Below are 120,713 nucleotides of genomic sequence, written 5' to 3'. Positions count from 1 at the left end.
CGAAGCTCTTTGTTAGAGAAGGCGATAAATGTGTACTGTATTGTTTACTATAGTGACAAAAATTTTAAAAGTTAATAGAAACAAACAAAATAACAATTTTCTTCTCAATTACGAGGTGTTTTATTTTAAAAGTACCATTTGCATAAGTTTTCAATTTATCTAGTTCATAGTTAAGCAGAACCATTAGATTTCAAGTCGACGACATGGGTATCTTTCAAGTTGGATGAAGAAAATGCATAACCTCCGATTTTTTTGAAAAAAATACCACGGACGGAAAACATATCAATCTATAAGTTCAAAAATTTTCGTGTCTGCCCTTCCATTATGTGACTCAAGAAAACATTCCAAAAAATGGATAACAATTATATCAAAAAGAGAAAATCGAGTGCACCTTTTTATGTTAGGGCGTGTTTGAGTTGAATATTTTGTCTTGATATCGTACAAAGTAAGATTATTTCATACATCATCTCGCTTCAGATTCTATTATTTTTATATATCAAAGCTACAGATTGACTTTATAACACAAAAAAATAACAGTACTAAAAGATGAAATATATGAGTCAAGTGAAATACCTATCTAATGAGTCACAAAAACAGAGAAGGTGTGTTCGAATAGCTATTTTGTTACTGAAAGTACTTGACGACAGTCTTTCAAGTTGGATGATGAAAATGCATATCTTTGAAAAAATATAATTTTTTGTGTGTGAAAACTAGGGTTTATAGTCTTTATACACTAAAAAAATCTAGTCTGCCCTTCAACGAAATTTTTAATTAGAATTTTTTTAAATGTTTATCAATTTTCGAAAAAAAACACCTGACAACCGATCAGACAATAGTTTTAAGTTGAATCAATGCAGACAAGATCATTAACTCATGCTCATTAGCTAGTTGATACATTTGTCTTTTAAAATACAACTGATATATAAGGATCGTAATGGCGCAATGTGGATAAATTTATCAGTTTCAATGAGCAAAATTGGTAGCGCGTCATCCCTACAATGGCTTCCATTTCTACGATTGTGAAAATGAACTGGCGTAATGGGGAGATAATTCTGACGAAGTAGAGTCCTGACTGTGTAGGACAGACATGTCCCTTCCTACAAATGCCACAAGACAGCTAAACAAATCAATTGCAATTAAAAAAATCCTAAATTCCAAAAAAAGCAATTATCACCTTTACTAAAAGTACAAATTCATATATTCGGGTTTAAGTTTTTCTTTGATGCTTTTTGATTACAAATTCGGCAAACTTCACATTGTTGCAAAATTGTTTTTAAAGCAATGTATGTCAAATCGTCTTGGTTTGACGAAAATATGTTCAAGTGATAACAACAGTTACTCACTTATTTAAATTATTACCAAGTCATTTTTAACAATTTCTAGATAAAGCGGATAAAAACGAATACGAGGAAAGTTGGCCTTTCTTATTGTTTATTATCTATACGATTTTGTTGAAGTTTAGCATTATGCTTCATGAGTCAAGGACAGTGATGCTTTTCTTACCCGACTCAATTTTTCAAAATTGTGCATGGGAAAATTTTTAAATTGTATAGCTTTTTTCATCAAAACTTACACCAGATATAAATTAATCATTAACTTTGCAAAACATTGCATAAAAAAATCATGTTACCTTATTATATAATTTCTCAATATCTTTCGGTATAGTTTTGCAATTGGCTATTCATATTACATCTCGGTCGATAATTTGGGCGATGAGACATACACATGTGACTACAATTAGGTATTTGTATATTTGCCTATTATAGTTCATTCCTTTGGAGAATTTTTAAATAAGGTAAATATATACACCTCTTAGTAGGGATGAACCGCTTGAAAAGATCTTTGATAATATGAGGGGGGTGGTCTCATTGGGGTTCCGATCCCGGATCCCGCTTACTGTTTTGTCAGATTCCCGTATCCCGCTTACACTATGTATGTAAGCAATTCTAATTTTTTTGTCATTTTTTCCGGGTCCCGCTAGACCTCATTTCCCGTTTTCACGACACAATAATCGGACTTTCATGTGTCCCGCTGGCAAAAAATCGGCAATCCCGCGTCACGCTTAGACCCCAATGAGACCCACTAGGTGAAGAAATTGACATGATTAATTATATTACTTTGTAAGGAGGCTGAAATAATCCGAAACAGATCAGATTTAATTTTTTTAACGATACGATTAAAACAGTCGTAAATGCATTTGATATTGTTCAAATCTATTTATCTATCCTTGAAAAAGCGTGACAATAATAATTTTATATGGAGGTATTTTTATTATTTTTTTATTCAAAAACATGTGAAAACGGTAGGGTACTTGGTGTCTCAAATGCTGCTCACTCCCTATTCTCTAGCACTCAACCACATGGAAGCTTTTACACGTGGTCATGGATACTATAGAGTTAAAATGTAATTGAATTTTTAGATTCATGTTTCAAAATTAGTAATTCCTTGTATTAATAGAAGAGGGGCAAAAGATTCCAGAGGAATATTCAAACTCATAGATCGACATGGCTGAAAAAAATAGCCAAACAGACAAAGAATGCTTCTACAGTTAAATCTATGTTTTTAAACAGTCTATGGAGGCCGGATGCGGCCAACTTTGAGTGATTTTGCATTGTATGTTCAAAGGAAAAAAACACTTCAGATGAAAACACAAATCGCAAAATCGGGAAAAAAACGTAGAATCGCGAAAAGTGTAAACGCGAAAGTGAATACGTGTTTTTGCGTTTTGACTTTTGTGATTTCGGGTTTTTGAGATTTCACATTTCGGAGCAGGCGGAAACCCAGTTGAAACAGAACAAAAGAATCGAAGATCTTTGTTAGAGAAGGCGATAAGTGCTTACTGTAATGTTAACTATAGTAACAAAAAATTTAAAAGTTAATAGACACAAATAAAACGACAATTTTCTTCTCAATTACGAAGTGCTTTATTTTAAAAACACCATTTTCTTAAGTTTTCAATTCATCTATTACATAGTAATGCAGAACAATTAGATAGCAAGTCCAACATGGGTATCTATCAAGCTGGATATAGAAAATGCATAACCTCCGATTTAAAAAAAAATTACCACGGATGGAGTACATATCAATTTATTAGTTCGGTATTTTTTGTGACTGCCCTTCAATTATGTGACTCAAGAAAAAATTCCAAAACAATAGGTAACAATTGTATCGAAAAGAGAAAATCGAGTGCACGTTTTTATGTAAATGCGTGTTTGAGGTGTATATTTGTCTTTAAAAAGTACAAAGCAAGAGTATTTGATATACCATCTCGCTTCAGATTCTATCATTTTTATATATCAAAGCTACAGGTTGACTTTATAACATAAAAAAATCACAGTACGAAAAGATGAAATATATGGGTAAAGATGAAACCTATCTAATGAATCACAAAAACAGAGTGTGTTTGAATAGCTATTTTTTTTTTTTACTAAAAGTACTAGATGACAGTCTTTTAAAGGGCACTAGCTGTCAAATTCATGGTCACCGATTTGACTCAAATTCTCATATTTGATTTATAACAATGTAAAACATTTATCCAAACTATCAAAAGTCTAAAATAAACAGTTTACAGAGCATGGGGTAGATAATATAAAGGTTCGTTTCGTGTGTATTTTAGTCCAGACGCCATCTAATTAACTATCGATTTGACCTCAGATGACCATATAAGCGATGTAAACATAAAAGATTAAACCAACACGTGCAATTAGATTTTTATATGTCTGTTTGATTTGATTTTATAGATTTAAAAATAGATGTTTCTCATTGTTTTTTACCGTATAAGAATGATTTTATGTGCATCGAATTAGTAATCAAATGATTAACCGCAGTTTCACTTTCATTGTTGACATTCTTTTTCTTTAAATAACCGGTACGCGTACAAGCCTTGCGTTGTCAATCTCTAGCTAGGGGTTAAATTGAAGTTCACATGAATACGGATTTAAAGAGGTCAACTCATTCACTTGCAAGTGAATAACTAATTATCAATGTTTCTTAGCGTAATTTGACGAAATTGAACATTTTTGGCTGCAAAAAGTGAATTGTTATTTCACTATTTCACTTGCATTATTGATTGAACAGAAAAAAATCAAACTTTAGATTTTTTATACATCTCGAAGCGAGTGCCCATTTAAGTTGGATGATGAAAATGCATATCTTCGAAAAAATATTATTTTTTTTGTGTGTGTGTGTGTGTGTGATAACTTGGGTTTATAATCTTCAACCACTGAAATTTTTTAGTCTGCCCTTCCACGAAATATTTAATAAGAACTTTTTTAAATGTTTAAGAATTTTCAAAAACTTCACTTGACAACCGATCAGACAATAGTTTTAAGTAGTATCAATGCAGACAAGATTATTAACTGATGCTCATTAGCTAGTAGATGCGTTTGTCTTTTAAAAAACAACTGACATATCAGAATCGTAATGGTGCTATGTGGGTAAATTTATCGGTTTTTAAGAGCAAAATTGGCAGCGCGTCATCCCAAAAATGGCTCCTATTTCTACGATTGTGATAATGAACTGTCGTAATTGGGAGATAATTTTGACGAAGTAGAATCCTGACTGGGAGGTGATATGTTTTCTCTCTTACCCAGAATGATAAAACTGCGTTAATACAGTTGTTCTATGATGGCTACTATGCGAGTAAGAGATATCGATTATGTAGAGACCTAAGGGACGACATCAAAAGATGTAGGATAAAGAACTTGAATCAAATAGTTTTGGGATGGGGTCAATATTGCTGCAAGTTTTGTTAATCCAAGATCGATTTTACCTATATCCATATGGTAAATTATTTTTTTTCCAAATTAAGTTAAGAGGGGGTGGGGGTCAGTGAAAAAAAAACTATGTGAATTAAGTGTTTTATCCTACATTGAACTTTTGATGTTGTCCCTAAATTATTCGGGTTATGATTTCTCAATTCTTTAATATCATGGAAAACATTTCTCAACGGCACATGACAGTAGTGTTATTATATGGAACACTATAGAAAAAAGTTCATATTTTAAATCAAATATCACATTTTGTATTTCTTGTAACTCAAATATACATTAAGGAAAGGTTTATGTCAACCTTTAGAAAATTATTCATTTTTAATCAGATACTAGTGATGGTTGTTTAAATATTTTAATAGATCTACGACATACCCCGTTGTTGTGTCAAAATCACAAGAGTTAAATAAAAAATCAATCATCTTTCACGACTTTCATTTGAACGTCGGGATGTACAATTATTTCTACAAAAATGCGCATTTTTGTATATATACTCAAGAGATGGTTTCATTATTTAATATTCCTCGTCGTATGCTCGCATTCTTTGACTGTCCTTCTGGTATATTTCGTCCCTCTTTTACTAGAAAAAGCGTCTGAATTTAGTAGTGACTAATGAAGTCTTAACTCTGTTTGATTTCGAGCTTAACATGTACGTGCCCGAGTTACCAGATTTATTTTTGTGCCTTGTATTGATCTTTTGAGTGGAGAAAACTGCAACTGTTTTTAAAGTTTGTTCTTACGTTGTGCTGCTACGCCACAGACAGTTTAAAGTCAGCAGTATGACAGTTGTTTCCATTCGTTTTTAATTTTTCTCGGAGTTCAGTATCTTTGTGATATTACTTTTTACTCAATTAAATTGTTTTTGGCGACGTAAACTACAAAAAAAAATGCTTACTTTTGTCCATCTGATGCCCTTTTCAACTGATTTTTATAATTCGTTTTTATGTTGTACTGTTATACCACTGTCCAAGGTTAGGAGGAGGGTTGGGATCCCGCTAAGATGTTTAACCCCGCCATATTATGTATGTATGTGCATGTCCCGAGTCAGGAGCCTGTATAGTCAAGCGGCTACAGGAATATTTCAGACGAATGTGTGCACACCCAGCTACAAGCATGAAATTTAGCATAGACATACCTCAACTATTACTCTTTGAATTCAGATTGGAAGGCATTTTAAAAAAATGTCTCACTTCCGGAAAAATCACGCTACTATCGCAATATTTGGTGCAAATCTTTGTTATGTACTTCTTGAAGATAGATTATATAGATTAAATGTCTTCAAAAACCTTACTTCCGGTAAAATTCATTAAGGCGGACATAAAACTAAAATAAGACTATTTTTAGAAAGGGTAATTGAAAGGTGTTTTAACGTACTGCTGCTATCATTATATTGTGCATGAACCTTTCTTTGGTGCTTCTCACGTTTACAATTGATAGGACAAAGTCTTTAAAACACCTACTTCCGGTAATGTCCAATATGGCGGACATAGAAATATATTTTTTTATTTAAAAATTTAATTTTTTTCAAAATGTAAAAAAAAGATGGTTTTTTTTTTTTTTTTGTGCAGGTCATTAAACTTATGGCCTCAAATCATTAATTCTCTATTATGTTTAAAATGTTTTAATACAAAGTTAACACTTTCGGTAAAAAACAATATGGTCCTAAATCCAGCTCAATCCATCTCTATATCCTGGATGTAGAGTTTTGAATAGATTGATTAAAACAAAATAAAGTCACTGAAATACTAAAACATTTCTAAAATTACTACTATTTGGCCATAAATACATGTGTAATCAACACCACAAGCCACAGGCACATGTTTCTGTCCATGAGAAGACATACTATCAATGTATAATGTTGTGTTACTTCCCATGGATAGAACCTAGTGCCTGTGCCACAAGCACACAAAACAGTGCACGGGAGACCCGAAAGCTCCTCACAAGATGATGAGGCCTAAGAAAAAGTTTTTTACAAGGGTTCCCATGGATCCTCTTTGTCCCTTCGCCATCCATTAGGGCCTGGACTGGGTAGCATAAGAGCCAATTACAAGTTCGTTGCCTTAACACCCGCCTAGTTATATTGCACGTTGAATCACAAACGAGATTATTTCAGCTTCCCAATTGTGAACTTCCCATTTCTGTGCTGCAACATTCCAACAGCGCCTGCATTCAGAGTATATATCGCCCAATCCAGACGATATTTCAGCGCTTGTATTTCCTATCATGATTTCTTACGTCGAAACTACACTCCCCTTCCCTTTTCATGAATTTGACCTACCGAATCAGACTATTTACCGGGTTTGTAATAACATGAGCAACACGACAGATGCCAAATGTGGAGCAGGATCTGCTTACCCCTTCAGGATCATCCCCAGTTTTTGGTGGGGTTGGTGTTGATCAGTCTTTATTTTTCTATGTTGTTTCTTGTGTACTATTATTTGTCTGTTTGTCCTTCTCATGTTTAGCCATTGCAATGCAGACTAGACCAAGTTAAGAGAATAGCCTCAATTAGCCTGCCGTTTTGCACAAATAGTTACTTTCTTGCTTGATTTGCCCCCATCCGATAAGTTTGTGCGATATTATAGTAAAACCACGGTGATTAAGGCTGATCAATCATCCCATCTCCAAATGCCATCAATGTCTCCTGTCCTTTTTTTCCCTTTCAAGCAAACGGAGAACTATACAAAAACCGGTAAATGCATGGATCACAGGAAGTGTGTGTGATCACTCATTGCCTAGTGCATTTGAAAGGTCATCGATAGATTTATCTGAAGTTTTTTGCCCTCCCTAACACAAGCCATAGATCATCTACCTATATGTCACGGAAAAGCGAAACGTGATATAGGGCAGACGAACTTTAGCTTGCGTTTGGGAGTGGGAAAAGATTTAGATATATATATCCATCCATAACCTTTCAAATGCACTACGCATTGAGCGATTAAACGCTTGCTGGAAAAGTAAATAAAAAGACTGAGTTAGTGACATGAATGACGTTTGCAGATGAGACTTTTGAATTTAGAAAGATGATTGATCAGTCAACATCACCAGATATGGCCTTGATGATGTCATTGATAGAACTTATCAGATGGAGTAAACTAAGCATGGAAACATCTGTTTTTAGAAGAGGAAAAACTAATTAAGGCTATTCCTGGCCCACGACTCTAGTCTTTTCCAGCATATAAAACGTGCAATATACCGTGGCAGGTGTTGAATGAGTAACAAGCTTGGAATTGGTTCCTTTGCTAACTATTCCATACATTAACGATTGTCGAAGAGACAAATATGATTCATGGGGCTCTTTTGGACAACTCTTTGTGAGGCTTCTTAATCTTAAAAAACATGGATGTAGGAAAGGATGCCACGGTCTTTGTAAATGTGACAAATCAGGTATCTAGTGCACTGCTTCATGTACTTGTGGTGGTGATTGTGAATAAACATGTATTTGTGACCATACATTAGTAATTCTAAAGATGTTTGAGTACGCTAGCAACATTATTTTGTTCAATCAATTTATCTAAAACTCTACATCGAGTATACAAACTAGGGACTCATATAACGCCATATCGTTTTTCTACCAGAAGTTAAATTGAGAATGGACATGGGGAATGTGTCAAAGAGACAACAACCCGACCATAGAACAGACAACAGCAGAAGGTCACCAATAGGTCTTCAATGCAGCGAGAAATTCCCGCACCCGGAGTCGTCCTTCAGCTGGCCTCTAAATAAATATATATACTAGTTCGGTGAACTAAAATTAAAGATAATAAAAGAATAACAAAGCCTAGAGGCTCCTGACTCGAGACAAGCTAAAAAATGCGGCGGGGTTAAACATGTGTATGAGATCTCAACCCTCCCCCTATACATGTAGCCAATTTAGAAAAGTAAATGCATAACAATACGCACATTAAAATTCAGTTCAAGAGAAGTCCGAGTCTGATGTCAGAAGATGTAACAAAAGAAAATAAACAAACTGACAATAATACATAAATAACAACAGACTACTAGCGGTTAACTCACATACCAGCTCCAGACTTCAATTAAACTGATTGAAAGATTATGTCTTCATCATATGAACAATCCATCCCGTTATGGGTTTAGTATCATACCATCATAACATGTATGAAAAGAACACAACCCGTGTTATGCCAAGCACTGTTTTTATTTTAAGTGTTAACTTTGTATTAAACCTTATAAACATTATAATAAATAAGTAGTTTGAAGATAACTTCAAACCAAAAATGAAGTTACCGGCACAAAAAAAAACATTATTTTTACATTTTGAAAAAAAGTTGAATATTAAAATTAAAAGTTGATATTTCTATGTCCGCTATATTGGATATAATCGGAAGAAGGGGTTTTAAAGAGATATGTCCTACATGTATATAATGTATCCATGAGGAGATCCAAAGAAAAGTTCCTGCACAATATACTGATAGTAGCAATACGTTTAAACACATTTCAATTACGCTTGTTTAAGTACAATGTACGCCATGTTGAATTAAACCGGGAGTAGGGTTATTAAAGTCACATCTATAAAATATATCCAAAATTAGCACATTACAAAGGTTTGTGCCGAATATAAAAATAGTAGCATGATTATAGCACCTTTTCAAACATCAGCATTCGATATTGGGCTGATTTAAGTATAATGTCCGCCATATTGAATTTCAGGAAGTGGTGCATTGTTTCAAATGCCTCCCTATCTAATTATCAAAGAGTAATGCTAAATGAAGCTTTGTGCCAAATTGAAAGCCTGTAGCAGGATGTGCACAATTTTTCACGAAGCCGCCGTACTGAGGGTTTACGCAGTATATATTGGACGATGTCCGTAGTCTTTTTGAACACCGGATGTTATTCGGAATACATCTGTTCTTTCCATTGCCACCTTGCATATACATGCGCAATAGCTTATTAATTGACCTGTTGAATAAGCATTAGCATCTTAACGTTGCTATAGAGATATGTTACATAGGATGCACAATTAATTATAACGCAAGCTACTTTTATTACCATTTGAATGCTTCCATACACACAATTACAAGCTGCTAATATTTACTTTCAATGTATGCGTAGTTTGATTAGATTCTAGCGTTGAAACCAGCTGTGTTTAGATATCAGAGAAGATTTCATGTAAGCAATACGATCTATATTCGAAACGAGATTTGTAAACTAAAATCTATAACAGAAGTTTTACTATCATTTCATTTAAGATTATGAGTCTAGGGAATATGTACATGATGTACAAAGCAGACTAATTTTTTTTCATACTGAAATTAAAATGAAGTTTTTCTTGCCCTTTCTTGAAATTTTACGTCTAGGATAGAGCAAGGACGTGTATACATAATATAAAATACGTGCCTCGAATAGATGTAAAAACGAGGATTTAAAAAAAAATCATTTTATTGAAAATAACGTTTAAATTAAATATGAAAGTATATTTCCGTTTTTATTTTCTTTTAAATTGAAAATTTAAAGTTATTTTCTTTGTTTAAATATTGCAGCATTATTTACTTTTTATTAAAACAAGGAGGTCTCATAATCTCTGGATCCATTTCGTCATTAAAATGTGACTGCTAAGTAGATATTCAATATCAAGAAAAAAAAACTGAAACTGAAATCCTAATTTGAAATATATTTTTAAAAAATACATTTGACCATGCAGATGTAAGGAAAAATACTTCAAGCAATGAAACAACGAATTAAATGTGCCACTTTATTACGACTGATAACCTTAAAATTAATCTTGCATGCAATTTTAGAAAACTTAAAATGGTCGGCGATAATATATCAAATATAAAAAAAGAAGATGTGGTATGATGTCAATGAGACAATTATCTAGAAGAAACCAAAATAACACAGAAATAACAAACTATGGGTCACCCTACGCCCTTCAACAATGAGCAAAGCACATACCGCATAGTTTGCTATCAAAGGCCCTCGCAGCACATAATATACACGCTACAAGGGCGTTGAAAACGCTACAGATAAGTTTGAGACACGTCAAGGGCACGTTGTGTACGCTTCAAAATCGTTTGATATTAACTAAAACAAACACCCCATAACGTCCCAGACACTCCGAAGGCACGAATTATCGTTCCAAATACGACCGGGACACGTCTCAAAAACGTCCAATAGACTTTTTTCCTTCGTAGTTTACATTCCATCTACGTTAGACAAACGACAGACATACGCCAACATTCGTCACCTGAACGATAAACGCTAAGGTACGCTTCTCCCACACCCAATACACGCATTAAGCTCGTTGTGCACACGGTACAGATATGATTGACAGGTTGAATGCATCCAAATTTACTAGCGTATTGGTTGGGTACATGATTTTTACCACAGCAGACGTACGTCAGTGCTATACGTTGATGTGTGACGCCGGTATTACATTAAGAAAACAATCAATGTCAGTTTCTTATTCTTATACAACAAAAGTAATATAAAAAATACATCTTTATTAAAACAATTATCTTATATATAATGTCAAACAAGCATTTGGGTTTATGATTGCATTTCTTATTTAAAGAAAGCAACTTGTTTATTTGTTACATATTTGATTTTCGATCATTTTTTGTACATAAATAAGGCCGTTAGTTTTCTCGTTTGAATAGACAACTTTCGAGTTCAATGCATTTCCATCAAAAACTCTGGTTTTAGTGAACATCATTCGTGCGTTTAAGTGCATCATCACTTCCGTTCTAATGTTGAGCGAGTGGTTGGAAAATTATAATACTATATTGCACAATCTATTCGGCAAACTAAATTCTTATAATTGTAAATCAGCACTGCTATCATTAATTGTGATTAAGTACTTAAAAAACAAAACTTATTTCTAGTTTATCCTGCACAATGACGATCACTAAGACGCATGATGAACGTTAATAGTGCATGAATACAGGCGACCCCCCCTAATGACGTCACAAAGGCGCGCCTAATTGACAAGTTTTTTCCGGTGACGGATGAACTCGAAAGTGGTCTATTGTTTTACATTGTCATTTCGAGGACTATTATAGCTGACTATGCAGTATGGGCTTTGCTCATTGTTGAAGGCCATACGCCGGTAACATATAGTTGTTAATTTCTGTGTCATTTTGGTCTCTTGTGGGGAGTTGTCTCATTGGAAATCATACCATATCTACTTTTTTATATAAACTAATATGTCTGCCATTAAACTTCAAGTACTTAGATGACTATAATTGAAAACAAAACTTTTTTTAAAATTAAGTACATGATGAAAATAAAGAAATTCCTGCTTTTGACGGTTGACAGATATTGATTGTTGACACTACACTACTCTTTCAAAAAGTTTAATCAAACAGAGATGTTCTTATCTAATCAAATATATTTGCTTCTGTTTATGACGTCTTAACATTTAACCCGTTGGATATGTAATGATTGATATCTAAGTCTGGAAATTCCAAGTGTGTTTATAAGTTGACATTTGGCTAGCTTTCAGTAACTATAAATAGAAATAGATTTATACCTTATGCTTGTTGTCTTTTTGGTCAGAGTATTTATGTGTGCTTGCATTGGTACCAGTCTGATGAGTCGAACTTTTTTCAATGATTTTACAGCTTGTATTTATTTATATGTCAATTTTCGGGTATAAAGTTCAGTTTCTCTCGGAAAGTATAAAAGCTAAAGATTTAGATTTTGTTTAGATAGTGATCTTGTTCAGTTGTATACCAGTTTGTCGTACTAGAGTTGCATGAAGGGATTTATACTAAAGCATTGGGATGTATCAATAAGCGTACTTGATATCCTTAGATCAGCTGTTATATAGATGTCGCAGTATATTCTTGATCATGCAAATAAAGATATGGCTGATTACTATGAACAGATTTACTCATTAAGTGAAAATAGAAGAACGTAAAAGAATGGCGAAACATTCCAATGGGAAATCCCAAACTCATGTCGTAAATCAAACTAATATTGCCATAAAAAAAAAGAAAATATAATTAGCTTAAAATAAATGCCGAGCAAAGTTTTTGCCTCGAAGGTCGTGAAATTCTTGTATATTTTGTGCATAAACTTGTTGCCTCGACTTCTTCATTTCGTAAATTGTTGATATCTTGAAAACCATTTTGGATAAAGTAAAAATGATTTAGAATATCAGTGACTTTTAATGTCGAACTATAAAAAAAAAGTGCCTAACAAGATTGTGTGAGGTAGACGAAATTGACCTTAAAACGACCTCGTATTGTCTTTTGATGTCCAAAAATAGGCAGATCGTACATATAAGAACTTTATCTAATGACTACATAAATTTGGGATTTATTATTATTATAATATTCGTTTGAAACTGAAAAATGTATTTTTTGTTAGGATAAACAACAATTTTACCTGGCGTAGCCGTACGTAAAATGTTTTTTTCTGCATTTATCTTCGAAAAATGGCGTTTTTAATGGAATGAAACGTAAAAGCAGTAAACTTTCCTTCTTTCTCCGCAATAGGCTTTCAAAGATATTTAAAGCCGTTAGGTATTCATCACATTCGCACGAAACTTTATTCATTACCCCTTTCGAAACTTCATTCTCTGTTCAATTTATGTTTGGAATCCACTGTTACAAACCCTCATTCAAACCAATACAAACTTGAAGCTATAATTTCGGATATTGCAAGTCACAGACTTTTCAAGCCAGTTCGCATTGGAAAAGATGAAAAAGAGAAAAGATCTTTTCTTAATCTTTCCTTTGCCAACAAAGGTCTCGATGGCGTCAACCTAGGCAATATCCTTCATCATAAATTAGTGCAATCGAAAATACCTCCTTATTTCAAAGACCAGTCTGTACCAATAATTTCTTATACCTATACCAAACCTATTGCAACTAAAATTTTCAATTACAAACGCGTTTTGCAGGATCTCGATATTGACGACTTCAAGTCTAAACCTCCTGATTGCACTTGTGCTAGTTCCAAATTCACATATAATCCTGCTGGTCACGTTATTACCGGTGACCTTAACATTGTTAATAACACTTCTCTACGAAATGTGTTATCGAAAGGTCCCAAATATCGTGAGCCTAAATCCATCAATTGGAAATACAACTTTAAAATTTTGATGGATTCAGTCGAGGATTATGCCAGGCAATGGGCTAAGCGCGAGAAGGAAGACGTAGACACTCTTTCCGAATGGATTAAGGCAGTGAGGTCGTTGATACAAATCAGAATTAAGAAACTGAATGGGTCCATCAATGCCCATGCTACGTCAATCTTTAAAGACCCAAATGTTGCAAAACACCTATCCGACCTCCATGACAAATATGTTGTTGTCCCTGCAGATAAAGCCCCAAATAACATCGTTTTTGTGTGTAAAAGTCACTACATCAACTGCTTGATAAACGAATTAGGTATTGACAATTCACTTGGTAACTCAACATATACCCTCACGACACTTACCAAAGAGGAAATCCTGGATATTCATAGGTCTGTTCTATGTTCCTTTGGAATTTCAACCAAAGATGAAGAACTGGATCTTCCATCACTGTATTGGATACCTAAACTACATAAGTGTCCTTACAAACAACGGTATATTGCTGGGTCTTCCAAGTGCTCCACGAAACCTCTTTCTAAATTATTAACATCTATTTTATCAGCAATCAAAGACGGGCTTCAAAGTTATTGTGAAACTGCCTATTCTAGAGGTAGCGTGAATCAGATGTGGATACTTAAAAATTCAAAAGATCTTTTAGAGTACATACAATCTAACTCTCTTTCATCTTGTAACAGTATTAAAACATTTGACTTTTCTACCCTGTACACAAGTATTCCACATTCCAAACTAAAAGACAAATTGAAAGAGTTGATATTACTTTGCTTCATAAAAAAGAATGGCCAACGTAGATACAAGTATCTTGTCTTAGGGAGGGATAAATCCTACTTTGTAAAGAATCACTCTGATTCAAACAAAAAATTCTCTGAAACTGATATTATCAAGATGCTTGATTTCTTGATTGACAACATATTTGTTACGTTCGGAGGACGTGTTTTTCAACAGACTGTCGGCATTCCAATGGGAACAAACTGTGCCCCTCTACTCGCCGACTTGTTTCTTTATTATTATGAGGCTGACTTCATGCAGGAACTTCTTAGGAAGAAAGATAAGAAGTTAGCAATATCCTTTAACTCTACTTTCCGCTATATAGATGATGTTCTTTCACTAAACAATTCAAAATTTGGTGACTATGTGGAACGCATCTATCCAATCGAACTAGAGATAAAGGATACTACAGATACAGTTAAGTCGGCTTCATATCTTGACTTACATCTAGAAATTGACAATGAGGGTCGGTTGAAAACAAAACTTTACGACAAAAGAGATGATTTCAGCTTTCCAATTGTGAACTTTCCATTTCTAAGTAGCAACATTCCAGCAGCACCTGCATACGGGGTATATATCTCCCAATTGATACGATATTCCCGTGCTTGCATTTCCTATCATGATTTTCTTGATAGAGGTTTGCTGCTCACAAGGAAGCTATTAAACCAAGAGTTCCAAATGGTGAAGTTGAAATCATCCCTTCGTAAATTTTACGGACGCCATCACGAGTTGGTTGACCGTTATGGAATAACCGTTTCACAAATGATATCGGATATGTTCCTTACGTCGTAACTACAATCCCCTTCCCTTTCATGAATATGACCTACCGAATTAGACTATTTACCGGATTTGTAATCACTTAAGCAACACGACGGGTGCCACATGTGGAGCAGGATCTGCTTACCCTTCCGGAGCACCTGAGATCACCCCTAGTTTTTGGTGGGGTTCGTGTTGTTTATTCTTTAGTTTTCTATGTTGTGTCGTGTGTACTATTGTTTTTCTGTTTGTCTTTTTTATTTTTAGCCATGGCGTTGTCAGTTTGTTTTAGATTTATGAGTTTGACTGTCCCTTTGGTATCTTTCGTCCCTCTTTTATCTAATGTGAATTCGGAAAATTATGTGAAAATATAAAGAAGTGGCAATTGTTACCTTTCATATCTTAAGTTTCATTTATAAAACGTAAATATGGACTGGTCAAGTGTCCAGTATGCAGGTCATTTAGATAAATGTACACATTCACGCACGGTCTGATTTAATCAATATACTCGTACGAAAAGCATGAACAGTTTGAAGGTAACCAAAAAGAACTTAATCCAATCAAATTGCATAAGATTCAATAACAATGTCCAGTCCACATTATAAAAAGTAATATGGGTAAACTGGATAGGGAGAAAATGACAGATATTTCAAGTTGATATTTATGCAATAACGAATTAATATTTGTCGACCAAAAGTTTTGCTAAAATTTCAAAAATATATCGTTCTGTATTGGTATAGTTTTTGGACCTTTCATTGGCGTATTTAAAGCTATAAAATGTTTGAGCTTCAAAAGTTCACACAATTATTGACTTTATACAGAAAATTCGTCCTTGTCAAACATTTAATAGTTCACAAATGGTACGTGGTTTTAAAGTAAAATTATTTCTTAAAACACTGCAAAAAATCTCATTCATATTGATAAAGTGGTATCGTCATAAAGTGCGTTGAAATGAACAGTGGTATAACAAACATCAAATTCCCTCACAAAATGTTATCACAAACTATAGCCAAATAAATCTAAGGGGATATACGCCTTGGGGAAGAAAACTTAAGTGTTTTAGATAAATTCGACACTTTATACAAAGTAAATTTACAGTTTAAAGTTATCACTTTTCCTCGGGAATATTTATATAGTAGTTATTATAAAATTATTTAATTATTCGTGAAGGACCTTTTCAACCTGTCCTTGTTTCCCATGTATGCAACGACAAAAACATATTTCACTTGTTAATATGGTTTTGTTTAAAACCTTTAAACATTATGATTTATGCTTATTGTTGATATTTTAGTCCATACTCAAACGAATTCGTTCACCATCAATTTCTTTCAACAGGTAACATGTACATTTCATTGTACTATATATTTCTCCGACAGATATGATGTCTTTTTAAAGGGGGATGTTCTGCAATATTTATATCAAATGAATAACACTAACACAATAAACAACAATTGCAAATTTTTTTCTAGACTGCAGGTTAAGTACAATAATAGAGTACTGACTTGACGTATCAACGATATAATAGTTATCAAAGGTACCAGGATTATAATTTAGCACGTGTTCAGTCAATACACTTATTCTCTATTTAATTTACCATGATGACCCCCTGTTCTGTCCAGTCAATATACTTATTCTCTATTTAATATACCGTGATGACCACCTGTCCTCAAATTTGCAACAAAATCAGAAGACAATATTGAGATATGTTTGAAATATTACTGAAGGCGTAAGAAGAGTTAAGGATGGATTTTAAGTAGACCATTCTCTAAGTATCATTAGTAAACTTATATAAATACTGGAAACAATAATGTCAATTATTAATTTAAATTCATGAAATATGCATAAAGCATTAACACAAAATTATGCAGTAAAATTCGTTGAAAATAGGAAAAAAATACACTATATAACCTTTAAAGATGGGAACCATTTTTTTATGTGAGAGCACCAAAGAGATACTAAAACTCTATGCTCCGGGATGGCCCCTTTTTTTTAAAGGGATGAGCAATAAAAAGATCTCGCATCTTCAATTTTAATTCCTTTGTATGATTATCTCTCAATGGTAAGTCGAAGTTGTATTTTTATATCCTTAATAGAGTTTTTTGTATCATAACTGGTGAAGTCAAACCTGAACCGTATGGTATAATCGATCAGCGTAAATGCAGGTATTTCGGACAGTTTGCATAAATAAACAAAAGCAAATTGTTCTCGACATCATCTTTAGTGGTGTGTATGATGTGGCTACAGTTGACTTAACACAGCAAAAGTTTAAGTTAGATTAGTTGACTTCTGCATTAAGGAATAGGAAAGCGATACGCTTCATCTAATCGAAGTAGGATGTTATCAACTATCGAAATGATAGCCTAGGAGTTTGTGTCATCGACTTTTGTGTATTATACCTATTAGTGGTAGATGCGGGTTTTTCAAGAATGACGAAGAAGATGTTCAATTGAAAGTACGAGGTTCAATTGTTGTATATTTTACCTCTTATTGAACTTTTGATTTAAGACTACAAAGAGTGAAGAATATTTATTTTTTCACAATATACACAATCAGAGTTAACAGTACTGAACTGATCCCACCCAAACGGTCAGATCCATTGGTATTGTCATTTTGAAGATTTTGAAGGTATGCATCGGCAGCCATTTCTGCTTTACATGAATCAGCTGCTACAATGAATGCCTGCATTTCTTTATTATCCCACCGAATAGACATTTGTCTGATCAATTCGTATACGTCACCTTTCATGCATGGATGTTCTGCAAATAGGACCTCAAGTGTCGCTTTGCATTCAGAAAGACAATTCCCGAACGGTTTACAATTTGCCATTACTTCATCTTTTACGCGCTTTGTTTCATTTACATTGACAAACATAAAATCAGACCATTTGCAATCTTCATGTTCTCGTGTAATCCACAAATTGCACATTGAGATATCTTTCCATGCTGTACACGTAGAGAATGGCATGTTTGCAGCAGGGTAAAAAGCCATGAATCCGAAACACATCTCATCACTTGTAGCATCACCAAAAAACGTAGTCTTTGGCCTAGAAAGGGATTTGTACTTGCATGTTGTTACAATTTCGTCTCCTGGTAGCACTTGAACTGCAGTTGAGTACCTAAAATTACATATCAAACAGTTATCAAAGGTACCAGGATTATAATTTAGTACGCCAGACCCGCGTTTCGTCTACATAAGACTCATCAGTGACGCTCATATCAAAATAGATATAAAGCCAAACAATTACAAAGTTGAAGAGCATTGAGGACCTAATATTTCCTGCAAATTTGATTGCTGAGCTTTACAGGTATAATATAATAATTACTTCAATTTTCAAATTTTGGTTTCTTCCAAAAATGTTCACAACTCATTTTTTTAGATTTACTTAGATCTATGAAATTTGATGTGTGCACTCACTTGGTCTCTACAGGACTGTCATAGTTATAGATTGCATCATTTGTAAGTTCTGTATAAAACACACCGTCTCTGTATACTTGAATATTCATTTCATGTCCTGAAATATTTAGACAACAAACTCATATTTTATTCATTTAATCTAGCTTGTTACAAAACTCACCTTAAATATAAGACTATCCTATTCAACTCTATAGCTAACTCAGGTAATTACGTTATAACTGTTTATCAATAATACTAACACACGACATTCAATCATTGCTTCTCCATTATCATACTCATTTTATAAACATTTTCTGAAATTAAATGCCCGGAATTCAACTCTCTGTATTTACTTTTTACCACGAATGGAAACCATCCATTAACATAATAGGTTGCAGTGTTCAAAAAGTTTATTTTTAAATCAAAGGAACAATTACTTCGAGTAGATACGTACACTAGAATACAACAAATACTTTAACTATCGTTTGTAAAAGGTTATTAGCTATAATTAAAGGAATCAACACATTCTTGGTCTGTTATATCTACATTCATCCTTATGTTATGAATTTACAAATTCAGATAGTATTGACATCTATTTTTAATACAGGCTTTCTAAAGGAAGGAATAGTTATTACCTAAATAATGCATATGGTTTGTTGCCCAGAATATGTTAATTGGTGCCTGTATTAATGTTCTTGTACATTCCGAATGGCATTTCCCAACTACTGTATAACTCTGCTGTCCAGGTGGAATTTCAATATGTGACTGACCAGTCTGCATAATGGCAGCATCATTATCTCGAAGTTTTGGAGTATAATAAAGAGTTACTCCCGAGGAATCTTTCCAATCTGCTACTCGCTGTGGATTATTCCAGTGAAACTATGAAATGATAAAATTATCATTTAAAACCATAAATCTTTTTGATAAAAAAATGTGTTGGTTTTTTTCTCTCTCTTCAACAGCAGTCATCATTTTTAACAAAAATAATCATAAATACTGACATTTAGTCGACTGCATAAATAAAACTCAATTTTTTTATCAGTAAATACGATCACAATATTGTAATTGAATATGTTTCTTCAAATGCTTGAGGGTTTTTTTTTTCATGAAGAAGCATTTGTTCCTGTTTTATAACATTTCATGGAGTTTTCGGAAAGTATATGACCTCAACTCTTTTTAAGCCGAATAATTTAAAAAAAAAAATGATAAACTGACAACCTACGTACGATCACTGTACTGACAAAATATAACTTCGAATTCACAGTGACATCAAGATGTTATGATTGTTATAATAAAGTTGAACGTGTCTTTCAACAAATAGTTAATGATAGTGTTACACGAAATTACTCAAAAATACATTTGACTAAAATCGACATATTTGTAGTAAAACTTCGTTAGAGCGAGGATGTTGATCATATCATCACATAGGTGTGAAGTCAAAAGTCGTTTTAGATATTGTATATATCAAATTTAAAAATAAGATAAATTGTGTGTTTTTTCTTTATACTCAAAATGTTTGAAAGCCTAATGCAAACATGTATTTTATAACTGACTATGCGGTGTGGGCTTTTCTCATTGCTGAAGCTCGTACGGTGACATATAGTTGTAAATTTCTGTTTCATTTCGTCTCTTGTGGAGAGTTGTCTCATTGGCAATCATACCACATCTTATCTTTATATGAAAGTTTCATAATATTGTTATTATACCTCTTTATAAAACTTGATGATCTACACAATCAGAGGAACTATGAGTGAGTGTATACATTTTTTTCTTTTTATGAAATCCTATTTTTAATATTTTTTCTACTTTCAAACCTCAATTGCGGCCTGTTTGAATCCACTTTTGCCAAAACGGAATCCCATTGGTCCATCTATGCAATATCCTGTAAATCCAACCGCCCATAGTCCAATCATTTTATTACAGCTACCACCTGCTCCCATGCCACACTTGGTGACTGTGTTGAGCTGTTCGTCTGGCACTGGGTCCTCTATATAAGTATAAACATAAATTTATTTAATTTCTTCTCCGATTCAAATGAAAGTTGTGTCATCTCGACAGTTAATACTCGTATCGTAAGCTTTACTGTCAAGGTATTGATCCAAGAAGGTGAAATATACCAAAGAACCATTCACATTTATTTATACATAAGTCTAAAATAAACTGAAACGTCATGGCGGCTAAAAAAAAGAAAAAAGACAAACATACAAACAGACAGACAACAGTTCACACAATACAACATAGAAAACTAACAACTGATCATCACGAACCCCCCCCCCCCCCCATAAAAAATAATTTTTGGGGTGATCTCATGTGCTCCAAAAGTGTAAGCCAATGTTAACCCCATTTTAATTTTGTCAAAATAAGGAGTCCATTACATTATCATAATTATACAACATGTTTTGTATCAGATGCAAGTGGTTCAGATATTAAGTATTATAACTGGGGAATTGCTCCAATCGAGAAACTAAGAACTTAACACATTTTTTAAACATTGCAACTTTAAAATTGAGGTTAAACACTCAGTCAACATATCATGCTGACATAGTTTCAGTGCTCTGTAGGACACTAATGAAATATCAAAATCGATAAAAAAAAAACAAGTATAGTCAAATCCACATTACGTAAACTTTGCCTAAGCGTGTTGAAACAATGATACTCTAGTAATTTCTAAATTTGTCAACGGATAATAAGAATGGGTTGTTATAACTCATGTCATAAGAAAGATATGGATGGCATTATTGCAAGTTATATAGTCTTGTCGGAATAACAGACATAAAGTCATTATTATATTATAGTTCGTTTCTGTGTGTGTTACATTTTAATGTTGTGTTTTTGTTGTGTCGGAGTTCTCTTATATTTGATGCGTTTCCCTCAGTTTTAGTTTGCAACTCGGATTTGTTTTTTTCTCTATCGATTAATGGATTTCGAACAGCGGTATACTACTGTTGCCTTTATTTATATGTTTAAACTTCAGCAACACATTGCAAGGAAGGCACAAACAACATTATTTGTGAAACATAACAGATTTGTGCATTTTTTCATGTGTAGTTTAATATATATGTTTATCAAAATAGGACTGTATATACTTCAATCTGATAATATTCTTTTGAAAGGTATTTGTTTGGTTGTATGTAATGAGTTTTATTTGGACAATTTTGTCACTTTTCAGACATCTTTGACTTTTAAATTATTCGGCATTGAGCATGTTAAATTAAGTTAAATTCAGACAAACGCTTCGGACACATACAATGTGTGTTGTTATCATATTGTACCTACCAGTAGGATCACATCCGTAAATTATTATATGATGCATGACCATCTGATTATCTATGTAAGGTTCATATGCCATCAGATGATAATCTTGGTCAGAAGGAAGATTGAAGATCATACAAGAATATGTTGTTTCTTCAGCTGGCACTGCCGTCTCAGGAAAGCGAATGGTTGCATTTAATGTCTCTGAAAACAAAATGTGTACGACGTAAATAATCTCATCATTCATCATAGATACCAGAACTAAATTTGATATGTACGCCAGACGCGCGTTTCGTCTACGAAAGACTCATCAGTGACGCAAGAACCCAGAAAAGTTAAAAGGGCCCAAATAAAGTACGAAGTTGAAGAGCATTGGGGACCACAATTCCTAAAAGTTTTGCCAAATACAGCTAAGATAAGATATGCCTGAGGAAGAAAAGCCTTAGTATTTCAAAAAAATCTAAATATAACCATATCAATGATTATTCATGTCAGCACAAAAAGTGCTGACCGCTGGGCTTGTGATACCCTCGGGGAAATAAATCTCCACCAGCATCGACCCAGTGGTTGTAAATAAACTCGTAAAAGACTGTGTAAAAAAAAAGAAAAAAGTGTGGATAAAATTGTATACCAAAGTTGCTTTAATCTCATAAAATTATTTCATACAAAAATTTTTTTTTTATTATATTTGCTTTTCTTTTTTGGTTTTACCTGGTTCTTTCATAACATCGCAATTTTTCAGTCCATCTTCCACTTGACAATCTACCCATCCCTTGTCAGCATCGCAGACAGATCCATCTGATAATGTACACACTCCTGAAAATTGTCATATGTATTTATAAGATCTTGTGTAATGTTTGGTTGTATGATATGTGCTCAATGACGTCGATAACATCAGTATAACCCACAAGCAACATAAAGAAAAAAGGGAAAAAATCATAACCAAAAGACAATCAGAAAACAGCTGAACACTTTACAGAAAATTGATAAATATAAAACGAACCCTGCTATCTAAAACCCGCTGTTGAATATGGTTTCTTTTTAGATTATTCCCGCAGCCGGTACTACTTCAATAATACATAAGTGTTACGGGCGAACGAATGGACACACACACACACGGGATACAAATATCTGATTTCTTACATGAACCAGAGAATATGTGACTGTGTTTCAGTTAATACTCTTTTCACAAATTCTCTGAAATGGTTTTTACTTTTAGGACAAGAAAAGATTCAGACATTCATAATGAAAAATCTAGCGAACAATTTATTTTCGACATTTATAAAAAAAATTAAAGAATGGAAATGAAGCTTGATAAATACAAATTCCGATTAAAACCGAGAATGTCACAAGACCTTTTGATCGAAACACATCTCACTCTACTTTTAAATCTCACCTGGGTGTGTAATATCTTTTAAACGTGATGGAAAGTCCCCTTGCTTCCAAACACAGTTAGGATCTCCAAGTTCTTCGCCATTTGTTCGTCCGTCTCCGTCAGAATCTTTTCTACACAATTCAGGTGTCCACGACTAAATGTATGAACATATTATAAGTTATATGCTAAAAGAATTAACCTGCTTTTATCATGAAAAAACAGACGAAGATAAGATAAGAAACCATCAAAAGTCTATTCCTTACCTATTATGACGAGAATAAAAATAAAAGTTGATACCGTATGGTTGTCAATAAAATACCAATGTATAAAGATCAAAGTACTTAGATATGGTTAAGCTAGGAAACCCCACTTTGGGTTGAACAGAATAGTTCTGCAGCCAGTGGAAAAAATGGTAGGGCAAAAGTCAATAAGCCACAACATGACCACAAAAGGTTTCTATATCATGCTACACACGACCCAAAGATTAATGGCTCGGTTATCCCACGTATCCCCACAATGGAAAGCATGCATCTTTGTAGCATTCATTTTTCTTAATATATGCCTACTTTCTCAAGCTCAAGCGGAAGGGTAAAATATATTAATATGTCTTGTGTCATTATATAATTGATTATGACTATTGATAAGTAAAAATAAAAAGGAGAATCAGTTATTTGATATTCAACGTAAGATGTTTTGGCTGAGCAATAAACTACAAATACTCCATCAAATGTGTATAACATGTTTGACAAAAAAAAGTAGAATAGTGGTTCAAATGTGAATACATAAATGTTTTATCCTTGACATTTTTTCTCAATTTTCTGTCTCATTGAAGCTTTACTTTACTGGTACATGTGTGCTACTTGACGTCTTTTATCAACGTTTTCCATATATATACTAATAAAATTGAAAATGGAAATGGGGAATGTGTCAACAACCCGACAAAGAGCAGACAACAGCCGAAGGCCACCAATGGGTCTTCAATGCAGCGAGAAATTCTTGCACCTGCCTGACTATAAATTATGAGGAACTTTCATACGATTATGACAAGCTTTATCTTTGGTATATCTAGTGCAAACTGTGAAATTAAATGCTTCGCGCCGGGAGATTGCATCAAAGTTTGGACGTTCGAGAACCCTTGCAACAACTCTTTCATCGGAGGTATATAGCATCTTGCAATACAACATGTCTATCCGTTTCCAAAATACCTCTTTTACAATTTCCTGTCCTGTTCTTTATCCCTGTCAGGCTTTACAAAACGCACCTAATGATTCAGTATATTAAGATGAACACGAGACTACAAACAAATAAGAATTTAATCAATTTGTAATATTCGTGTTGTATAAAAGAAGTTATACTTTCAACATACCGTTCCTGCTGCTTTAAAATCTAAACCAAACTGGTTTCTACTTCCACCTCCAAGTGGATTGTTGTGGCCTACACCATGCCACACGTAGTTCGCTTTACATGGATGTGGTACTACGTTTCCATTCGGAATGATATCTTTAAAGTTAGGATATGCAGTTGCAATGCTGACACAGGCAAGAGTTTTGAGAAAAGTTTCAATCCTGCCAAACAAATAAAAAAATATAACAAAAATAAGGATAATATTACATATATAAGGCTGCATCGTATAAAATTAATCGCAAAATAAAAAATAAATATGCATGTGTTATTGAAAGGGCGGCACACACTGACTACCTCTGCATCTTTCGTCATTATTGTAGTCCGTTGTTCATCTTCCTATTCTAACGCAAATAATACATGTTAAATAGTTTCATTTTGTTTCATACGTACAGTGAAAGAAGTAAATGGTAATAGATACAAACAATTTTAAGCATTTAGGAGAACTTCAAATAATGCATACACAATAGTACAACAAACCAACAATGTGTCACAAATATAACATTTGAGTATGTATATGTTTACTTGTTCATTAAAAACTATATTTGTGTTCTGTTTTCCACTTCAGTTGATTGATTGGTTGATGCAAACTTAACTTCCTGTTGCAAAATATGTCATGCACAATCCCATGTCCGAAGAAAACACGGATAAAAAGCAATAGCCTATGAAAGTATATGATTAGTTTCCCTTGCTGTCCCCCAATGGTGTGTGGGGAACAGAAATATGGTAATTTTTGGTCCAGACCATACATGAAATATTTCTCATTGGACGTTAAGTGACCAACAACCAATTAACGTGTTTGCTGCAGATTCAGCCACTAATATTCGCCGGGTAAAATATAATAAAAGAAACAGTTAGATTGCACTTAGGGGCAAAAATTAAGGTCAACACATTTGAAAAAAAAATATTCTGACAAACAACCAGATGTGTTTTATATTATAACTTGTATCTGGGAAGTTACGTGCTAGTTACAGACACTGCATGTAAAATTAAACTCTTTTATGTCTTTGCGTATAAATTAATATTCTATACAATTTCAATACAATTAACTAACAGAATTCAAACAACAAAAAAATCACAGAAAAAAAGAAAAAAAAATTCTGCAAAAACATACCCTATTCTTGATTAGTGAAAAATATGAATTACTTTATACGTGAAGAATATCAAAACTATCAAGAGTGGACCTATTTTTTTATTAGAAACTATTCACACTGATCTGTGTCCACACTTGCATTCAATTTTATTTTTTTGCGGGGTCACAGATGAAAATTCAATTCTTTAGTAAAGGTTAATTTGAGTTACGGACACTATAAAGATCTAATGTTTAATAATATTCTCAAAATGGATAATTGTCCAGTAACACATTAAATTCATGTATTTGCTATTTATGTTTTCATTATGTTAACAGAACGCTGCTGGATTTTAAATAAATGTATATAATTAAAGGTAATTCCGATGTTAACAAACATTTTGACATGGATGGTGTTCAAAAACTGTTGAAGATAGAATCTAAAATATGACAATGAAGTTATAATGGAAACAGAGTACTAATCCTCTTCTTTGTGTAATTAAGCTATAACATGGCAAACACCAATTGTAAATGTTACCTATTTTACATTCATAATCACCCGTATCATGTTCATGTATCAAGGGTGTCATTTGGTTTATCGAAGATGTAGTTCGTTGATATACATTTGTATAGAGTTACATATTATAGAAAGAGTCCTTTGTAAGTAAGTAAGTAAGATACTCAAATTATTATTATATGCTAATAAAATAATTGTCTCATTCTTACTTTTCTTCTCTTTTTTTTTTCTTTTTTTTTTGGGGGGGGGGGGCAATTGACGGTCCTAAAAAGTATATATTTTGTTTTCTACAATGTACCTTTAATCCCCATATGTTGAGTAAATATAGTTAGTGGACCCACTACAGTAAAACAAACAACTAAAGATTTCATCAATTTTACATTTTTCATAGGGTTAAATTTTAAATGCTTTGAGAGTTTATTTAAGTCGTTTAAGTTTGACACACAATTTGGCAATCTAAGTCTAAGAATGCACCTAGCTTTTTAACTCAGGACACAAACAAGTCAAAGTGGAATGTCGACAACTTGTTTATTTTATTTTAATACAATAATTTCTGTCTATTGAAGGTGCTAATTCGTGGGTTTATTGGCTTGAAAAAACGTTTATTCACCGAGTCCGCCGGCACTGAATTGTACGTGTAAAAACTGAATAAAGAATAAAGTTTCACTGTTTTGATCCCACGGTGGTTTTTTAAAGAATTTTGCATACCACCTATTCTTTACGACTGAAACTCATATGTGCAATTAAAAAATATACATGTACCTCCATTTGCTACTAAGAGATGAATGGGGTCGAAGTTTTAGATTTTTATCCAAAATCTGGGTTTCTTGTTAATTTATATCCTTTGAACAGGACATACCTAACATTTCGGTAAATCATAAGATTAACACAAGCCGAATTTTGTAATACCATTGCAATATCTTTTTTTTACATAAGTATGTTGTAAATTTATGTTACTTTAGAAATAATTCACTTTTATTAAATTTTCATAATTCTAGAAAAAAAACGTCATTTTTTATTTATATTATTATTTATTTTTTTTTTTGGCTGTTTATTTATCGTATTAGTAAATAAAAATAAATCGTCGGTGATTTGTTTATATTATGTATGCATTTTAAAAACTACTCAAAGAATAAATGCAAGAGGAATACACATGCAGTGAAATAAGACATGTAGGTGTACGATGATACGTATAACTGGAGTAAAATAAGCGGATTTTTTTATTACGGGCATTGGTAAGAAATACCCGCAACTATGGTTAACGTTGTCGGTACTTCCAACATAACGTAAACTCACCTTTAGTGGAAAAAAAACACCCAAAATCCCTTTAGGGCTAACAAAAACCTTGAAATTTTATTATTTTCTGCTTCGCCCAAAGCACATATCTTAATAGAACGAAGTCTCTAGCCTTCAACTCGTATCGCTCCGGGAATAATGACTGTTGTCTTTTGAACTAGTTCAAAATCGCAAAAGTATATAGGTCTTGACAACATAAATAGTTCATTTTCACATCACGTCAACGTATTCTCGTCCGGGTGTACATGTTATACACTACAAACCATTAAAGTCTGAAATGGCCTATTTTATCTGTACTCGACTGTACTGATTTTTAATCGACCAGTCTGAATTGGTCTGACTTTTACTTGACATTACTCGACCCCAGTCTGAACCATACTTGACTGTACTAAATCGGACTTGACCCTTATCTTTGCCGTTTAAAATAGTCTGAACTATTACTCGACCAGTCTGAAACAGTCTTAACCCATTCTCAACATGTACTCGACCTATTTTTCTAGTCTAAACCATACTTAACCAAAGGTCTGAACAATACTCGACCAGTCTGAACCATACTAGACCAAAAAACCTCTACTTTGTTAACTGTTAAAATTTCTTTTTAACTGACATATATAACAACAGCCAACAAAATTTATAAAAGATTTTAACCTTATAAAAGAAATATATCTATGATTATATTTAGGATAAAAAAAAATATATTATATATAACTTATATCAAAAAGGGATAAAATTGAATAAAAAAATAAAATAGTTTTTCTGATTAGTGGTGAAATATAAAGTATAACCTCTGCTTGGGGGCAAACTCATAAATAAGATCACACCTTGTCAGAGGTATTAAATTCTAAATATCATTGATTCAAAATTGCAACATCCTGTTTAAATTTTAAATAACAAGGCCTTTCGAATATACATGTATGTACTAGATCAGTAATACGCGAACTTAAGAAAATAGGGCTTTCTTTTTACCTGTATAACACACATGTACTGAGGTAATTAGAATATATTAAAGTTCTTTATGTATGCCATGTTAATTTCACGAAATTACATAAATTAATTGAAAAAAAATTTTACTGTTACTTTGGAATACATTTCATTTTTCAAAAAGGTTATCAAGGATTGCTATGGAAATCTATTATAATGATTATATTAAATTCTTGGTTTAAAAAAACAAAACAATTAAGCTCTCATTTTTTTTAAATTTATCAAGTTGTTTTATATACTATTTTATAGATATCTTAATAAATAAAAACACATTCACTGCATTATTACATGAACTCAACTGACACCATAAATCTATACTAGGCTTAAGTTAATGGTGAGAATAGTCCAGTTACCATAAAATACTTCCGAAATATTCATAAAATTTTGAATAAGATTTAAAATATTAGTCACAATTCATTTTTTTAGATTATTTGATCAGCTTGTTTTATTTATATTTTAAAAGTTGATATATATTATTATGTTAGTGTTGATTAATATTGAGTTGAAGTTATATTATGATTAATTATTCTGAAATTTTTTATTTCAATAGTGTATCGGAATACATTTTTACTTTCGAGTTGTTGTTCAAATTTTATTTTTATTAAAAAAAATCCTAAATTGATAAAATTCAGTTGATAGATACAAAGAATAGGTCTAGTTTGGTTAAGACTTGGTCGAGTATGGTTCAGACTAGGTCGAGTATGGTTCAGACTAGGTCGAGTATGGTTCAGACTAGGTCGAGTACGGTTTAGACTCGTCTAAAACGGCTAAGTACTGGTCAAGTACACATTCAGACTGTTAAGTATGGTTCAGACTACAGTCGAGTACTATCAAGTAAATCTCAGACGAATTCAGACTGGTCGAGTAAAAATCAGTACAGTCGAGTACAGATATAGGCCATTTCAGACTTTTAATGGTTTGTAGTGATATTTGCCACTGGACAATAATAACCATCCAATCAATCAATAGATTCCGTATACTGGAAGATGAGAAGTTAGAACTGCTGTTTTAAAATACACATTTTCCAGTACAGGTCTTACATTTTCATTTATTTACATAAAAATGTCGAATACCTTACTCAATGTCTTATTACAAAATATCTCATCCGGAATGCATTTCATAACCAGTACTCTTTATGGAGGTCAATCAAGGAGTTTTTAAAACGCAATATAAAAGTCAAAATTAAAGACGTTTTAAAATATGACATCAAAAACAAACCTTATTAAAATATATATCGGTGAAATAATATCAGGTTACAAAAATCTAGAACTAGTATTCAGACGTGCATTGGTTTAAGTGCAGATATTGTTTACAAATGTACTGTCTCGACCTGTATAGGTCCCCGTTCAGTTTCTCCTTTTCACGTTGAGGACACCATGAGAAAATCGTGCACGTCTAACTTGGTGAAGCAATTTGAATCTAAAGTCTCTTCTGCGCTTTTTGTACCTTCAATTAGTTCAATGTATTCACTAAGAAACATAAAATATTTGGTGACCTTGCAGCTGACAATTATAAAAATATGTCTCAATGCTTTACCCTAGTGCACTCAGTAGCAGACGTTTTTGACTCTTAATAAAGTCTGCTGAAAGGGAACACAGTACAAAGACAGATTATGAAAGGTAGAGGTATTCGTGACTGGAAAAAAATCCTGTCTGATAAAGAAAACAAAAAGGCTTTCATTAATTATTTTGGTATTTTTATATATTTTTCAAATGAAACGGATATTCCATAACGGTCAACCAACTCGAGATGGCGTCCATAAAGACATGCCAATGTCAATATATATCCATATAGATATAAGAAGATGTGGCATGAGTGTCAGTGAGACTACTCTCCATCTAATTCACAATTTGTAAAAGTTAACAATTATAGGTCAAAGTACGACCTTCAGCTTGACCTTGACTCACACCGAACAGCAAGCTATAAAGGGAATAGTGTAAACCCATTCAAACAGGGAAACATATTGTAGTGTTTAGTCTAACAATATCAATACCGTTCTTGTCCCGCTCAATGCAAGTGCTTGAGGTAACATGTTTAAAAACGTATGACTGATCATTCCCTTAAATAATTGAAGCCAAGAATGTTGAAGATCATTGGTGTTGTAAAATTCAAAACTATCGGCAAACAGAAATTTCTGATACACTACAAGCAGCCGTGATCAATCTCCTGACCAAATGTAAAATCACTTGCTTCAATAGGTAAAACAAAAGTTTGGCCTAACGATTTTGTAAAATGAGTGATGTAAAATTAGAAGCCAACAAAGTGGGTTTTTGTCTGTGCATTAGGTGTTGTAAACTTGAAAACTATCAGTTAACAGGAGTTGTTGCACAGCAAATGTAAAATGTCAAACATGCTACAACCAAAAATCCTCAAACTGCAGACTAAATATAAAATCACACACTTTCATAGATGAAAAAAAAGTTTGGCTCAAATGATTGTGTAAAATGAGGGATGTTAAATTTCTATAAATTGCCTTACAAGAAATGGCTGCACGGCAGATGAAAATCTGCTTACACTCTACAACTCAACATTATACAGGCTTAATTTGAAATCGTTCTATTTCATATAAGATAATAAAATTTAAGTGAAAAAAAAATTATACCCAAAGTTCTTCGTCAAACAGACAAATAAAGTCGAGCGGTTACTTAGAATGCTTTTGGTGTTGGTGACGAAGGTTTAACAGACTGCATTCCTAAAAACTAGCAACATGATAAATTATTTATCATTTACAACCAGTACAACCAGGAAAACTTTGTTCCCGGTTTCTACCATTACATATTTGAGAGCACTAATAAAACGGCGAGGCCATTAGATGTGACTTAATCCATCATGTGTTAAAACAACTTATCAAAGTTAGGATTTTGCCTGAAATAAACATTTTACTCAGTTAATTTTTGACAAAATAGATTAGTGTTATTGCCTTACTTAAAAGATAGTTTACATCCATTAGAACATTTGTAAATAGATATAGGAAGATGTGGTATCAGTGCCAATGAGACAAATCTTCAACCAATTAACAATACATAAAAAGTAAACCATTTAATTTAAACAATTATACAATTTCTATATCAATCCCCATATCATCAAGACTACACAAAATCTCAGAAGCTAGATAAACACCGACTTTGCCTCTTTCCGCAATACAACCTTCGCATTTAAAATAATTGTGAAAACATTCGAACACTGATATTTCATCAAATACGAGTACGATATTTTTTCCCCCGATGAACAGATTAAAATGTTTCAAAGACAAAACATTTCCCTCTCTCTGTCAGTTCAACAAAAGAAATCACAAGTCTAGACCACTAGGGCGATTGTACTTTAAACTGTTCATCTTTAATTTCACAAAGTATATCTAAATGTCTAAAAAAAACAAAATCAATCCTTGATTTTATATAGTCAGAAGTATAAAGGTCTCTGTTATAATCAATCGCAATTTCTATCTAATAAATTTTAAAAAGAAATATACTAGTTAAGAAAAAATCTTGAACTACATAATACTGGATTAAAAAATTTACCTCATTATACTCGTCTTTCAGTATTCATCTGGCCGTTGAGCAAAATTTTTTAATTTATTTTCTATCTAGTTTTAAAAAGGGTAAGTAAATGGACCGAAAAATCCAAACCATGTGATTTTGATTTGCTTTTGTATATGAAAGATGTTTATGTTTAGTACACATGTATAAAATTACATTACGATGACGCTCAATTTAATTGTAGACTATATACATGTGTTCTATCCGCCTAGATAATCTATCAAACAAGCAAATGTCTTTATTCATGCTGTGTACAATTTCATTTTGAAACTAAATCATTTTTTACAATACCATAAATAAAGTCATTCTTTGATATAAATAATATGATGTTTTCTAAATGTTGAATTAGTTGGGGGGGAAACAAAAACAAAACAATAAGGTTTATTTTATCACAGGCATAGATGACTATAGTCAGATTTGGAACGCCTTTTTTGAAATTTTGATTTCGATTGCTGTTCAACTTTGTTGCCGAATTGAAGGACATATCCCTTTATACAAATCCCACAAGACAGCTTAACAAATCTATTGCAATTAAAAAAAATACCTTAATTCCATAAGAAGCAATTATCACCTTTACTATGCGTACAAATTCAAATATTTTGATTTAAGTTTTCCTTAGATGCCTTTTGATTAAAAACAATACAAACTTCACATTGTTGTAACATTTTTGTTAAAGCAATGTATGTCAAATCGTCTTGGTTTGACGTTAAATAGTGGTACCAACAGCTACTCACTAATTTAAATCATTACTGATATTGACAAAGCAAGAAAAACGAATACGAGGATATCGTTTATTATCTATACGATTTTTGTTGAAGTTGACCATTCTCCTTCATGAGCCAAGGACATTGATACTTTTCTTACCCGACTCAATTTTTCAAAATTTTGCATGGGAAATTTTTAAATCATGTACCTTTTTTCATCGAAAATTACACCAGATACAAATTAATCATTAACTTTGCAAAACATTGCATAAGGAAATCCTGTAACCTTTTTTTATAAAATTTCTGACTATCCTTCGGTATAATTTTGTAATTATATATTCATACTTACATCCTGGTTAATAAATGGAACGATGAGACATACACATGTGACTACAATTTGGTATTTGTATATTTGCTTATTATAGTTCATTCCTTGGGAGAAGTTTTAAATCAAGTAAATATATTGGGTTGCGAAATACACATAACCTCTTAGTAGGGATGAACCGCTTGAAAATATCACATCTGTGTTAATATGAGATGAAGAAATTAATATAAAATAATCATACTGCTTTGTAAGAATACTGAAAAAAATCCAAAACAGATAAAATTTTAATCTTTTAACGATACGATTAAAACAGTAGTATATGCATTTGATATTGGTCAAATCTATTTATCTCTCCTTGAAAAAGCGTGACAATAATAATTTTATATAGATGTATTTTTTTTATTCAAAAACATGTGAAAACGGTAAGGTACTTGGTGTCTCAGATGCTACTCCCTCCCCATATCCCAGCACTCAACAACATGGAAGCTTTTAAACGTGGTCTCGTATACTATAGAGTTAGAATGAAATTGAATTTTTAGACTCATGTTTCAAAATTAGTACTTCATTTTATTAATAGAAGAGGGCAAAAGATACCAGAGGGACATTCAACCTCAATGATAGAAAATAAACTAACAACGACATGGCTAAAAAAGAAAAAAAAGACAAACATACAAATAATAGTACACAAAATAGATAAAACTTAAGACTAAGCAACAGGAACCCCACCAAAACTGGGGGTGATCTCAGGTGCTCCGGAAGGGTGAGCAGATCCTGTTCCACATGTGGCACCCCGGTAGCTGTACAATATCAATATGAATTACACAGTCATTCGTTTTAGCAACTTACAAGTAGAACTAAATTGAAATGGTCACTTTTGTCCTAGATTGTCGATATTTTTAACTTAGCATAATTTACATGAATGACTTCTAATGACGTCTTGACGCTGTACCAGTTTTTATGTTTTCTGCTTGAATTGTTGGAGAACTTGGTTTATTGTCTCCCCTGCATTTAGCGTCACACAATGAGATACATAATAATGAGTATCAGATAACGGCGACGGTGTAAACTATTCATTTAAAGATTACAAATCGTTTATGCAGAAGACTTATTCAAATGATTTGCACGTTTGTCAACTACTAAGCCTAGTATAGTTTACCACATGTTGGTGATTATACGTTAATAAAGGTGGTACGATGACATTTTGGTCTCAATGGATACTTTCCCTATTGGCAAGTATTTATCTCAATACCATACTTTTTATTCATTTTGTTCATCATTATCTGGACGAAGAAGGTCCTTAACGCTTGTGAATGCTTCTACAGTTAAATCTTTGGTTTTTTAAACAGTCTATGGAGGCCTGATGCGGCCGATTTTGAGTGATTTTAATTTATGTACAAAAGAAAAAGCACTAAGATAAAAACACAGACTGCGAAATCGAGAAAAACGCAGAATCGCGAAAAGTGTAAATGCGAAAGTGAATTTCGTGTTTTTGCGTTTTGGCTTTCGTGATTTCGCGTTTTTGCGATTTCACATGTCGGAGGTGATATGTTTTATCTCTTACCCAGAATGATAAAACTGGGTTAATACAATTGTTGTATGATGGCTACGAGACGAGTAAGAGATGTGGAGTGTGTAGAGACCTAAATTATTCGGGTTGTGTTTTCTCAATTCTTAAAGTTCATTTAAAACATTTCTCAACGGCACATGACAGTAGTGTTATAATATGGAACACTATAAGTTGCTGTTAACAGATTTCTTCACTGGTACAGCTATTGTAGTGAAATACACTGTATATTAGTAAATTATGACCGTTGTTGTTGAATAGAAAATATTTGTTTTGAAAAAGACGTACATACTTTGAAGTATTTGATTTAAGATTTAAATCAAATATCATATTTGTATTTCTTGTAACTGAAATATATATGAATAATAGACTTTAAGTAAACGTCTCTGTCAACCTTCAAAACCTGTTCATTTTTAATCATGGTTGTTGAAATATTTCAATGGATTTACGAAAAACCCCGTTGTTGTGTCATAATCACAAGAGTTAAATAAAAAGGTATTCATCTTTCACGACTGTCATTTGTACGTCAGGATGTACAATCATTTCTACGAAAATGCGCACCATTGTTTATATACTCAAGAGATGGTTTCATTATTTTATATTCCTCGTCGTATGTTCGCATTCTTTGACTGTCCCTGTGGTATCTTTCGTCCCTCTTTTACTAGAAATAGCGTCTGAAATTAGTGACAAATATAGTCTTAACTCTGTTTGATTTCGAGCATTATATGTACGTTCCCGAGTTACCAGATGTGTTTGTGTGCCTTGTATTGATCTTTTGAGTGTAGAAAACTGCATCTGATTTTTAAAGTTTGTTCTTGCGTTGTGCTGCTATGCCATAGATAGTTTCAAGTCAGAAGTAATACAGTTGTTTTCCATTTTTTATTATTTTTTTCTCGGAGTTTAGTAATTTTGTGATTTTACTTTTTACTCAATTAAATTGTTTTTGGTGACGTAAACTACAAAAATAAATGCTTAACTAATATTTCTGTCATTAAACTTCAAGTACTTAGATGACTATAATTGAAAACAAAACTTTTTTGAAAATGAAGTACATGAAAACAAAGAAACTCCTGCTTTTGACGGTTGACAGTTATGAATTTTTGACTCTTCACTACACTTTCACAAAGTTTAATCAAACAGATAATATATGTTCTTATCTAATCAAATGTATTTGCTTCTGATTATGACGTCTTAACATTTAACCCGTTGGATGTGTAATGATTGATATCTAAGTCTGGAAATGCCCGGTGTATTTATAGGTTGACATTTGGCTAGCTTTCAGTAACTATAAATAGAAATAGATTAATACCTTGTGCTTGTTGTCTTTTTGGTCAGAGTATTTGTGTGTGCTTGCATTGTTACCGGTCTGATGAGTCGAGCTTTTTCCATGATTTTATAGCATGTATTTATCTATAAATCAATGTTCGGGCATAAAGTTAAGTTTCTCTAGGAAAGTATAAAAGCTAAAGATTAAGATTTTGTTTAGATCGTGATATTGCTCAGTTGTATACCAGTTTGTCGTGCTATAGTTGCCATACTAAAGCATTGGGATGTATGCATAAGCGTACTTGATATCCTTAGATCAGATGTTATATAGATGTCGCAGTATATTCTTGATCATGCAAATAAAGGTATGGCTGATGACTATGAAAAGATTTACTCATTAAGTGAAAGAACATCATGTAAATAGAAGAACGTTAAAAAATAGCATTCCAATCGGAAATCCCAAACTCATGTCGAAAACAAACTAACATTGCCATTAACAAAAAACAATACAAACAACAGCACACAAAAAAAACATTGAATATGTAAGACTTAGCAACGCGAACCTCACAAATACCGGATGTGGTTTCATGAGATCCGGAAGGGTTAGCAGCGTTATTTCAAGTCCTTTTCCACTTTTCTTGATAAGGTCATTTAAATTTTGCATTATAAGAATAAAGGGAGAAATATTCCAAAAATGATAAGCTCATAAAAAATGATAAGCTCATAATAAAAAGGTCGTGAAATTCCGTTATATATTTTGTGCGTGCGTAAAATTGTTGCCTCGACTTCTTCATATCGCAAAATGTTGATATCTTGAAAAACCTTTTGAACAAAGTAAAAAAGATTTCGAATATCAGTGATTTTTAAAGACAACAATGTCGAACTAGCCGAATAAATCTAAGGGAATTTACGCCTTGGGAAAGAAAACTTCAATGTTTTGGATAAATTCGACACTTTATACACAGTAAATATACAGTTCCAAGATATCACTTTTCATCGGGAATATTTAAATAGTAGATGCCGTAATTATATTCAAATATTCATGACGACCTCTTCAACCTGTCCTTGTTTCCAATGTATATACAACGATGCATGGAACGCCTCAAACTTGTTTGAAAATCATCTTTCACTTGTTAATATGTTTTTGTTTAAAACCTTTAAAACATAATGATTTATGCTTATTTTGATCTTTTAGTCCATACTCAAACGAACTCGTTCACCATAGATTGGTGAATAGGTAACATATACATATACATTTCATGTATATTTCTCCGCCAGATATGAGGTCTTTTTAAAGGGGTATTTTCTCCATTATTTAAATCAAATGTATAACACAAACACAATAAACAATAAACAACAATTGAACATTTTTTTCTAGACTGCAGTTTAAGAACAATAATAGAGTATTGACTTGACATAACAACAATAATAATGTCAATCATTAATTTAGATTAATGAATATAGAAATATGCACAAAGCATTGACACAAAAATATGCAGTAAAATTCGTTGAAAATAGGAAATAAAATATAAACTTTTAAGATGGGAACTAGTTTATAATGTGAGAGCACCAAAGAGATAGTAAAATTCTATGCTCCAAGATGGCCCCTTTTTGTTTAAAGGGATGAGCAATAAAAATATTTCGGATCTTCAATTTTAATTCCTTTGCATGATTATTTCTCAATGGTAAGTTAAAGTTGTATTTATATATCCTTAAGAATGTTTTTGTATCATAACTGGGGCAGTTTAACCGGAACCGTATGGTATAATCGATCAGCGTAAATGCAGGGATTTCGGACAGTTTGCATAAATATAACAGAGCAAACTGTTCTCGACATCATCTATAGTAATGTGAATGTTGTGGCTACAGATGGCGTTGACTTTACACAGCCAAGTTTTAAGTTAGATTAGTTGACTTCTGCATTAAGGAAAAGGAAAACGATAAGCTTCATCGAATAGAAGTAAGATGTAAAACACCATCGAAATGTAAGCCTAGGGGTTTGTGTCATTAGTGGTGGATGAAGTTTTTTTGTGTATTATACCTATTAGTGGTAGGTGCAGATTTTTTCAAGAATGACGAAGTAGATGATGTTCAATGGAAAGTACGAGGTTCAATTGGTGTTATTTTACCTCTTATTAAACTTTTGATTTAAGACTACAAAGGGTGAAGAATATTTATTTTTTCATAATATACACAATCAGAGTTAACAGTAGTGAACTGATTCCACACAAGCGGTCAGATCCATTGGTATTGTCATTTTGAAGATTTTGAAGGTATGCATCGGCAGCCATTTCGGCTTTACATGAATCAGCAGCTACAATGAATGCCTGCATTTCCTTATTGTCCCACTGAAGAGACATTTGTCTGATCAATTCGTATACGTCACCTTTCATGCATGGATGTTCTGCAAACAGGACCTCAAGTGTCGCTTTGCATTCAGATAGACAATTCCCGAACGGTTTACAATTTGCCATTACTTCATCCTTTACGCGCTTTGTTTCATTTACATTGACAAACATAAAATCAGACCATTTGCAATCTTCATGTTCTCGTGTAATCCACAAATTGCACATTGAGATATCTTTCCATGCTGTACACGTAGAGAACGGCATGTTTGCAGCAGGGTAAAAAGACATGAATCCGAAACACATCTCATCACTTGTAGCATCACCATAAAACGTTGTTTTTGGCCTCGAAAGGGATTTGAACTTGCATGTTGTTACAATTTCGTCTCCTGGTAGCACTTGAACTGCAGTTGAGTACCTAAAATTACATATCAAACAGTTATCAAAGGTACCAGGATTATAATTTAGTACGCCAGACCCGCGTTTCGTCTACATAAGACTCATCAGTGACGCTCATATCAAAATAGCTATAAAGCCAAACAAGTACAAAGTTGAAGAGCATTGAGGACCTAAAATTCCAAAAAAAAATGTGCCAAAACGGCTAAGGTAATCTGGGAAGAGAAAATCCTTAGTTTTCGAAAAACTCAAAGTTTTGCAAACAAGAAATTTATGAAAATGACCACATAATTGATATGCATGTCAACACCGAAGTGCTGACTACTGGGCTGGTGAAACGTCCACCAGCAATGGCATCGACAAAATCAGTTGTCATACATTTTGTTACAGGTATCACATTGCCAAATTAACAAAATTTGAATAAGCACTTCAAGGTTTTCATAGATATATGTTTTAATCATGTTAATGTTCAAATACCTACCAAGAATGTGTAATGATTGCATAATAGTGTCAATTCTATGAATATGGCGTACTAAATGATCAGATTGTTATCTTTGGTGATTTTTTTTTCATGATTACTACAAACGTAATAAGGGAGATGTGAGAAATACGTCCATGAGACAACAACACATCTACACAAATAACCAAAAGTCAAATAGAGAGTATATTGCAGCCATTAGACAGGTATTAACATAATAAGTAAAGCTGAAATCGAGTCCATTCGAGTTTCATCATTTGTCGAACATACAATATCAAAAATGTACATGTACTATGTGGTAGCAAGTATGATGCCCTATACTTTTCTATTGTTGTACAAACTTTTACATTTTTTGTCAAATACTAAAACAACGTTCATTCAGAAAATATGTATATGGCGGACGTTTGTTTTAAGATGAAATTGACCACTTTTAATTGTTCCTTGATGAAGATGAATTTCATATCAATTGTTACGTACTTAGTTTACAAATTACTGCTTGGTCCATGCATATTTGATGCAAAACCTGTTCTATACTTTCTTTGTAAATAGATGGGTCAAGTTTGCCCATTTAACATGTTTTGGTAAAATTTTACCTCGGGGAAATCTTTAATGAACATTTAAATTTGTGAATACTGAACTATACAGGTATATCATTTACTTCTATTTTCAAATTTTGGTTTCGTTAAAAAATGTTCACAACGCTGTTTTTAAGATGTAATTAGATCAATGATAATTAATTTGTGCACTCACTTGTTCTCTACAGGACTGTCATAGTTATAGATTGCATCATTTGTAAGTTCTGTATAAAACACACCGTCTCTGTATACTTGAATATTCATTTCATGTCCTGAAATATTTAGACAACAAACTCATATTTTTTCATTTAATCTAGCTTGTTTCAGAACTCACCTAAAATATAAGACTAACCTATTCAATTCTACAGTTTACTCAGGCAATTACGTTATAACTGTTGATGAATAGTACTAACACACTACATTCAATCATTGCTTCTCCATTATACTTATTGTATATTCATTTACAGAATGTAAAAAAAATGAAAACAACACGTTTAATAATTTCAATGCGAATGTCCAGAAGTCAACTCTCTGTATTTTACCTATTACTACAAATGGAAACCAGATACGTACACTTAATACAACATACACTTTAAACTATCGTTTGTAAAAGGTTGTTAGCTATACTTAAAGGAATCAACACATTCTTGGTCTGTTACAGCCCGTAACAGAGTAGTGATCGAATTCGCGTTTCTTTACCGTCAGAATAAGTTACGTTATCGACAAACTTATTTCAGAAGTGACATAATTTAATTTTCTTCATCGACAAAATATTTCATGTCCAACGTGTAAGTTTTCATCGTTTAAGTCGAAGTTTTTTTAACACAGTAAAGCATTTTTTTTATAATCAACCTCTGTCATTGGCATTTTCATTTTAACGGTAAAGGATCAAATACGCGATCTCCGAAATTTCTATCATTTGTTACGAGGAAATCATCATTCAATCGAACATATGTCTTTGTTCATGACAAATATTATGAAATACAAAGGAGTTGAAATGATCAAATCAGTGGCAGATCCAGAGGGGGCGTACGCCCCCCTTTTGCTTGGACTTTTTTTTTGTAAAAGTTTAATGATTAATCAGACTAGACGACGTGAACTTTGCCATTTCCCGTGTATTTATTTTATGTGCCAATTCTTTACTTATAAAGATATTTTTCGCTGGTGTATACTAACTGAAAGTCATGTGATTCATTATGGTGGAGTTGACCAGTGCGTCGAAAAAACGTCACTCAGTCATTTTGAAATTTAAATTACTGTCACAAAATTGCTTAGGCTGAGCATGACAATCTTAACACCTTCAAGGCGACGCAGGATTGAGCAAGAACATATTGACTTCTATTTCATTAGTCCACAAAACAGTAATACTAGTTATATAAGTACACTCTCATGAAAAAAATCCTTGAAGCAATATTATTTACCTACGAAAACATGTTCAACTCGTAACGCCCCATGATCGGCATCCTATTTTAAAATAATCCCTAGTCAGTATAATCTCTAGATAGATTTAAATTCTAAGGTACGAACTATTTGATTTGAGGAGGCAGTCTGAGATATATGAGAGATAAAAAATTGACTCTAATTTTTGCATTAAACAAAAATTCTGGCCGTATCTGGATTGAAAACAATAATCTTGTCCATTCTTTTGCTATTAGAAACGAATATCCAACAGAATTATTAAGCATTAAATGAACATGATAGATAAACACGGGCGTATTGTTTTGGCCGGGGTTTGCATGTCTGACCGGAATGTCTGTTTCGCCGAACTAATATTGAATACTTTTTTCAAGACCAGACTACAACCTTAACAGACTTAATGTCTACATTTTTCGACCGTCATTTATATATTCGTTGTCCGATGATTTCAGACTCATTCGTAGCTTTTGGTTGATTTGCAATCCCTCTCATCCCTTAATTTTGTTGGGTGAAACATATCAGCCAAACATTTGGATAAATATTGCTTGTTTGTCTTTTTTAGCTCGTGTCCGTAGTATTGTAAATTTTATCGAATAGCCCGACGAATATCTTGTTTACAACAAGAAATTTGTGAGGCCCTTTCCAAAATCCTGGATCCGACCTTGGCAAGCGCAATTTTCCGGACGATTTTCATTTGTACACTGCTAAAAACTGTCAGGTCCTGGCCATGGTATATTTGGGAGAAATTTTTTTTTACTGATTTTTACTAAACAAAAATATTCTCTGTGTGAAGAAATAGTTTTGCTCGTTATTTGTCATATTAAAACAAATTCTCAACAAAATTTTCCCGTTTAAACTGTACTGGCATGTGAAACGGACGAAGACATATTCTAACAGAAGTACAAAGACCAGTCCTCCCTTTTATGTATACATATGAGAAAACATTTCAAAGTCATTGATTGAATTCAAATCCATCACACATGCATACGGTACACATTGTAGTCCGAAAAATAAAAAGACTTCATTCCTATCAAACACCTTTTTAATTGTTTACCAGTATATTTCTTTTAGTTTTAGGTCAAATTGTAAAGGAAATAATACTATCAAGACGTCCTTCCATAAATCTTTTTTTTCTGTTCTGACTTTGAAGAAATGACTACTTTTCGCCCAATCGAAATGGTGCATGGACATATTTTGTTTCATATTATTAGAATTATTTTCAATATTATCGGTATTAAACTTGATTACCGACACATGAAAGTTTGTCAGCATTGTCAATCTTTTTATCGTTAAAGTACCAATAGTTCGGTCACTACTCAATTAAGTTTGTCGATAACGTAGCTAATTTTGACGGTAAAGAAACATCAATTCGATCACTTCTCTGTTACGGGCTGTATATCTACATTCATCCTTATGTTATGGATTTACAAATTCAGATAGTATACGTCGTGACATCAATTTTTAATACAGGGTTTCTAAAGTAAGAAATAATTATTACCTAAATAATGCATATGGTTTGTAGCCCAGAATATGTTGATTGGTGCCTGTATTAATGTTCTTGTACATTCCGAATGGCATTTCCCAACTACTGTATAACTCTGCTGTCCAGGCGGAATTTCAATATGTGACTGACCAGTCTGCATAATGGCAGCATCATTTGCTCGAAGTTTTGGAGTGTAAAAAAGAGTAACTCCCGAGGAATCTTTCCAATCCGCTACTCGCTGTGGATTATTCCAGTGAAACTATAAAATGATAAAATTATCATTTAAAACCAATAAATCTTTTTGATCAAAAATGTGTTGGTTTTTTTCTCTCTCTTCAACAACAGTCATAATTTTTAACAAAAAACATCATAAATTCTGAAATTTAATTGTTTTCATGTATCCACTTCAGTTGACTGCATAAATAAAACTCAAACCTTTTCTCAGTTAATACGATCACAATATTGTAATTGAATATATTTCTTCAAATGCTTGGGGGTTTTTTTTTGTCATGAAGAAGCATTTGTTCCAGTTTTATAACATTTTATGGAGTTTTCCCAAAGTAAATGACCTCAACTCTTTTTAAGCTGAATAATTTAAAAACAAATGACAACCTACGTACGATCACTGTACTGACAAAATATAACTTCAGAATTCGGTGTGACATCAAGATGTTATGATTGTTATAATAAAGTTTAACGTGTCTTTCAACAAATAGTTAAAGATAGTGTTACACGAAATTACTCAAAAATACATTTGACTAAAATCGACATCTTTGTAGTAAAACTTCGTTAGAGCGAGGGTGTTAATAGTATCCTCACATTATGATAGGTGTGAAGTCAAATATCGTTTTAGATATGATATATATCAAATTTCAAAATAAGATGAATTGTGTGTTTTTTTGTCTTTATATTTAAAACGTTTGAAGGCCTTATGCAAACATGTATTTTATAGCTGACTATGCGGTGTGGGCTTAATCATATCTGAAGTTCGTACGGTGGTCTATAGTTGTAAATTTCTGTTTCATTTCGTCTCTTGTGGAGAGTTGTCTCATTTGGCAATCATTCTACATCTTCTCTTATATATGAAAGTTTCAGAATATAGTTATTATACCTCTGTATAAAACTTGGTGATCTACACAATCAGAGGAACTACGAGTGAGTGTATACATTTTATCTTTTTATGAAATCCTATTCTAAATATTTTTTCTACATTCGAACCTCAAATGCGGCCTGTTTGAATCCACTTTTGCCAAAACGGAATCCCATTGGTCCATCTATGCAATATCCTGGAAATCCAACCGCCCATAGTCCGATCAGTTTATTACAGCTACCACCTGCTCCCATGCCACACTTGGTGACTGTGTTGAGCTGTTCGTCTGGCACTGGGTCCTCTATATAAGTATAAACATAAACTTATTTAATTTCTTCTCCGATTCAAAGGAAAGTTGTCACGCCTGGTAAACCATCTAATCTCAACCAAATGTTGAGACGGAAAAAAGTATTCTGGCACTTCCTGTTGAGCTTTTCTGGTTCAAAATATTCAAAATAAACACAGGGTAGGTCGACTTTTCGTCAATTTACTGAAAATCAATGCGTTTTTGGTAAAATCGGAGAATGTCATGCCATAGATATTGGAATTACAGTTTATCTCGTGTATAACACAAATGAATATGATTTAAAATGACATCGTAATGACTTTTCTCCAGCATGTAAATGTGGCCAGCGCAGTCAGCTATTGACAAAATGACAGTGATATCATTGATAAACTAGCATATATATCAGTAAATTAGTATTTTTCTAAAACATTATAAACATAAAATTACAGTTTGTTCTTTTTCTTTACTAATATAATTTCATTAAGCTAAATAGGTTATAAAGTATGTCATGTTGAGATTTTCTGGTATCGGTTGAGATATTCTGGAACAATGTTGAGATCTTCTGGTGAATGAAATTTTCAACTATAAAAAAGAAAATGTGGTATGACTGCCAATGGGACAACTGTCCACAAGAGACCAACATGACACAGACATTAACAACTATAGGTCACCGTACGGCCTTCAACAATGAACAAAGCCCATACCGCATAGTCAGCTATAAAAGGCCCCGATATGACAATGTAAACAATTTAAACGAGAAAACTTAAGGTTTTATTTATATAAAAAAAAAATCAACGAAAAAAAAAAATCAACGAAAAACAAATATGATTCAATATGTAACACATAAACAAACGACAGCCACTGAATTACAGGCTCCTGACTTTGGACAGGCACATACATAAATAATGTGGAGTGGTTAAACATGTTAGCGGGATCCCAACCCTCCCCCTTACCTGGGACAGTGGTATATATAACAGTACAACATAAGAACGAACTATAAAAATCAGTTGAAAAAGGTTTAACTCATCAGATGGACAAAAATACAATTGGACGTGGCCGGGTTCTTGGACATCCCGACAACAAAAAGACACTAGGAACAGATCTGAGAGTACTCGCAGTTATCTGACAGCTAGTTCAAAGACACTAACAACTAATAAAAAAATCATGCATCTAAGACTTAACTATCAATCCGTACACATCCAACATCCAATGAATTTAGTGTAAAGACGTCATAAACAGTCAGAGAAAAACATGACCTTGTGTAGCTTAGTATCAATTACATATACAACTGTCAAAATTCATAAACTTGCCGTATATTGTTTGACATTTCAACAGTCATTTTAATCTTGTCTGTAGTTATCACAGCAGCTTCTAAAGAGGCCTTTGGTTGTAATAGAGTCTAAATAGTAAATAGCTGTGTTTTTTTTTTAAGTACTAGTATTAAAGTTCTAACGCTGGAGATTAAGTCTAGCGTTTGAGATGCAGTTTTGCACAGAAGCTTTAACGTCAATAACGTTGTAATTGACATCTCCAGGGCTAGAATTTATTGATTTATTTATGTGTAACATATTTGTTTTTCGTTCATTTTTTTTTTTTTTTTATATTAATAAGGCCGTTAGTTTTCTCGTTACAATTGTTTTACATTGTCATTTCGAGGCCTTTTATAGCTGTCTATGCAGTATGGGCTTTGCTTATATTTGAAGGCCTGCGACCTCTAGGTGTTACTTTATGTGTCATTTTGGTCTCTTGTGGAGAGTTGTATCATTGGCAATCGTACCACAGAAAGAACATTGATAATAAAACGGATACATACAAATTGAAAACAAATCGCGTAAGAAAAAGCAATTATTGGTATGTTATTTTTCTTTAGTATCCTGAATATTTTTGGCTCAACTTCTTAATCATGATCAGGCAAAATTATTGGCTTTTTATTCTGACATTTTTTTTTCTTATTCCTCTTCCACCCCATTTTTCGGCATATTACACGTCCGTTTTATTTGGTAATTACATCGCGGACTCCTAACGGATGCAAATTTTGTAAATGAAAAACTTTTGTTTATCTTTTCGGCGTTCGTTCGAGCTATCTGGTAAGGTGTGACCACAGTTTTTAGCAGATATCGCATGCTTAGCATAGACACACACAATTTTTTTTTTTAGAATTTAAGTTGACCAGGCCAGAGTTTAAACTAACTATCTCCCACAATTTAGCTACGTCGAATCCAGTTTTAAAATATTTAAAAAGAAAACTGAATTAATATTCCGAAATGGATAATCATTAAATTCATTCATTTCATCAAAAGTTATTTTCATTTAAAATAGATAATTGCAAAGGAGATGTACATACAATGGAGATTACCTCTAACTGTCACAATCTGAAGGAGAACTGTTCTAGCGGACAAATGTGGAACTATCTCCTGACACTTTTAAGACAGTTCTAGCCAGAACAGTTCTAACCAAGAACTGATTTGGTCATTGGTAAGTTCTACTAAGAACTGATTTACACAGTTCAACCTGGAACTGATCCTGACAGTTCCACGGCTAAAAAAAATCTACGACTAGAACAGAACTGCGACCTGATTTCGCCACGAACGCATCACGATTGTTTTGAACATGTTTAAAGTTTTCTACTCTCAACACGATCAACAAGACCTCATCAAGACGGTTACCGTAACACGACCATACTGCACTACGATCGTCAATAGCATTATTTTTTTAGAGATCGCAGTGCGATCACGGCCTAGTGTGACGGGTTCCGGGTTATAATATAAATGTTGCTGAATACTACCAAATATTAAGGATGTGCCCTGAATGCAGTTGTGAACAAACATCTAAGTTTTAATTATTTCAATACAACACCTGTGATTACACTAAGTTGGACGTCACTTATAATACTTACAAAACAATTTTAAAATCGAATCATATTTTTTTTGTGATAAGTATTATAATGACAAAAATGACATCTTTTACTCACATTTAAATTATCATCACTCTGAAATAATGTGTACGAAAAAATAAACCTAGAAAAGGGGTCCTGTTCGATTGTTTAGTTTTTAACTATTTTATTTCTTTATAAATGTACGCATTTTCGGCATTAAATAATGTCTGTTAGGAATCAAATTCATCCAAATCATATTAATAAATAACCATTGTAAAATAATCTTATTTATATTTGTAAGGCATGCATTTTTCTATCGGCAATGCTTAAAATTGTATCTGTATTTAGATTTTATGTTACCACAGACAGAAAACATGAATCAGGTTAACCGTAAAAAAAGGTAAACTCGAATAGTACAGCGCAACCAGAAAGTCTCAACATTGTGACAGAAATACTCAACCAATACCTTTATATCTCAACCATTTATATTTTTTTATTTTTTCTGCTCAGAGTAGGCTTGACAAACAAATATTTGTGCAATTTACAGACGTGGTTATCGTAAAGCCTAAAAAAAACACAAATAATTGACATATTTTCTTGCTAAGTCATTAATATCATAGCAGTTCTATCGGATTTAAAGAATGTAAATATTATAATCCGTAGGAGAAAAGTGATTGTGACTTCAATTTAAAATATTTTAAACAAAGAAGAGACATACTAGTTACAATTATTATTTATCTATGGCATGACATTCTCCGATTTTACAAAAAAATCATTGATTTTCAGTAAATCGACGAAAATTCGACCTACCCTGTGTTTATTTTCAATATTTTGAACCAGAAAAGCTCAACAGGAAGTGCCAGAATACTTTTTTCCGTCTCAACCATTTGGTTGAGATTAGATGGTTTACCAGGCGTGGTTGTGTTATCTCGACAGTTATTAATACTCGTATCTTAAGCTTTATTACCAATATCCAATCATGAATACTATTACTTAGAAAAAAAGCGAAATATACCACAGAGATATTCACACTCATAAATCTAAAATAACTGAAACGCCATGGCTAAAAAATAAAACAGACAAACAACAGTACACACAATACAACATAAAAAAAACTAACAACTGATCAACATGAACCTCGCCAAATAATTGGGTGATCTCAGGTGTTCCATAAGTGTAAGCCATCTTAATAATGTCAAAATAAGGAATTTATTACATTATCATACTTATACAACATTTTTTGTATCAGATGTCAGTGGTTCAGTGATAATGTATAATAACTGAGGAATTGCTCAAATCGAGAAACTAAAAACTTGACATATTTTTTTCAGACATTGCAACTTTAAAATTGGTGTTAAACATTGAGTCAGCATGTCAAGATGACAACGTTACAGTGTCATATAGGACACTACTGAAATATCAAAAGTGATAAATACGAATTATAGTCAATATATCCATATTACGTCAACTTTGCCTGATTTAGTTGGACTATGGTTCTCTTGTAATTTCTAAATTTTTTAACGGATAATCTAGAAATGATTTTATAAGTCATGTCATAGGGAAAATATTAATGGCGTTATTTGTCTTCAATGTTGTGTATGCTTCTAGTTATACATTTTTGTTGGAACAACAGATATATACGTTAGTTTTTTCGTCTGAATTGTTTTACATTTGTCATTTCGGGGCCTTTTATATCAGACTATATGGTATGGGAGTTACTCATTGTTGAAGGCCTTATGGTGACCTATAGTTGTTAATTTCTGTGTTATTTGGTCTCTGGTGAATAGTTGTCTCTTTTCAATCACATCACATCTTTTTTATATATTGTTTAAACTTCAGCAACACATTGAAGGGAAAGCACAAACTAAATTGTTTGTAAACCATTACAACTTTGCACATGTGTTCATGTATATTATACATTTAGAAACAAATATATATGTTTATTAAAAAAAAGACTGTATAAGACTAATAATTTTCTTGTGAAAGGCATTTGATTGGTTGTATGTAATAAGTTTTATTTGAATGGACTACTTTGCCCCTTCAAATACATCCTTGACTTTAAAATTATTCGGCATTGAGCATGTTAAATAAAAGTAAATCCAGACAAACGCTTCGGACGCATACAATTTATGTTGTTCTCATATTGTACTTACCAGTAGGATCACATCCGTAAATTAATATATGATGCATGACCATCTCATTATCTATGTAAGGTTCATATGCCATTAAATGATAATCTTGATCAGAAGGAAGATTGAATATCATACAGGAATACGTTGTTTCTTCAGCTGGCACTGCCGTCTCAGGAAAGCGAATGGTTATATTTATTGTCTCTGAAAACAAATTAGTACGACGTAAAAGACTGTGTAAAAGAATTTAGACAAAAAGTGTGAATAAAAATAATATATGAAAGTTGCTTTAATCTCATTAAATTATTTCATACAAAGAAATAAATTTTAATTAAATCTTCTTATATTTGCTTTTTCATTAATTTAGTTTTACCTGGTTCTTTCATAACATCGCAATTTTTCAGCCCATCTTCCACTTGACAATCTACCCATCCCTTGTCAGCATCGCATACAGACCCATCTGATAATGTACACACTCCTGCAAATTGTCATATGTATTTATAAGATCTTGTGTAATGTTTGGGTGTATGATATGTGCTCAATGATGTCGATAACAATTTAAAAGCATAAAACACAAACAACATAAAGACACACAAAAAAACACGGCAATATCAAAGAAGCCAGCTGGACACTTAATACAGAAAATTATTAAACATCACACAAACTATGCTATCTAAAACTCGCTGTTTAATAAGGTTTCTTTATGGATTATTCCCGCAGCCGGGTTACTAATTCAATAATACAAAAGTGTTACGGACGAACAATGGACATACACACGGGATGCAAATATCTGATTTCTTACATGAACCAGAGACTATGTGACTGTGTTTCAGTTAATACTCTTTTCACAAATTCTCTGAAATCGTTTTTACTTTGAGAACAAGAAAAGAAGCAGACTTTCATAAAGAAAAATCTAGCGAACAATTTATTTTCGCAATTTATAAAAAAAAAAAAAAAAAAAATGGAAATGAAGCTTGATAAATACAAATTCCCATTAAAACCGAAAATGTCACAAAACCTTTTGATGGAAATATGTCTCACTCCACTTTTAATCTCACCTGGGTGTGTAATATCTGTTAAACGTGATGGAAAGTCCCCTTGCTTCCAGACACAGTCAGGATCTCCAAGTTCTTCGCCATTTGTTCGTCCGTCTCCGTCAGAATCTTTTCTACACAATTCAGGTGTCCATGACTAAATGTATGAACATACTGTAAGTTATATGCTAAAAGAATTAACCTGCTTTTATCATGAACAAACAGAAGAAGATAAAATAAGAAACAATCAAAAGTAAATTACAAAGTAATACAAAAAACATTGATAATTTATTGTTTGCTTTATTTTCAATGACTATTATCCTTACCTATTATGACTAGAATAAAAATAAAAAATGATGCTGTATGGTTGTCAATAAGACAACAATATATACAGATCAAAGTACTTAGATATGGTTAAGCTAGGTAGACCAACTTCGGGTTCAACAGCATATTTCTGCAGCAAGTAGAAAAAAATTGGTAGGACAAAAATCAATAATCCACAATATGACCACTAAATATTTCTTTATCATGCGGAGATTATGGAACTCTTACTACACACGGCCCGATGAAAAATGGCCCTGTTATCCCGCGTACCCCCACAATGGAACGGATGCATCTCTGTAGCATTCATTTTTCTAAAAAAATATACCTACTTTCTCAACCTCAACCGGAAGGGGGAAAATATAAATATATGTCTGCTGTCATGCATAATTTAGTATGACCATTGATAAGTTAAAAAAAAAGAGAACCAGTTATTATATATTCAACGTAAGATATTTTGGCTAAACAATATACTACAACTACTCCATCAAATGTGTATTACATGTTTGTCAAAAAAGTAGAATAGTGGTTCAAATGTGAATACATAAATATTTAATCCTTGACATTTTTTCTCAATTTTCTATTTCACTGAAGCTTTACTTTACTGGTACATGTGTGCTACTTGAAGTCTTTTATCAATGTTTTTTCCATATGTATACTAATAAAATTGAAAATGGAAATGGGGAATGTGTCAAAGAGACAACATCCCGACAAAGAGGAGACAACAGCCGAAGGCCACCAATGGGTCTTCAATGCAGCGAGAAATTATTGCACCTGCCTGACTATAAATTATGAGGAACTTTCATACGATTCTGACACGCTTTATCTTTGGTACATCTAGTGCAAACTAAGAAATTAAATGCTTCGCGCCGGGAGATTGCATCAAAGTCTGGACGTTCGAGAACCCTTGCAACAACTCTTTCATCGGAGGTATATAGCAAGTCAAAATGTCTATCCGTTTCCAAAATACCTCTATTACAAAGACGGTAAAAATTGTCTGTCCTGTTCTTTATCCCTGTCAGGCTTTACAAACCGTACCTAATGATTTAATATATTAAGATCAACACAACACTACAAACAAACAACAATTTAATCAATTTGTCATGTCAGTTTCCTAACAAAGGTCGGTGGTTTTCTGTGGGCACTCCGGCTTCCCCCACCAATAATAACTGGTCGCCACGAAATAGCCTAAATGCGGTGCTCAAAAGTGGTGTTAAAACACCAAAAATCAAAATCAAATCAATTTTTCATATTCGTGTTGTATAAACATACCGTTCCTGCTGCTTTAAAATCCAAACCAAATTGGTTTCTACTTCCACCTCCAAGTGGATTGTTGTGTCCTACACCATGCCACACGTAGTTCGCTTTACATGGATGTGGTACTCCGTTCCCATTCGGAATGATATCTTTGAAATTCGGATAGGCAGTTGCAATGCCGACACAGACAAGGGTTTTGAGTAAAGTTCCAATCCTGTCAAACAAACAAATAGATAAAAACAGAAATAAGAATGATATTTCATGTATAAGACTGCATCTTATAAAAATAATCGCAAAATAAAAAATAAATATGCATGTGTTATTGAAAGCAGCACCCACTGACTGTCTCTACATTTTTCGTCATTATTGTAGTCCTAATGATTGTGTTATGCTCCCTATTCTAAAACGGTTTTATGCAAATAAAATATTTTCATTTAGTTGCATACGTACAGTATAAGAAGTAAATGGTAATAGATACAAACAATTTTAAACATTTAGGAGAACTTCAAATAATGCATACGCTATAGTACAACAAAGTACCAACAATTTATCACAAATATAACATTTGAGTATGTATATTTATACGTTTTCATTGAAAAACTATATTTTTGTTCTGTTCTTCACATCAGATGATTGATTGGTTGATGCAAACTAAATCTTCCTGTTGCAAAATATGTCATGCATATTCCCATGACGTCCGAAGAATAAAAGCAATAACCCATGAAAGTATACGATAAGTTTCCCTTTGCTGTACCCCAATGGTGTATGGGGAACAGAAATATGGTAATTCTTGGTCCAGAACATACATGAAATATTTCTCACTGGACGTTTAGTGACCAACAATCAATCAATGTGTTTGCTGCACATTCAGTCACAAATATTCGGGTGAAATATAATAAAAGAAACAGTTAGATTGCACTTAGGGGCAAAAATTAAGGTCAACACATTTGAAAAAAAAATTATTCTAACAAACAACCAGATGTGTTTTGTATCATAATTTGTATCTGGTAAGTTACTTGCTAGTTTCAGAAACTGCTTGTAAAATTAAACTCTGCAATTTTATGTATTTGCGTATAAATTAATATTTTATACAACTTCAATACAAACTAACAGACTTCAAACAACAACAAAATCACAGAAAAAAATAGATCTTTGTTTTCTGCAAATATATACCCCATTCTTGATTAGTGAAAAATATGAATCACTTTGTACGTCAAGAATATCAAAACTATCAAGAGTTGACCTATTTTTCATAGAAACTATCCACACTGATCTGTGTCCACACTTGCATTCATCATTTTTTTTTTTTTTTTTTTTTGCGGTGGGGAAAAGGGGGGGGGGTCACAGATGAAAACTCAATTCTTAGTAAATGTTAATTTGAGTTACGGACACTATAAAGATTTAATGTTTTATAATATTCTCAAAATGGACAATTGCCCAGTAACACATTGAATTCATGTATTTACTATTCATGTTTTCACTGTTCAATAACAGAACGCTGCTGGATTGTAAAAAAAATATATGCTATTAAAGGTAATTCCTATGTTAACAAACATTTTGACATGGATAGTGATCAAAAACTGTTGAAGATAGGATCTAAAAAATGTCAATGAAGTTATAATGGAAACAGAGCACTAATCCTCTTCTTTGTGTAATTTAGCTGTAGGGCCAACATGGCAAACACCAAATGTAAATGTTACCTATTTTACATTCATAATCACCCATATCATGTTCAAGGGTGTCATTTGGTTTATCTTAGATGTAGTTCGTTGATATACATTTGTATAGAGTTACACATTATAGAAAGAGTCCTTTGTAAGTAAGTAGGTAAGATACTCAAATTATTATTATATGCTAATAAAATAATTGTCTCATTCTTACTTTTCTTCTCTCTTATTTTTTTTTTTTTTTTTTTTTTTTTTTTTTTTTTTTTTTTTTTTTGGCAATTGACGGAGACAACTTTTCAACTACAGTACTAATTACTAATATTCCTCAAATATGAAGATGTTTCAAAGAAATGTCTTAAAAAGCATCTTTATTTGATTTATATATCATAAAAAGTATATATTTTGTTCAACGTTTAATCCCCATATCTTGAGTAAATATAGTTAGTGGATCTACTACGGTAAAACAAACAACTTAAGATTTCATCAATTTTACATTTTTCAAAGGGTTAAATTTTAAATGGTTTGAGAGTTTATTTAAGTCGTTTAATTTGGCAATCTAATAGTATAATAGTATAAGAATGTACCCAGTTTTTTACCTCAGTACACAATAAAGTATGTTAAAGTGGATCGTCGACAACTTGTTTATTTTCATTTTATAAAATAGTTTCTGTTTATTGAAGGTGTAAATTCGTGGTTTTATTGACTTGAAAAAAAAGTTTATTCACCAAGTCCGCCGGCACTGCTTTGTACGTGTAAAAACTGAATAAAGAATACAGTTTCAATGTTTTGGCTTTGATCCCACGGTGATTTTTTACCGAAATTTGCATACCACCTATAATTCTTTCCGACAGAAACTCATATGTCCAATTAAAAATATACCTCCAATTGCTACTAAGAGATGAATGGGGTCGAAGTTTTAGACATTTATCCAAAATCTGGGTTTCTTTTTAATTTATACCCTGAAATACCTAACATTTCTGTAAATCATATGATTAACACAAGCGGAGTTTTTTGTAAAATCATTGTAATATATTTTTTAACTTTTTTAAAGTACGACTTTGTTATAAATTATGTTACTAGTTTTTTTAGAAGTAATTCATTTTTATCAAATCGTCATTTATTCATAAATTTGTTTGCTGTTTATCTATCGTATTTTGAAAATAAATCATCGGTGATTTATTTATATTATGTATGCATTTTAAAAACTATACAAAGAACAATTATAGAGGAATACACATGCAGCGAAATTAGACATTTGTGTGTACGATAAATACATATAACTGGTGTAAAATAAGCGGAACTTTTTATTACGGGCAAAGCTAAGAAAATACCTGCCACTATGGTTAAAGTTGTACTACCACAATAACGTAAACTAGCCTTTAGTGGGAAAAAACACCCATAATCCCTTTAGGGATATCAAAAAAACTTTAAATTTATTATTTTCCGCTTCGCTCAAAGCACATATCTTACTAGACTGACTATCGATCCGGGAATAATGACTGTTGTCTTTTGAACTAGTTCAAAATCGCAAAGTATATAGTTAGTTCTTGACAACACGAATAGTTCATTTGCACATCACATCAACGTATGCTCGTGTGCGTGTAATATTTACCACTGGACAACAATAATCATACAACCAATCAATTCCATCTTATACTAGTAGATGAGAAGTTGGAACTGCTGTTATTAAAAAAAAAATTGTCCAGTACATGTGTTGCGTTTTCATTTATTTACATAAAAATGTCAAATACCATACTCCATGTCTTATTACAAAATATCTCATCCGGAACGCATTTCATAACCAGCACTCCGCATGAAGTTCAATAAAGGAGTTTTAAAGTACAAAATCAAAGTCAAAATTAAAGACGTTTTAAAATATGACACCAAAATCAAACCTTTATATTTAAATATAAATCGGTGAAATAATATCAGGTTATAAAAATCGAGAACTTGTATTCAGAAGTGCATTGCATTGGTTTAAGTGCAGATATATATTTCTGAACAAGGCGGAAAAATTTTATCGTATGATAATTCTATTAACAATGATTAATATAACAATAGAATTGTAACAGGTTTTATGAACCCGAGTGTATTTAAATACGGTGGACTCGATTTGAAATTATCGATAAGGGCGTTGACCATTCGCATGTGGTCCGTGTAACACTTATCAATTCAAAGTTTTAAAAAGTTTTGAAATTTTGGATTTTTGGAATTTTGACCAAAGTTTTAAAATATCAAAATTTCAAATTGTGTAAAAGTTTTGAAATTTTGAAATTCTAACCAAATTATTAAAATATTAAAATTCTAAATATTGTTTTTAATTTGATAGTTTAGGATTTTGATCAAACTTCTAAAATATTAAACCTTAAGTGCAATTTTGATTATTTCACTTTTTGAAAGTTTAATTTTTTAAATATTTGATTAAAATAACAAAAATAGAAAAGGGGCAAAAAGAGGGGTACCTGTAAAAAGCGAAACGAAATAAAAGCGGAACGAAACGAAACAATATGAATTTAAAACATACTGATACTTAAAAGTTAATGTATGAAATAAAACCACAGACAGACAGTTGTAAGCGGTGAAAAAATGGATGACAAAATAAATATTTCTCCAAAGAAGAGAATTCATTTCAAAACAAGACGTACGGATCTGATATTGGCCATTTTACTTGCTAGTTTTTCTAGCAACCATATTTAAGAAGAAACAGGAGTAACAGTAAAATCCGATAAAACTCGCAGTAGGTCAAATAGTATGTTTATGTTGATAAAATTGAGAATGGAAATGGGGAATGTACCAAAGAGACAACAACCCGACCTAGAAAAAAACAACAGCAGAAGGTCACCAACAGGTCTTCAATGTAGCGAGAAATTCCCGCACCCGGAGGCGTCCTTCAGCTGAGCATGTATATATATTTTCTACTGAACTCTAAGCAATAGAAAGGATCAATACACGATGTATTATCTCTTTTGATTTCAATTTTTTCTGTTTTGCTCTACGACTTCTTACTTTCTGCAATCATGTTGGCTAAAGAATATATCATTTAATCTGTTCTTTGTAAGTTGTTGGCCCTTAATATTCAGCTTTGAGTTTTCCCTAAGAAGGTCAATTCAGAAAAGCGCTTTGGTCGTAACTTTTAACGTTATGTTTTTATTTTTATCGGTTGTATGACGATCATAATTATATTGCCTTGTATCAATGATTTTAGTTAATATTTTTTTTTTTTGGTACGGTAGGAATACTGAATGCATGGTGTCCCAATTAAGGTTGTGCTAGTCTACAATGTTGGAGGTTACGCTGAAATTAAGAGTACTAAGACCAAATATTAGTAGACTGGAGCCGAGATACTGTTACAAGGTATCTACATAAACTCATCATAGATGGATACCGGGATATAAATTTTGCCGGTTTTTGCGCGTTTTGTCTACGAAAGACTTATCAGTGACGCTCGATTCAAATCAAGTTAAAAAGGCAAATAAAGTCAAATAAAATTAAATGGCCAAATAAATTAAACGTTTATATCAAACTTATAGCTCTGGTTTTGTAAAAGTTAAAACCATTCATATCATATATAAACGTATACCATAAACATTATTTTCAACATTCATATGTATGTAATAGTTGCCGCTGTACTACATTAAGCGCCCATCTATCTATTTGTAGGTGTCGGCATTTTGAAAATTGAAAATTCTTTTCAAATTAAAGTTTATATCAGCGATATGCTTAATAAAATTGTTATCGCTTCGACAAAACAACAACACCCTACTTTTAAAGTTAAATGGTTGCTCCCTTCTAGACAACGTTTGGACTGGTTATCATATACGTACGTGTAGCTCCATTATGGGTCCTAGACCAACCACTGTTTTTAAATAGTAAATAAAAGGAAAGGGATTTTTATATTTGTATTAAGTGATATTATTGTTCCGTATTTGCATTTTGTTATTTGAACATTTTTAAGTTATCGTACGACAATCGACTTTTAGCAAACTTAAAGAACACAGGTACATCCAGTAAGAATGGGGCGTGTAAAGAGAAGCCACAGTGTCAGCTGCATGATGGATTTTTCCATATTTGGCCATACACCATTGCTCTCGAAAAACCAGTACAATGTAAAACGCTAAGTTTTAAGTAAAGAATTCAACTACATAACGCTGAAAACTGAAATTTGAAAGTCAAGAAAAATAAGAACCGAAAAAATTGAAGAGGTGTTTGGCCAAAGTGAAGTTAAAACTTATCAAAATCCATCTATAAGGGCTACTTTGTCCGACGGAGTTGAATCCTAAGTTTCTTCGTAATTTGTACGTAAACAACCTATTTTAAATTATCGATTTTTTTGTTGCCAGTGACGCATATGTCATGAATGTTCCGAAACAAATTAGCAATAAATACAACATGAAGAGAGTGTGCATAATGAAGACATAACCTTTCAATCAGTTTCATGAATTGAGGTCTTGAGCTGGCGTATGGCAGTAACTGTTAGCTTTATATATAGTAGTCCTTTGTTAATTTATTATCATTGTCATTTTGATTAGTTTCGTTTGTTTCCTATTCTGACAAAGGACTTGTATTTCCTTTTTAAGTGCGTTTTACTGTTCGTATTGCTGTGTGTTTTTCATTCTTTATTGGCTAAAGGTATAGAGGAGGGCTGCGATCTCACGAAACATGTTTAACCCCGTCGCATTTGTGCGCCTGTCCCAATTCATGAGCCTCTGTCCATTTAAGTCTTGTATGATTTTAATTTTAGTTCATTGTTATATTTCGAAGTTTAGTATGACGTCTATAATCACTGAACCAGTACACTTTTTTGTCTAGGGGCCAGCTGAAGCGCGCCTAGTACAACGTTCATTGCGACGCTATACATTAAGTATTCCTTCCGTGTTATTTCTTGGAACTGAAATATATCATAAAAGGCAATTTATTATCGTCATGCAATCGATAAAAAAGAAAACAAAACGTTTAAAGTTGCATGCGACTGATGCGCTTTTTTTGGATCTACCTTCATCAGGAACGTCAAAAGGCGAATAATACTATTTGGTTTACTGCGAGTTGGTCAGTTTTCACTGTTACTTCTAAATGTTGGGCACTGGGAACACTAAATAGCTCTAAATTATTCATCTTAAACGCTAACCTTATATGAGAGATTTAAATCCACATATTTAATTCCGGTTTAAATAGGTTTAACAAAAATTTTTTGATAGATGCACAACCTTAAAATTTCAGGATACTGTTATCCCATGTGATGTCTAATATGTTTTATATAATAAAAAAAAAGGCTTCTTCTTTCCATGATTTATTTTGTAATTAAAATGATTTGATATATTTCGTGCTATTTGTTTTTAAAAGAATGATTGTTATCAGAGCCGTGTTTACATCAGTGTTTACAGGTACCCTCTTTTCGCCCATTTACTATTTTTAATATTTTAATTAAAAATTAAAAAAATCAAACTTTCAAAAAGTGAAATAATCAAAATTGCACGTTAGGTTTAGTATTTTAAAAGTTTGATCAAATTCCTAAACTATCAAATTTATAAACGATATTTAGAATTTTAATATTTTAATAATTTGGTTAAAATTTCAAAATTTCAAAACGTTTACACAATTTGAAATTTTGTTATTTTAAAAATTTGATCAAAATTCCAAAAATCTAAAGTTTCAAAACTTTTTAAAACTTTGAATTGATAAGTGTTACACGGACCGCATGTACACACGTAGTTTTTGTTAGTTATATACACATATATATTCGAAAACAGTATTAAATACTTTTTGTAACATTTTTTGTTTGTTTTTTGTAGATTGTTGAGGCAACCTTTTTTAGTTTATTTAAAAAGAGGACTTATTCTGTGATGTGGACTGTATTAACACAATTACAAACCTTTGTAATTTGTTATCATTTGATAAACATGTATTGCAATTATTTAATATTATACAAAAAAGAATGGTCATCGTGCCTGACATGCAAGTTCTAAAACTATAGTGTTTTAGTTATTTATCTTATGAATGAGATAAGAAACAGATTGGGCCGAGGTATATAGAAATTATATAGTCTAGTATATAAATAATTTATGTTCGTTTGAACAAAGAGAATTTAGAAAATAAAATGTTTAACAAATGTACTGTCTCGACCTATAATTACATTAGATGTATGTTTCATTATAATATTTTATCTGATTGGCTAACTGCACATCGTTTGAACAAAGAGAATTTAGAAAATAAAATGTTTAACAAATGTACCGTCTCGACCTATAATTACATTAGATGTATGTTTCATTATAATATTTTATCTGATTGGCTAACTGCACATCACTGACTCTAGCGCAGACAGTAGCAGACGATTTTGACTCTATATATAAAGTCTGCTGAAAAGAATTGAATGCTTCTTTTTGTAACTTTATAGGGTTGTAAAAGCTTTGACCGTGCGTACATTTTTAGAATGAAGCGCTTCCGCGCTTCATACAAAATGTACTTCGGTCAACGCTTTTACACCCCAATAAATTTACAAAAAGAAGCATTCAATTCTTAAGTATAAGTCCCCTTTCAGTTTCTCCTTTTCACGATGAGGACACCATGAGAAAATCGTGCAGTCTGAAGCAATTTGAATCTGAAGTCTCTTCTGCGCTTTTTGTACCTTCAATAAGTTTAATGTATTCATTCTCAGAAGAATAAAACATTTGGCGACATTGCAGCTGAAATTATGAAAATATGTCTAAATGCTTGACTCTAGCGCAGACAGTAGCAGACGTTTTTGACTCTATATATAAAGTCTGCTGAAAGGAAACACAGTACAAAGACAGATTGTGAAAGACATAGGTATTCGTGACTGGAAGGAAAAAAATCTGTCTGATAAAGAAAACAAAAAGGCTTTCATTAATTATTTTGGTAGTTTTATATATTCTTCAAAACTTTGACATAAATTAATTAGTATTTACACTATATAGCAAATATTTATTTATTGATTCACACAAAATGGTTATTCATTTAAAAACTTTTTAAATCGGACAAAATCGAACTATTCTTAATAATGTATGAGGAACTGCGTAGCTCGATTTTAACCTTTCGGAGTCTGGGGTTCTCAATGCTCTTCAAAGTCGTACATTTTTGACCATTTTAACTTTTTTCATTCGAACTGAAGTCACTGGCGTCTTTTGAAAACGAAAAGTGGGTCTGGCGCACACAGTCTAAAGCGTTATTTGAGTTTTAGTTTAAAAATAAATGAACAAAAGTTTCTTTTTCCTCGTCTCATACAGCAATTATTGTGTTGTCTTTTACGACCCCTAAAACATGTCTTATGTTTCACGGTCATTTTAAAATGCAAAATATATTTCCCTTAGTAACAAAAGAGTTAATGTTTACCTTCAAAACACTTTAAAACCATTATTTGCATGGTCCTCAAGACTTGAACTTTGATTGAACTTGTGTTATTCGATATGTTATAAGACATGTTCAACTTTTGAGAACCATGTTAGATGTTTTGATTTTAAAAGTGACCAACGTTTGTTTTTAATTTTTTTTTTTAATTACGAACACTACAAGATAATGGAAAATAATACAAATTCATAAAATTGTCAGATCATATTCAAATTAACTGTAAAAGACAGGAGATAGATAACAAATGGACGTTCAAACTCATAAGGGAGCTACCATTTGATTTTTATGGGGGGGCTAGGATGAAATTTGAAAAAAATAGGCAGGACAGGAGTTTTGAGTAAAAAAAAAAGGCAGGATGAGACACTTGCAAAAAAAAAAAGTCAGGACGACAATTTAGGTAAAAAAAAGTCAGGACCGAACAGAGTGAAAAATAAAAAGGCAGGACAGAGATTACAGCTAAAAAAAAAATGCAGGACAAAATTTTTCATCCTAGCCCCCCATAAAAATCAAATGGTAGCTCCCTAAGTCGAAAAGAAACTGATAACGCCATGGCAAAACAAAAGAACAAAAGACAAACACAAGTACACAAAACAACATAGAAAACTGAAGACTGGGCACCATGAACCCCGATAAAAACCGAGGGTTATCTCAGGTGTTCCGGAAGGATAAGCAGATCCTGTTTTACACGTCATACCAGTCATGTCATTCAGGAAAAAGGGGACGTAGCTGAAGTTACGACAATTGGAACTTATCCTTCGTCGTCTGTGAAACGGATATTCCATTACGGTCAACCAACTCGAGATGGCGTCCATAAAGACATGTCAATGTTAATACATGTATATAATATGCATATAGATATACGAAGATGTGGTATGAGTGTCAGTGAGACACCTCTCCATCTAAGTCACAATTTGTAAAAGTTAACAATTATAGGTCAAAGTACGACCTTCAACTTGGCCTTGATTCATACCGAACAGCAAGCTATAAAGGGAATAGTGTAAACCCATTCAAACAGGGAAACCTACAATATAACCTGTATAAAATAAAACAAGAAACGAGACACACGTATGACCTAAATCAACAAATGACAACCACTGAACAACAGGTTCAACACGTTCCAACAGCAAGTATTGTCGTTTCTGAATACCGTAGTGTATGATAGTCTGAATACCGTAGTGTATGATAGTCTGAATTCCGTAGTGTATGATAGTCTGAATTCCGTAGTGTATGTAATGTGAATACCGTAGTGTATGTAATGTGAATACCGTAGTGTGTGATAGTCTGAATACCGTAGTGTATGATATTCTGAATACCGTAGTGTATGATAATCTTAATTTCATAGTGTATGGTAGTCTGAATACCGTAGTGTATGATAGTCTGAATACCGTAGTGTATGATAGTCTGAATTCCGTAGTGTATGATAGTCTGAATTCCGTAGTGTATGTAATGTGAATACCGTAATGTATGTAATGTGAATACCGTAGTGTATGTAATGTGAATACCGTAGGGTGTGATAGTCTGAATACCGTAGTGTGTGATAGTCTGAATACCGTAGTGTATGATAGTCTGAATTCCGTAGTGTATGTAATGTGAATACCGTAGTGTGTGATAGTCTGAATACCGTAGTGTATGATATTCTGAATACCGTAGTGTATGATAATCTTAATTCCATAGTGTATGATATTCTGAATACTGTAGTGTATGATAGTCTGAATTCCGTAGTGTTTGATAGTCTGAATACCGTAGTATATGATATTCTGAATACTGTAGTGTATGATAGTCTGAATACCGTAGTGTATGATATTCTGAATATCGTAGTGAATGATATTCTGAATTCTGTAGTGTATGATAGTCTGAATACTGTAGTGTATGGTAGTCTGAATACCGTAGTGTATGAGAGTCTGAATATCGTAGTGTATGATAGTCTGAATACCGTAGTGTATGATAGTCTGAATTCCGTAGTGTACGATAATACCGTAGTGTATGATAGTCTGAATATCGTAGTGTATGATATTCTGAATTCCGTAGTGTATGATAGTCTGAATACCGTAGTGTGTGATATTCTGAATACCGTAGTGTATGATATTCTGAATACCGTAGTGTATGATATTCTGAATATCGTAGTGAATGATCAAACAAGATAAGCAACGTGTCTGTTTTATCTATTATTAAATAAAAATGAAACTGCAAAATGACTAAACCTGAATATATATAGAAAACACAGATTATCTATATACACTACAATAAGAACAAATAATAAAAAGGTTCTTTTGATAAAACTCTCGAAGATATAAAAAAAAACGACAGGCACGTAGTGACGGATTACCAGAAATAAGAAAAACATAAATTTGAATTAAATTATTAACTCTGTAGACATAGAATGAAATTCAAAACAGTGTGGCTGTGGCCATTGATTGACACATTAAAATCATCCATTGACTGGGACAATTTACATGAACGTTTGTCTGTAACGACCACCGTTCACGACGTACCTACGATAGACATTTAAACTGTGGGGTCACCAAAGGTTTCTTTACGCCTTTAATTATAAAATAATTCAAAAAATTAATCAGGAATAACCTTTATGTTTTGATTTATATAATTGATATAAATCAAAACATCGTGTTATTTCTGATTAGTTTTTCGAATTACTTTATTAAGGTGTTAAGAACCTTTGGTGACCCCATAGTTTAAGTGTCTTTAAAAAGTACATAGACTTAGTGAGCAGTGGTTGTTACATACAAACGTTCACCTAAATTGTCCTAGTCAATGGATGATTTTAATGTGTCAATCAATGGCCACAGCCACACTGTTTTGAATTTCATTCTATATAGCTAACCACCATTGAAGTACATATAGATTAGTGGGTTATATATCATTTAAAGTCTGTTTAATATTTAATTGAGAATTTGGCATCTTTGAATGCAAGCTAGCCCGTTTATATAAACAGATTTATTTATTCATACATGTATATTTGCTAATCCAACATGGAGAGAATAATGGATGGTGTTTTTATCATTATTCTGTAATTAATTTACAGATATGAAAACTAAATTAACCTGGTTTTAAGTAAAGAAAACGATAACAAATTAAAATTTAAATAATGAATATATTATGTAATTTTGGGAGGAGGGTCCGTGTAACACTTATCAGTTCATAATTTAAAATTTTTTTTTTTAGATTTCTAGAACTTTGAACAAAGCTTCAAAAATATCTGAATTCCAAATTTTTTAAGAAGAAAAAAAAATCAAATTTTCACCAAAATAACTAAATTCTAAAATTCTAAAAACTTCAAATTTAAAAACTGTTGAAAACTTTGAATTGATAAGAGTTACACGGACCGGGGAGAACACATATAAAATTATATAAAATTAATGACTAAATAGTGAATCAAATCTATTAATGGAAATACATGTATGTATCAAGATGTTTGGAATTTAAGAGTCCAATCTACTGAAAAATATAATTGCTTATTCCAAAGGAGGAGGGAATTAACTTACCGAAAGGTATATGAACTACGACGCATTTGAAAAAATAAGATAATTCTTGGCAACTAGGGCGATTGTACATTGCTCATCGTTCAAATTTCTTTATATTTTTAAATGTCTCGAAACTGCCTATTTGTTTTAAAGTATTTGAGTTATTATAATATCTTTGTTATAATCAATACCAATTTGTAACTTAAAATTAATAAACGTTAAAATACATAGTATATTATTCTAGTTAAGGAAATAATCTTGTACTAAATAAGACATATAGGATTATAAATGTTACCTCATTATACAAGCCTTCCAGTTTTCCTTTGACAGTCGACCAAAATTCTTAACTTATATAAACACTGACCAGTTTAAATTTAACTGGGGTTAGTACGTTGACCGTAACTGGGGTTGTTAAATGGACCGAGAAATCCAAAGCATGTGATTTTAACTGGTTTTCTATTTAAAAGATGTTTATGTTGAGTACACATGTATAAAGTTACCCTACAAGGACACTGAATTTAGTCGTAGACTATATTGATATATGTATAACCTGGAAGATTTGGACAATTGAGATTTCGAAATAAAAGCAATTTAGACAATTTGTTTTAAGTGTTATAGTTACAATTTGTTAATCCGTTTATCTCACTTTTTACCCTTCTTGGTGTTTAATTAATTATATTGTTAAATATAATTTATGTTTGTGGATGACAAGTTAATCCGTTGGACGCTAATCCTTTTCTATAGATACTGTTTTTATGCCCCACCTACGATAGTAGAGGGGCATTATGTACTGGTCTGTGCGTCCGTTCGTCCGTTCGTCCGTCTGTCCCGCTTCAGGTTAAAGTTTTTGGTCGAGGTAGTTTTTGATGAAGTTGAAGTCCAATCGACTTCAAACTTGGTACACATGTTCCCTATGATATGATCTTTCTAATTTTAATGCCAAATTAGAGATTTTACCCCAATTTCACGGTCCACTGAACATAGAAAATGATAGTGCGAGTGGGGCATTCGTGTACTGAGGACACATTCTTGTTTATCTATGCTTTTGTATGATATTTTGAAGTCAGTTTAGGTCTTAAGTCTGGTACTGTCCGGACCTTGCTAATAAAGTTTGAAGTATTGGTATTCCGTCTTTGAATTACTATAACACGGAAAACTCCCTGTTATATAAACATGATTTTTTTCCTGCCAGATTTGGGACGGCATCAAAAGTTAAATGTACGATGAAAAACTTAATTCACATAGTTTTTTCACTGACCACCACCCTCAAATCCACTCCCCCTCCCCTCTTAACCTAATTTGGAAATAAAATGGTCAATATTGGCATATGGTATCTGATAGAGTATTCTTTTTGTGTCATGGGTCCTGTTTTTCCCAAACAATTTATGTTTTTTCTTTGTCTTGACTTTGTCATCACTTTAAAAATAGATATGTGTTTTTTTAAGATACCAGGACTAAATTTAGTATTTACGCCAGACGCGCATTTCGTCTACAAAAGACTCATCAGTGACGCTCAAATCCAAAAAAAGTAAAAAGGCCAAATAAAGTACGAAGTTGAAGAGCATTGAAGACCAAAATTTCTAAAAGTTTTGCCAAATACAGCTAAGGTAATCTATGCCTGAGGTAGAAAAGCCTTAGTTTTTCAAAAATTTCAAAATTTTGTAAACAGACAATTTATAAATATAACCATATCAAAGACAATTCATTCAAAAAAAGGTACAATTTTGTAAACACTACAGTCGGCATGTATTCTATATGTTTTATCTGTCCCCTATTGGCATGGATAAATAGTGGGTTACCATGGTTACATTGTCGTTTTGGTTGTTGTTGTTTCTTTTCTCTGTTTCTCTAATGAATATATAACAGTTCATTATTTCATATAAAAATAGCTTTCAACTAAATAGTGCAAGTGAATAAAACGTATGGTGATCACAGGCCAGTAAATTTGTGTTAATTGTGGAGAAGGGGGGGGGACACCTTCCCAAATGAATTTAGCGAATGTAATTTCGATTGTTGTCTAGCGTTAATATAACCGGAAGAACAGTGACTTTAGGAACTTTTACAATAATTCGCAAAGTGCTTTAAATGAACTCTCGTTTTAAATTGAATATTTCTCATTTTAGTTTTAAGTTGAATATTTCTTGTTTTAATTGTTTCTTTATTCTTAAATATAATGTTTCTTTATTTCAAATACCCAAAGAGATTAATTATAGATTTACTATTTTACAACTTAATCCGATGGCTGTCAAAAGTGCGAAACTTACACTCAACTTCAAAAGAAGCAATTATCGCCATTTTGCTAAGTTGAGCCGGAGGACAATAATCCTATTATTATTACATAACATTGGACAATTATATTTACAAAATGTATATTTTATGAGAACCTTTTATAATGTGTTAATTCCCCCTCCTCATCGTGTTTTAGTATATTTATGTCAGGAGTCCCCCTACTCAAGAGTGTTTTAGTATACTTATGTCAGGAGTCCCCCTACTCAGAGTGTTTTAGTATATTTATGTCAGAGCAATGCAGTATATTTATGTAAGTACCCCTCCTCAGAATGTATGTATTTGTGTTAGTCCCCCTCCTCAGAGTATTAGTATATTTATGTCAGTAGTCCCTCTCCTCAGAATATATAATATATTTATGTTTTCCCCCCTCCGAATACCCCCTTTGTATATCTATTAAAAGGTCCAATATGTGCATTTTCTATGTTCGTGATGTTTTCAGTATGTACACACTTTCAGCAACCAGAAAGACGAATCACCCAAAGACGAATTACCCAAAGACGAATTACCCATAGATGAAATAACATTACAAACCCAAATACGAAATGTAGCAATTTGTGCTCGGGACGAGCACTTCGGGGAAGTAGTGGAGAATATAACCGGAAGAAAAGTGACTTTAGGAACTTTTACAATAATTCGCAAAGTGCTTTAGATGAACTCTCGTTTTAAATTGAATATTTCTCATTTTAGTTTTAAGTTGAATATTTCTTGTTTTAAATGTTTCTTTATTCTTAAATATAATGTTTCTTTATTTCAAATACCCAAAGAGATTAATTATAGATTTACTATTTTACAACTTAATCCGATGGCTGTCAAAAGTGCGAAACTTACACTCAACTTCAGAAGAAGCAATTATCGCTATTTTGCTAAGTTGAGCCGGAGGACAATAATCCTATTATTATTACATAACATTGGACAATTATATTTACAAAATGTAAATTTTATGAGAACCTTTTATAATGTTTTAATACCCTTATCTTTGACTTAATTTATGTTTTGTAAACTGTTGCTGGGGCAGTCTTCCCCTAGCTTTCGAACTGTAAACTTGTGTTAATAAATTTGTATATATTTTATACGGTCTTGCGTTTAAACCAGCCATAGTGTCGATTATAGACCTACAGACTTTAATGTAACCCGTGCCGAAGTTCACGGACTGATGCCGGAATTCACGGGGTTATAATAACCATGCACTTAATGACTTATGCTGTGTACAACTTCATTATGAAAAAATAACAATTTAAAATACCAATGACATGGTTAAAATTCGGTAGTTAAAATGTTTCCTAAATGTTGAATTACTTTGGAAAAAACGATAACGTTTGTCTATTCCTGACATATAAGTCCGATTTGATTGTTGGTTTCGATTGCTCTTCAAAGTTATCGATTTGGATTTCCAACTGCTTTGATTTCATCGTCACTTGATGACGAAATGCGCGTCTGGCGTCCAAATGATAAGACTTGCATAGTTGATGGGTATTCACTATATATCCAATAAACAGTGAAACCTTATTAAGGGGGGGGGCACCTAAGGAAGACTAAATAAGTGGTCTCATAAAACACAGGTGGTCTTTTAATACAGGTTTAATCAAAATGAAATGCACAACTAGGGATCTATAAATAGTGGTCTCTTAACAGAGGTGATTGCTTAGTACAGGTGGTCTCTTCGGCAGGTTTTACTGTAAATGCATCTACCTACCAGCATGTAAATACACAGTTTTGTGATTTTAATATCGATCTTACAGAATTGGATTCATGTAAAATGTATTGTCACACTATTGTATACTTCACACCTTTCTTTTTGGCAATACTTCTGAATTGTTTATGTCGATTCATTGATAAATTGTGTTTCATTTAACACTAAATAAAATTTTACAATAACAGAATTTATCCCGTAAACATATATTTACACCATTTGAAAGTATGATGGGAATGTGAGAGACCACGACAACTCCTTTTCTCATGATAAAGTATGAGTGATCACAACAAATGGTTACAATGTGAACCAAAGTGAACATTTATTTTCTTAAATTTCAGAGCATTGGTTGTAAGCTAGTCTAAGATTTACTTTATAGCTTCCAAGATGCATCGTATTTCTGTGCAAAAAGTAATGTCGGATATGGAATCCGATTACAGATTAGAGAAGCAATGAAGAGTTAGAAGTTAAAAATCAGGGATTGCAATTAGGGTTTTGAGAAGAAGAAAAATTGAGAATTCATCAATACTGATCTGCTTCATTTGTTGACCGTAAAGTCAGTAAATAGCTTAAATACTAGATCTGTAAGTACGGATATTAAACTGAAACCGCATCAAACCAATCCGATTTAAGATTTAGTTGGAATATATGATATGATTTTTTCTTCTAATTCTTATTAATAAACATTCTTATTACAAACTTCGCATTGTTGCATCATGATTGTTGTGAAAAGCAACTTATACTGCACTCGTTCTATTTGAGCAGTCAAAATGCGTTGACCGTATATTTCTATTTATCTTGCAATTGGATGTCCTACTATACAGATACAGCCCTACATATATCGCTATGCTGTATAGGATATCGCTTTAAAGCTCCTCCCACTGACGGACTGAGTATTGTTTGAACCTGTGAACCTCAGAATGTGTATTCCAATGACGATGACAATTGTCGATTTCAAAACATGAATGTGTACATATGATTGTTAACAAAATCAACCAAAAGCTAAAAGCTCGCATACACCTGTTTCCTAGCCTCGTACAAATATATCACTTATTAATATTTTTTGTTTGCAACCTATAAATCATTATGTTTCATGTTTATTGTTGATATTTTAGTCTGTAAACAAACGAATTTGTTCACCATTGATTGCGGTTCTCAACAGGTAATGATGTGCATTTCATCGTGTTGTATATTTATCCGCCTGTGTGATATGAGGCCTTTTTAAAGGGGTATTTTCCCCAATATTTAAATCAAATAAATAATATTAACACACTAAACAACAATTAAAAATGTTTATTTTAGATTGCAGTATAAAGACAATAATAGTGCATTGACTTGACATATCAACGATATAAGGATGAGGCCCGAAACGGGGAAATGCTCGGCACAGCCTCGCATTTCCCCGTTTCTAAGCCTCATCCTTATATCGTTGATATGTCAAGTCAATGCACTATTATTGTTTATATATGTAAACAACGTTTTGATTTCATGGAAATATGTAAATTGTTAACAACAATACTCTCTTATTTAATTCATAACCCAGTCATTCTTAACAATTTCAAGACAAATACGAGGAAAGTTGGCTCTATATATCGTTTATCATATATATACGATTTTTGGTGATATTGGTCATTCTGTTTCATGAGCCTAAGGCAGTGATAGTTCTCTCACCTTATTCCATTTAATATATATATATACCAAATTGTAGTCATATGTTTATGTCTCCTCGCTCCATTTACCAACACTAAAGTAAGTATGAATAGGGAATTACATGATTATCAAGAAAGTAATTTAAAATGAGTTATTTAACACGTTCTATTATGCAATGTTTTTTTGTTAGTTTTTTTTTTTCATAGTTAAAGGTCTTTTGACATCTAGTGTGTTTCGATTGACAGTGGTTAATTTAATTTACAAAAATAGCCGCCGGATTTCAACATTTCCCAAAACTTGTGAAAATGATTTGTGGAAATGTTGAAATCCCGCGGCTATTTTTGTAAATTAAATCATGTAATTCCCTATTCATACTTACTTTAGTGTTGGTAAATGGAGCGAGGAGACATAAACATGTGACTACAATTTGGTATATTATATATATATATATATGTCATAAAGTTCATTCCGTTGGCGAATTCAAATAAAGATCAATATGTTGGGTTGTGAAGAACACATAACCTCGTGGTAGGGATAAACTGCTGGAAAAAATTAAATATATCAAATTAATAAGTTGTTGAACAAAACTTCTACTAATCAAATTTCAATTTTCTTTTTAAAAGGTGCTATTGAAAGTTAAATCACAGTCGAAAATGCATCAGATAGTCGTGAAATCTATGTACTATCTCTACGTGAATAAGAGTAACCATGGTAGTTTTATATTGGTGTATCTTTTATTTAAAAAAAATATGTGATTTGTTGTGATATTTTTTTTTATTTTCAAAATATATCTAAATGGTTGGGTACTGAATGTCTCAGCTGTTCCTCCCTCTCCATCCCTAATGACTTGACAATATTGACGCGTTTAAAGACATCTTAAAAAGTCAGGAATCTCCTTTGTAAAATTATCTCTCCATTATGCCAGTAATTTTTTACAATTCAAACAATGAAAGTCATTGTAGGGATGACGCAATACCAATTTAGCTCTTGAAAACCGATAAATTTATCTGACACAGAACCAAATTATACGATCCTTGAATGTATAACCGCTGGTTTTCCGACTATACTAATTCAAAGACGGAATACCAATACATGTACTTTAAACTTTCATTAGCAAGGTCCGGACAGTACCAGACCTAAGAATTAAACTGCCCACAAAATAACATACAAAAGCATATATATATAAAAAACAGTATCTATGGAAAAGTGTTAGTGTCCAACGGATTAACTTTTTATCGTCAAGATTAGATGGTTTCCATTGCGACAAACATATATTTAACAATAGAGTTAATTAAACACAAAGAAATGTAAAGGGTTAGGGACGACCATTTGATATTCTGGGAGGACCAGGAGGATTTGTTTTGGATCGGTTATTTATTTTTGTAAACTAAGAGGACAGATTATCTATTTTCTGCACTATTGAAGCAAGATTTTTCATTTTCATTAAAGCAAGGGACTGATTATTTATTTTCACAACTATATTTATAATATTCGAAAACATACAATTTTTATACGACCGCAAAACTTTTTTGCGTTGTGTAATGGTATCATGTCGTCGTTGTCTGCGTCATCGTAGACCTGCGTAGTCGTCGTCCGAAGACGCATTTAGTTTCCGGACAATCACTTTAGATTTAGTTTGTAGATCTCTATAAATTTTTACTAGAAGGTTCAATACCACTAAAAAAAGGTTGGGATTGATTTTTGGGGTAATGGTCCGTATAGTTTAGGAATTAGGGGCCAAAAAGGGAGTCCAAAAAAGCATTTTTGTAGTTTTCAAACAATAACTTGTGTTTAAGTGTATGAATCTCTCTGAAATTATACCACAAGTTTCCATACCATGAAGGGATGGTTAGTAATGACTTTGGGGGGTTATGGTTCATAATGTTTTGTAATTAGGGGCTAAAAAATGCCAAATTAGGGGCAAAAAAGGGGGAAAAACTAGGTTTTCCGGAAAATAACTTTAAATTTAGTCAATGGATCTCTGTAAATTTTTACCAGAATGTTCAATACCACTAAAGGAAGATTGGAATTGATTTTGGGGGTTATGGTCCTAATAGTTTAGGAATTAGGGCCAAAAAGGGGGACCAGAATATGCATTTTTGTAGTTTTCAAACAATAACTTGTATTTAAGTGTATGAATCTCTCTGAAATTATACCACAAGTTTCCATACCATGAAGGGATGGTTAGTAATGACTTTGGGGGTTAGGGCTCAAAATGTTTTGGAATTAGGGGCAAAATAAGGGGAATAAGGGGCAAAAAACGGGGAAAACTAGGTTTTTTCTGGTCAATGGACAATTAAGCAGTGTAAGGGAGGTAACTCAAAAACAGTTAACATACAATGTTTGGTATGTTCAGATTTAACTCCCTTACACTACTTGTAAATAATGTATAAAGAAATGTCAGGTTTTGGACTTATTGCAAAAAAGGGGATGGTAGTAGTTTTCAATTTTTTTTCCCAAATTTATCAAATTCCAAATTTTTAAAAAGTTTGAAGAAGAAATCTTTAATTGCACAATATTGCATAATATATTTGTAAGATCTTGACATCTGTTTTGTGTCAGAAACTCATACTATATCAAAAATTTGATCACAATCCAAATTCAGAGCTGTATCAAGCTAGAATGTTGTGTCTATACTTGCCCCAAATGTTCAGGGTTCAATTTACATGTATTGCATACATACACAGAATTAAAGTGTGTTTGTAACTAGGCTCTATTAAAAGTATTGGTAAACATTTTTGAAGGGATTTGGAACCACTGAAGGCCCAAGAAGCTATAGAACAAATGATGCAAAATCATGCTTTCTGGGTGTTCCTTTCTTAATCTGAAAATGCAAGAGCTGTTTTAATAATTTTTTGACAATATTTTGGTCTCAAAGAAAATGTATAGATTCAGTGTAAGACTTAAGTTTCTAGGGACAACATCAAAAGACCAATATGCATGAAAAAGCAAAAATGTAATTCACCTAGTTAAGTCTGTGGATGCTTGGGGTTTTTTTTTAAACTCATGAGCTACGGGGCGCCGAATTGGACTCGAAATTCAATTTCTACGGACAAAAGTAAGTTTTGTTCAACAGAAATGAGTTCAGGTTAACAAAATTTGTAGCATACTACAAATTTAAAATTTTGTCATACAAAATTATCTTTAAGTGGACAAAAGTTACTTTTGTCATGACAAAATTCATTTTTATGACCAACCTACGATAGTAGAGGGGCAGTATGTTTCCTGGTCTGTGGCTCCGTTCGTTCGTTCGTTCGTTCGTCCGTCCGTTCGTCTGTGCGTCCGTTCAGGTTAAAATTTTTGGTCAAGGTAGTTTTTGATGAAGCTGAAGTCCAATCAACTTGAAACTTAGTACACTTGTTGCTTATGATATAATCTTTCCAATTTTAAAGCCAAATAAGACTTTTGACCCCAATTTCACGGTCCACTGAACATAGATAATAAAAGTGGGAGTTTCAGGTTAAAGTTTTTGGTCAAGGTAGTTTTTGATGAAGCTGAAGTCCAATCAACTTGAAACTTAGTACACTTGTTGCTTATGATATGATCTTTCTAATTTTAAATCCATATTAGACTTTTGACCCCAATTTCACGGTCCACTGAACATAGAAAATGAAAGGGGGAGTTTCAGGTTAAAGTTTTTGGTCAAGGTAGTTTTTGATGAAGCTGAAGTCCAATCAACTTGAAACTTAGTACACTTGTTGCTTGTGATTAGTCCGGCGGCTACAAGCATATTTCAGACGAATTGTGCACATCCTGCTACAAGCATGAAATTTGGCATATACCTTCCTCAACTATTACTCTTTTATTTCAGATAGGGAGGCATTTGAAAAAAATAATTCACTTCCGGTAAAATCCAAAATGGCGGATATCATACTTAAATTAGCCCAATATCGAAGGCTAGTATGTGAAAAGGTGTTATTAACATGCTTCTGTCATAATATTTGGTATAAACCTTTGTTTTGTACTAGTTTTGGATAATTGATATAGATAAGATGTCTTCAAAAACCCTACTTCCGGTAAAATTCAACATGGCGGACATTGTACTAAAATAAGCTTATTTTTAGGAAGGGTAATTGAATTTTTTTTTTAAAGTATTGCTACTATCATTATATTGTGCAGGAACCTTTCTTTGGTGCTTTTCATGTCTAAGTGTTATCATTAACTGCACGCTTTCCAGCAAGGATAATTGTGTATTTCAAAACTAGATAGTATCCGACATACGGTGCACTACCTTATTTATCAAATTTTATTGATATAAACAAGTAAATACGACTACTTACCTTTCAAGCGGTGTGCTCGACTGTTACTTCCGGTGTGTGTATATCCATCACGTGATTTTGATTGTACCCCTTGTAATATCTTTCCACTGAATAAATATCAAGGCACATGACAGCCGGGTTGTTATATGGAACACTTTAAGAAACCAACATAAATGTAGTTTGATTCTCAAACAGCATTGTCAAAGTGGCGATCTTACCACATCTTCTTATTCGTAGATGTTATTAGATCTTAATTCAAATTCAATAGCACGTTTGTATTCCTTAATACTCGAAGAAGCAAATACATTTATGCTAATTAATCGATAGACTTTAAGTCGGTGTTTTGTCAACCTTCCATAATTTTGTTCTATTATGGGATGGTTGTTGAATAGATCTACGACATACCACTGTATTATGTCATAATCACATGAGATAGATAATTTTGTATTTATCATTATTTTGTCGGACCATGGAAGTATTATACTTCCATGGTCGGACGCATCAGGGATTAACAATATCTTCCATGACAAATCATCTCTTTGTTTATATACTGTGGATTCATTATTATTCGTTGGATACCAATTTTCGTGGATTTCGTGGGCACAGTCAAACCACGAAATTAAATATTCAACGAATGATAATTTTTCTATAGGTTTGTATGCAGACTTCAGCAAAACCACGAAATTTAATATCCACGAATATGCAAGTTTTTCTTAATCCACGAAAATTGGTACCCACGAAAATAAATGAATCCACAGTAATGATCTATAAGCAGAGATGGTTTCATCATGATATTATATTCCTAGTTGTTCGCTCTCAGCCTTTGATACAAAAAAATAGCTTCTGAAAACAGTACGGACCAAATTTGTCAATAGCCAGAAGTGTTATGTCTCGTGTCGAGCTTTTTAGTAAAGAAAATTGGAACTGATTTGTATGTGTTTTATAGTAACGTTGTAGTGTAATACCACTGTCCCAGATTAAGGGAATGGTTAAGCATTTGAAAACATGTTAAGCACCACCACGCTCTTTTTATTATATATAAATATAAATTAAGCCGTTCTATTATTTTTAAACTATACATATTTCGATGAATGACTAAAAAGGCTTTTTCATATCTAGTTTCTGTAATCAAGTATATGAAAATAAAGAAATTGATTATTTTGAAGTTTAAAAAACTCTTTGGTTTGTTTCAGATAAAGTTCATGTTTTTGCCGGTGAGCAATTATGACTTTCCGACTCTATCATGTCTATACTGCGTGCACTTCCACAAAATGTAATCAAATTTCATTTGCTACAACCTATATACAGACTGTGAATGATGTTTTACACTTAATCCGTTGGGTGTGTATGATTTATACTTAAAACTAGGAAAATACAGTTTAGTTATTATTAACATTTGGCTAGCTTTTAGCATGTTTAGTCACTGCAAATAGACTTAGATATATACCTTGTGTTAGTTGTCTTTTTGGATGTTTTGATCAATGCTGTTTTGCAGTGTGTTTGGTGTCGATTTGATGAGTCAATCTTTTTCAAATTGATATGTGTAGTTTTTTCTGATTTAGATCTATTTAAGTTAGATATTTTTAGATATTCTTGTACAAACCAGTTTCTTGTGCATGAGTTGCACGAAGGAACTGCAAAAAGCCGTGAGATGTATGCATTAGAATACATGTTACCTTGAGATCAGACGCTATGGAGAAGTCGCAGTATATTCTTGATCATGTTAAAGGTATATCTGATGAAACGCTATATGAAACGATTATATTTAAAAATTAAAATGAAAGGACGACTCAAGAATAATGAACAAGACATCAAATGAAAAATAGGTCAAGATATTATTTTGTTATAGATTTATAAAGATTTATTTGTATTGTAAAATGTTGTATCTAGTATTGAAATATACCCATAAGGCCATGAGTGGGGTCTATAGGATAGAGAATGATGGCCCAGAAAAAAAAGAAATAGAGAAAATGTTAGCACACTACTTTACCGAAGACAATATTTGATTTTTCGTGATGTGCAGAAGACTTAGCTATACATTTATTTATATTCAAAATGAAATAGAAACTTCACTAGAAATAACATATCAGTTTATATAAAGAAGGTCGTATAACACGAAATAAGCACGCACTTCCCAACTGTTGGCGTCTTTATCTTTTGTGTCTTTCGGTTGATGTCTTATTGAATTTTATACGCAAATTTTCTTTGACTTTACTATTGTAAATATTAAAAAAGAAGATGTGGTATTATTGCCAACGAGACAACTCTCCGCAAGAGACCAAATGACACAGAAATTAACAACTATAGGTCCCCGTACGGCTTCAACAATAAGCAAAGCCCATACCGCATAGTCAGCTTGAAAGGCCCTGAAATGACAAGGTAACACAATTCAAACGAGAAAACTAGCGACCTAAATTTTATAGAAAAAATGAACAGAAAAATATGTAACACATAAACAAACGACAACCACTGAATTACAGGCACCTGATACAAATACAAATATTACACAGAGTGGACGTGCCGGGTACGTTTATCTCCCAACAACAAAAAGACACTACTAGTATGATGTACAGATCTGAGAGTACTCGCGGTTACTGACAGCTAGTTCAAAGCCACTAACAACTAATAAAAAAATCATGCATCTAAGACTAAGCCTTGAAGATGTTTATCATAGGTTGAATACTGCTTTCTGAATATAGGTTTTGAAACTATTTTCTTTTCTACTTTAAGTAAATCCAAAAACAAATATTAGACGTTTTTGATGTTTGTATAAGTTGGATAGATCTTTACGTTCAAGACACATGATAGGTTATGAAAATAAAATGGCACTTGATATAAAATCTATTCATTTAGTTGAAGTTTTTGTATAATGTTTGTGTAATATTTATTTTAAAGTGTCCGCCCTTTAAAGCTGTCTACTAAAATCAATCCCAATATGTTAAAATACTTTCTGTGTACTACAAACACTACTGTACTTGTTCTTAGGACAAAATGGTGTCACTCGGTTTATTGATAAATCATTTCGAGCTATGATGAATTTGAAAAAGGCAGGACAGGAGTATTGAGTTAAAAAAAAGACAGGATAAGCAAATTGGCAAAAATAAAAAGACAAGACAATTTATGTAAAACAAATCATTGGGGAAAGGTGTGTTAAACACAATCACGTGTCGTCTGATCGAAATACATTCATTAAATGCATTATCCAGTGTTCGGACAGGGTAATCCACAATTAACATTTGGTGCATCCTTTTCGACCCTCTATGATAAGCACAGAACCTAGACAAGTGATTACAAAACAGGTTTAGTATGTTAGCCTCTTAACTTGAAGAAATGTTTGATATTTGATATGTAAACTGCTAATAGTCCACGTGCAGATAGACATATTTTTCTTTATTCGCCACCCAGCCTTCATCTATATATTGGGTTCATCCGAGTGAACAGCACGTAAATATCACAGGCACTTGTTTTAGCAACTTTACCTGACCATATAGGAAAATAGGTATTTAGTCGGATCTTAACACGTACTTGTGATTTGGTTAAAACCGGTTTTGTTCAAAATATACGAAGAAATGTCGAAATGTTCAGGACTTAATTAAATCCGTATTTCGGTAGGATGGTGCAAGCATACGATTTTTATTGCGTCTTACACTTTGAGAAGCGAATAATCTTCAACTACTTTATTCAAATATTGTGTAAAAACGTTAATTTTGAGCTATGAAAGTCAAGTGGCTCGAGTATTTTTCTGAGGAAGTTTTAAAAAATTGCAAAGAAATATTTTTACATTGGGTTAGCTTTCATTAGTCTTAACTATCTATAGATTAACAACTTTTGGTTATATTTATAATTTAGAATCATCATTGAAGGTGGGGGACGATTTCGCAGATAATTAATTATATTGATGTGCCATTTGTATGCAAGAGTGACATTTCGTTGTATTATGTGCCAATTCGAAAAAGTTATGCGAGTATTCTCTCCCCTTAACAGGTTCATTATTTTATAATTAAGTTTAGGTTTCTGATATAATTTTGAATAATTACAAAATGTATCAATTCAATATATTTCAGTTTTTGTTATTGGTGTATCAAAAACATTGATGATCATTGATGTACGAATATAATTTCATAAATTTGAAACGTTTAAAATGATTACATACCAATATAAAGAACCGTTCATCATTTTTGAAAAAGACTATGAACAAAAATCGATTTATTTATCTTCCCTTGGTGACAGATTGATTGGGAAATGAACCAGCGTAATATAATGGTAATCATAGAGAGGGACCAGCAAGCAAATTTTAATTGTAGCTTATTCAACGTTAAAACAATTTTCCAATATAAACGAATGTTACTTTATACAAATATAAGGACTTTGTTAGCTAAATCTACAAATTTTATTAGATATTATGATTTTTTATTGCAATAGATTAATATGCTACTTGTTTCTGTCAATGTGGGGTTTACTATCCACACCCGTACAAAGTTAATAGTAAACCCCACATTGACAGAAACAAGTGCCTGTGGTCAATATACTTTGATTTGAAGGCTTAACAAAAGATGATATTGCTTCCAGAGTAAAGACATGTTGATACCTGGGACACCGAGACATTATATGTTAGTAAATAAGAACCAGTGTTTTGTATATGTCGTGTACATTTTATTATTTTGTACAGGTTATTACTTGTACAAAAACTTTGTAATAGTAATTACCTGTACGATGCCATCATACAAGTTATTACTTGTACAAATATAATTGTACGAGTAATTACCTGTACAATTTTTGTTGAGAAAGAGATAATAACTTTTACAACACGCTATCTTTGGGTTATATTTGTTTCTTCCTTGAGCAAATTGGGCTCAGCCGCTTATCAACTTGTTGCCACTTTAAAGGGACACTAGCTACAAGATATATTTAAATCTAACATATGATTCTTTTTTTGTTCAATCATTAATGAAAGTGAAATAGTGGAATAACGCTTTCGCTTTAAGCAGCCAGTATGGTTTAATTTGTCAAAATAAGCGAAGGAATCAATGATGATGAATTATTCACTTGCAAATGAATAATTCGACCTTTTTGAATCTGTATTCATGTGAACTTCAATTTAACCCCTTTGAAAGAGATTAATAACACGTGAAATGTATGTGCAAAGTTATTTAAAGGACAAAAGATGTCAACATTGAAAGTGAAATAAAGGTATATCATTTGATTGACTGATTCGATCCAAAACAAATCATTCTTAAACAGGTAAAAAGATGATAAACATATATTTTTAATCTACAAGGCTACTTAGCATGTCGATTTATCACAAAGCATAAAATGTAAGAGCATACTATCTAAATAATAAATATTACCTATGTAAATAATTTCATAAAGTCAAATAAAAGTCTTTATATTCATTTGCTGTGTGGTTGAAATTTCAACAGAAACTGGTTGTGAAATTCAGTTTTCATTAAAATTATGCGAGTGGATTTTTTTTTATCAAAGTAAGAAGGAACTATGATAATTTTAAGCTTTTTGTAAATTAATAATTTACAAAATTTAGTTGTACCCTTTCGATAATGTCATTATTTTCAATATCCCATACTTCACAACCGTACAGTAATATTGGTTTCACTTTCTTATCCAATAAGTCCAACTGACTACATATAGAAAAATTATGCGGAACCATCACCAACTGTACGTATGTGTCTGCTGCACTCATCATCCAGTGGATCAAATTCTAACGTATCGAAACTACTCATTATTGCACTTTTTCAGTCCAGAAACATATAATCCCACAAGTAATATCACATATAAATGTTCTTGAATCGATATAATCAATATAAATCCCAACTCGAGGATTTTTTCAACTTTTTTGCTCTCTAAATTTTTCGCTGGTTTAAACTTGGCGCATGCGTACCGTATTTCCTTCGATGATAACTTAAGACAAATCGGTGAACATGAATTTTACAGCTAGTGCCCATTTAATACGGACTACTACAATTATTTTCTCATGCGTCTCATTACTTTATTTCTGCGTTTTCTCTTTAAATGTACACCTGACATTTAGGGTTTAATTCAAGCCGTGGCCAAGATGTTTACGGAAGGTTCTATAATTACAATAGCTGTAAATTCTCTTCAATTGTCACTTTGCAGGATATGAGTAGCTCACAAAAGTAAAAACAAATATAAGTGAGTTGCATGGTTAGCTACTCAGCTGCTCTTGGCAATATGCCTCCATGACCAACTTCAGAATGTGCTGTTCTAATCAGAGGGTAAAGTTCATCAACTAAACAAATAATTTCGTCTCATTTGCAAATGAGTTTTTTTAATTACTGCTACATTCAACAAAACATCATACCGTCTCAAGAATTATTTTTTAAGTGCTGTTTTTTGGAACTTTATTTTGCTTCCTTTACATTCCTTATAGTTTCTCTGTATCCTTCATGTGTGAATACTGAATTATATTATTAGAAGATATTATTGTCATTTATCAATTTATTTGTTTCATCATAAAATTTCTTTTCTACGGTGTTTTCCCTCGTTACACTTTAGATATGCCCATTAAACTGAACAGATTTGCTAACACATTTATTATATGAAAAGTTCTCAAATGTTACAAGTTTATTCTTTTGCATTCAGTAATAAATTAATTGTTAAAAGGAAAATTTGTTGTGAACAGCAAATAGGTCTAGGTAGAAAAATGAACTGTACAAGTTATTATCTTTTTCTCAATAAAAATTGGACAAGTAATTACTCGTACAATTGTATTTGTACATGTTATAACTTGTATGAAGGCATCATACAAGTAATTACTTGTACAATTTTTTTGTACAAGTAATAACCTGTACAAAATAATAAAATGTACACGACATATATATTGTAAATAGTTATTGTTGTTATCTCTGTACTGATGTAAATCATTGGCTTTATGAGAATAAAGATACATAAAAATAAAAAGTATGTACTTATTAATTCTTACATAATAAATAGAAATAATTTGACAAATTGAATAAGAATGCTAATTATAATCAGTTTCTGTAAGAGGAATCTTTTCTAATTTGAAAGTGAATACAATTAAATTGGCTAACATAAGATTTGACATGCAGGTAAATAAGTAAAAAGAACAGAAATGTCGAATCAATAAAATTGAACGAATATTGGAGTGAAAGAGGTAATGCTGTGGACTTTCTGTAAAATTTACATAATAATGTTTTACAATGAAAATCATTACTGAAAAGGTTACTTAACCTCCAGCCTCTTGCTCCTAAGATTTACAACATTACGCGCCAAATTCCTGTAATACCGCAGTCCCACTAGGCCACGATCGCACTACGATCTGTGAAAAAAATGCAAATTTTGACGATCGTAGTGCGATCGTGTAGATCGCAGTAAGGTCGTATCACGGTCGTGATGAGCGTGGCCAACTTTGAACACGTTCAAAACAATCGTGGTGCGGTCGTGGCGAAATCAGGTCGTAGGAGAAGCGTAGTGAGAGCACAGTAAGGTCGTGCTTAGATCGCAAAGGTCGCTATACCATCGTAGTGAGAGCGTAGTGAACGCGTGATTCGATTCGGAGAAACTGCGCTACGATCTCACAGCGATGTTATTAATTACAACTTCACTACGACCATCACGTTCTCACTGCGACCCAACTACGCTTCCACTACGAATATGCCACGTTCACACCACGCTGTTGAAGATCAAAGTACGATTCCAGCACGCTCATGCCGTCCTCGTCACGATCTTCTTACGACCTGACTACGTTCGTACTACGACCATTATGCTGTTTCTGATTGTCACATAAAATATATAAAAGCTCTCCAGGTTTTGTTTGTTTGTATGTAATTTGGACCTCTTGTCCCTTTTCTCTAATGGCTCGATCATGCTTGACACATCTGTGTCATCCCTGTTAGCGTTCACTAACACATCGTCATTTGAGCTTAATGGACCAACAATAGGTTGTGATTCAGGTTGAATTGGTCGGCCCGACATCTCTGCCGGATCAGGATTCGTTACTATCAAAGCTCCCTCTGCCTCTATCACCCTACCACCAGTCCCACCTGTTCTTGTATAATTTGGTGGCATGACATGTTGTTTCCGAGAAATATACGTATTAATCAGAAATAAAAATTAAATCGTATTGATATGGAACACGACGTTGGCGTTATTGCTGTGCATAGTAAGATTGCGGTATATATGAACGTAGTATAATCGTGGAAAAACATGCTATAATCGCAGTAGAAGCGTGGTAAGATCGTGTTGCAATCGAATAACTCGTGGTATTGTCGTAGTGAGAACGTAATGAGCGTAGAAAGATCTTGATAAGCGTAGTGAGGTCGCAGAATAAGCGCGGTGAGAACGTGGTATAATCGTAGCGGGATCGTTGTTGAAGCGTAATGAGGACGTATTAGCATCGTGGAGGCAATGAAAAAATACATTTTCATGCCGTTCATACCGCGACCTCACCACGATCTGAATTTATATTAGATCGCGGTGAACGTGGTCTAGTGGGACTGGGGCTTAAGATAGGTTCATACTGCCGATCAGATCAACTCGATGATCCCGATTGTCTAAATTTCCACGACGAAGCGTGACCAAATTCTTGATCGGTCCTATTTACAACTTCTACCCGACTGCTATCCGACTATACACGACCTTAACCCGACCATTTACGACCCCTTAACGACTCCATCACGGTTTAAACCTGACCACTAATTGAATGCATATTCGATATTTCTGACCGATTTACGATCTCTACACGATCTTTCCTCGACTAGCTAGACCAAATCGACTATACTCGAGCTCAGCCTGATCTCGGCCAAACTAGATCGACTTGATCGTATATAGGGGTCGTATGGATAGTCGGGCAATGGTCGGGTATGTACAATTTCAGTATAAAAACATCTGAATTTATATCACCCGGACATTGCAGCGGAGGAGGCATTAAGTGTTACCCCTGTCCGTCCGTGAGTACGTATACGAACGTTCCAACTATAAGTTTCCGTTCTCTAATTTTATTTTGCCTCAACCAAATTTTATGAAACGCAATACCATAATACACAGATCAAGTGCGAATTTGGATGGCGTCATTTTTACCATGCTTGAGTAATGACTCTTTATAACATTATATGCAAGCTGGGGCATTATCTGTGTCCAATGGACACGTTCCCCGTTTATTTGGTTGGATTCAGTAGTTCACAGAAGGTCTGAGTAAAATTTTACATTTAAAATAATAATCTACATGGAAATCAAGCAGTTGGATTGTTTGGCAAGGTGGTTAGGGTTCAGATAGACAGGTTAATAGCTGTGACGGAGCTTGAAGAGAGCGTAGAAAACAATAAAAATATTTTCCCAAAATTTGACCATAAAAATAGAATTTCAATCCCCTTGGGGATACCTTTTCTGAAACAGTTAACATATATGTATCACGAATTCAAATAAAAATCATTTGTCTTTCGTCTCATTTTTTAACAAAATTGTTTCAAAAGCGTATAAAAAAGTGTTTGTAAACATTCGACCGTACGGTGACATATATAGTTGTTAATTTCTGTGTCATTTGGTGTCCTGTGGAGGGTTGTCGCATTGGCAATTATACCACATCTTCTTATTTTTATACTACAAAATGTCTGGACATACGGAAAATAGAGACAGTCAAACAAAAAGAGGCCATTAGCCCAAAAACTAACTTCGAAGGCTAAATTAGTTATCAGCTGTCTAATAATGAATTTAAATGCACAAATTCTTTCATATTTTGAAAAATCCTCTGGGGCCAAAATGCAGAATCTACTTCCCTTCCAAAACACTTGATATCATCCCAAGTTTTATTGGGTTTCGTGTTGCTATGTTTTTATTTTTTTTTGTGTGTTGTGTTATGTTCACTTCTGTTTGTCTTCTCGTCGGCTTTCATTTTTCGCTATGGCTGTGTCGGTTTGAGCTTTGGGTTTGATTGTTCCATTGGTATCTGTGTTCTCTCTTTTAAACTTTTATACCTCATTTGCATAAGTACAGACGCGTTCTGTACATGGAAGAATTTGTGTACAGTTAAAAATAAATAGTGACAAGATATTTTTGCAGAAGCAAAGTTATGAGAGTTAATCAGAGCTGCACTCATTTTAAGAGAATCGTGTAGCAGTCATGTATACTCGTGTATGGCCGAGTAGAGATCGAAAAATGGTCGAATGTGGTCGCGTAGAGATCGTGTATTGGTCGAGTTGATCTGGGATGAAAAATATATAGAAGTCGCAGTGATCATGAAGCGATCGGGCATTAGTCGAGTTAATCTTTACCACATATCGTACAGGTTGTCGCTGATCGGGAATTGATCGGATATTAGTCGAGTAAAGATCGAAATGATCAAGTACTGATTGGAAAACTATTTGTATTCCGACCAAACTCGACGAATTCTCGATCTCTTTTCGAGTGACTGGCTTCTCGATCCTTACTCGAATGTTTTTGACATGTCGAAAACTCTCGGGTAGAAAGTTATACATATGTAGTATAACGTAATCAGAGATCAATATTTTATTTAGATTGTTAATTTGTCTTGATGGAGATTGATCGAGTTGGTCTGATCGGCAGTGTGAACCTAGCTTTAACGTTCTGTTTTCATGCGATTTTATAACAATGTATTAATTGTAAAGATAATCCGCTTAAAAATGTCTTTGGTACGATAATACGAAGTCCATTATCAAATTAGAAAAAAAAAACGAGACTCGAACATTGCCAAATGAAAAACGGCGAAAATACAAACAAAAATCCACAAAATCACCCGTAAAATTGCAAAACCTTATCACCCACCTTTAAAATGAATAACGAAGAACTACATGTAGTTGAAAGGCACAAGCACTTAGGAGTCTATTTTTCTAACGATGGTTCATGGAATGTCCATATTGATTATATTGTACAGAAATCATACAAAAGACTTAATATATTAAGGAAAATAAAACACACTTTAGATAGAATGACCCTGGAAAATATATATATATCGTTTATAAGACCTATCATTGAAAATGCTGATGTTATCTGGGATTCAGGATATCAATCTATAATGAATAAACTTGAAAACATCCAGATGAACACGGCTCGTATAGTTACAGGGGGGGGGGGGACTAAGCTCACAAGTACGTCGATGTTCATATAAAGAAACCCAATGGGAGAAACTTTCAGATCTAAGAAGTAACCATAAATCAATATTGCTTCATAAAATTGTAAATAATAAATCCCCAAATTATTTGCAAGAGCTATATTGCCTAGCTATGTCAGTGGTCGACACGACCACAGTACAAGACAAAGTAATAATCTATTACAGGTCAAATCACGTACAAAACTTTATTCGGGTTATTACCTTCCGTCATCAATCAAATTATGGAATCATTCACCGTTAAGTGTTAGAAGTCGTGAATCTCTCTCTGTATTTAAGAAACAAATTTGTAATTAAAACGATCGCGTCCATTTATACTTTTATGCTGGATGTCGAAAAGGCCAAATTCTTCACGCGCGACTAAGAATGAATAGTAGTTCTTTAAACTGTCACTTGTTTCCAAGTAACATAGTTTCTTCCCCTAAATGTCGCTGTGGTGACTTAGAAACTAGCTCACATTTTTAACCGGATTTTTGTGACAAAAATGTCGGTTATTGATTTGGGGATGTACGGCGGGCGGGCGGTCATTCGGTCGGGCGGGCGGGCATTCGGGCGGCAATCAAATGTTGTCCGTGCATTAACTCATGAACCGTTCAACCAAAGCTTTTAAAATTTTAATATGTTGTTACTGACAACTAAATGAAGGTCAAGTTCAATAATGGCGATTTTGACTTTTACTGTTCAGGAGTTATGGTTCTTGAAAGATTGAAAAATGGAGTTTCCAGTCGTGTCCGTGCATTTACGCATGAACTGTTCTACCTAAGCTTCCCAAATTTTAATATGTTGTTACTGATGAGAAAATGGAGGTCAAGTTCAATAATGGCGATTTTGACTTTTACCGTTCAGGAGTTATGGTTCTTGAAAGATTGAAAAATGGAGTTTCCAGTCGTGTCCGTGCATTTACGCATGAACTGTTCTACCTAAGCTTCCCAAATTTTAATATGTTGTTACTGATGACAAAATGGAGGTCAAGTTTAATAATGACGATTTTGACTTTTACCTTTCAGGAGTTATGGTTCTTGAAAGATTGAAAAATGGTGTTTCCAGTCGTGTCCGTGCATTTACGCATGAACTGTTTTACCAAAGCTTCCCAAATTTTATTATGTTGTTACTGATGACAAAATAGAGGTCAAGTTCAATAATGACGATTTTGACTTTTACCGTTCAGGAGTTATGGTTCTTGAAAGATTGAAAAATGGTGTTTCCAGTCGTGTCCGTGCATTTTCTCATGAACCATTCAACCAAAGCTTTTCAAATTTTAAGATGTTGATACTGATGACAAAATGGAGGCCAAATTTGATATTGACGATTTTCACTTTCACCATTCATCAGTAATGGTTCTTGTGATATTGCCAGGACACAAATAAATATTAATAAATCCGGTTTGCTGTCGTTGTGACAGCCTCTTGTTTATTATTTTGCCCATTATACTCTGACATAAGACAAGAACTTATAATATCATTTGGAAGCCTAAAAATAACGGTACCAATGGACACCGAATTTCTATTAAATGGCTCAAATACAATTTCAAATGAAGAAAACATTAGTTTATTTCTCATGGAACAAAGGTTCATTATCAAAACTAAAAAGTTTATAAATTAATGATTTACACAAGAAACCTGTAAGCATTTCGTCTTATCAGTTGCATTTTCTTTTTCTTTACTTTTCAGTTCATTATATATGTAACTGAGCAGGCTGTTGAAGTTATGATGAACAACAACCTAGAGACCAAGTTATTAGTGTTTCAAGCTCGTCTGAGTTGTCTCTCAAACTGGCCTGAGTTGTCTTTGAAATGGTTCGAGTTGTTTTTTTAAATTTGTCTATGTCCCATCTGGTAACAGTTGTTCCTGGCCCCATTTGCTTTTGATCCGAACTGTTCTGATTGCATTGTAAATACGGTACGAGTGGTAAAGGTACGAGTTGACATATTCTAATCACGTGGTTCTTTGCGTTTGGTTTCAGCGGCACATAACTTATCCACACGTGTGACAAAGGCATCTCAAATCTACTATGGACTATGGAGGTTACGGAGGTGGCGGTGGTGGTGGAGGAAGAGGCAGAGGAGGAGTATGCACATTTTTCGCTCTATCTTATTTAATCCTATATTCAAATTATATTGTATTGTATCAGTTATCGTCATATAATCACAAGCCGACAATGTTTTTTCTTGACTGACTGGTTTGATGAGCCTACAATCGGAATATGAATTATTCTTAACATATGACTATGTTTTAAAGGTTGTCAAGTGTTTAATATAGTGCTATATGATTGCAGTCTTTAATGTATTCTCTTTGTTAGCAACATTATAGTGTCAATTATGTCGGGTGTGTTAATTTTATTGATCGGCCATGTTTGAAACTGATAGGTAACCTAGACCTGTAGATATTTCGGCCATGCAGCCCGTTCGGCCTTGATCTGTTCGGTCATAAAATAAAAGTTTCGGCTTTACAAATCCTTTGTTTAGGCTATATATTTATGATATATTAAAGACAGTTTGTTATTTATATTTCTTTTGTGTTTATACATTTTACAATTACATCATTTAACAAATATTTGCATAGCACTTTCAGAAATAAAATACTATATATTTTTTTTAGATAGTTTGTACACCTTAGTAATCTACATGTATGGACTATTATAGCCATCCTTGTAAATAATATTTGAAACCATATAAAAAGTTAATGAGAGTGAGGCCCCTCATGGGGGGTCCTAGTAATCACATAATCACCATTTTTTTGCCAATATAATCACATAATCATTAAATATTTGCTTATCTTTAGTAATCAAATAATCATAAACTAAAAATACAGTCCTAGGTAATCAAATAATCATGAAATATTTGGCTTAATAATCAAATAATCATTAAAAAAACGGCCAAGTAATCACATAATCAAAAACCCCATGAGGGCCCTCGAGAGTTGATTACAGATAACACAAACTATTATTTTACCTAGTGGCTGTGGTATAATTGTAAGTTGAAATTGTTTTCCTTTGTAATTTGGAATACTTCAAATACATGTAGAATAGTGGTTTTTAAGAGAGCTTTATACATTGTAGTACACATTTAGGAAGGGACACTTTTACAGATATAACTTATCTTAAATGCAAGCAGGGGCATATGTGTCCATTCCCCATTTTTTTTTATTGACACTGAATACATTGTATGTAAACATGTATTAAACAGGAAAGATGAAATTTTAAGGTTTTGACCAAGTAAAATATTTGAAAAAATTATAAATTTGTAGGGTTTGTTGTCGTTTTTTATAGCCAGTCACCATTTTTTAAGCAATTATATTCAAATGCATGTAATTGCATAACCCTTAGGCTGTTTTAAATTATAATCCAATACACTTCTAATGCCTGAGGGATATCCAGATTAAGATCGCTAATCACTTGTACCTGAGCTTGTATACAGGTAGATCAACAAACCAGACAGGAGAATATTATTCGAAGATATACGATTCATTTATTGAATTTTTCAACTAAGTTTCAGCAAATGCTCATGATAATTTAGATTAAATTATAATATTTCATCTCAAATAACTCTTGTACTGCTGCAATGATAGAATATAATTACTTTAAAAGTTGAAACATAAAAACTTGAATATTTACTGTGAAGAAATATCGTATCGAAATTCCGAATTCATTTCGTAGTTTACCATCCTTACCTTACCTCTGTATCTTTAACCCCCTTTGTAGAGGAACCATACGGTAGTATGTAGAACTTGTGATCTTTCCTATATACAGTGATGCCTCCACCAAATATGTTGCAGTGCTCTACACAGTGAAGTCCTACCCACACACAATTATATTTAAAATCCTTTGTTATATAATTACAATGTTTCTGTGCTGATTAAAAGTTGTCACTATAAAATTCCTCTCTTTCTTCATATATACATGATATATATACACTGGTTTCACATTTGTTCCCCTAAGCGATAGATGTATTCTGTAAAGGTTAGTATGACTCATATCTTTAAAATATCAACAGCATTATTCCATAATTGCTTATGTTTCACGGTAAAAGGACAAAAGAATGAGTGCCTCTTCCTCATGAATTAAAAGCTGTATTATAAAGTACTATCTTAAAGTTATATTCTTTTCTTCTAAAAGGAATCGAAGGTCTCAAACTGATACATCCTCACAACCGCATTTCCGGTTCAATTCAGACTCGAAAGATGCATGTTGCATAGCATCAATTTGCTAGTTAAATCAATAAAAACCTTTTCATTTGTCAAAGTTTGCTTTACAAATCTCTTCAAACTTTTACATAACCGTATGAATCGTTTTGTTGTTGCTGCAAATCAGCCATACCGGTAAAGGGTTCATGACTTCTGAATTTGACATTATCCGTGAAAAATAAGCTCCTCATGATTTTTGACCCCCCTAACAATTACCAAAAATAGCAAGAAAACTGCATGGGGACTTTCATGACAGCTTTTGGTCATTCTTGAAAGGCTTGGCATTTGAATGGTTACAAACGGCAATTAATGAAAATATTGATACTTCTATAATGAAAATTCAAATAAACATAATAAGCTAATGAATTTCAATTAGCATGTTCACCATTCCTTACATGGAGGGATGAAATACTTTCAATCACGCTACACTGTACGGCGTAGACACAGTTTGTGATGATGAAAGTTCCTTCATCGTTCAGTTTTCATCCATGGAGATCCCTGATTTTGTTCAAGGACCAGACAATTTTAAATGTACACATGTACAATGTATATGAAATAACAACTCTTCCTAATCTTGTTCTCTTTTTTTTTACTCTTTAGGGAAGAAGAGGAGGAGGGTCAGGAAAGAAATTTGGTGAACCTGAAGATCCAGAGTCGGAGCAATTTAGAAAATTATTTATTGGTGGATTAAGTTACGAAACAGATGAGGAAGGACTCAAAGAACATTTTGGACAATGGGGAGAAATTGTAGATGTTGTTGTCATGAGAGATCCTCAGAGTAAGCGGTCGCGAGGCTTTGGTTTTGTAACTTTTAAAGAATCTCAAAATGTGGACGATTCACAGAATTGTCGACCACACAAACTAGATGGAAGAGAAGTTGAAACTAAAAGAGCTATGCGTAGAGAGGTATGTGTACATTTTTATATTATTTACAAGTTGATTAATATGGAATAAATGTAAATGAGACAGTACATATAATATTAAAACATGGAAGGTCCTACAGAGATGTTTACATAGCAATACTTATATTTGTAAATCTGCATCATTTGAACTCTCTTCTTGTGGACAGTCGTTTCATGTGCAATCCTACTTCATCTCAAAATTTTAAATTTTGTAAATACATGTATACTCATCACACTTCAAAATTAAATGGAGAAATACATCACATACATGTACATGTAGCTTCCCCAGATATATGGATGAGGCAACCAATCTTCAGCTAAAATTAAAGACATTAAGTTATAAAAAAAAAGAGTGAAAGACATCAGAATATTCAGTAATCTTGAACCAAGAAACCAGGTAAGTGATAATACACACAATGTAAATAAATATATACTATACTTATTTTCAGATTGTATTAATGAATTGTTCCGAATGTTGACATGTTTTTATGTATTGATAGGACTCCCAGGACCCAGATGTACAGCAGACCTGTAAAAAACTATTTATTGGAGGGATGAAAGATGGCACTGATGAACAAGATCTGCGTGATGTATTTGAACAATACGGATCAATTAAGGAAGTAAATGTACCAGTAGACAAAGCAACAGGAAAACTCAAAGGATTTGCCTTTATAGAATTTGAGGACTATGATCCTGTTGATAAATGTGTTTGTGAGTACAAATATGTAGTATATATGGTTCCGATCATAAAATTATGTCTTGGTGAATAATATTGTGATAACTGAAATAGAGGCTACATGTAAGTAATTTTTCATGTTTTCAGACAACTTGCAACAAAGTCGAGCTTGACTTATTATGTGCTGAATGTTAGGAGTCCATCCATCTTTACATCAAACATATATCAGTTTGCAGACATGTTTTTAATTACTTACCAACTTGCCATAAGTTGAAAAATATGTATAATTTGTACCAAACTTGTTTTGATTACCAGTACATATTCATATAATATGTAGCACCTTATCAAGATTTACTTTACAACTCAAGTTGTTTTTTTTATAGTAATGAAATATTTTACTCTATCTGGGAAAAGTGTGGAAGTTAAAAAGGCAAAGAAAAAGGATGGTGAAGGAGGAGGTCGAGGTGGGGGTAGAGGTGGAGGTAGAGGAGGTAAGAAGGATTGTTTATGATCAGTAATTATAAAAAAAGAAGATGGAATTAACAACTGTAGGTCACTGTACGCCCCCAAAATGACAATGTGAAACAGTTCAAACGAGAAAACTAACGGCCTTATTTATGTAAAAAAAAAAGACCCATGATGTCTCTTAGGAATTGAAAAAAATGAAACAAGACAGACACCTGGATGATTTATATATAAAACAAAAAATGTTCAGAAATAGATCAGAGATTTGTATTAGATAAAACAAAATAAATCGCCATGTTTCCATCCTCCTGAACAGGTTTTCACTATCTTCATTTGTTGTCCTTTTTATGACCTGCCTTCATTAGTGAGGGGCATATTGTTTTCTAGTCTGTGGGTCTGTTAGTGCTTTCATTTGATATTGTATCCAGTTCAAGTATTAGGTTTTTATTGTAGTTGACAATGGCAAGGGATGGTAAAAACAACTTGAAGCTTAGAAATATTATGATGTGCTTCTTTCAAATTTTATGCCAATAGTTTTCTGTTTATTAACTACAATGCTTTAATTTCATGTCTATTTTTAGGTCGAGGAGGTCAAGGTGGTGGATTTGGAGGTCAAGGTGGGGGATATGGAGGTCAACAAGGTAATATTTTTTGTCATATAGGTGGTGCACTGGCAAATAAAAGGAACTATTATATAGCAAATTACAAGACTTATGTATTATCATGATTATAATACATTCTATTGATTCGGTCAAATGTTAATGATTCAATACAAAGAAAAACAATTCCAGGTGGAATATTGGTTGAAAAATTGAAGCTATATAAAAGGTGCTTGCTGTTTAAAATGTGCAATATCAGTTGCTTTCTTATCAGACTCACTAAATTTGCATTTAATTCAAAAAATTAGGCCACAATTAAAAATATTTCAGTTTGCCCAAACCCGACCCATGATGACTGGGTGTGGGTAGGTAGGTAGGCAAATTCTTTTTTTTTTTTTTTTTTTTTATCAGAATTTGCATCAAAATATTAAAAGATCTTAAAACAGTATATTTTTTTTTTTCGTCAAACCTTTGTAGAGACAACCAAAAGCCATGAATTTAAAAACCTCTATAAATAAATTAGTCTACTATATGATTTGTATCCTGAGATGTTTATAACCCTGACAATTGCTAGCTGTGTGAAAGGGCTGGTGGATTTATGAAGTGATTTTCAACAGTTCCATCAACACGATGTTTGTGTAAAAAAATATCAGCTGATTATATGTATTAATAATGATTAAATTTGTTTGCAGTTTTTAAATCCTATTTCTATTAAAATAGATTAAATGTCCTAAAATATTTATATGCATTATTATCTACCATCCTTAGTTTGTGGTTTTTTTATGTTTTGAAAAATTTATATTTTACATTATCACACAGGTAAACTAATTTGGCTATAAATAGATCAAAGCATGTTCTGTAGAATCTCCAAACTAAAAACGTATTTGTTATAATTTTATTTCTTTAAATAATCAAGTTTAAATTTTTGAAAATAATCATTATTGATAAAATATAATTGCATAAAGTTAACGTTTTCTGAAGACTATTTATTTTTATGTAATGGTTCTAGAGGCTTCCATAACATGTTTTTACTTTTGCACATGTGAAAAAAATATTTCGGACAAAAGTCCGATTTCTCTTGTCAAAAGGGATTTATATTGCAATAAATTATTCAGAAGGAGTTACATTCAGTTAAGATTATATTTCTGATTCTGTAAGCAATTATAGTTTTATCAAATTCTCCCAAACAGCAACGTACTGATCTTGTTTAATGAGACTTGTAAATTTGAACTATTTGAATAAAAGGGCATCTAATTTACATGATAAAGGAAAATTATAATTAAAGACAACAATTTATCAAGAAATAATTCCTTTTTATTCAGTAAAAACAAAATCTTCTTGCAAGATTGTAAATTCGCAACTTCCGGATCCATTTCCTGTCAGAATAACATTGAAAATATTCGATTGCACATGGTTTTGAACAAATCTACCTGAATATTCTTATCAGATATTCGATAACACGACGAAATTAACATTGAGCATATAAGGGTTAGTACAGACAACCACAGCGTAAAAAAACTGTGCCACTTCACATATTTTACTTCTTTACGTTTGTTAAATCAGAAGATAAAAACAGAGAACATCGAAAATCGATTAACTGCGTCTCTTATACGCTTTCATTTTATTTCATTTCATTTTAATCTTATTCACAGTTACTTTCAAACGCAAAGACGACAAACATTAAGTTTTATGCAATGACGGAGCGGACCCCAAAAAAATCGGAAAAAAAAAAATTCTTCAAAAAAACGTCAAAAAAAGAATTTGAGTCGGCGGGTTTATTTTGGGTCGGTCACGTTTGGGCAAACATACAATCTTTTTATTTTGGCCTTACATGAAATATGAATAAATATTAGTTTTATACCCCATTTATGGGCATTATGTTTTCTGGTCTGTCTGTTCGTCTGTCCGTCCGTTTGTCCCACTTTAGGTTAAAGTTTTTGGTCGAGGTAGTTTTTGATGAAGTTGGGGTCCAATCACCTTGAAACTTAGTACAGATGTTCCTTATGATATGATCTTTCTAATTTTTATGCCAAATTAGAGATTTTACCCCATTTTCACGGTCCACTGAACATAGAAAATGATAGTGCGGATGGGGCATTCGTGTACTTAGGACACATTCTTATTTCATAGTGAAATTAAATATGCATTATCAATATTATTATTTTTTAATTTGAAAATATCAATGTTCTATTTAGTAAATATCCTTGTTTTTTTATTTGAAAATATCATTATTTTAATTTGAAAATATCATTGTTTTAATTTGAAAATATCATTGTTTTAATTTGAAAATATTGTTATTTTAATTTCAAAATATTCATCAGGCCAAAATAATTTAATAGTGTTTCCGGTTTCCAGACCCTAACTCCGTTTTGACGCCGTCCGAAAACATTTAATTGACAAAAAATTTTTAAAATCTTAAAAATCTGAATTTTTTGGTCTGTTCGGATCCGACTATTTGTTTAGAAAACTACAAATCTTCAAAATGTTTGATAGCAAAGACCAATATGGACAAGTAAAGTGTTTCAAGAACCAAGATTTTAAATCAACAAACATGGTTTTTAAACTACCATGCATCGTATTAGCTGTCAAATATATGCGAAATGTGATCACATGGTTGAAAAATATAATGAAATTAATTCCGGATAATTACGATATGATGAATCTTTTTGAAGAACACCATGATGGACCTATAGACTAAAAAAATAAGAAGTTGACGCACTTTGCTCAACTTCTTTCAGAGACGAATTTAAGGGGGGCCGGGCCCCCCCTTTTTGAGAAAAAATTAAGTTGCTTATATAGGGAATCACTGAAGCGTGACTGGAGCGGGCCCCCACTGATGAAAAATTCTAGATCCGCCAGTGTCTTTGCACAAGTACAAGACGAGATTTCTTTAAATAATTGTATATATAGTGAATAATGAATTCAGAATATATATATATATATATTATTAACAAAATCTTGTTTTGTACCTGTGCTTCTTTGGACCGAAAGTCAGAATCGTTTCAGGATGGACAGACTATCTAATTCTGTCGGTTAATTGACAAATAATTGAACAGTAAAATGAGATCAATTTACTCTTAAATCAATCCAGCTTTTGTTGTAAAAAATGCTCTTACGAATGTTGTAAAAAAAATTGTTCTCAGGACGCAACCTAAATGGCTGTTAAAGGGGCACTAGCTGTCAAATTCATGGTCACCGATTTGACTCAAATTCTCATATTTGATTTATAACAATGTAAAACATTTATCCAAACTATCAAAAGTCTAAAATAAACAGTTTACAGAGCATGGGGTAGATAATAGACATAGGTTCGTTTCGTGTTTATTTTAGTCCAGACGCCATCTAATTACCTATCGATTTGACCTCAGATGACCAGTCCATATAAGCGATGTAAACATAAATAAAGATATGAATAGATTAAACCAACATGTGCAATTGGATTTTTATAGGTCTGTTTGATTTTATTTTATAGATTAAAAATAGATGTTTCTCATTGTTTTTAACCGTATAAGAATGATTTTATGTGCATCGAATTAGTAATCAAATGATTTACTGTAGTTTCACTTTCATTGTTGACATTCTTTTTCTTTAAATAACCAGTACACGTACAATGCATGCGTTGTATATCTCTAGCTAGGGGTTAAATTGAAGTTCACATGAATACGGATTTAAAGAGGTCGACTCATTCACTTGCAAGTGAATTACTAATTATCAATGTTTCTTAGCGTAATTTGACAAAATTGAACCTTTTTGGCTGCAAAAAGCGAATTGTTATTTCACTATTTCACTTTCATTATTGATTGAACAGAAAAAAATCAAACTTTAGATTTTTTATATATCTCGTAGCTAGTGCCCCTTTAATGCTTTTGAGCATTTGACAGTTTGAATTAATGTCAGACGGCAAGGAGGCAGACAATGTGTAACGAGAAATAGAAAGCTTTCCCTAGTAGGCAGACATGGCGTATGATTCTTGTTCATTTATAAATGAATCTGCCCCCGGCACCAAGTCTACTTTAATTCTTTAATATTTCTCTGGCTAGTCCCACAACAGTTTATACTAGAGAAGGAAAAAAAATCATGTCCTATTATAAATAATATCTACAATTATTTTTCCATAGATTTATTAATAAGGCAAATATTTCACATTCTCACTCTTCTCAAAACCTGGAATTTTAATATTGTCAGAACCCCTCTTCAAAATTAAATTCTGTCAAACATCAAAACACATCTATATATTAAATAAAGAGAGTGCAAGAGTATTACCCCTTGAAAAATCATAATAAGCCGCTGCTTTAATAGCATCGATTTGCAGTGTTTTTACTACTAAAAAAAGGGGGTAGGAATCTGTTCCCACATGTATACCTGTATACCCTGTGTGTCATTTAAATTGTAAGGTTCAGCGAGGTCAAACATAATAATACCATGCCAGTTTTTTCACTGCCATTTTTGCTTTAAGATAGTTAATCAGCAAGATCATATTCCTCTTACGACCCATGAAATGCATAAAATTTGCATTAAAGTTTATTTTCATATTTCTTACACAGAGCTAAAACAGAAAATTAAAAAAGCTGTAAGTGCTATTCTCTAAATATCAAAGAAACATGCAGGCACATCAAATGATTTCATTTGGAACCTTTTTCTGCTGTCATTAACATGATCAATAGAAAAAAATAAAAAGTTTCCATAAAATAAAATGTTTTACCCTACCTTTATTTTTTCTGAGTGAAATAAGAAACACACTATTTATTTTGGCCTCACATATGATGTAATCATGCTCCTTAAATAGTAACTAGTTATCTGACATGTTTTAGCTAATTGAATATACAGCTTATATCAAAGGACGACCTAGCGTTAATATATCATCAAGTAAGATAACAGCACAAGTATGTATTTTATTAGCAGGAGGTTACCAGAGCTATGGCGGCGGTGGTTATGGAGGAGGTTATGACGATGGTAGTGGTGGTTATGCTGGCGGATACAACCAAAATAGTTCATATAACCAAGGTTATAATGATGGTGGATACAGTGCCGGTGGTTATGGTGGTGGTTACGGAGGGGGACAAGGTATGCACACAAGACAGGAATAGCGATGTCCAAACTGTGCATCGCTGGAATGACAAGTCAACTCGTTACAATAACACAGTAAACAGACTTGGATGGAGAGTTGTCTCATTGGCACTCATATAACTTCTTATATCTATTGACAGTCTGTTCAAATTTGTACAATGTGGTTTCTTTCAAACAGTTTTAAAAGCCATTTTAATTTACCTACAGGTAAACAAAATATACATTAGTTTAATGTATTGAGTGTTATATTACAGGGGGAGGTGACTATAGCCAATCGTTTGGACAAAGTTACACAGGAAATTCTGGTGGAGGACCAATGAGGGGACAGTATGGTAACAAACGAGGAGGCGGAGCACCTTATCAGAGTAATTATTATGTTTTGAGGAGCATTTTTATTTATGGTGAAATTGTTAATTTTGATAGTTTAGCATACACATACATGCATGAATGAATAAAATTGCAATGTGGCTCTTTCACGAAACAAAACCTAAGGGTAAAAATTATTGTAAATTGTATTGAAATTTACATAATTTTAAGAGTGTTATTTCTTTAAGATCTTATGATGAGAAAACAGATACTGGTATCATTCTGCACTATAAGGGCTATTCCAGTAAAAATTATCCAGGGGGGGTGGAATGCCACTTATATTTTGACCCCCCACCTATGGAAAAGATTAAAAAATTACACCCCCACCTAGAACATGTATTTTCTTCCAAAACCCCCTACCTAGAGAAAAAAAATATGTTTCTTATGTACATTTTTTTTTTCAATAGGCAAATGTTGAGGAAGATGATATACTCTCCTGTGTAACAAGGCCATATTTTTCCGCAAAAATTAGGCCATTTTTTCCCTTCAATACCACACACGCAACATGCACAATCTAATTGTCTGTGCCAAATATAAATATTTTTTATGGACCGCATAGTTTGGATGTCACCCACACATATTTTTTGGTGGGGAGACGGTATACAAGGGAGAGGGTACTTGAAGTTGTTATAAACTGTTTGTAATAAAATATTATTTGGGACAAAAATTGCAAAGAATTGGCCAGTCCACCTTATTAAGGACATATTCTTTGCAAGGAAATAGATTTAAGTACAGCAAATTCTTCAGGTGGGGCAACCGGTTGGCACCAACCATTTCATGTTTCAAGTGTTTGGTAGAGATAAGTTATAAATTGTATGCAATAAAATATTATTCATGACAAAAATTGCAAAGAATTGGCCAGTCCTCCTTAAAAGGACATATTCTTTGCAGGGAAAGAGAAACAAATAGCCAAACATCAGTAAAGATTAATATTATATATCTCAACATTGTGTGCTACATGTATATGCACAAATTGTGTCTGCATCCATATAAACAGAGATAATTTCGTGATCTTGACATCCGCTAGTTTACAGACATATGTAACATTTATTTCCTTGATTACTTTCATGATTTATTTCAAAATCACACTGGCTTTCTAATAAAGTCAATACTTTACCTTTAAATGCATTTATCAGGTCTTCCAAATAGTTTTTCTTTAGAAAAAACACCACTTTATCCATCTTTTTGTTTAGTTCATGGACGAGCACATGCACCGAATCGGGGAGATAACTCCGACTTCCGAGAGATAACTCTTCCCTGCTTCCGGCTCGTCGCGTTTCACAAGAACACAAACGGACGCTTAAATTTAGTGGTCTGCCAACTTTATTTGCATTCAGACGACCTTTTCGGGAGAATCTTCCTTCATAACAGGGGGAACAATATGTTTAATCTATCATTCAGACCCCCCCCCCCCCCCCCAACAGAAATGAATTTGAATCGGGACCACCACCCTCCAGAATATAATTATGTTGATAACCCCCCACCTATGGAAAAAAATATCGTCGGCGTTCCGCCCCTCCTAGGTAAATTTTACTGGAATAGCCCTAAGCTACTATTTCAATGGCCTAGACCAGTAAATTTTGGGTTTCGAATAAGTGAAAATTTCATACAGGATAAAGTTTTGATATTTAGTATGGACTTTGGATGAAAATTTTTTTGGCGCAGACTGTAGTTTTTATACGACCGCAAATTTTGAAAAAATTTTCGTCGTATATTGCTATCACGTTGGCGTCGGCGTCGTCGTCGTCGTCGTCCGGCGTCCGAATACTTTTAGTTTTCGCACTCTAACTTTAGTAAAAGTGAATGGAAATCTATGAAATTTTAACACAAGGTTTATGACCACAAAAGGAAGGTTGGGATTGATTTTGGGAGTTTTGGTCCCAACATTTTAGGAATTAGGGGCCAAAAAGGGCCCAAATAAGCATTTTCTTGGTTTTCGCACTATAACTTTAGTTTAAGTTAATAGAAATCTATGAAATTTTGACACAAGGTTTATGACCACAAAAGAACGGTTGGGATTGATTTTGGGAGTTTTGGTCTCAACAGTTTAGGAATTAGGGGCCAAAAAAGGGCCCAAATAAGCATTATTCTTGGTTTTCGCACAATAATATTAGTTTAAGTAAATAGAAATCAATGAAATTTAAACACAATGTTAATGACTACAAAAGGAAGGTTGGTATTGATTTTGGGAGTTTAGGTCCCAACAGTTTAGGAATTAGGGGCCAAAAAGGGACCCAAATAAGCATTTTTCTTGGTTTTCGCACCATAACGTTAGTATAAGTAAATAGAAATCTATGAAATTTAAACACAAGGTTTATGACCATAAAAGGAAGGTTGGGTTTGATTTTGGGAGTTTTGGTCCCAACAGAATAAGGGGTCCAAAGGGTCCAAAATTAAACTTTGTTTGATTTCATCAAAATTGAATAATTGGGGTTCTTTGAAATGCCGAATCTAACTGTCATGACTGTGTATGTAGATTCTTAACTTTTGGTCTGTTTTCAAATTGGTCTACATTAAGGTCCAAAGGGTCCAAAATTAAACTTAGTTTGATTTTGACAAAAAATCAATCAGTTAGGTTCTTTGATATGCTGAATCTAAAAATGTACTTAGATTCTTGATTATTGGCCCAGTTTTCAAGTTGGTCCAAATCGGGGTCCAAAATTAAACTTTGTTTGATTTCATCAAAAATTGAATAAATGGGGTTCTTTGATATACCAAATCTAACTGTGTATGTAGATTCTTCATTTTTGGTACTGTTTTCAAATTGGTCTACACTAAAGTCCAAAGGGTCCAAAATTAAACTTAGTCTGATTTTAACAAAAATTGAAATCTTGGGGTTCTTTGATATGCTGAATCCAAAAATGTACTTAGATTTTTTATTATGGGCCCAGTTTTCAAGTTGGTCCAAATCAGGATCTAAAATTATTATATTAAGTATTGTGCAATAGCAAGTCATTTCAATTGCACAGTATTGCGCAATGGCAAGAAATATCTAATTGCACAATATTGTGAAATAGCAAATTTTTTTTTAATTAGAGTTATCTTTCTTTGTCCAGAATAGTAAGCAAGAAATATCTAATTGCAAAATATTGTGCAATAGCAAGATTTTTTTTAATTGGAGTTATCTTTCTTTGTCCAGAATCAACTTAAATCTTTGTTATATACAATATACAATGTATATTCACTTTTTACTACCAACTGATAAATTAAAATAATCTTTACCATTCAGTGATAACAAGCAGTTTTTTTATGTCTTATTTCCTTATCTTATCTAAAATGTTTTTAGATAATGTATGTTGGACATTTGCCAGACATGACTATGATGTCATTTTCTATTTTTATTTGCCCATTACTTTATGTAAATAACTTCATTGGAAATTTGCCAATATAAAATGTTGCTGATGAAGTTTTTTTTATTGTTTTATACAATAAACAATGTATATTCACTTTTACTACCAACCAATCTTTACCATTCAGTGATAACAAGCAGTTTTTTTACATCTTAATATTTTATGATGTATTTAAATGAGTAGTTATTGTTGCAAACTCCATTAGAAATTTGAATTGATATCAGTTTTGGAAAAAAGGAAACGGGGATGTGAAAAAAGGGGGGGGGGGGGGTAAATTTTTCTCATTTCAGATTTCATAAATAAAAAGAAAATTTCTTCAAACATTTTTTTGAGAGGATTAATATTCAACAGCATAGTGAATTGCTAAAAGGCAAAAACAAACTTTTAAGTTCATTAGACCACATTCATTCTGTGTCAGAAACCTATGCTGTGCCAACTATTTAATTTTAGATTTAAAAAGTTTGAAGAAGAAATCTTTAATTGTAAAATTTGTAAAATCTTGACATTTGTTTTGTGTAAAAAAAACCCATGTAATGTCAAAAATTTGATCACAATCCAAATTCAGAGCTGTATCACGCTAGAATGTTTTGTCCATACTTGCCCCAACTGTTCAGGGTTCGACCTCTGCGGTCGTATAAAGCTGCGCCCTGCGGAGCACCTGGTTATTTTTGTTTTGTTTTACACAAACTTTCTCTTTACAGGTGGAGGAGGAGGAAGAGGGAGAGGTGGTTACAACAGATAAATCATACTCAACAATTTTTAGGTAATGTCTCAGATGGTAAAGACAATTATCAGGGTTTGTTTAAAATGGAGGAAGGGGAGACAATTGATACTATTTGTAAAAACAGTTGTGTTAAGTACCTATATTTGACCCGTACATCAGACAAACACTTAATTTCAAATTTAATACATTACATTACCATATGTGATGAGAAATTTGAGCATGGCAACAATAAAATTGCAAAAGATAAGAATATACGATATGGTGAAAAGAAGGATTTTATGACCATAAAAAAGAAGAGTACTGTCTTAGTTGTGATATATAACTATTTTACCCTTGTTCAGTGGTCTAGACTAGTACTGGATCAGTTTCAAGCTGTAAGACTTTATATTGGCTTGAAACAAGAACTGTTCTATAAATTGACATTAACTTAAAAATCCTAGACATTCAAGTTAGTAATTCATCATTTAAAACATAATACTTAATCGTGCATGGGATTAAAGATGAAGCACAATAGGATTATTTTAATATTTGAATTTAATTCATCAACTCTTTTAAAAAGATTATGTGTTTCAGGTTTCTGTCATATAAAACTATGGCCAGGTAGGTAGGTAGGGGAAATTCATAATCATAAACAGAAAGTTACTTATATTGATTAGCTTGAAGGGGGAAAACCTGAAACATTTATCTTTTGATCCAACTCAGTGATTTATAAATAGATTCTAGAAATATTAATTGGATTTAAATCATGTGTGTAGTTAAGCATGAAGACTGGAATTGTCTTGTGTAAAATAAGACGTTGATTTGAAACAACAAATAACTTATTGATGGTTTAGTGTTTTATAATTAACTGTAAATTAAACATGTCAATATAATTATTGCATTCATTAATAATATTTACTCTTGATTACATTAGGCAGGTATATAGAGACTAGGCAAGAAGTAGGACACGACCACTGTAGGCATCCCCTTGTTAGGCAAGGATTAGGATATTCAACACGGCTTATTAATATTATCATATTAGGCGATGACTATGTTGTTCAGCAAGTGTCCATAGGCATCCCAGTGTTAGGTAGATGCTAAGAGATAATAGTGAACATCTTCAATGCCATAAATACAAGGATTATATATTCAACATTTGGTCTTATTTCAACATATTTAAGACTGATATTCGTAGCTGAGGGATATCAAAACACTTATTATGGATCTATATATACCTGTGTAAAAATTGCCAATACCTGACAATCAGATTGTCAGTTTTAATGTATTATCCTGTGATAAATGTTGTGTGTCTCATAACAGAAAGTTACAACTTTTTTAATAATCATGTCAACCATCTGTTAATATTTACTGTCATCAATTAAAAATATTTTAGAAGAATCCATATTATTCAGTGTTCGATTGAAGTGAATGACTTCCTTTGTAATTTTATGCCCAGCACTGATTAGCACTGATAACTTCCAATTTAGACAAGTTAACTAGTGATATTGCTGTCCTTCAGGGATTTTGTTGTTGAAATATTGATATTCAGATCTTTTAAAGGCTCTGGGACTATCTTTGTTGTTTCCATTTATTTCTGTGTACTGTTAGTGTTTAAGATTCTTCAGGGTGTTGATGAACACAACTGTACCATCCACTAGATAAGCCCCAGAAGTTCAGCTGCATGCTTGGCACTAATAAACCTACCTCATGCAGATCCTTTATATTACGGTCACATCGACTTAGTTGATTATTGAGGCTCGAAAGACTTTGTTGAGTTTGAAGGCTAGATAAGTCTCCTTGATATCCCTTGTAATATGAAGCTGATATTTCAATACTACTATCCCCTTCTAGATTCCAGTTTGTTTTGGAAATTTGAGTGACAGTGATGTTCATTTAACACTCGAGAAACTTGTCAGATATAATTTAATTTCATTGATCAGAGAAGCATAATATATCAATGATTATTTTATACTGAAGGGTTCATTGGAACATCAAAAACGTTTGAGAAATGGTTCAGTACAGTACATTAGGTTGGTTACAGGGGCAGAAATTTCATCTTGGCATTCAACATTTCAGATATAGAATTAAAAATACTTTGATCAGTTGCTCTATCCACCATTCTGAAATTAGGATTCATATTCTGCCATTACAATTATTTCCATTTATAAGATTGAATCAATCCTGGTTTCTGAGGAAAGGAGAGGGACAGTTAGTTCCACACAAATATAAATGAGGTTGCAAAAGTGGTTCCTATGCAAGGGAGAATATTAAAACCATGAAGTGGTTGCACACTGAGGAAATATTTGTTTGGGGCTTGAACCATGCATATCTGCTTTATTACACATAACACTACTGCTGAGACACCATCCACATAAATAATCAATTAGAGGCAACAGTAGTTTACCGATGTTAACATTTGTGTAAATCCATTCAGAAGATACCAAAAAATGCTTTAAAAAAATGAGGGAATCTTATCATATGAACTCCATAAAACAAATAGCTTCAAATGATAATTTAGTAAAACAAATATATCAACAACCTCATTAAACTTGTAATTCATTCAAATATGACATGAAGAAGTGTCAATTTTTTGGTGACATTACAATGAAAATTCCATGTGAAAAATCAATTCTGGCAAAAAATAAATACTCTAGATTTGTAACATGCACATAAACATAGAATAAGTCTTTTGGGGAATCTTCCATTCTTCATTTTTATGTGATAAGTGGAGTTACAAATGGTACATGAAAAAAATTCAAAATCTATTTCCGAAATTGCTTGCTACTCTTTAACATTGATATTACAAATATCAACCTTTAATAATGCATAATCATTCAAAGTGTATTTTAAGTATTTAAACTGCTGATTCAGATATGTTGTTTTGTATTCCAATATTGGTAATTGTAAATTTAATAGCAAATATGGTGAAGAAAAATTAGAATCCATGTAAACTGTTAAACAATTGTGTCTGTAGATCAAGAAAATTGCCTGGAAATTAAAGCAGCTAACTCTTTACTGTTCCTGAATAATTAATGCTGCTTTAGTAGGGTAGTCAATTTTGATTCACTTCTTTGATTTAACCTCAATTAGTTGAATAAAATATCGTTTTGTGTGTTGATTAACATTGGGAATTGGGTTTGTACAAAACGAGAGATTTCAAACTCCTATAGAAGGGTACGAAGTCCTAATGCTCAGAACAGGACCTCAGTAGGCTGTAGGGATAAATCATCATCAAGATCGTTACAATTACATGAAGATCAAATGAAGACATCTAGGGTTCAAGATAACAGATCAAATAGCAATAAATAGGTTCCTTCAGATAGGTGAGGTAGGTTCATATTTGATGTAGTCAGATTATATGCATTTCTTGTATTGTCATGGTTTTGACACATAGTCATTTTTTTTTCACTAACAACAAAGTTATAAACATGAAAATAATATAAGAATTTGACTTATGAAAGGTAATGGTTGTAAAATCAAAGCTTGTTAACCTGATATAAACTTTTTTAGTTTTGAATTATTAATAGAAAAGTATCTAATTTTACAAATAAAATTTATAATTACAAGAATTGATTTTGAAGTTTTCAATTATGATGTTATACCCCTCCATTGCTTCTTTAAAAATGTTTGTCTACCCAGACACTGAATGAGATCATGCTCATTTCCAAATGGATGTAGCAGTAGGGTTCTCGTGTATCCTGGTATAATTCCTTTTTAAAGCAATAACCTTTATCACAGTCTGTTGACAGGTGTAAAAAGTAGATTTTGTATATTTTTAACCTACTAAGCATCTACATCCAATACTTACAGATTTAAGGTGGTACCCAACACTTTAAACTAAAATAAATTTGGCTCGTTTAATTTTCATAAAATTTTGACAAAGTATTTACTTTGACCCTTTGACAAAAATACAAAAATTTCAAAAAAATTGAACCAACCGTTTTATCAGAAAAATTACTGGTTATATAGGAGTTTGGCAAACACTTGTTTTGATCATTGAGAAGCTTAATATTCCGTTTACAACACAACATAATTAAAACGTTGCTGATTTTACAGAGTTATCTCCCTGTAGTGTTAGGTACCACTTTATAATTACATGCTATGTATTAGTATTCCAGAATTTTTCTTTAAATTTTTTTTTATGAAGAATATCTCATACTTTTAATTTTTGGAAGTTATATTATACAATTTGTTCTGAAAGTTCCCATATTGTATTAGTAATATCTAGTTGTTTTTATCTAAATCTATCAGAGTTCAGAAATTGAATTTTAAAAGATAATGAAATTTGGTACTGGTATAACATTTGCGAGTTCTAAAATAATGATTATATTAAAATGTAATATTTAGTATTAATTGCCTCTTTTTTTAATAATAAATAAGCTATTACAATAAATAGAATGATGCTAAAATTGATCTTGATAGGCTTTTCAAATTTTGATACAAATTCTTACAAAAGCATAAAACAACAAAAAGTTTTGCATATAATTTCATCTGTTTTAAAAAAAACGTATATAATGGAAAGATTCCTTTAAATAAGGATTGTTAATGACATTTATATTTAATCATTTGTTTTCAAATTAAGTTTTTCTTTGTCATAGTGAATATATCTGAGAAATAATATGTTGAATTTGAGATCTATCGTCCTCTAAAATTGATATATAAGTATTTTTTTATTGCGGAGTCAAAAGACAGTAAATTTCAGTATACGTCTTTTACGTTCTTAATTTTCAAAGCAGTAAATGAACACTTTCGTTTCAAGTGATTCACATTGATGAGCAGCTGTTTTGTGCAGAATTAAAAACAATACATTTTGCAGTGAAACATATAAGAAAAAGTATTCTTGTGAACATGAAAGTCAGCAACTGTTCTCTTTTGATTGCATTTAAGCTGTTCACAAAATTTAGTTAATCAAATAACTTGGTTAATTTACTCAGTTGTAAAGTACTAAGTATTAAATTGTTCATTAAATCTAGCAAAGAGAAAAAATGTGTTTGAAATTGAAAACACTACTGACTGGCTGTTTTGTCCAGGCGTTTGCTAATTTTAATATGACATTTGTTGTAGGATGTACATCATGACATTCTATTGAAATATGGAAGACCTGTTTTAGCGTAAAGATGTTCAATGTATTTACAGCTAAATGTAAGTATTTTTTTTATTGCTGAGTCAAAAGACAGTAAATTTCAGTATACGTCTTTTATGTTCTTAATTTTCAAAGCAGTAAATGAACACTTTCGTTTCAAGTGATTCACATTGATGAGCAGCTGTTTTGTGCAGAATTAAAAACAATGTAAAATGTAAAGTTATTTTGCACTATACATAAGGTAAATCTGCAGTACAGAAACAATATTTCAGAAACAAAACAACAATAAAACATTTGAACTGTATTTGATAAATGAGACAACAAATAGATTACTCTAGACAAACCTAAATATTATGTCAAACTAGATTGCCGATAAGATTAAATGGGATTAATGAAATAGAGAGGCAAAAGATACCAAAGGGACATCAAAACTCATTAGTTTGCAGCTGTTTCATTATTCCCAGAAGAAAAACATATCGTAATTATTGATGAGGTTCATGACTTATGTCTTCAATGCTCTATTAACATCATTCAGTTGAATAACAACATTTGCATAAAATACTACTACAAATGTTATGAAGGGAAACTATAATACAGTTACAATACCGGTAGGTATAATTTTTTAAGAGACAAGCAAATAAATAATAAACCTTACAGCAACTAATTAGAAAGCATGCTTTGAAAACTTTAGTTGATATCATGCCTTTCTATCGTTTAATATCGTCTGGTGATGATGATGGTAATGATGGATGGCTGGTAAACATGCAACTTAAATGCATCAATGAGAACATACTGATTTAATAGGAACAGAAATACACACCCTATTTCTTAACTAGACCAACACACTAGCTTGTTTACCTCAAAAGTTTGATTCCCAATAAAGACATCTCACCCTATACAGACGTTTGCAGAGTTTGTTTTGTATATGAAGTCTTGTTTGATAATGCCTGTTGATTTGATACTTCAATTTGATATTAAGTTTGAGAAGAAATGTTAATAGTATTCTTTATATTTAAGAGAGAAGACAATATTTTGTCTTATGGACTGATGTTAATCAAGTACAAGTGTGCAAGTTATCTGGAAGAAAAGACATTGGTGTATGATGTGATCCCTACTGCTAAACTGGACATGTTGAAAATATTAAATTCCTTCCAGTTCAGTTTTTTTTAAAGGAAAGGATGCTATCAACAACGGTGATATTCTTCATCACATAGAGGTAACTTTTAAAATTCCACTTTATTTTCAAAATTAGTTTGTTCCTATTGTATAAATATAGTCGGAGACAAATAAAAAGAACACAATTTAACATGTAATTAAGATGATAAACAATGTCAGTACATAGAAACTATTCTTCAACACTATCGGGTATTATTTTTTAGCTACACTGATAGCTGTATATGACGACTAACAGTGGGTACTGAAGATTATTAGTAAGATAAGAACTGCCGTTCCAGCACAGCTATGCTTTGATCTCTGTTCATTTTGATACTTTTAAATCACATATTTTCAAATAAAATGATTTAAATTTCTGTGTAATGTACAAATTTAGTGAAATTTTAATGTTTTTCTTTGTAGAATTTAAGATCATGGTTGGAAGCGAAATATAGACATCACTCTTCAAAAGACTTTCATCTGTGTGGTAGCTTTACAATTTGCCTAAAATTTGGCTTGTTACAGTAATGAGAATTGTAATGAAATAAACAACTATGACAGAGTTTTTGTCATGCACTGTCTATTGTCTACATATTCCTGAATTGGGATTCTTGTTCAATGCTACGACTTTCTGCTATATTAACTCATTATTTTATGGTTTTAAGAAATGTAAAAATATAAATTTTTTCTGCTTTATAAAAAAGAAGAATAATAATTTCATGCTGAAAAAAGCTGATAATTGTCTCATTGACAATCATGTTACATCTGCCTGTATTTATTTATGGTGTTCAGCTTCAACTTTGTTATGTCAATGAGTTTTTGTACCGGATTATTTGACCTCTAATAAACTTGAAAACAATCTTATTATTGTTGCTTATTATCATATTATATGTAAAATTGTTGACCTTTGACATAGAGGATCTGTTATCATCAAATGTACCTCTTATTGAATTTTTGGTGAAACTGCACAATGAAAGGTGAATTAAACCTAATATGCCAGAAATAGTATAGAGAAACTTCTGACATATATACAAGGCTAGAAAAGTGGATCCTTCAGTCCAACAGTTTTCAGTTTTTATAAAAAAAATTGACTTGATTGAAAGATGAAATGATCCATAGCCACAAACCAAAAGTAAATCAAATATTTTATGAATAAGGCTCCAGAGTTCTCATAGACTTCCCAGGTGAAAATATATGACAAGAGTTGGACACCTTCTCCTTTTATATGTTATCATTGACCACTGTAGATACTTAACTATGAATTGATAGTTAAGAGTGAAGAAATGTGATTTATATTATGTTTATTGGAATTATTGTTTTAATTGTTTCCTAAGGCATCAGTCTCCCACTTAAGAAATAATAGATTTTTTTGCACCCGTCGTAGTGGAGAATACTTTTAAGCTGATGAGGGACTTTCCTTTTTGAATTTTCCTTGTTCAGTATTTTTGTGGTTTTACTTTTTCCCCTTGTTCGTATGTCCCAAAATTGGCTTCTGTTCCCTTCCTGTGGTTGCCTCAATCATGACACTTGTACATAAAACAGAGATCAACATTAAAATAAGGTAGGCTGACACAATGCTTATTACCACAGAACACAGATCATGTTTGCATTTTGGTGGTATTATTTTTGCCATTTTTGAGTTATTTCCTTTTAAAACGTCAGCAAACAGGGTATCATCTGTGTCCAATGTACACATTCCCCATTTATTTGTGTTTATTCCCATGAGTACACTTTAAACCCTTTAACGATGATCTATTGGAGGGCAAGTCTGGTTCCAGCAGCTGCGTTATTCCAGCTCCAATAGCGTATATTAAAGTTGTTGCTGTTAAAAAGCTCGTAGTTGGATCTCCCCGTATTTTTTTTCAAACAATATAAGTATTTAAGTGCAGGACTTTACTTTTGAAATGAAGAATGAACTTCCATTTTTAGCTCACATGGCCTAAAGGGCCAAAGTGAGCTTATGCCATCACTTGGCGTCCGTCGTCGTAAACTATTTCAAGAATCTTCTCCTCTGAAACTACTAGGCCAAATACTTCCAAACTTTAACTGAATGTTCCTTAGGGTATTTAGTTTATAAATTGTATCCGAAGTTTTGATCTATCAACAAACATGGTCGTCATTGCTAAAAATAGAACATAGGGGTCAAATGCAGTTTTTGGCTTATAACTCAAAAACCGAAGCATTTAGAGCAAATCTGACATGAAGTTAAATTGATTATCAGGTGAAGATCTATCTGCCCTGAAATTTTAGATGAATCGGACAACCCGTTGTTGGGTTGCTGCCCCTGAATTGGAAATTTTGCTGTTTTGGTTATCTTGAATATTATAGATAGAGATAAACTGTAAACAGCAATAATGTTCAGCAAAGTTAGATTTACAAATACATGAACGAAATGGTCAGTTGACAACTTTAGGAGTTATTGCCCTTTATAGTCAATTTTTAACCATTTTTCGTAAATCTTAGTAATCTTTTACAAAAATCTTCTCCTCTGAAACTACTGGGCCAAATTAATCCAAACTTGGCCACAATCATCTTTTGGGTATCTAGTTTAAAAAATGTGTCGGGTGACCCGGCCATCAAAACAAGATGGCTGCCACGGCTAAAAGTAGAACATAGGGGTAAAATGTAAAAAAACAAAGCATTAAAATCAAATCCGACTGTGGTTGAATTATTTATCAGGTCAAAATCTATCTGCCCTAAAATATTCAGATGGATCGGACGACACGTTGCTAGGTTGCTGCCCCTGAATTGGTAATTTTAAGGAAATTTTGCAGTTTTTAGCTCACCTTTCCTAAAAGGAAATGTGAGCTTTTCTCATCACTTGGCGTCCGTCGTCGTCGTCTGTCGTCGTTAACAATTTTTCAAACATCTTCTCCTCTGAAACTACTGAATGGATTTGGATGAAACTTAGCATGATTGTTCCTTAGATTATCCTGCACAAAGTTTGTGCTTCGATTTTTGATCCGTCAAAAAACATGGCCGCCGTTACTTAAAATAGAACATAGGGGTCAAATGCAGTTTTTGGCTTATATCTCAAAAACTAAAGCATTTAAAGCAAATCTGACATGGGGTAAAAATGTTCATTAGGTCAAGATCCATCATCCCTGAAATTTTCAGATGAATCAAACAACCCATTGTTGGGTTGCTGCCACTTAATTGGTAATTTTAAGGAAATTTTGCAGTCTTTGGTCATTATCTTGAATATTATTATAGATAAAGGTAAACTGTAAACAGCAAAAATGATCAGCAAAGTAAGATCTACAAATAAGTTAATATGACGAAAATTGTCAATTGACCCCTTAAGGAGTTATTGTCCTTTAATGACAATTTTTCACAATTTGTTCATCATATAAATTTGCTAACTTTAAAAAATCTTCTCTAAAACTACTCAACCAAATTCAACCAAACTTCATTTGAATGATCAGTAGGGTGTATAAAATAAAGTTTGTGTTTTATTTTCTATTTCATCAAAAAACATGGCCGAAGGCATTGTTTACCAGGTGAGCGATTCAGGCTCTTGAGAGCCTCTTGTTATAAATTACTTTCTCAATTTGTTGATGGTTAAAAAGTATATTACCAATGCCCTTTTCTGTTCAGTAAAATGTCAAATTTAAGATTGGCTTAAATAAAGTCAACAGTAGAATACCGCTGTTCAATAGTTATAAATCAATTTAGTGAAAACAAAACCGGGTCAAAAACCAAAACTGAGGGAAAACAAGAGATCAACAGAAACACTGAACTGCAACAAAAACAAGGGCCAACGAAAATAGAAACGGACAATTTGATAACAATTTAAGTGAATTGGCGGTTGAACCTGGAATTATGGCTAGCCAAACCTCCCGCTTATATGACAATGCTAACAATACCGCTTAAATGACACAACTACGTAAAATACTCTACAGCATTTCATTGTAAGTGTCCTGTAATTGTTATTTTCAAACTTAATAATCTTCATTCTTACAGAAGAAATATAGCATATCTACGTTTCCACTTACTTAATTGCCAAAAACAAACTTGGGTTTATTTTTTGAGACTAGGATCTTTGTTTTAAGACTACATCTTATGGTCATATGTCCTACAAGAATAGCTGATGAACTTTATTAAGTGGAACTATATTCGGTATTTTTTTCTGTGTATAAAAAAAAGAAAAGAAAAAAGTAACACGATCAAAAGAACCAACAAGTGACACCTTTAAAATTGAGCAACACAAACTTCCTAGTCAATTTCGAGTAAAAAGGTAATTTTAAATTCTTACCACAGTTTACAAAAACAGGCACGGTCCTTTTGAATTACCACAAACATTTAAAACCCATAGTTTTGTTGCAGTGAAAAGTAAAGCATATCAAGCGATATTCTATCGCAAAATTGACACACATTACAAGCACTATACTTGATTTAGTAGGCAATCCCGCATATCCACAGTGTGGGAACGGAACTGTACGGTTTTTTAATAATTTAGTCATTCCGGAGACTGTCAAGAGGGGCTCCGACATTCGAAAAATAAGTTGCTTGATGGAAACTTTGACGAACTCTAATGTTACTATATAACGTTTCTGCTTCAAGTTTTGGTTGCTTAAACATTCTTTATGTAAATATGAACCAATAGAATAATAAAAAAAGATATATGCATCCAAACGTTTTCCTTAGAATGGTGGAGCTCCGTGTAAAACGATCAAAACTGTCACACAAATGTCAAATAAACATCGAAAAACCAATCATTGCTACCAGAATTTTCACATGTACCCTTTCTGATATATAGTCTTACCTGTCTGAAAGATAGCCATAGTCCCAGTAGAAATCCAAATATACTAGTATTCATTTTCTCCATATCGGATATTTTTATTGACTGTACAATCGCTTGCAAGTTTACTGTACTGTCACTCGGAGCCTTCCTGTACAATCACTTGGAGCTTTCCTGTTTATCGTTTGGCCAACTAGACTACCCCGAAAGGAGGGTAATTTAGTTACTTCACGGTTCAGCTAGCAAGCAAGCTAGTCAAATGTATTACCTTTACCTACACACTCATTGCATTTTGCTGTAATATTTTTTAGTGTTTGTGTACGTTGTTTTTTTGGCATATGAATAATTATAACACTCAAGTAAATTATGCTTACTACTATCTCTTCTGCCACATTTATGATCAGTCCATATTTTCAATGAGACTTCTGTCATATAAAAAGGTTATTAAATAGTTATCAAAAGTACCAGGATTATAATTTGATACGCCAGACGCGCGTTTCGTCTACATAAGACTCATCAGTGACGCTCAGATCAAAATAGTTAAAAAGCCAAACAAATACAAAGTTGAAGAGCATTGAGGACCCAAAATTCCAAAAAGTTGTGCCAAATACGGCTAAGGTAATCTACTCCTGGGGTAAGAAAATCCTTATTTTTTTGAAAAATACAAAGTTTTTTAAACAGAAAATTTATAAAAATGACCATATAATTGATATTCATGTCAACACCGAAGTGCTGACTACTGGGCTGGTGATACCCTCGGGGACGAAACGTCCACCAGCAGTGGCATCGACCCAGTGGTGTAAATAGTTATCAAAAGTACCAGGATTATAATTTGATACGCCAGACGCGCGTTTCGTCTACATAAGACTCATCAGTGACGCTCAGATCAAAATAGTTAAAAAGCCAAACAAATACAAAGTTGAAGAGCATTGAGGACCCAAAATTCCAAAAAGTTGTGCCAAATACGGCTAAGGTAATCTACTCCTGGGGTAAGAAAATCCTTATTTTTTTAAAACTACTGCAATCCAATGCAACATATGTCTGGCATGATTTTTTCTTTCCTTTTTCTTTTACGATTTAATAACTGTTATTTGGTATTGTTATCATTTTTTTTTTAAATTGTAACCTAAATTATACATTCAAAAGTGTTACTAATGTTTAAAGCTTTTATTTCAATGGATGCAGTAGCGGATACGGTGTGCGGGGAGAGGGAGTTCTGGTGGTTGAAACCCCGTGATTTTTCGGTTTTGTTTTATTTTGTGGTCGTTTCACGGTGTTCCGTGGTTTGGATCCCCTTTTTCAGTAGGTTTGATCCGCACATGGTCTGATATCGTCAATGATAGTATTAAATGATGACCCGATCATTCAACTGATTTTATTTTATAGTTTAGTCTTGTGTTAATTGTGCTAGAGGCCGACTGAGCGCACACAGATTTGTTTAACCCCGCCAAATTGTACAGTCAATAAATATAGGCGATATGGAGAAAATGAACATATTTGGATTTCTACTGGGAAAATGGCTTTGAAACTTTCAGACAAGTAAGACTATATATCAGAAAGGGTACATGTGAAAATTCTGGTAGCAATGATTGGTTTTTCGATGTTAATTTGACATTTGTGATTGCTGTTGTGTGACAGTTTTGATCGTTTTACACGGAGCTCCACCATTCTAAGGAAAACGTTTTGATGCATATATATTTTTTTTTTTATTATTTTATTGGTTCATATTTACATAAAGAATGTTTAAGCAACCAAAACTTGAAGCAGAAACGTTACATACCGGTAGTCACATTAGAGTTCGTGAAAGTTTCCATCAAGCAACTTGTTATTTTTCGAATGTCAGAGCCCCGCTTGACAGTCTCCCGGATGACCAAATTATTAGAAAACCGTACAGTTCCGTTCCCACACTGTGATATCATACAACTTGACATCACGTACTAGTATATTAAAAATATGAGTTTGCGTTTGCAAACAGATTTTGTGAATTCATCAAAACGTGTTTAGTCTTAAATGGATTTGCAGCTCATTCCATAATTTAGAAGCATAATATTTACCATACCGGTGTTTTTAAAAGGTAAGCAATTCATTCTCTACTAGTGACATCCCTAAGGGTATAAGAGTTTACATTGGTCAAACGTTTGGATGAATGATAGATCATACCATCCCTTTATAGTATTCTTTTCTCGCCTGGTTTGTGTAACCAGCAACTCTGCTCTACCGTGAAAATGTCAAGTGAATAGTTTAAGGATACATGTGTTTTAAACAAGTTTGAAATGTTTTTTTCGGACAAGTACCACTCTATCCGCTGCTAACGATTTGAGAAGAGAGAAAACCAATTGAGGATCATGCTTATCACTAGATAGTACTTGCATTATTAGGCATCACTGTCACAAAATGTTACCTTTCAGCAAAACATTATGATAGTATATAATAAGAATAAGATACTTACTTTACCTGACTACATTTCTTTTCACCGCTTTAGGGTACCTATATCCAGGGGTCATGCCACTGTGTGGCAACGGTTATCAAACAATGACATGGCAATAGTTGCGATATTGGTATTACATAGTGAGCATTAAAACCAAATAGAACATCCTATTTATCATATCTGAATTGGTATTTTAATTTCAATCAATTCTGGTAGCAATGAGGTATCGAAGGATCTGATCACCGGTAACGTTGTAAGTAATGAAACATAGCTAATAATGTTTTCAGTATGCCAATCCGAAATATCTCCACTCAAACATGAGTTCATCTACTTGAGCAAAAACGTATTTATGTGGGATTTTAGGCAATTACCGACGAGTTTATCACATGGACTCTGTTGAAACCATAAAGAACTTCGAGTAAATATTTGTTAAACAACACCAGGACAAAAACCTCTTCTTCAACATTATATCTTAAAAGACCCACATCGTTTGACGTCTGTTTACAAAACTTTGAATTTTTCAAAATAATTTTCTATCTCAGGAATAGTCTACCATGATTCCTCAATGCGTTTTACTTTTTCCACCCGTCTAACCTTTTTAGCTCACCTTTCCAAAAGGAAATGTGAGCTGTTGCCATCACTTGGCGTCCGTCCGTCGTCGTCGTCCGTCAGTCGTCGTCGTCGTCGTAAACTATTTCAAAGATCTTCTCCTCTGAAACTACTGAACCAATTCAAACCAAACTTCATCTGATTGATTCCTAGGGTATCTATAATAAAGTTTGTGTTTTAATTCCCATTTCATCAAAAAACATGGCCGCCATGGCTAAAAATAGAACATAGGGGTAAAATCAGTTTTTAGCTTATAACTCAAAAACCAAAGCATTTAGAGAAAATCTGACATGGGGTTAAATTGTTTATCAGGTCAAGATCTATCTGCCCTGAATTTTTCAGATGAATCGAACAACCCGTTGTTAGGTTGCTGCCTCTGAATTGGTTATTTTAAGGAAATTTTGCTGTTTTTGGTTATTATCATGAACATTATTATAGATAGAGATAAACTGTAAACAGCAAAAATGTTCAGCAAAGTAAGATTTACAAATAAGTCAACATGACCGAAATGGTCAGTTGACCCCTTTAGGAGTTATGGCCCTTTATAGTCAATTTTTAACCATTTTCCGTAAATCTTAGTTATCTTTTACAAAAATCTTCTTCTCTGAAAGAACTGGGCCAAATTTAACCAAAAATGGCTAAAATTATTATTAGGGTATCTAGTTTAAAAATTGTGTCCGGTGACCCGGCTAACCAACCAAGATGGCCGCCATGGCTAAAAATAGAACATAAGGGTAAAATGCAGTTTTTAGCTTATAACTCAAAAACCAAAGCATTTAGAGCAAATCTGACATGGGGTAAAATTGTTTATCAGGTCAAGATCTATCTGCCCTGAAATTTTCAGATGAATCGGACAACCCGTTGTTGAGTTGCCGCCCCTGAATGGTAATTTTAAGGAAATTTTGCAGTTTTTGGTTATTATCTTGAATATTATTATAGATGTACACCAGATGCTCCGCAGGGCGCAGCTTTATACGACCGCAGAGGTTGAACCCTGAACGGTTGGGGCAAGTATGGACACAACATTCAAGCTGGATTCAGCTCTAAATTTGGATTGTGATTAAATAGTTGACACAGCATAGGTTTCTGACACAGAATGAATGTGGTCTAATGAACTTAAAAAAAAATGTTTGCCTTTGAGCAATTTACTATGCTGTTGAATATTAATCCTCTCAAAAAAATGTTTGAAGAAATTTTCTTTTTATTTATGAAATCTGAAATGAAAAAAATTGACCCTCCAATTTTTTTTTCACACCCCCCTTTCCCTTATTTCAAAACTGATCTCAATTCAAATTTCTAATGAAGTTTGCAACAATAACTACTCATTTAAATACATCATAAAATATTAAAATGTAAAAAAAGTGCTTGTTATCACTGAATGGTAAAGATTGTTTTAATCTATCAGTTGGTAGTAAAAGTGAATATACATTGTATATTGTATAAAACAATGATTTAAGTTGATTCAACTACTATTCTGGACAAAGAAAGATAACTCCAATTGAAATCCAATTGGAATATTGTGCAATTAGATATTTCTTGCTATTGTGGAATACTGTGCAATTGAAAATATTTGCTATTGCACAATACTGTGCAATTGAAGATTTCTTGCTATTGCACAATACTGTGCAATTGAAGATTTCTTGCTATTGCTGAATACTGTGCAATTGAAAATTTCTTGCTATTGCACAATACTTAATATAATAACTTTTATTGGATCCTGATTTGGACCAACTTGAAAACTGGGCCCATAATCAAAAATCTAAGTACATGTTTAGATTCAGCATATCAAAGAGGCCCAAGAATTCAATTTTTGTTAAAATCAAACTTAGTTTAATTTTGGACCCTTTGGACGTTAATGTAAACCAATTTTAAAACGGGACCAAAAATTAAGAATCTACATACACAGTTAGATTTGGCATATCAAAGAACCCCAATTATTCAATTTTTGATGAAATCAAACAAAGTTTAATTTTGGACCCTGATTTTGACCAACTTGAAAACTGGGCCAATAATAAAAAATCAAAGTACATTTTTAGATTCAGCATATCAAAGAACCCCAAGGATTCAATTTTTGTTAAAATCAAACTAAGTTTAATTTTGGACCCTTTGGACCTTAATGTAGACCAATTTGAAAACAGGACCAAAAATTAAGAATCTACATACACAGTTAGATTCGGCATATCAAAGAACCCCAATTATTCAATTTTTGATAAAATCAAACAAAGTTTACATCTGGACCCTTTGGGCCCTTTATTCCTAAACTGTTGGGACCAAAACTCCCAAAATCAATACCAACCTTCCTTTTATGGTCATAAACCTTGTGTTTAAATTTCATAGATTTCTATTTACTTATACTAAAGTTATGGTGCGAAAACCAAGAAAAATGCTTATTTGGGTCCCTTTTTGGCCCCTAATTCCTAAACTGTTGGGACCTAAACTCCCAAAATCAATACCAACCTTCCTTTTGTGGTCATAAACATTGTGTTTAAATTTCATTGATTTCTATTTACTTAAACTAAAGTTATTGTGCGAAAACCAAGAATAATGCTTATTTGGGCCCTTTTTTGGCCCCTAATTCCTAAACTGTTGGAACCAAAACTCCCAAAATCAATCCCAACCTTTCTTTTGTGGTCATAAACCTTATGTCAAAATTTCATAGATTTCTATTTACTTAAACTAAAGTTATAGTGCGAAAACCAAGAAAATGCTTATTTGGGCCCTTTTTGGCCCCTAATTCCTAAAATGTTGGGACTAAAACTCCCAAAATCAATCCCAACCTTCCTTTTGTGGTCATAAACACTGTGTTAAAATTTCATAGATTTCTATTCACTTTTACTAAAGTTAGAGTGCGAAAACTAAAAGTATTCGGACGACGACGACGACGACGACGACGACGCAGACGACGCCAACGTGATAGCAATATACGACGAAAAATTTTTCAAATTTTGCGGTCGTATAATAAACTGTAAACAGCAACAATGTAATGCTTGGGGTATACAATGTTTTTTATACTTTCATCATAAATTATATTATGAACACGAGACAAACGAGGCATTTCAGTGTGTCCAGACTTGTTTTTGCTTTTGAAGAAGATATGACAGAATCGAAGAGCCATTTATATAAATTGAAAACCCAAAATAATCATTCATGGAAGATTTAAGCAAAAAATTTAAAGTGAGCGATTCAGGCTCTTGAGAGCCTCTTGTTTATTCGAGCAGCAATAAAGAGTCTTGATATACGAAACTCGGTAGTGGGTTACAAATTATAAGCCTGATATCGTTAATGAGTTGGGTTTTTTTTTGTGCAAAAGGAAATAAAACAGAACTATGAATAGGATGTGTTTTAAGCCTTCCTGCCCCCATATTGAACAAGACAACTGAACCGTTTTCCCCACAAATCATTAGACTTTTTTTCTTACAAACCATTTTAATTTTAAGATTATCGTGACAGTGTCCAACTGTGGTCTGCAACACAATTTACATCATGAACAAGGGTAAATTGCAGAAGACCGATTGCGCCGATGATTTAAATTACAGATACCTAAGTATTGCAATGAAAATACATGGCATGTCTGGGGCACATCACCTAGATAAAACTCTAAATGACAACGACAGGACCGTATATTGAAAAATATCCCATTGAAATTCGAGGTCGTGTATTTATGATCTCTAAAATATGAGGTCAATGTAAATTTCACAGAAAAAATATACTAAAGGTGGTCCAAAACAATCCTCAATGATTCCAATTGGAGGAAAAACATTGCAATCTGAGACATTCTATAAGTTTGATCAAAATTAATAATATTCAATTGAAACTTTTATTATCTTCTGCAGTTATGTTTTCTGGTATCATTGATCAAAATATGTATTCGAGACAAAAAATTAATCGCCTAATCTTGGTTGGGCTATGTATTAGAGACAAAAAATTAATCGCCTAATCTTGGTTGGGCTATGTATTCGAGACAAAAAATTAATCGCCTAATCTTGGTTGGGCTATGTATTCGAGACAAAAAATTAATCGCCTGTTTCCATTTCAAAGAAAAACGTGACTAATTTAGGAATAATTCTTCTTCTAGGATTGGTAAATTTTCTTTTTTTTTTCAAATCACCAAAAGTTTAGAAACAATAATTATTGCATCTCTAATTCGAATGATATCCAAAAACAAAAAAAGCAACAGAAGTTTATTGAGACCCAAAAACAACGTAGAGAGAGATGAAACTGAAGATGCTTTATTCGAAGCGAGACTGAATACATCGACAGGATAAACGTCTCCCACTAAGCAAATAGTACCCCAATGCGAATCTAGATACCAGCCAAACTATTAAAGGTACAAAGGGGAGTCAATACGTAAACTTTGAGATTAGAAGACTGTTTTAGGATCTTAGGCCGCAAAAACATGCATCTAGTGAGTTAAGATAGAACTATCGATTTTGTCTACCAAAGTGTTTGGACCTGAAAATATTTTGTTGTATTCAACTCATGGGAAAAAGCTCAACCCATCTTGAGACAGTTTGGTATAAGATAATATTAACTTTATGTATCAATTTAAAAAATAAAAGTGCCATACAATGTTGAATTGATAGAAAATACACAATTTCTCTGGGAAAACTGAAAGAGTCGTGTGTCACATCGTTGTCAATATAATGGAATTTGATGCGACTGTCATACAAGTGAGAGGTTTAGCTAGCTATAAAACCAGGTTTAATCCACAATTTTGTACATAAGCAAATGCTTCTACAAAGTCAGGAATATGACATTTCGTCGGAGTTCATTGTTTTGTGATTTTACTTTTTGCAAACTTATGTATTTCTGAACTATGTTAGTTTAAGTATACAAACGAAAAAAAGCCAAACTCAGATTCTTCTGGATATGGTATTTTTGAATGACAGTAGCTATGGTGTTTCTTCAACAAATGAAAGTCGGGGCAATGTGTACAGCTCAAAGGTGAAAGATCGGGAGTTTAAATAGAAGCACGTATCTGCCAGTCACTGTGGATTTTCCTTTGCAACTGTCAGATAATAAATGAATACAAATTCAAAGTTCACAGAAGTAATAATCGCAGACAAAAAGACTTAAGGATGAAGTAGGTTTCTTTTCATTCAAAATTTGACTTCTAAACGAAATTCCTTTTGCGTCCTTTAGAGAGACTTCCTTTTTTTTG

The 120,713-nt window shown here is 32.7% G+C and overlaps 3 protein-coding genes and 1 non-coding gene across 9 annotated transcripts; 2 read left to right on the top strand and 2 right to left on the bottom strand.

Annotated features, from left to right (window-relative positions):
* Positions 1 to 17,862: 17,862 nt before the first annotated feature.
* On the bottom strand, positions 17,863 to 32,255 carry LOC143063510 (tyramine beta-hydroxylase-like). The gene is made up of 9 exons (XM_076235713.1): positions 32,154 to 32,255; positions 24,738 to 24,936; positions 23,393 to 23,525; positions 22,708 to 22,812; positions 22,021 to 22,200; positions 20,559 to 20,731; positions 19,380 to 19,623; positions 18,766 to 18,862; positions 17,863 to 18,466 (listed from the first exon to the last, which is right to left on the bottom strand). The coding sequence occupies exons 1-9, from the start codon at positions 32,156 to 32,158 to the stop codon at positions 17,878 to 17,880; spliced, it is 1,725 nt and encodes a 574-aa protein (XP_076091828.1). The 5' UTR covers positions 32,159 to 32,255; the 3' UTR covers positions 17,863 to 17,877.
* Positions 32,256 to 38,189: 5,934 nt separating this feature from the next.
* Positions 38,190 to 64,675, bottom strand: LOC143063507 (tyramine beta-hydroxylase-like). The gene is made up of 9 exons (XM_076235708.1): positions 64,519 to 64,675; positions 51,731 to 51,929; positions 50,162 to 50,294; positions 49,477 to 49,581; positions 49,128 to 49,307; positions 43,942 to 44,114; positions 42,739 to 42,982; positions 40,000 to 40,096; positions 38,190 to 38,793 (listed from the first exon to the last, which is right to left on the bottom strand). The coding sequence occupies exons 1-9, from the start codon at positions 64,521 to 64,523 to the stop codon at positions 38,205 to 38,207; spliced, it is 1,725 nt and encodes a 574-aa protein (XP_076091823.1). The 5' UTR covers positions 64,524 to 64,675; the 3' UTR covers positions 38,190 to 38,204.
* Positions 64,676 to 66,732: 2,057 nt separating this feature from the next.
* Positions 66,733 to 108,638, top strand: LOC143063505 (heterogeneous nuclear ribonucleoprotein 87F-like). 6 transcript variants are annotated; one of them, XR_012975025.1, is made up of 11 exons: positions 87,159 to 87,297; positions 90,012 to 90,317; positions 90,814 to 91,024; positions 91,373 to 91,480; positions 92,036 to 92,095; positions 96,953 to 97,117; positions 97,375 to 97,485; positions 101,538 to 101,599; positions 106,604 to 106,681; positions 107,640 to 107,838; positions 108,198 to 108,638. XR_012975025.1 is itself a non-coding variant. In XM_076235706.1 (9 exons), exons 1-8 carry the CDS (start codon positions 66,748 to 66,750, stop codon positions 101,576 to 101,578), a joined length of 1,017 nt encoding a protein of 338 aa, XP_076091821.1. In that variant the 5' UTR covers positions 66,733 to 66,747; the 3' UTR covers positions 101,579 to 101,599; positions 102,474 to 102,937. The 6 variants fall into 6 exon arrangements, 5 of the variants coding, with proteins under 5 accessions (XP_076091821.1, XP_076091820.1, XP_076091819.1 ...); XM_076235706.1 differs by lacking the exons at positions 87,159 to 87,297; positions 106,604 to 106,681; positions 107,640 to 107,838; positions 108,198 to 108,638 and adding exons at positions 66,733 to 66,762; positions 102,474 to 102,937; XM_076235705.1 differs by lacking the exons at positions 87,159 to 87,297; positions 106,604 to 106,681; positions 107,640 to 107,838; positions 108,198 to 108,638 and adding exons at positions 77,357 to 77,410; positions 102,474 to 102,937.
* Positions 108,639 to 109,440: 802 nt separating this feature from the next.
* On the top strand, positions 109,441 to 109,736 carry LOC143065555 (small subunit ribosomal RNA). Its single transcript, XR_012975518.1, has one exon. It is a non-coding gene; the product is annotated as a small subunit ribosomal RNA (ribosomal RNA).
* Positions 109,737 to 120,713: the final 10,977 nt, after the last annotated feature.

This window comes from Mytilus galloprovincialis, chromosome 2 (assembly GCF_965363235.1).
Source record: "Mytilus galloprovincialis chromosome 2, xbMytGall1.hap1.1, whole genome shotgun sequence".
In the NCBI taxonomy this organism is placed as follows: domain Eukaryota; kingdom Metazoa; phylum Mollusca; class Bivalvia; order Mytilida; family Mytilidae; genus Mytilus; species Mytilus galloprovincialis.
This window is presented reverse-complemented; position numbering and strand designations above follow the sequence as displayed.

Coding starts and splice junctions, on each gene's coding strand:
- LOC143063507 (XM_076235708.1), bottom strand. Junction 50,295..51,730: donor ATTTTAAAGCAGCAGGAACG/GTATGTTTATAC, acceptor TCATACATTTAG/TCATGGACACCTGAATTGTG. Junction 38,794..39,999: donor GACAGTCCTGTAGAGAACAA/GTGAGTGCACAA, acceptor ATGTAATTTTAG/GTACTCAACTGCAGTTCAAG.
- LOC143063510 (XM_076235713.1), bottom strand. Junction 19,624..20,558: donor TCAAACAGGCCGCAATTGAG/GTTTGAAAGTAG, acceptor ATCATTTCATAG/TTTCACTGGAATAATCCACA. Junction 18,863..19,379: donor AAACCATATGCATTATTTAG/GTAATAACTATT, acceptor TAAATATTTCAG/GACATGAAATGAATATTCAA.
- LOC143063505 (XM_076235703.1), top strand. CDS start 87,241: ATGGACTATGGAGGTTACGGAGGTGGCGGTGGTGGTGGAGGAAGAGGC. Junction 90,318..90,813: donor AAAGAGCTATGCGTAGAGAG/GTATGTGTACAT, acceptor ATGTATTGATAG/GACTCCCAGGACCCAGATGT. Junction 97,486..101,537: donor AGGCGGAGCACCTTATCAGA/GTAATTATTATG, acceptor TTCTCTTTACAG/GTGGAGGAGGAGGAAGAGGG.